Raw genomic sequence first — 116,281 nt, forward strand, 5'->3', positions numbered from 1 at the left:
GCAGCGAGGCCAGGGCGCGGCACGGTCACCCCAAATTAAACCTGGGAAGGGACCGCTGGGGGATGGAAGCGCCCGGGGGGTGGGGACACCCGGGGGGCTGGGGACACCCGGCGGGGATGGGATGCCCTGATGGTCGGGGACCCCCCACGGGGACAGGGCGCCCCGGCAACGAGCGGCCGCTGGAGGTCGCGGGCGAGCGGCGCAGGGAGCCGCCAGCCCCCCGGGCCCGGCGGAAGGCGGAACCGGCGCCGTGCCCGGGCGGGCGGCTCCGGCTCCGGCTCCGGCTCCGGCTCCGGCTCCGGCTGCGGCAGCGGCGGGTCGAGGAGGCGTCCAGGGCAGAAACCGCCCCGGCGCGTCCCCTCCCGGCGGCGGCGCGGCCCGCCGGAGGCGTTCACCTTGCGCGGGGCGAGCGGGGCCGCATGGAGCAGCCCGGGCGCGCCGCCCGCCTCGCCAGCGCCCCCCGCCCCGCGCCATGAAGCTCGCTTAGCCGCGGCGGAGCCGAGCGGAGCCCCGCACCGCCCGCCCGCCGCCCCCATGGCGAAGGAGAGGAGCAGGAAGGCGCTGGTGGAGCTGCTCCAGCGGCCGGGCAACGCGGCGTGCGCCGACTGCGCCGCCCCGGGTAAGGGCAGGGCGAGGCGGGGGGCGCGGGCGGCGGCCGCACCTGCCGGCACGGCACGGCACGGCACGGCAGGGCAGGGCACGGCACGGCACGGCACGGCGGGCTCTTGCCCTCTCCGGGAACGGCGGGGGTTGCGCCCCGCCGAGGGGGTGCCCGACACCCCCCCCCCGCCAGCCCCGGGGGGATGGAGCGGGGATGCTCCGGGGCAGGGTGGAGGGATGGGGATGCGCTGTCGCGGTACCCGCGGGCCAGCCCCGGCCGAGGTAGCCCCCTCCCAGCCCAGCTCCTCGCCCGGCCGTGGCAGCGCTGATGTCATCCCCGGCAGGTCCCCGCGGTCTGCAGTGCAGCCCGGGTGTCGTTAACCCGGCAGCGAGCGGGCGGCTGGGGGCTCTGCCCGGGGGGGTGCCCTGTGCTGCTGGAGGCGGCTCGTCCTCCGTGTCCCCTCGCGAACAGGCTGGCTTTTGTCGCTGCTCCTGCCCTATCGGTGAGCAAACAGATGGGGGGAACCAGAGGCATTGCCGTGGGCATCCTGCCCACCAACCTTTGACCAGCATGCCATCGATGGGTGCCTGCCTTGCGCGCTGCTTAACGCCGTGCAGAGGACGGGGCTGAAACGTCCGTAGTCCTCTTCGTGCGCAGAGGGAAGAAAATCTGAGCTGGGGGCATCTTCCTTGCCCTTTGGATGGCGAATTGTTGCGGTCGGGGTGTGAGCGTGGGAAAGCCTTTGCTCTTGCTGGGCAGGGTACGGTGTGGTGGGACCCACCTTTGAGAAGAATCTTAGAAAATTGCATAGCAAGTAACTTTCCTTTTTTTAAAAAAAAATCACCATATAGAAACACCTAAATTTGTATTAGCTTGGGCAGGGTGGCTTTGAAGAGGTGTAGAGAAAGGATGTCCTTTTCAGCCTCTGTCATTCTATAGGTTAAAGAAAACCCAACACTTCAACCGCACCTTATTTTTCCGGCTATTGATTTATTTAGGATTTTAAGATCTGTTGGATACCACCATCCAGCTCATACCATTACCAATGGTTTTATGTCCCTAGTCTACATCTCAGGACACTGCAGTTCACTTTCAGATGCGTTGTGTCCCCCGGCACCTGGCTGGAAAGGACAAAGAACTTTCTGCATAGTGTGAACTGCTTTGCAGCGCTGCGCTGCTCTGCCTGCTCCCACCCATCTGCTGGCTGGCGTTGCTGTGTAATTGTACCAACCCACCTCTTAGGTATCTTGCTGAGTACAGCTGGGGCTCACCGAATAGGTGTCTGTCTAAATTATCCCTTCCCGGAGAAGACTTTACAAGCCCAGGCCATTCAGATCAAGGGGGTAATTCTCCCTTGCCCTGTGTATAATATAAAGCCCCTCTGCAAAATGGGAAGTTTCTCAGCATGGGCAGGATGGGGATGAAGCTGTAGGTTGGTAAAATAGCTCACATCGGGGAAAGAGGGTTGTTGTTAAAGGCTCCAAATGGGCTTGTAAAACAACAAACCATATTTTGCTTTTGGTGACATTTGCATGCAGAGATGTCTTGGTGACTCTGAAACTCGGAGAGAAGAATTTGGGCCAGTGTCTTTTGTAACACAAGATGTGCTATATTAATACCATTCAGCCTCTCTTCTGAACTGTCACGGCATTGCTTCCCTGGGACTGGATCTCTGTTTATCAACCCAATTTCTTTAGTGATCACTTTGCTTCGGTTTCTTTGGCAAACGAGAGCTACTCGTGGCGCTGTAATGTGCTTGTCCGCCTGGGAGTGACAATAAACTCAAGATGCCCTGGGCTACTTAACATAAGTTAAGATATATAACTTGTGTCTGTAGATAATATATAAAATATTCAGGCTGAATTCTGTTATTCATCCTGGGCAGGTGTGGCAGGCCAGGTCTTTCTGGGTGTGAGATAATGTGGGATAAGTGTTCAGAGAGCCCCCAGAATGGGGTGCAAGTATGTTCTTTGCTGTAGGACAGCTGGACACAGGGAAAGAACCAAAGCAGGGAAAATAAAGTGCGAATGAAAGAAGAGGGAGGGTGGGGAATGAACAGAAGATGAAGAAAGCAGGGTGTACTTGTGCTTTCCCACCTGTGTGTATTGTCATACTGCTGCTCTGGTACAGCTGGGGGGAAGCAAAAGGTCAAGATCCCTGATTTATTATTACTGCTTCTCAGGTGGGTGTGTTCCTTTCCCTGAAATCCCCGGTTAATAGAGGATCCAGGTTAAGAGGTAGCCATTTAGCTCAGGGATACTGATAACAAAGAATAGGATGGGTCAGAAATATAACAGGAGAAAAATCTCTATTAGTCACTTTAATTTGTGTATTTGGAAGTTCACTGTGTTTTATTTTGCTCTTGGAAATATTTGTTTCAGAAATCAGTGAGTGAAAGTTTTTGGGTTTTTTTTTTTTTCTTCCCTGCTGTCAAAAAAGGTTGTTTTCTTTTGTTACTGTTTTGGCATTTGGGTGAGGCTCGGTAGCCGTAGCCCTGGAGTGACAGCTTGTCCCAGGTATTACATGCTTGTGTAACAAAAGCCTCGGTTCCTGATGCAAAAGAGCTCATAGCTTGGCATCGTTGTGGCTAAGCTGTGACCATGCAAAAAATCAAATCCCAGGGTGGACAGGGAGCATCAGGGGAGGCAGTGCTTTTCCTCCTAGGCTGTGTAAGTAACTTCATCCCCTGCAGGGTCATCGCATCTGCTTGGGGAGATCTGGGCAAAACCTGCTGATTGCCTGGGTCTGGGCCAGAATTTGCCACTTAATTGTGATTGAGGATGGTGAGTGGCCAAGTCCTACAAGCAAGGCTGCTACGTTCAAGATGTGTGTTCCCCTGGTTTGTGCGCTTGCAGCTGGGTGGAACGTGGCATTGAATGTGGTGCTCAGGAAGGTCAGATCCGTGTCTTCCCAGGACCAGTGTGTATTTCTGGCAGAAAAATCTCTCGTGCAAAAGCAGAGCTTCTAAAAAATCCTCCCAGATTTTGAGGGCATGTCTCAGGTAGGGAGAACAAGCTTATGGTGGCCCTGGCCACGACAGCTGGGAATGCAGAACGGATGCTAAACTAGAGACTGAAAATCAGAGTGGAAAAAACCTGAGAGGTTACAAATTTAACTTGTAGGTTTTTTATTTTATTTTAAAGCTTCTAGTTAGGTTTTTATTAATTGTATCTTTACAAAACCTTAATTTTCAATGAAAGGTTGTTTTGAATAAAAAATGTTTCAGTTGCAAAAGTGTCATCCGTCTGTAACGACTAATGAGATTGCATTTGCTACGTCTTTGAGACTGCATTGTGGGCTAGGAGCCGCTGTAATGAAGTCATTATCTGGGGCATCAGGTCCCCTGTCATTACACACTTTTGTGTGGGAGTCAGGGTCCTCGATGTTGGTTTGCAGTGTGTTTGTTTTGGTGGGTTTAAAGATGTGTTTTCACAGTGAAGACAGCATGGTAAATGCAGTCTTAAGTGCAAACTGAGCAATCTCGCTTAATCGCTAGTGTGTAATGGCTCTCAATGTATTTGAATAATATTTTTTTCTTCCAGACTGATGTGGCAGTTCAGCCTTTTTTTTTTTTACTTTTCTAAATGATTCTTTGTCTCAGGCAATCTTTCCTCACATCATGAGATGGATGGTTATCTCAGGGCATAACAAGACCTTGAGTATTTCTCTCTTTACTCTATTTTTCTATGACTTAGGCTTGTGTTTCCACAGAGCGAGAATCATTTTACATTGTAGGAGGACAGTGAGGCTCTGAAGTGGAAATCCCATCAAAGCGATCCTGCAGTTTAAACCCTCCAGCAGCAGTTTACGTGGCTTGTTTTTATCGTTTTCCTTTTTCTTATTTGGGATGGATTACTGGGACACGGACCCTGGGTAACATCGGCCTCTGTGCTCGAGGCTCAGAGGTGATGCGGGATGGAGGAAGAACAGAAGGTGTGCGATGGAGGGGAGTCTGGTATTGGAGCTTTGTGCTGCAAAGCCGAGCAGATTTGGTATTTTGGTGTCACAGTATATATAAAAGCCTGAGGGTGGGTGGTGTGCGGCTGAGGTGGTTGTAAACACCTTTCCTGCAGGCCCAGCATCTTCTTATTTCTAAAGCAGGTGAAGCTTTTCCATTCCCTTGATTTCGTGAAGTGAGGGTGGTGATTAGAGGGAAACACACGAGTGCCGGGGATTGCTTGATTTGCTCAGGATTAAGGAGGGGACTGAAAGGATTTGATCTCAACCCTCTCCTTCCCCTATCCAACTGTTGGTCCTAAAAACACAGATTGGGAAGATGACTGAGTCATCGGGTCCTGCCTCGTGCTGTCATCTGCAGCGACATCTCCCCATCCCCTCCGTGGAGCGATGGGGCTCTGCCTCGCAGCTAGTTCTCTCTCTTGCCCCCACTACCTCCTACTGGAAAGCTGTTCCAGAGCTTCGCCGCTCTAATGGCGTGAAACGGGCTTTTCATTTTCATGCTAAAAGTGGAAACTTGTTCTGGCACCTCCATTGTCCTCTCATTTAAATATTGTTTGGTTTTTTTTCCCTGGGAATTTGCTAGCCCTTCTCTCTGGGCATAAGCAGAGTGGAGGGGTAAGAAGGAAAAAAACATAATCCCATAGCACTTGTGTTTAGCTCGATGCCACTTTCTGCAGGGAGAAGAACTTTTTTTGAAACAAAGGAGGTTTAATGTGACGGTGTTTTCTGTCCGGTTCTGATGCCTGGGTTGCAGCGCAGTCGTGGGCTGCAGACAGCAAGCAGAGGGGGCTGCTGAGACCTGCCAGCTGAATAAAAAGGCTTTGGCAGGTTTAGTGCCTTCACTGAAAAATTTTCCTACTTAGGAGTGTTGGTGGGAGGCTGTTTGGCTTCAGTTTTAATGTCTTTTATTGTTATTTTTAAAACGCATGACTAGGGTCTGTTTATTAACCTCCTAATCTTTCCCCAAAGTAAATAGCAACCGAACTTCAGTGCTGCACGCGAGGTTCTCATGGCTGGGGCATTTAGGAAATCGTCAGCAGCTGAGGGGCAAGCAGAAAAGACTTTTTGCTTGTGGTGTTTGCACTAAAATCCCTGTGATTACATCCCATATCCTAGGGCATGCGTTACCTTCCTAGTGCAGGGTAAAAAAGGTTTTGCCTACCTCGGGAGGTCCTCCTCTCCCCTCTCATTAGTCTTTATCACCTCAAACAGGGGAGAGAGATCAGAAAAATCTGTTGAATCTCCATCCCAACAAAACACTGGCTCCCACCCAGCTGGTGTCGCGGGGATGCAGCCAGGCAGCTAATGAAGGGTCAGGCCATCGTTTGTGTGCTGGAGGATGCAGCAGTTAATGGGGTATTGCTGTGCATTGGCCACGTTCTCGCAGCTATTTGTCTTGGTCAGCAATATACCGTGCTGTATGTAGTGATAACTGTGGTTTAAGGCAAAAGGTGGAGCGGGGGCATCTGAGTTAAGTTTTGGGACTCTGAGTTCTTGCTCGTGTCTCGTGGCTACTTTGAGCCTGCTACCGCTCTACTTCATGTGATTTTTACTTGGGTTGATGGCATCTAGGGATTTTCAAACTGGAACCCTATGTTTGTATTCTGGATACAGGAAATATTGATTATTTATTTAAAAAAAAAAAATTCCACTGCCATCCCACTTCCACCCTTCTCTACTCTCCTTTTGGTTTGTATAAACTGTCTTATGTCTTATGTTGGTTCTTCTTCTTTATTGTTTTTCTGGATCCAGCCTTCATTTTTCCCTCTGTGGGCTGTTCTTACGCTCAGTAACGTTGGGTTCAAGCTGCAGAGTTCATTGTTCTCTGCGCTGGGTTTTCCTGGGGCTTTTGGTGGCAAAAGGGGCTGGGTGGTGAAGTTAATTTCTGAATTTAGCTGTGTTGCCCAAGTGTTTTAGTTTTACTTTGGATGCTTCTCTAATCTCTGGCTGTGCCTTCCCTTTCATATGAATGACATGGGAAAATACCACCCCAATGCCCTTCTCCTGAGTTTAGTTTAACTTTGTTTACTTAACTTTTAAAATTAAGTTGCACCAAGTTTTTATTTTTAAAGTCTTTATAATCTGTTTATAAGTGACCAGAAATCTCTACCACATTGGGCAGTGAAAGCCTTCTAGAGCTGGCATCGGTTGTTCTGGAGCAATGATGCTGCAGGATAAGAGACTTTCTGCACTTACAGCAGATTTAATATTCCCCTTGCTCCTTGTTAGTCTTTATTCCTTTTAACTTGAAATAACGGAATGAAGTCACTTGTGTCGAACTTAGGCATGCCAGAGGGTTTTCCTTAGGCTTCACTGCTGTTTGCTTGAAACTCTGGAGGCTTAGGAAAAAAATCATCCCTTTTGGGCAGTGCCCAAAAGGTCCAGATTATGATATATTGCCATTTCAGTGCACTTTTTTGGGTCCTGCCCAGATAAAATGGTTTAAATAAAATTACTGAACTCCCCAGTAATGTCCGGCATGGAGAACGTGTTCCAGCTGTTGAAGTGTATAGCAGCAAGGTGGACTTCACCTAGCTACGGAGACCTCAGCTTGCCAGTCGTACAGCTTGGGGGCACTGGTTCACTAAACTAATGGTGCTGCCCCAAAACTCACTTGTCTTGTATGAAGACGCTTACGTGAATTTATTCGCTTGCTTGATAAGATGTTGTCTTATCTCGAAACAATGGCGCAGGCATTTGAAGGGTTGGAGTCTGTGATAATGCTGAGGTTGGAGATTGCTGGCATTATCTGCCATGTTCCTGAGCTGAGAATTTTTCACGTCGTTTGTGCTGGAGAGCAGAAATGAAGAGAGAGGGACTGTGGTGCGCTTGGGGAGCGCCATAGCCACAGCGCCAAACCTTACAAAAGGGCTTTGGAAAAGCATCCCTGCAGAAGTGGGTGCTCGCCCCGGCCAGCAGACATCTGCCTGGGGATCTGTCACCAGTTTCTGCAGAAGATGCGTGGGTGTAGCCGTCTCGTAGCTAGGTTTCTTCGAAAATGGTGTCACAAGTGCAGGGAGTGGGTGAGAAGGGGAAGCGGCGTTGGCAGAGCCCTCCAGAAGATAGAGTCAGGGAATCCTCCACCCTCCTCCTTCCTGTCCACGGGCAGAGCGGTGGCATGGGGCATCACAGGGTTGCACCAGCCCCAGGGCTCATGTGGGTCCGTAACCCTCTGGCTTGTTCAGACGATGCTTAGAAATTCCTTCTGGCTTTCAACTGAAGTCCAGGAAAGGCCCGGGCTGGCTTGCTTTCTCAGTCCGATGTCTTCAGCCAGGAGAGCAAAAGCCATGAGACATCTCTAATAAATTGTTGTAATAGTGACATTTCAGAGAAACTTCCCCTGGTAGACCAGTTGGTTCTGGGGGATTTTGCTACTTAGCAATTTTTTGGATGGGGCTAACTCAGCACCTGAGGCCTTTGAACTCTCCTCCTGCCTGGTGTTCCCTTTGGCACTGAAAACAATTGCCCAATTTGTGTCGTTCTGGGCTGTGGCCATCACAGGAAAGCAGCACGCAACCAGCGGACCATCTACAACTCTTCCATCTGCCCTTGCCGTATGATTTTGGATTTAAGAGATAATGTATTTTTAAAACCAGAAGAGCAATGAAGAGGAAGTTGCTATTAATATACGGCAGCAATGCGAACTGCTGGTGTCGGGTCTGATGAGTCAAGTGAAATGTGCAGCTCTGTCATGGTGCTCCTCGAAGTTTGCTGTGCGGGGTGCTGTTGGTGTTGGATGGACACGGAACTTGGGTCTAGGCAAGAGAGGAAACACTGAAAGGAAGGTGACCAGGAGGAGACAGCTAGCAGGTGTGTGTAGTTTTACTGAACAAGCTGAGAGCATCCCTTCCAAGGGTTGGGTCACCACTGACACTGTTGTCTCTGTCTGCTCCTCTGAAGTACTCTCATCTTCTGGAAACCATGGACGGGTGACCCTGCATATATGATTCTATGATTCTGTGATATAGTCCAGCTTTTGCTTTCTTAATTAGACATGGCTTGACATGGTGTGGAGCAGGGGGGAAGCATGTTTAAGAGTCTGGTCTAAAGAAAATGCTGTTGGTGTGAGGAGAATGCTTTAAAGCCCCAGTTGTGATTGAAACCCATTGCTTGAGGTGCTGTTTACCCACATCAAGAAGAGACGGCTTGGCTATGAGTTGGCTCAGTGTCCACTGGAGCTGGAGTCTCCTCTGTCAGAGTCTGAGGATCTTCTTGCAGGGTGTTCCTCCACCCAAATGTGTCCTCATCCCTGGCTGGAGGAAGGTGTGATGTCTCCTGGTCCTGTCGCACACAGCAGTGCAGGCAGTGGAGGGGTTACTTCTTCGAGAGGACTTTGAAAACCTGAGTCTAGGAAGTTGTAGACAATATGAAGAAAACCACCTGCGTGCCTAAGATAAATCTGTTAACATAATACAAGTGTTGGGGCTCCCGATAAAACCTGTGGAGGCCAATGCATACTTTGATACCCATTTCCCTGAGTCGGGCACTGCTTTGATCAGATTTCATTACACCGGGAAGGCCTGAAGCACAGTTATTGTGGAGCAGCTGCGCTGAGCACAGGGAGCCGGTGGCTGTGTTAGCTCCCAACTCCAAACTTCACTGCCACAGCTTCCTCTTCCTCACCACTGCTGCTGCTCTGTGGCCACTCCGTCCTCTGGACCCTCTCGCCCTTCCTCATGCCTGATCCTCTGTGTGGAAGTCAGAGAGAGGTTTTTCAACGAGAGACCCTGATGCTTTCACTTTGCCTGACTCGCATCGTTTGGCCCCATGGTCCTGGGCTACCACAGGGCAGCAGTGCTGCACCTTGGACTATTTTTGTGGTAGGAAGTTTGGTAGGTCCTAGACCTTGATTACAGCCACGTGTTTGGAGATGGGAGAGGACAGCACGAGGAGTTAAAGCACAGAAACATGCGTGAGTGTGCAAAACTTGATTCTTGTTGCCAACCTATAACCCAACAACTGGCAGCAATCTTTGCAGTCAGAGTAAGTGGGGGTGCCTGACCTCGGGTGTGATGTGAAGCTGAGTCACCCGGTCATCGTGGGAGGACCCGGGTGAGAGTGCAGGGATCGGGGCCGGTGGGGCAGAGCACCCTGTGCCCTCACTGGCATTGCTGGGTGTGAGCAGCACTTGGTTGCTGCTGTGGTGTCCTTAAATCGACTTGCCGGGTTTTATATTTGCCAGGCCTGAGCTGTAGTCATCAGGGTCTCACATGAGGGTGGGAGATCATGTGAAATAGAAAAAATACACCTTTATTTTTGGCTGCTGGTCCCAGCTCTGTGCCAAGGGAGCTGCGGCTGATGGGACTTGCAACAGCTTGGGAATTTGCTCCCCTCTCCTGGGTGGGCACCCAGCCACGTCCGATGAGGCTGCTCATTTTGCTCATGGGTTTATATCTGAACACAACCACCTCTGGGGAACCGAATTAATCTCCTCTAGGGTGTGTTGGGGGAAGTTGGTGGCCATCCCCGTGGGCAGGGGCCGGTAGCAGACCTCGATGCCCCGCGCAGGGGAGCTGCGTTGCCCCACGCTAGCCTGCTCCCCCTGCACCGACACAGCCAGTCCATTAAATATGTATAAGGAGGAGAAAGCGCGTTCCCTTGCTTTTTATAAATAATTGCTGTGCTGTGAGGAGTGAGTGTTTAGCATAATTACTGTGGGGGAATAAACAAATTATGACAGTTTGTGAGAAGGGAAGACCTGCCCTTACCCCTTGACAGCCCGATGCGATGGGCGTCCGGCGTGCTCCCACCCGTGCAGGTTTGGGGGAGGATGGGGTGAGGGGACCTCCGTCGGGGGGAGGTGGAGGATTTAGTGGCTGACTTGGTGACTTGGAAGGAAGCTCTTTCTGCTGGGGCGCAGCTGGAATAGCAGGCGCTGACATTTGCTAGTCAGAGTTCAAACAAAGATCCCTGTATCGGCTTTATTAGCGAGGCAGCACCAGGGACACTGGTGGATGTGTCCTGTCCCCGGCCCCTGCCCTCCTCCGGTTCCTCTCTGTCTCCCCGTGCTTTGGGCAGTGCCTCTCCCGAGGAGGAATTTGGAGGCGAAGGACTTGTGTTGAAAGTGCTTTGTGTGAGACATCAGCTCAGGGCTGTAAACAGCGCGTGGTTTTGCTCAGAGAAAGTACAGAGCTGCCACTGGCAGCTTTTTTCCATTAAGGCAAGGGCTGGAAACCTCTTGGCACAGAGGGCTGTGCTGCTGGGCAGCCGTAGCTGTGGGAGGAAAGTCTCTCTGTGGAGCACTCCCACTGCGGGGGGGGGGGAAGGCAGGGGAGCAGCATCGCGGTTTCCCTGAACTGTTTGTTTTAATTGTGCGATTTCTGTTCCCTGCGGCTCTCGTTGGGTGGGATTTGCTGATGAAAGATGGACATTCACCTCTTCTCTTCGTGTGAGCGTGGAGTGAGTTTTGGAGGTCTCGGGCATATACAGTTGTCTGTATATTGGGTTTTTGTGAGTAACTGCTGCACCTGAGATTGCAAATCTGTTAATTGTCAGTGTAATTGGTATAACTATCAATATAAATTAACACGTATCTGTTTTTTGCTTGGTTATTTATTTGGTGCCTTTAAAATCAGGGAACTCCGACCTGGTGACTCCTGAACTCCCCTGCCATGCCCTGTCTTGCCCCATCTCTCCTTCCTCCTGCACTGAATCCGATAGACCAGTCAAGTGCAACTCTCTCTTTCCTTCTTGCTTTCAGACCCAGACTGGGCATCCCACAGCCTAGGGATCTTCATCTGCTTGAATTGTTCAGGAATCCATCGCAATATTCCCCAAGTCAGCAAAGTGAAGTCGGTCCGTCTGGATGACTGGGATGATGCTCAAGTGGAGGTACGTGCGTCTGAGACTTGAAGTACCAGTGAGTTTGGGTCGCTGCATTTTACCAGCAAAGCTGTAAAACAGCGTCCTTTCTCAAGATGCCACAACAAATGTGATTTCAGAAAGCATGTCTAGGTAATTCCTGAATGTGGGAATGAGGTCCGTGATGCTGATGGAAGATGGAATAGCCATTTCATGAAGAAGTTGTGAGGGTTTCCCCCACAGCTATAAAAATATCAGTTAAATAGAGTATGTAGAAATTACTAATTTTAAATGAATTGCCTGCTGTTTCTCACGTTACCTCTAGCCTAGACTAGACGGTAGGCTAGACCTCTAGTCTACCACCCCTGCCCAGCTTGGCTGTTTCTGGCTTTGTTCCACTTAGCGTTGAAGACTCTTAAGCTCACATCTTGAAGAACTGAACCCTCGCAGTATAAATTCTCTCTATTTATGTAACACCCCTGCCTAGGTTTGGGTAATGTTGCTAAAGGCAAGCCTACCCAGGAAACCTATATGCTTTGACTATTGGTGTCTTTAAAGGCATGAAGAATGCTACCAGTCATTGATCTTTATCTTGTATGTTGTAGATTTGAGGTTTTTCTGAAAGCCACAGCTCATGCAGTCATGTGTTTTATGAGGAAAATAAGCCTTTGTGTTGCATGGGTTTTCCCTTCCCTGATTTTTTTTTGAGAATAGATTGAATATGTAAACTCGAGAAGCTTAAAACATGAAAATAATGAAAAAAAAATCTTGGGGGGGGGGGGGAAGAAAAGCTTAGCTGCTTGTATGCTTGGCATTTGATACAAGACAAAACATATTTGGCATGGCTGCCTGGAAAAGGATGGGTTTTTTACACTTATAAAGTGATTTTCATTAAATAAAATTTATGAATAGGGAAATATGTGGTTTTGTTTGCAGTGTTCTCAACTAGCCATTTTTATAAGAGATCAGAAAGAAAAGAGGGCTGTCAGGGCAGATAGAATTTTTTCTTTTTTTTAAATTCATTTATTTTTAATACTTCAAGCTGCTTTCTGAGGTTGCTGGCATGGCTTTGCAAAAATAAAATTATCCTTTCGGAACAAGTGATGTGATCCAAAGCAAAGGGGGTATCATCGGAGACTATTACCTTGCTGGAGCTATAACACATGGAGACTTAAAGTTAGTGTCGGGTTTTGCCCTCTGCTTGCCTAATTTCTGTGCTGGATTCCCTGGGAGCCAGCTCGTTCCCATGCCTGTGAGTGGGCAATGCCATTGCGTGCTGCCTTCTGCTCCCGTGGGACCAGCGGGGATAATGCACGTGTGACTGGGACATGAACTTGTCCCCAGCCTCATATTAAGCTGGTGGGAGCCCTGGCAATAATAATCAATATTAATTTCGGAGCCCTGGTGTGCAGGCAAAGCCTTTACAGCATCCCTTCTGTGCACAGTCCTGGGGAAACCTCAGTGAGTGAACAGAGGGTCATCCCAATAATTTTATTACTCTCTAGAAACAAAAGAGGATAAGGGAAAATACTGTCAACACTTTTTGATTCTTTCTGTTTTTTCTCTTCTTTTTGCAGTTTATGGCCTCGAATGGAAACAATGTAGCAAAAGCAAAATATGAATCTAAAATGCCACCGTTTTATTACAAGCCAACGTTTCTTGACTGTCAGTAAGTAAATACCTTTGCTGGTAAACACCATTTATTTGTTTGTGCAGCTGCAGCCTCTGTAATATTTTAGTTTCAGCATGATACTTTTTTTTTTTTTTTTTTTTAGCCACAAAGGAGGTTTCATTTATAAAAGGCTCTGAAAATCTTTGTTCTTCTGCACGCATATGGTAGAGTTTTTACTACGTGTGGGATCTTATTTAATGAGTACAGTTGAGATGATGCAGGGAAGTCAATAGTTTGTCTGTTCCCCAGACTCTTCCAAGTTTCTAAAGCTACAAAAATGCCAATTTCTACTCATTGATTTCCTCTGCATAGATAGTCCGTCTGCATCAAAACAGAACTTGCTTATCTGCTCTGTGAGATGCTAGGTTACTTGTAATACAAAAATACTGGGTTTTAGTGCCGAAGTGGTGGATTTTCTTTTTCTGCCTAAGTGACAAATAATATCCTCTGTGAAGATGAGTGAAAGGATATTGTCTCCCATACAGCGTAGAGTAAACCTTCCTAGTAAGCTGGGCTAGACTTTGTAGACCAAGGGAGCTGAGTGGCCAGAACACGCTGTACCATCCAGGGAGCAAGAAGATGAACTGAAAGTGGTTTTTAGGGTCCAGTCCTGCAGAGTACCCAGGGTGTTTTGTATCTTTGTAAAACCAGTCTTCACAGCGGGTCTGGCGGCCATAATTTCCAGAGCCACTACTTTAGTATTAGCAAACTGGTGAGTACTGGTCCCTGAGATCCCTCCCGATATTGCTGCTTTAACTGGGTGTCACTGGGAGGTGTGGTTCGGCGGCGTGGTGGTGGTGTGAAAACAGCGTGCGAGGCTCTGAGCAGCCGGGTGATGTATTCAAGCATTGCAAGAGATGCCCAAAACAGAAGTACTGGAAGGGTTCACAGGGCTCCCTGCGTGAGATACTAGCCTTTGAGTAAGAAGGCTCTGCTGTGTTCCCCAAATCTGAAATAATACTGAAGGTGGGCCAAAGGGTTCATGAATACTTATGCTCGTCCTCGAGGTGACTTTATATTTTTAATCTTCTTGTAATAGCTGTTAGGAAGAGTTATTGTCTTCCTACATCATGCAAAAAGCCTTTTATAGTAAAGACAAAAGACCTGTGAAGTATCTTGGTGATGCATCCCTTACCCACTATTTGATGATGCTCAAATACTAAATCTGGGAAGGCCCAGGTGTGAGCAGCCCTGCCTGGCCTGACAATAAAAAAACTCATCCATTTATGCAGTGTTCCCAGATCCTGGTTTTGATCTAAAATGGCTTCTGGCAGTGGCTTCCACAGTTCCTACAAGTACAGAAATGACTTGAGGACTGGCAAAGGCACCGTGTATTGTGGAGGGGTACGCTCTGAGTGCGTTGTGATTATCTTGCTGGGATTATTTTTCTCAAGGAAAAAAAGCCCCAGCCTCTTACCTTTCCTATTGCTGGAACACTTGCCTTTGTGGGAGGGAGCCCGAGGAGAAGCCTTGGTAGGAGAAACACAATTCTAGGGGATTTTGTTTACTCTTAAGTCTCAGTTAAATTCGATTAGATGTTGCACGCCAGCCTTAGCTGCTGTTTTGTCCTTACAGGGCAGGGGCCTATTTGATATTCAGGTTGTTTAGGAGCAGGGTCCTGGTTCTTTTCCATGCCCCATCCCGGCCCGAGAGGGTGCAGAGCTCGTGCTGGGGGAGCCCGGCTGGAAGCGGGGCAGGTCCCTCTGCAGCTCGGGGCGTCCCGAGATCTGAGTGCAAATCGCACCCAACTCTCCTTGCACAGGTCAGCCTGAGAGAGAGCGAAAGCTCGCCCTGCGGCTCAGGCAGCTTAGAGACCACAAGCATTTTCACTCCTTCTGCTGTCGGGCTGGCAGAAATGCCTGTGGCTGGTTCTGCGCTTGGTTGGTTTGGCTTCCTTTGATAATGCAGCTCAGGCTTTGCTGCTACGATATTTTTCTTCCTCCATCCTGCGGTGCAGTTGCACTCTAGGGAGCTCTGCCGAGCGGTGGCTGAGCTCCAACCACAGCCCTGTCAAAGCTGTCTGCGAGCACAGAGGGACTGTGCTGGCGCTCGGCCAGTGGCGCTGGGGCGGCCGCTCTATCCGACACCCGATGGAGAGGCACATTGCTGGGCTTATAACCTGTGAGAAACAGGAGCAGGAGGGTTAAGGGGTTTTTTTGTTGTTGTTTCTTTTTGGTTATTTATTTATTGATTGATTGATTGGGAGGATGAGGCAAGGCTAGTCTTCCTGCAAGCAGCTGGAAGACTAATTTCTGACCCTTTTTTGCTCCCAACTTTTGCCTATTTTGCACTGGGATAATTTTCAGCCTGGATGCCCTGATTTCTGAAGTGAGCCTGGAGCTCTGCTCATGTAGGTGTTCTCCGGACTGGTGCTGCTGGGTCTCTGCAATAGCAGCAGGCTGCATTGGGGTAGATGCGACCTCTTGCAGTAACAGATCTCCTTCTGATGCTGCTGCAGTATAAGCAGCTGTGGGTACGTTGCATGTTGGGAATGTTTCGAGGATGGTGTGCTAGGTTGTATTTTTCTTTCTCTAGTTAGAGGGCCTCTGTGCCTTTCAACAGATACGTGCTAAACAAGACTAGTTGCTTGCTGCTTTTTAAAGGGGTATATATTTAGCTTTCTCCCCACCTCGCTGCAGTCCAGTCACTGCAATAGCATGAGTTGTTCTCAGCTTGCAGCCCTGGGTAGCATCGCGATGGATGACACCTCCATCCAGTGCTGGCACCATGCCATTGTGTGCCGACCCACATTCTGCAACATCAAGAGGTTCTGATGCTTCTAATTACGACAACCCGTGCTGGCCGGCTGCAGCATCTGGGCAGGCTTTGTGGGAGCTGCCCTCAGACTCGGCGCGGCAGGATGCTAATGTGCAAGCCATAATAAGGACAGGCTGTTTGTTCATTTGAAGCTTCTTAATTTTATAATGCTACTTCTAGAATCCCTCTACTTCGGTTGCTTGAAGATTTGCAAAGTTCAGAGCAAGAGGGAAGAAGTGCTGCAGCGCCAGCTTGTCCTTTTTTCTTCTTGCCTACGATGTTGTGTTTGACTCCTTGGGAAATACGTGGTGTTTGCCTGCTGCATCTGGCTTCTGCATCCTCCAGAAATCCCATCGTGGCTTCCTGGCTCTGTCAGACACTTGGCAAAGGTTAGAGAAGTTGGAGGGGTGCTCTGGAATTGCCCAGGGAAAATTTACCAGCTGTGCATAGGCAAAAAACCCACCCAACCAAAAAAAAAATCCCCTTCTGTCCTCTCCTCTCATCTTCTGTCTGCCAGCAACTTGGCCCATGCATCAGGAGCAGTGAGCAGAGCAGCCAACTTCTGTACCACTGAGGAGTCCCTGAGGCTGAAATGAATCTCAGACTCTGGGATGTTCCTACACCGCTGCAGCATTGGCCCAAAGAGCCTTGGGGTGAGGAACTTAAACCACAAAACCCCTCTTTGGATGATCACAAGTGGTCACAGCCCAGCTTTGTACACCATGGCAGCAGACTGAGAGCTGTAAAACAGCCTTTTCTGGGGCAGATACACTGCAAGCACATGGTTGAGTTTTGAGTCACCAGTGAGCAAGAGTTGTAGCATGGCTTTTGAGTAAAAGCAAAGGAAAAAGGCTTTGTTCAGCTGTATGCTTGCCTGAAAACTGATAGAAGAAGATAGAGACAAGGTCTTACTGGGCTTTTGCAGTACTGGAAGTACATCCATGTCCCTGCCCAATACTTAACGTCATTTTCTGTTGCCTTTTTGCTTGATTTGGGTACACAGAGCATCGTTCTGCGGAACTGTGTATGAGCTGCAGTGCATTGCTCTGCTCCTCTCTCCGTGCTTGGATAAGTGGGAGCTACATCTGCTCCTTATGCAGAACACTTAAATATACTGACTGCCAGTACATTTGAGTACCTTGGTAGGAAAAATGGGGCAGAATGAAATGGCGTGAGTTGTACTGGGTGGTTGTCTTATCTGGAATGAGATGAGACATCAATCAGAGAAAGGATGTATCCCAGTGAGGCTCACATCTTGAGGAGTCATCTATATAGTCATCTGAAGAAGAACAGTTATTAGCAGAAGTGGTTCATTGTATTACGGTACGATTAAAATGTGCGGAGAGAAAATTGCCTAGTAAATCCCTGGATTTTTTTTTCTTACTTTATCGCTTAAAGTTTGGTTCGTTTGGTAGAGGAGCTACTGAGCCCACCACCTCAGTCTGGTGTCTGAAGGTCAGTCTGGCCCCCTCCCCTCCCCTGCACAGGGCATAATGATGGTCAAGGATGCAAACTTCTCACCTGGTCTCCTCTTCCTCTGTCTCCTCCTTCTGCTGGTACTTTATAGATAAACTTCTTTAATGCTTAATGTCCAGAGGGGTGAAGTTGAGTGTTTTGCTCACTTTGCTCCTACTTAATAAGGGTCTTCAGATTTTACATCCATGGCTTTCAAAAGTGCCTGATGTCTTGGGTGTAAAGCTCGAGGTGCTGCAGCATGGCCTCTCAGAGTGGCTGCTCATCAGTTCCCAAGTGGTGGAGCCTCCTGTGGTGGCTCAAACTGGGCACTTGGCCTCGGGAAGTCTCTGCCTGAGCATCGCTCTGCCGTCAGCCGAGTGCCTGAGATCTGCCCTCCTTCAGTCCGAACCGGCCGCGGGGTCTTCTCTGCTTGTTCATTTCCTCTTTGTCGTTAGCTCGTGAGCCTGTTAATTCATATTGATTCCTTTAATTTCCAAAAGAAATTGCTACAAGGTTAAGATAGTACCGAGACAGGCTGTCTCCTACATGTTTTAAATCTGTGTTTAACCATTCTGAAAAATAGCGTTGTGGTGAACTGGACCATGCATGCAAAACAACCAAACAAAAAAGGAATTGGTTAGTGTTTTAATTGAGTGTGTTATGATTTTGCATACTCAAATTCAGCTTTAACTTCTTCAAATCCGTAATGCAAGATTTCTATGCCTTGATAGCCAAAACCCCTGCCTTTTTGCTCTCCTCCAGAAGCTTGCTGTTGGCCACTGGTCTTGGGGGGGTGGATGGCACATCGCTCCTGGGGCTCGGCAAGCCGGGGTGATGCACAGAGCACCTAGAAGAAGCCCCCCATCAGTCTCGTGCCTCCACAAAGCCATTTAAAAGCAGGTCCTCACAGCGAGGACTTACCAGATAGGAAAAGATGTAGAGGCAGGGTGTGAAGCTAGACAGGCTTTTAGTCTGCGCTGCAGTGGCTCTCCTTGCAGTCTGAGCAAAAATTTGGACTCGGACTTAAAATTTCATTAAAACAGTTGTTTGACAGAAACTTGGCATAGCTGCGTCCACAGAGCTGCCTGTGGAAAGCAGATTGTTTTTACTGGAAAAACCTCTGACAAATTCCAGAAGCTACAAATTTGGGTTTTGGAAATGGCATTCCTGGATGACATTAATTTCCTTTGTCTTTGTTGGAATTGATGGTGGCTCACAAGGATGCAATCAGAGGGTGGTAGCGGGTGGTGTTAGATGTCTTTTGGGCCACTTTCACCTCTGGCTGGGGCTTCTTGACTGTCATACGTCTCCAAAAAGCCATAGCAGCCGTGCAGCATCTCTGGTGTGTGCACTGTAGTGCGTCCTAGGAAAGCCAGCCCAGCTGAGGGTCTTGGGTAACAATAAATTGGAGACTGTAAATTTGGCTGGCCAGCACTCCTCTATAGAGCGCAACGAAGCCACGCAAGTGTGGTTTGATATTAAACTGCTTGAACAGCTTTTCCCGTGGTGTTTTTTGCTGCGAGTGAAAGCCTTTGAGTATGTGGGACCAAGATAAAACTGTTCCATTGGCTTCTGAAACCTTTCCCGCTGGTCCTTTGACAGAGAGCACTTGTTCGCTTGCCTGGCCACCCACATGAAAACAAGTACCTAAAATGAGATTTGGAGCTCTTGGTGTTGGCGGTGCTTTGTCAGCCTCTGGACCTGCCTCCTCCCCAGTGCAGCCCAGTCCTGTTCCATTCGGGGGATGAATTTTCCCTTATTCTGTTGAAAATATGGTTTTTCCTTAAGGTGGGTTGGTTTTTTTTTTTTTGGTGGTGTTTTTTTTTTCTTTGCTCCCAGGTTTTTATCTTGATAATTACAAAGACCTTTCTGTTCTAATTGCCAAAAAATGACACATTCCCTGTAACCAGCAGCCTGCCAGACTTTAGGTGGGCTGTTAAAGCTTTTGGAGTTGATCCCGAAAGCTGTGCATCTCCGCAGTTTAGGAATGATGCACTTATATTTTTTTCTAACAAACACAAATGGCGTATTTGCTACATTATCCCATCACCAGAAATGCAATAAAATATCACGAGGCTGTTGCTACAGTCCTTTCTGTTCACATAACTCCTGTTGAAATCAAAGGAGAGGGTTGGATGGAGGGTGCTGTATTCAGCATGTGATGTCTGCTCCGGGTTATTTACATACATATTCACCTCAGGAAAAATATATTTCAACTAAAACACAGCAACAGATGTTTAAAAGGCCCCTGAAGGCATACTTAAAATGAAATGGAGATCAGGCCTGAAGTCCACTGAAAACAGTGAAGACGACTGTATGGCTTGAGGTACCTCTGGATGGCCCCTGCCCTCCTATTGCTCTCAGATCCCATAGATACTAGGACAAATTCCTGCTCCTGTTTAAATTCATCCAAGCTGTGCCAGTGAAACTAGGGTTTAATGCCAGACTCAAAAGCAGCTTTTTATGGAAGGATTGCCTCCAGTCCATGAGAGTGAGTGTGGTCAAGTCCCTGCTCAACTTCTCTGTTGCACTGAAGGGAGATGCTGACTCCTCACTGTCCTCGTTGGGGTTTTGTTTCAGTTTCTTTTGCTGGAGTTGTTCTGCTTTCTATAAATAACAATTGCAGCGGAAGCTGCAGCTACTGGCCTTGTGCTGAGTTGTCCTAACCGTGGGCTGCTCTTGGTGTATCTTGGTTTTTTGGGAAATTATTGCTGAAAGAGCCTAAGTTTGTGATGATGAGGAAAGGGGAAGAATGTGTGAGCTGTTGGAAAGTGCTTGCTGTGAGCTGGGAAAGCGGCACGACTGGAGTCCTGTCTGCTTTTGGAGTTGCCATTGGAGCCACTCTTGGGTGTTGGGTCTGTCCCAAACACTGGGAGAGGTTATCGACAGCATTTTGCAGCTTCTCAGGATACCCCTTTGGGCAAGGTGCCTCACAGCTGCCCAATTTGCGCTCTCTTGCGCAAAAGCTGTGGAGATGTTGAACCACCACTGCTGACAGCATCACGGGAAATAAGTCACTGCAGAGCGGTGTTCCCTAAGGCATGAGACTAGCAGAGTGTATCTGTTGTACTATCTGCATTATACAGCAAGAGTGTTTTCCCACTGCTGCACATGAACCTTAATTTATACTGTATTTAAACATTCGTACTGGAAGGCTGACTTTCAGAGACTCAGAACAGCTGCAGCTCCTGCTGAATTCACCGAAGTCAGCTGGAGCCGAGGGTGGTGTGAATTTTCTTCCTTCTAGTTAAATCCCTAGTTGTCTTGTTGAAAAGGTCCAAGTTTGGCTATGGTGATGATAACAAGCTGTCTGCAGCAGCCGGGCTGGAAAAATTGCAAGAAGGGTAACAAATTTAAGTATTTGTGTTGATTTTATGATTAGATTTTAGTAGCTTTGTTGATGAGCAGCAGAAGTATAGAAACAGGCAATTAAGTGCTACCTTTTGGGTCATCGGTCTTCTACGTTTGCAGGCTACCGTGTTGTGGATATCAGATCCAGAAAGAGCATCCTGCTCAACCCAGAAGAGCCCCCTTGCACACTTCTACAAAACGCATCTGAACCTCCTGAGATGAACTGAAGATGGGTTGTACCCAAACCAAAGCGTAGCACAGGGTGACAGCAGAAGGGAGATGGATGTTCATCTTCAGAGTTCACAGTCAAACTTGCAGATGTGTGTGTAACAACTAAAGATCAGTCATGAAAACAGGAACAGAAGGGGGAAAGGCAGAGTTGGTGCATTATTTCTGTTACAGCAGCAGCTCACAGTTGAGTTTTGGGTGCAGGGAAGCTATGGCTCTCCCTGAGCCTTGTGGGAGAAGGCTGGTTCCCCAACTAAGGAGATGAAGCAATGGGTGGGACAAAACGTGTAATTATTTCCTCCTTTACTGCCTGGAAACCGATTACAGCCACAGTTCTCGTTGAATAGTGTCTTGCGGATTTGATGAATGTGTTTGCTGTACCTGCAGATGAATTTTCATAAGCAATGTTAGTACACTTATCTTCTTTGAGCATTTCTGGAATGTGTCTGCTGAAAAGATAGCATTAAATCTGCATAGTCAGCAAAAAAGAAAAGGTAATTAAGCATATCGACAGTTTTCATTGGTGGAGAAGTTGATGTGTTGAAGTGTGATGGGTTTTACAGAGCACGCCCAATGCTGGGGGATCTTTTACTGTCATCAGTGTGGGCCACTTCAAAATGTCTGCCGTGAAGCTGGGATGACACCTGCCTGTGATTTCTGCCTGCTTGGGTTATTTAAGGTTCCGGGGCAATTAAGAAGTACGTGCAGTTAAAAATGGTTTGAAGCAATTTCTAGCATATTCTAGATCTAAACTACTTCATTAGTTCCAGCACTCATGCTAAAATAAAATAGCAAAAAAGTATTTATAATCTTTATGGTACTTTTTCCTTTTTGGAAGTTAAGGTCTTGGTGTAAAAATCATTGGTATCATTTTCAACATGAGAAGTATAATAGGCATGTTTTCTGCCATGCATCATGGATTTCTTTCTTAGACTTAGCAGTACAGGCTATGAGTTTGGAAGAGCTCTGCCAGGTGGGTTCTCACCACCACCCTCCGGTATTTGGGTCCTGCGTTCCACAGGGCTCAGCCCTCGCATCCTTGCCTAGCTGTGTTCTGGTCTTTTTGAGGCTTTTTCACTTTTCACACCCCAGTTCCTTCCAAGAGGTTGGCTAGGGCCTGGGATATGACTGTCCTATGTACCTTTCGTTTTGAAGAGGTCACCTCTCATTTGAATTCCTGTTGTTCCTAGTTTGGGAGGTGCGTGACACCCTGCAGCAAGCTCCGTGTTCAGCAAGTCACAAGTGTCACCCATCCTTGGGCTGGGCTTCCCCTCGTCGTTACAAGTAGAATTTTAACCAGACACATCACAATTTTTTTGAATAGCTGTCCACATGTGACAAGGAGACAGTATCTCTGCAGCTTTGACTGCCGAAAGGCCATCATGCACATGGCATGCACAAGGCATACCCAATTTCTGCTTCCATATTGATAGCTTCAGGGCAAAGATTTTTCTTTTGTATGCAGTTTGTTGGTTTTTTCATTTACTGATCCCATTTACTGAAGGAGGTAGTCTGAGGAAATTGGGTTTAAAATTGTTCATATACTGAGGGAATTTTGTACAGAGGTTGATTGGATGGGTGGGAATGGGCTATTCTGCTAAATCTGTAAATTTTATTAAATAAGTTTCCAATAAAATTGGATGTACAAGGAAACGATTTATCGTCGTCCAACAGTAAACAGAAGAAACCCTTGACTCCAGACTGTACAATGCAATTTTTGGAAGGCTTTTAAATGACACTTGTGTTTTGATTGAAGAATTAATGATTCTGGATTCTTCCTTAGTGTATCTTGGACCATGTTTCCTTTTCTCTGTATTTTTTTTTTCAGACTGCTGCGGGAACAATGGATCAGAGCCAAATACGAACGAAAAGAGTTCATTCACAGCGAGAAGCAGGAGCCTTATTCTGCAGGTAGCAAAAGACACTTTTGGCAGATAAGTTTTTTGATGTCCAGCACCTTCTGTTTTTTTGTCTCTGTTCATATGTTCTTTATATTGATTATTGCTCGTATGTCACTAAATAGGAGGAGAAAGTGTGGTCTTTTGGGAAAGATCCCTCCTGGCATTCCATGTATTTGATTGGGAATATTGAGAATTTTAATACCTGATGGAAAGAAATCGGTTATCAAGAGTCTTTCTGTTGACTTCTATGGGCTGTTCACCACCAGCAGGTCAGATAAAGTACCAGTGAGTTCATTTCTGGTAGTGGGAGGCACGTGGCTGGATTGAAATGGAGATAAGGGTGTTTGTCTCATCAAGGTGACTTTTGCTTTGGAAAGATGAAGTAGGATTGTTATTATTAATGGCTTGGTTAATGGTAGGCAAGTGTGCCAGGTGCCCCACTCTTCTCAAATCTCTGTTACTGTCTTTCCACAATATTTCAAGTGTTGTCAGTGGGACCTGGCCTCCTCGTAATATAATAAATGCACAGTGTTTTGCAATTGCAAAGACCCAGCACATGTGACGGAGCTCGTTTCAGCACTCCCAGCACGATGGGCAGCGCGATAATGGCCTTGCAAAGGGGTGGCTTAGTAGAGCAGCGGATCGGATGATTTTCTTGCGGAAGGGCAGGATTTGAAGAGGAGACGCAGGGCCTGACCGTGTTTCTTGTGTGGCTGAGCCAGCGTAAGGACCGGCATGAAAGTGCATGAAACTAGCCGGGTATTTCTTTTCTATATGTAAGTGGCATTTAATTTATTCTGCATATTAAGTAGTTGACACCAGCTATGTGCTTGGATGACTCTGGGATAATTTTATTAGCACAGACCATGTTACAGATGAAAGGTTAAAATATTATTTTCATGCTGTATTTTTTCGAGACTAAGAACAAGCAGGTAGCTCCAGCAGTTTGCTGTTATTAAAACCACAATTAAAATCTTATCTCACATATTTTCAATTTATGTTTAGAGCATTTCTGCTCTGCTATTTTCTATACATGAGGCATACACATAGTGTGTGGGGTATCCATATTCATATATAGTACATTGTGCACATTTTTAGTTTAGATTTTCAAAGCGGTCTGCTGGAGTTGGACATATTCTATTAACAATAAATAGTTTGATTTCTTGGATAATTTTGGAATATATCTGCCAATGTGTGTATAACGTTCACCCAGGAATAATGTTTCCAATTTATACCATGCAACTTCTAGATATAAAAGCTCGGATTCAACCAGGTACTTCAGGCAAATGCATAATTTTAAGCACATGATTAGTCCTTTCGACTCCAAGAAGAGCGTGTACCTGGTTAAAGTGAAGTAGGTCCTTCAGTGCTGTGTGGGAAGAAGGGCAGCATCTTCTGAGCTCTCTGTAAAATATTATAGGAAGAGTTCAAATGGGAGTTTATTTTAGCAGCATATTTTTTAGGTGTTCTTCAGTAATGTGGCTGCATAATATTTAACTGCATGGTGAAGCGATAGGGTTTTCTCCCCTCTCTTTGAAGTTCAAAAGCCATTAAATGCAGAATAGAAGAGAATGGGGTAAGCCATTTTAGATGAACAGTGCTCTCGGGAGGAAGGAAAGGGAAGGCAGGCCGGTGGGCATCTTGTAGGTTGTGTATGAGTGCTTTTAGGTTGTGTATTGTCTTTGAGAATTGTACCATCGTTAAAATCCAGCGTAGGAGCCGTGCAAATGACCTGTGCAACCAGGATGTCATTTGTTGATTCTTCGGGACAGTAAATTCAAAGGGGAGCTTTGGCCAGGTGGTTCCTCCTTAGGATGACCAGGTTGGTGTTATAACAAAACAAAGCTGGGGCGACACACCAAACTTGCGGTGCCAACTTTTCCCTTCTGCTGAACCATACCAGCCCCCAGGTGTGGTTGCACGCCCCTACTTCACCCTGTGCCAAACGGTGCTCCTTCTTCTGGACTGCATGGTGTAACTTGGTTGATGATGCTGTTTTCAGCTCTTGAGCTGTTACGGTGGTTGTTTCCCAGAGTTATGGCTTGAGAAGCGAGCACAGGGAAAATCCTGTGTCCTGTAGGAAAGCAGCATGCTGGAGGTCATAGAATCATTTAGGTTGGAAAAGACCCTTAAGATCATCGAGTCCAACCGTTAACCTACCATTACCAAGTCCACCACTAAACCGTGTCTCTAACAGAGATGTTCCCATGTGTGTTGGGACAGTTCTTGTATCGCTTGGGTGAAATAGGGGTGTTTCGTCATTGTGTCATACACGGTGCTGGACCACCAGTTTGCCCAGCTGGTGTAAGCCAGTGCCATCAAAGCTGGTCTGAATCGTCCTGTCCATGAGCCCTCCAAGACAGGCTGGAGCTTGGTGCTTGCAGAAGAAGCTCAGCCACACCATGTGTCCCGGCTCTGCCCTTCTCGCTGCTTGCAGGGGTCGATACAGCTTAGTGGCCACACCAACAGCTTGGAGGATGCACCCTGTGTGAGGTGGACCTCCTGTGCCTGATTATGCTTGGCTCAGCACGGCTGGGAACCGCAGAGGATCTGGGCCGTTGCTTTCCACTAATGACCTCCTGAACTGCCTGTGAACACACCGAGGTGGGACTGACGCAAGGACGCCCTCCTGCCCACCCCACATCCAGTTTGTGTCTCACTTGAATGTATGTATATCTCTTTTTCTTTCTAATGCTGTCTTAGGCCATTTTTTCTCACTATTCAGGATTCCCTGGAGGGGTATTAGATTACCAGTTTCTAAGCGTGAAACATTTTGTTGCTAATAGAGATGTCGGTATCCATTTTCTCATGTTTGTTGGAAGATTCAATTCCATTTTCCAATCCCAGGGGCAATTTTGCATTCTGATATTTGTTCAATAATTGCATAAAAAATAAGAAAATGCTATCTTTGAATAGTTTTGAGCAACATCCTTTTCCAGGCAGCCTGACGAAACCCTGGTCAGAAATTCAATGTCTTTCAGAAAATCCTTTGGGGAGAGACTGTCTGGAGCCTGTAGATGCCAAGCAGAAGCTATCACAGCCGAACTGACAGACTTAGGAGAAATGAGTGTCGGGACAGGAGTGTCAGATCTGCAGGTCAGAGCTGAGATAGTCATTCAGGGAAGCCTGGCAGGAGGATGCGGCAAACGCTTTAGCTACTGGTGAAGAGCATAAATAAGAGGCAGTGTGGGATGCAAAGGCAACAGCTGCCCCAAAAAGTCTTGCATAGCCCCTGAACTAATAGGAAACGTCTGCCTCGTGAGATACAGAGCGATGCAAGGTAGCAGAACCAGAACTGGGAAACAAAGGCACTTTGCACGTGCAGAAATCCCCGGTGTGGGCAGCGCTGAGAGTTGAAGCCAGCTCTCAAGCCTCACCCCAAAGAGGAGCCGTGGCTGTAGATCCATGGGTCCTGGTTCAGTCCCTGCATCAGATGTCCCCTCTCGGGGATGTGCTGTTATATGCATAGTCACAGCCGCTTACCCTCGGTAGAAGATTGCAGTGGAAATTCCTGTAAGGGAATTCTTAGAGAGTTTCTTGCTCCCCCAGGAAGCGTTAGAGCACAAGCCCAATCGCTGTTCACGGCTTTCAGCTCCTCTGCCCCCAGTTAGTTTTTCAAACTCTGATGGTTTCATTCCTCCGAAAGAGCCGTCGTTAATGAGTATATTAGCGCCATTGATTTTAGTGTGAGAAGTCAGTTTGAGTTCAGATAGTGCAGGGAGATTAGTAAAACAGTGATTAAATGCTTCGGTGATCCACTATCGATTCTTAGATACACTCTTTTATACATTTGAGCTCTTAATTCAGCTGTAGTATGAGAGCTAAATAATTTGTTCGCCCTAGCCAGACTTTATGAAGCAAAACATTATTTACACCCCAGCAATCCTGACTAACACCGTGGTACGCGTCCCTTCCACTAGCGACACGTTTGTTGCACAACAGCACAGAATAATACCAGTTTTAAGACCCTCACATTAATGTGTTTCAGGTTGGCTTTATCCCTTCTGATAAATGAACTGGCTAAATTGCTGTCAGTCTCCTGCTAATTATCCCTTTTAACAGAGTTTAATGGGGCATGGGTGCTGAATTCTCCTAGAAACGGAGGATGATGGTAATTGCTGTCAAAGTCTGGATCTGGATCTCAAGGCAATTGAAAGGTTTGATAATTTTTAAAAAGATTTTGATCAATTTTAAAAAGCTTGGACATTTTTCCCTGCTGTTGATAGGCAGCAGTAATAGCAATGCTTCCCAAAAGTCCTCTGAAAGTTAATTCATTTGGGTGCTTTTGATTCCTCTTAATCAAATGGACTTATTTTAACCAAGGGAGACATGGAGGAAGCAAAAAGGAACAGTGTTTGCAGGGCTGGAGCACTACAATATTATAAACTGGTCAAGGTGCAGCTGCTCCAATGCATCTCAGGCCACACATGAGAGAATGGGACGTGCATGTGGCCCAGAGAGCGCAAAAGGGAGTCATTTGCTCCTGTGAACTTGGCTTTGGCTCCTGACGGACCCATCTCGTTACTGCGGGGATGCCAGGAGGAATCAGTGCCCTGGGACGAGCTGAAGCCCAGCCTGGGAGGAGTTGTGGGCAGGGATAACACATCTTCGAATCTTTGCTTTAACATTAGCAAATGAAGTGGGAGAGCTCTTAACACCAGGCGTTTAATCTCTTAATGCTTGTCAGGAAAAATGGTTTAACTTCACCGTTAGGACCGTGAAAGCACCTATCCATGGGATGGACGTGCCTGGTGCAGTTGGAGAGGGCTGATGGTATCTCCAGCAACAGACAGAGATGCCGGGCTGTGCAAAAGCAGTTGCCAGCTTTTCCTTGAAAGCATTGCCTGAGATAGTTCAGCGATGATTTATATGCTCTTAGACCAGGGTGTAGGTACTTTCCAGCACAATGTGCTTCCCAGCGAGGCATGGAGTAAGCTGGGCACAAACAACAGCATCATCAAGCGCAGCTTTCTGCAACTTTGCTGCGAATGCTGCCTTCTTGTGTTTCCTGTAAATAGGCCAGTAAATCCTATTGCTGTTAATTGATCAGATGGTGGAAGAGCAGTCAGGAACAGGAGAAGGTTCACGGTAGGGTACAGCTGATAAGAAGTGCTGCTACCAGCTCTGCACGCCGGTACGGTTCCCTTGCAGTAGGACTGGGAACAGCGGTTTTCCCTCGCTCACGGCAGATGCTGTTGCATATCTTTCATGTTGAGACTTTTGGTTCCCAAAGGCATTCAGGATGGGAATGCATCATTTGCAAGGGAGAAGGATAATAAATGCCAACAAGCATCACTGCTTTCATTCTTTAGTCATGGGAGGTTGGAGCTCCTCAGCTGATGTAAATTGTCATGGGTCCCATAAACGGTGGAGGAATTCAGATTTACAGCAGCTGAAGATTTAAACCCTATCCTTTGGGGTGGAAGTTGGAGGAGTCTATGGTTATTTGATTGGTAGTTATATAGCTGGGTGGGATGGCCTGTTGGACTGCAGAGTAAGATGATATGGTGTTACTGCAACCTTAGATGGCCTGGGAGCTTCCATTGAAGCAATTGAGAAAGCTAGAAGATATAGGCAAGATTTTTGGGCATATTAGCAAAGTCAAAGATGATCGGGGCTTTAAGCCTCTGTTGGCTTGTATTCCTGTATTTATAGCGCTATGGACTAGATCTTACTGTCATTATTCAGGTGAGCTCTAGGTTTACCCAGGTAGTTACAAAGGGTAGCATTTGTCTGAAGGTGCCTATTTGCTTGTACTATCTTCTGCCAACACCCTAAAGATTACTTGGCGTATATATTATTTTGTATTTGTCTGCAAATATGATGGCAAAATAAATTGAGACATGAAAGAAAACCCTAAAATAGTAAAATCTGTTAATATGCACTTTCCATTCCATGTGGCTCTTGCATAATTTGGGCAGCAGTCTGAATTAATTTTCCCCTACACTTGCACAGTTGGAAGGAGCTCTGACTGCAAAGCACTGGAGAAAACGCACGGGACATAAATACGTTCTTTCTCAGTGTGAGAAAGATACCCTTATTAGTTCAGTCTGACCTGCAGTGATGTAATGCAGTTTATTTTGGGCCTGATCAGACAAAGCAGTGAGCAGTGTTGCATTTAAAGCCCAATTATTTTAACTGACAGACCTCATCCTCTGCTGTCTCTTACCCCATTTCAGCTAGCTAGCGGGGGGCTACGAGTGTCAGAGCGACACCGGCTCCGCCGTGTGTTTTTTCACAACCTCAGAAGCAAAGCTCCTCTCTCCTGCTGCGCACACCACCCAATTACAGGGCTGAGCAGCATGCGGAGAACAAACCAGTGCTAATGGCAACCTAAAAGGGCACAGATTTTATTGCACTTCAGACAGCCCATAGCACCGGGGGGAGTCTGCCAGGCAACCAGAGCAAAGAAATAAAGCATCGGCTTGAGGGCTTCTGGTGTCATTTGCTAAGATGTTAATGCATATGGTCTTTAAGGAGGTGCTCGTGCAGAAGGGAGTGTGAAGCCATACGTGAACCGGCACCGTCCCCTTTGCTTTGCAAGCACATGCAGTAAAACCCAGCGGTGGACGTGGCGCGGGGGAGAGGAGATTCGGTTGCATGGTGTTGGTGGGATGACGGGTGGCCGGTGGCAGGCGGTGTCTTCTGAGCTGTGGTTGTTTGCAAAAAGAGAGGATGAGAGCACAGAGGGAAGGAAGGAGATGGGAGACCGCAGGGTCGCAGCTGCTCAGAACTGCAGCAAAGGGAAGGTGATCAGGAATTTCACTGCAAAATGCTTTTTGTCCTTTTTTGTCAGAATTTTTTGCAGGAAATGGCCAACTTCAGTGAAGTCACAACTTCAAAATGCAATTAGAGAATTAACAAACTTATTATTTGCCCACTTTTCATTTGTGGGCAAGGAAAAAAGTGCATAGAAAATTTCAGAAGGTCAGATTGCTGACAGAAGTGTCCAGTCTAATGGTTTTATTTTTGAATCGTGGTATGCTGAGAGTTTCTGAGAGGTTGACTTATTTCTGTTACATTCTTTAATCTCTCAGAAAAAAAACCCCTCTTCTCCGGCCAGTAGTGCTCCCTCGTCCCAGTTATTAGCAGAGCACGGCCTGGGGGTCTGGGAAGGGGAGCTGGGGAGAGGAGAGGGCTTTGCAGGGGACGAGGGCTGCGTCCTGGGGAGATGGGCACAGACATGGTTCAGTTTGCACTACAGCCTGCTCTGATGGGATGTGGTGCCGAGGACGGGTTGTGCCCATCAGCCAGGATCAGAGGAGGTGAGAGCCCATCCCAACCCTACAAGGATGTGGTGGTGCTGTGACGTTGGGAGGGTCGGTCTTGGGAAAGACTGGAAGCACATCTCCCATCGCTGTCCTTGGGGGTGGTGGCTCTCTGCCTTAGGAAAATTAGGACTTTCACCTGATATATTTGGTATTACAGCTGTTTGGAGCAGCCTAAAAGAGTCCGTGGAGCGATCGCCGGTTAAGCGCTGTGCTTTGGGGCTAGCGGAGCCTGCTGCCTGTCTGTTGTGGGATCGCATCCCCTGACCCTGTGAGAGGAGGGGAGTCCTTGCTGGGCCCGCAGGCTCAGGGGAACAGGGCATCTCCTGTGCAGTCAGCAAGATTTTTATGCTGCAAACTGCTGGGGATAAAGTAGTGAAAGAGAGCATGCTGCTCAAAGGAGAGGCGTTTTCTCCAGCATCCTTTCATGTACACATACTTGCCTGTGCCAATAAATCACTGCCCTGCAATACAGCCTTCTCAGGCTCGGCTGCAGCTCCCTTGCGGGGAAGGACGGTTGAAGCGAAACAGAAATTGATGCTGGTGAAAAGGCTTAAAGAAAGAGACATCTGCAAAGTCTCAGTTCAGGGCCCTGTAGTGGTATCAAGGTCGTGGCAGCAGGTTGTTCCTGGATTTGGGGTTCCTTGAGAGGTGCAAGAAATGCAAGGGGGGTGGTTTGGTTTTTTTTTTCCTGCCCTATTTCTGCCTTGGCTGATGTGAATCTGCATTGCTCCGTCGATGCTTGGGCTGGTTTATGCTGTTTGAAACCCTCGACGCGGGAGACTGCTCCCTCCCGTTGGACCTGCTCCGTGGTCAGAGCATCATGCCGTGGGTAGTGAGATGCCCTTCCTCGTGCAAGCCCTGGCGACGTCTGATGAAATGGTACTGTGGGAACAACTCAATACAGGTGACACAAAGCTGCTGTGTGAAACCATCTCCTTGCAAGTGGGAAGCAGTGCCATAGGTACTTCCTGTAGCATCCTTTAACTGCTGCCGAGACAAGCCCGTTAAGTAAAATAGTCGAATTGAAACTCTATTCTTGCAAAGGCGTTATCAGCTAAATCAAGAGCTGCTTTTAGCACTGGGGATGATTTGAGCCAGCTAATGTGTCAGGATGGTAGCCAGCTGCCATCTCAGCTTCTCTCATACAGACCGACGTGAAGATTATTTCATCGCCATCTTTTCCCCAATTGCAACCCACGTCCTTGGCTGATGTTCCTGTTTATATTTCCACCAACTCCAGGGAAGTTCTCCTGGCTTTTCCCAGGTGAAGATCTGCGGGTGGTCAAGGTGATGCTGTGCTAAGCACTGTACAAATGCAAAGCGGGATGGCAGTACAGTTGAGTGTAAGGTAAGAGCAGGCAGGTGTCAGCCCCTCGGAGAAAAAAGAGGCAGCACCCCGCTACAGGGGTGGTTCTGCAAAAAGCAGGGATGAGGCTGACTTTTAAGTGTCTAAATTATCCCATTGCTTTATAAGCAAGAAAGGGTGGAGTGTTTAGCAATTACGGGGAGCTACATCTGGCTGAAATTGTCCAAGATGCTGAAAAGCCAGAGGGGGAGATGGACGGACGATGCTCGCATAAGCTTTGGTTCCTTAGGAAACCGAGCTCAGGAGAGCCATAAGAGAAACTGCGTGATAAAAGCAACCATTTCTAAGCTTATCAGCAATAGCTCACTGGGCTTTGACCAAACGCCGGTGTGTGCCGTAGGAGAGCGTGGTGGTGCAGAACAAGGTCACCTGCCTGGGTCACCCCTCGGCAGCAGAGCCTCGCGAGGCACGGAGTGCACCGGTGTGTGCAGGAGCATCCTGCTGCCTTTCGGGGTGTGGGGGGCGTTCGGCTGGTTTGGGTTTGGTGTGTGTCTGAAATAATCTACCATCATTTCCATGCTGTGCCTGAACACCGGCGTGGCGGCCGGTGCGGGGCAATGTGCCACCGCTCTTATATGACCTGACAAGGTATATAAATACTTTAGCTTTTTTTTTTTCCTTCCCCTTCCACTTTCTCTCCCTTCCCCCATCCCCTAGGCGCTTACAACATCTCCTCGTGATAAAAATAGCCTTTGGTGTCAACACGGGGCTGAGCGGAGCCGCCGTCGCTCTGCCTGCCCTTTGTTCGAGGGGCTGCGGCACAAACCCGGGGGCAGCTCCTGCAAATGTTCAGTCCCGGAGCAGATCTGCTGACTAATGTGACTGGCTTTGCAATAGCAGCTCGGAGTGGTTTGTAACTGGGCCATAAGCACTTTGTTAAGAAAAATCAGTTTATAATCTCCGCTACCTGTTCCGTCTTTTGAGCAGCGGAGAAATCTTCGCAATGGTTTGTATTAATGTACCCAAGGCCTTCCCCAAAACCTAGTGGTGGCCACGGAGGCATTTCTGGTGACAGCAGTGAGATTTGAAATGTCACTCTATAAACATTAAGTTACATTAGACTCTGAATACCAGAATAAAAGTTTTAGAGCCACATAATGCTGCAAAATTGTAAGTCACATTTAAAGCCCAGCCTGCATTATGTGTCTGTAAAGTAAATAGTACCATACAAATAAAGAGTTTATTTTCCCCTCATTCTGGTTTTTTTCTGGCAAGTTTCCCATAATGCCAGTGTCTTGCCTCTTGATTTACACCATATATAGAAATTTAGAAAAAGCCTAATTATAACTGGCTCTTCTGACATTTTTTGAGTTGAACTTCTGAAAACACTGGCTACATCTGTAATCTCGATCCAAAGATCTGAGTTTTTCAGAAGTTGCTGTGAGTGTAAATCTCTATTTAACCTCAATGCACATGTGGCTGATGGGCAAACAGAGCTGTCAAAAGCTTTAGCAGGCCTTGATCTTAGTCCACAGAGAGGAATTTTCAATATAAAGAAATCAGTTAATTTGTTTCTACTTATTAGCCTCAAAGAGGAGTTGCTGCTTTGCTCCATCTGCTTTTTAATGTCACTGTTATATGATACTAGTTGTAAAATGGATTAAATCCTCTTCTGATGCTTGAAAGGCTCAAGCATTAGAGCTGGGCTTTGAGAGGAGCTCTGGTATTTTCTGCTGCTGTCCCTCTTTGATGGGAAGTGTTTGTTTTCGTGATGCAGGGCTGCAGCGTGTGTTGGGAAGATGTGGCTGTCGCGAGATCTGCGGAGCTTCCCTCACTGTGAGGTGCCTTTTGGTACCGCCGTCTTAGCCCCTCTCTCCCATCCCTGTAAGCAGATCCCTTATAGACCTAGAGATGGAAATAAAAAAATAATAGTAGTGCAGCTAAAAAGCAGCAAAAATCAGGGTAGCCTGGTATTTTGTTGTAAATTCATGTAGACTTCTGTGAAACAGAGATTTAGACGTGAACGAGGAGATGTTTTGTGGTAGGAAGTCACGACACCAGTTCTCTGCAGTGTGTGCTGGTGCTTGGTGTGCATGCTAGGATTGCATCACTGGTGCCTTCTGTTAAATCATGGTTTCCAGTAAATTCCCAGCAACCGATTCCGGTATTTGGCTGAACCAAAGCACCAGGTTCGACTCTTACTTGATTTCAGCAAAATTGTGTTACAAATCTCCATGCTCGATCCTGCCCTTGTCTGTAAGATCTTGGCTGCTCGGTCCCAAAGTCTGGCTGCATTTTCACTCTCCCCACCTGAAACCACGAGCAATTCCTCTGGTTGGCACTGATACCCCCTTGCAGTTTGCGCTTGCACCCTGGGGGAGCTGGAGATGCGAAGATGGAGGTGACCTCAGAAGGTGGCTGGATTTGTGTCTGAATGAGGAGCCCAGGGCGCAGGGATGCTGCACCTCCTTGGCACGGACCTCTGCCCCGTCTCAATGTCCCAGAGTATAAAATGATTTGGCACTGCAGCCTGCGGCACACAAGGACCATATCAGGGAATTCCTGGCTGAGTTTTGCAGCCGGCCGCAAGCTTGGTGCTGCACAGCTCTGCCAAAGCATCTCTCGTGTTCGTTGGAGCAGGGGGGAATGCGGGAGGGCAGGCTCAATGGCAGCTAAGTGGCAGCGGGGCTCTAGCCCTCTCCAAAAAAGGTGCAAACCTCATCGCTGCTTGCATTTCAAGGGAGCATAAGAGCGTTTTTGCATTTCAAGGGTGCGTAAGAGCATTATGTGCAGATTACATCCAGTGCTCTGGGTGCTGTACAGATGCACGGAAAAAGCAGCCCTGATCCGGGGAGTTTATAATTAAAGAGCATTTAGCAGAGAGGTGGGTATGTGAGTGTCCAGATGGAAATTGCAAACCCTGCAGTTTTCCCAACCCAGTATCAAGGTTACTGGATGCTGATGTGCTGTTGTCAGGAAGGGGTTAAAGCATGAGCATCCCTCCAGCGAGCAACCTTGCCAGGCACAGAAACCTCCTTCTCACGCTGCTGGAGCCACAGAGAGGGCTTCTGTTCTGCAGGCACTGACATCAGCCGTCGGCCGGGATGTGAGTCATGCCGGGAGCCAGGCTCGGCGGGCACTGTTCCCCGAGCGCTGCCTCCCCACACTCCCGGACGGGCTCTCTCGTGGCCGGAGAGAGCTGTTAGACATCTCACCTACCGTGGAGACGGTGCTTCTTCAGAGCACATGTGCTCCTGGGTTAAATGCTGCTCGGCATGCCTCGCTCAGTGGGTCTGAGCCCCCACGGCTCGGTCCTCGCCAGCACAGCCACCTGGCGTGCATTGGGTGCGGCGTTTGCAGCCCCGGGAGCAGGGCAGGGTGCAGTGCCCCAGCGGGTGGGTGTGAGGTCTGGCATCTGCACTGACGCACCGGCGCTTGTGCTGTGGATTTTGGGTACAGAAAAGGGGGACTAAGGGCTGGGGTTCTCTCCCCCCCCCCCCCCCCCTCCATTTTTGTCTAATGGGGAGGAATAGTTTAAACTGAAAGGCTCTGGAAAAAAATTGAAATGGATGAAGGAGGAAACTCTACAGAGAAGTATGTTCAGCTGAAGCAGATGGGACACCGTTTGCTGATGCTCAGCCTCCATTTCATGTCCTTCCAGTATAATCCTGCATTTAACATTACACAACTCCCTGTCAGGACTTGCTCCAAGAAACCTTTCCCCATCCTCTCCTTGGAGGTTTGAGGGAAATGTAGTCATTGCTTTAAAACAAATGGCTACTTCTTCTTCCTCCTTGGCGTGCCCTGACACCGCTTCCACGGGAAGCAGACGGGGGGTGATGCTGTGCAGGTCACCTCTCCTGCTCTCTGCAGCCTCATCCAGAGCAGAGTGAAAATGCACGCAACAGCCTGTCTCCAGGGTAGATAAATATTGAGCCAAATTGCCTTGGAAGGAAAGGGATCCATTTGAAAAAATCCACTAAAGAAACAAGCAGCAGATATAATCCCCAGCCGGACTAACGGCATCCGCTGCAGCATCAGCAGTGAGTCCAGGCAAGGCAGTGGAGAAAACGGGTCCTCCTGGAGAGCTGCCTGCGGTGGGACCCGCTCAGCCCTCGCTCTGTATAGCACCTTTGCAATGCAAATGATTTAAACATCCAACACAGACCTTACTGCAGTAAAGACAAGGCGCATCAAAGAGCTGTTTAACAAACTAAACTGGGGAGGAGGATGCAAGGGGAGATCACAGTGTTTGTCTTACTATTTTTTTCTCCTGCAAGGGGAGCAGGCCTGTGACAGGGACCTGCACGTGGCATCGTTCCTGTGCCAGGATGCACTGACGTTTCAGCGGGGCGGGCATCATATGACCAGGACCCGAAGCAGCCTTTCAGTGCCTTCCAGTAGCGTTTGGAAGTGCTGATTCAGACTGAGTGCAGCCCCTCCGAAAGAGTAACGCCGCCTCGTGAGGCTCTGTTAAAATCAAAGGAAGATGCTGCGCTGTTTCCCAGCCTCGCTAAGGAGACACCGCACAACGTCACCACCTGAAGACAAAGGAAAAGGCTCCAAATGCAAAAGCTTTTCTTTTAGAGATAACTTTGGTGCATTTTTATTTTTTTTTACCTGCCTGGGCCATGGCGAGAGGCCAGCAACTGCGGTTCCGCTCTCCAGGAAATTTGTGAACATTGCAGTGACCCAGTGATGGGGTGGAGAGAAATCAATCTTCCTCGTACAGATAGCTGCTGTAGGAAGAAAAAATCTAGCAAAGAGAAATACACTGATGTCTTCAGCTCCCCTAAAGCAGAAAAGCATTTAGGCAGCCAAAAATCACAGGCGAAGACCTGTGGGTCTGAGCTGGAGCAGTGGAGGAGGAGGAGCAGTCGGCCAAGCAAGGCGTTGGCAGCCGGCTCCGGGGAGGGGGTAGCACCACCACGAGCTAAAGCTGGATGTTCACAGCTAGTTCAGGATCCAGCTGTAATTGTCACAGCTGGTTCTGTCAAGCTGCCTTCAGCGTAGCTCTGATCCAAGCTTCTATAATTAGCCAAATAGCAGCAGGTCTTGTGCGAAAAGTAAAGCAGCAGCGATGCTCATTGCAGGGGAAGCAGAGTGGCATGGGAGCAAGCCTTACCAAAAGGGGTAAGGGCTGGCCCATGGAACTTTAAATAGTTGGGTTTGGTTGTTTTTTCCTCCATCTAAGCACTTCATGCAAAATGTCTGGTTAGGTTTTTTCCCCTCAAAAAAGCACACCTAAGAAATGTTGTTTCATTTTGCGTTATCCTTAACAGAAACGTTTACATTTGTCAACTCAAATAGAAAATGTTTCATTTGTGGTCAATTTGAGGTCAGTTGTATTTGCTGAACTTGTACAGTTTCTCATGGGCGAGACGGTCTGAGACCCTCCTGCCCCTGCACTCCCTTGGTAGCTGAATGCACTGCCTGTGTTTTGGGACGTGCTTTGAATGCTCCCTGGAGATGCCCTGAGCTGTCGTGCCCTGGGAGCATCAGTCCATCCGGTGAGTATAGGCTATAAGATCAATAAATGTATGAAACACCCCAATTATAATTAGCACGAGTCACTCCTGTCCTTGAGGTTTCCCTATTTGAGGTCAACCAACTTGAAATACTATATTTTGATACTGCTCAGGCTGCCTGTTCCTGTAACCTTGGGTTTTTACAGTCAATAAATGGATCTATACTAATTGGAGAGAGCTAAAGAGAAGTATCAGGCTGGGTCTCCATGTTTTTGATAACAAACATTTAGGGAAAGAATAGGGAAACCATCCATTTCTATTTCTGATGGTTTATGAAGGTAGTTCTCGGTGTCCTGGATCTCCCGGTGTTTCTCTGTGTTTTTATACTGTGCACGTTCACGTTCCCTGTGTAGTGACACAGGGCCAAAAGGCTGGTGCGTCTTTCTTCTGCTAATGAGAAGGGAGAGACTAGGAAGCAATATGATAACAAAGTACATGGAAAAGGCTGATTTCATGGCAACTTGTCCTAGCTTAATTAAATTTCTATTAAAGAAAGATCCATTTTACGTTGGAGACCTGCGCAGGGCCAGGCAGTTTCTGTCTCTCACCAGATGAAGAACATTTTTCCGGAGTGAGGTCATGTCTTTTTCTGGAGTTTGCCAAAGAGGTAGGGGAGCCTTAGATCAATCTCAACCGAGAAGCGCGAGTGTTTGCTGATGCTTCTTTCTGACCGACACCAGCCCATCTCCATCGGCATTTTCCCCCTATAGTGAGGTTGCCTGAGTTTTCACCTTGAAATCTTCGATGGAGTCTGCAGCAGCGGAGTTGTCCACATCCCATCTCTTGGATGCTTACAGTGAAATGGGGCTGGGAGGTGCCTCCTCAGCTGGCTGAATAGGACTGGCTTTAAAAACATTGCTGCAGTTGAGGTGCACACACAGCAGCTACCTCGATGAGCCAGGTCTGTTTTCACAGCCGGAGCAGCCCTTGAGGGAAGCGATTATGTGGCACGTCAGTAACAAACAGTATATCCCCAAAATACCTAAAAGACAAGAAGGCTGCTCAGCGGAGAGTGAACTTCAAACTTTCATGCGTTGCAGAGGCTGGAAGAAGAAATTTTAGCGTAGCAAAGTCAATGGGAGTTTTGGTCAATGATTTATTTGGGCTAGAATTTAGCCTTGATTTATATAATTACAGGAGTTTATAAAGTGGGATCACACTGCTCCAGGGGACGGGGGGTGACAGTTTTAGAAAAACCAAGGTGTGCAAATGTTCTCATCAACCTGGAGGTTGTGGCTGTGCTGCTGAATGCCCCTCCCTTGATGCCACAGCTGCCAGAGCATCCTGTAAGAGCTGATTGCTGGGACAGCTATAAAACCAGCAGCCAGGAAAGGAACGAGTCCTAAATTAAAAAATTCTCCGTTCCCCTCATAAAGCAATAGCTTTGACTGTAAATGTGTCGAACACTCAATAATAGACGATCAGGAGCCATTAGCACTGCAGCAGATGTGCTGGAAGCCATTTGGATTTCTCTTCAAAGCAAACAAAGGGGAATGTTATGTGCGTGCGAGGACGGGTTTCCGTGATTTACGGTTGTACGGCAATGCTGCCTATGTGGGGGGAATGCTTTATTCCAGGATGCCCTGGAGAGAGGGTCCTAAACCCGTCTGAAGTCGGTGGTGAACTTCTCTGCTGACTTCTGTAAAGCTCTATTGGGGGATTAAATTAATCTTATCCTTGGTGGGATTAATCTATGTAAGCAGCTGCCCAGGCTGAGTTTTTATTTACTGGTGTGGGTAAGAAACCCATCTAAAACTGTTCAGGGCTTGGAGGATATTTTAGCCTGATCCCATAGCTGTGGTTTGAGGATCTGCAGGATGCCTGGATGAAATCCAGACCTTCAGGTGGTTCCTGGCGCTTTGCAGTTGTTTTGAGCTGAAGCCTCAGCAGCATGTAGGTTGGTGTAGCCCATCTGTGGTGCATGTTGAGGGTGTAAAGACTCCTCATCCCCAAGTCTTTCGGTATGTCACCTCTTTGCTTTCTGTATAAAAGTCATTGTGGTTGCACGTGAGGCTGTAGGTGGGTTCTCCCTCGCCCTGCAGAGGTCCAGGCAGGACCAACTGTGTGTGTGGGCAGCATTGGGCAGGGTGTGATGGGTGTGGGATGGTGGCAGCAGTTCCTCCAGGTGCTGAGTGAGAAAGCTGCAGTACATCTTCCCGTGCAGCTTTTGTGCATGTAACTTGCAGTGGCTGCAGCGAGGACTTCTTGGGGTGTTTGTGTCTTGCCCAAGGAGGATCCTGGTCTCTGGTCTGGGAGTGGTTTTGCTCTCAAACTTCAGCTTCTGATAGCGCACTGCTGTACAGATATTATTATGACTTAGTACTGCGTGCCTGTCCTTAAACGTTTTCTCGCCCAGCTTTCCAGCTAAATCAGGCTTCGAGTGCATTCAGCGCTGGTAAATGGGATGAGCATCGCACTGGGAACCTCTCAGCTTTCATCTGCCTTTTTATAATAAAAGACTGGCTTCAAAAGATCAAAACCTGAAGGTTATTTACCTGTAACTAGATTTTTTTCTCTGAGCAGCCAGCAGCTCCCAGGTGGGCGTGTGGGGATGCCACTCAAAGAGGAAGGGTTTGATTTCCAAGTAAAATTAGATTCCACATTCAATTCTCAGTAACACAAGCGCAAGACTTCCAGTAAAGACATTTTCTGTAGCAGAGGGTTTTAACGTCTCCCAGCAGATACAATCGAATTGCAGTACAGCAGCCAACTGTTGTCTTATCTTTAATATGTAAACACTTACTCAATAATTAAGTTACCATGGACGTTGTACTGTATCAATCGTCAATTAGAAGATAAACTGATAAAAGGGAGGATGTGGCTGTGTTCTCTACGGTGAACACCAAACCTGATATGCCTGCAGCGGTCAGGTGAAGACTTGGGAATTGCATATTTTGGTATTTTTCTCCTGATACTTGGTCCCATGCAGTGTTTTCAGGGGAGATGAGTGCTCACTGGGAGATCAAGAATCACTCTACTAAAAGGAGTTTTTTCTCTGGCGAGTGTCCTTTGCACCACCTTACCTTGCAGTCGCTTGCCCAGAGGTTGTCACCTCCTGCTGCCTTGATTTCCCACCTTTCATCCTGCTGATGGCTTCCCCGCGCTCCGCGGAGGCACCTCGCATGTCTCGGTTCTGCTGCACTCAGTCGGCGCAAGGGGCAACGTGATCCCATCCGAGATACCTTCTGGGAGTATTAATGACTGTATTAATGTCTTTGTCACCTGAGAGCTACTCCGTAGGGAATCATAACATGTGATTAAAGAAACCATTTAAAAACAGCTTAGGAAGCTGGATTAGGTACATGATATCTTATTATGGCTCCTTTTAGCTGACAACCCGGTGAAAGAAGGGGGGTCTGGATTACACGGGGAAACATCAGACCTGACGGGAGTGTTTTCTGACTGTTAGGCTTAGTGGTGTCATGTACGATTTTAATCAGATTTAAATAGTAGCAAACATCACAGGCTTAATGGATTTCAGCTTTATTATTGGGGCTTTGCTTAGAAGCAATTTGGATTTTCAGCTGTGAGCCAGCAATGCAAGTGTCTTCATGATGACATTAGAAGGGACTGGAAACCCAGGGACCGACCTTGCATTTAAATACCACACGCCTATGTATGGGGACAGGCATCGTGTTCTTTCCGTCAGCCTCAGGACCTCGATGTGTTGTTAAGCTCGGCCCCGTGTTTTTTCCAGAGATGATGTATTTGGCTCTGTTTCACGCATTGATACCAGCAGTTAGGTAGCTGAAGAAATGACTTTTTCCATTTCAAAGGCTTTGTTGCTCAAGATGAAGCAAGATGGCAATGTATTTTTGCAGTAATCTGGAGAGTTTGTTTTCCATGCTTGGCTTCAACCTTGAAGTTGTCCTACGCATTGTCTAAAATGGTCTCTGTCCTCCGTTTTAGGGGGCATGGGTTGCTCTCCTTGACCTTCCCACGGTGAGGCTTTGTCTTGGCTGTGCCAGTTTTGGGTGATTTGGCTAGAGGGAAAACAGTCACTGTGAGGACACTGACACCCATATTTCTACAGAGCCATGGTACTGCCTCCAAATCTGATCTCTCGGTGGCTTTTTTTACATGGTGGGAGAAGATGCCTTGCAAGACATTAGTATTGAAGATGTTTTTGTAAAACATGTTTGATTTTGCTTGGAGGATAGGTAATGGGAGACAACCTTGTACATCCAGCACTCAGGTATTGACTATATAGAGCTGTCAGGGACAAAAATTACCATCTTGTGACAGTCGGTCATTGAGGTCTGTTGAACTGGTCGGTGCTCCCAGTCCTGCATGAGCTGGAGGAGGGGGAAAAGGGGAACATCGACGCTTTTCAAGTTACCCTTAGGAGTAGCATGTGGTGTTGTTCCCTTTATCAGTGAAGGGAAATGTATGTGTTCCTACACCTGTTGTGTTTTCTGTGCCACCTAAAACCACCGACCTAAGGTTTCAGGTACATCCAGCTCGGAGCTGAGCATTAATGATAATGTTTTCCCTTAGAAGGCCAAGGAGATGTCTGTAAGGTGTTATCTCAATCATCTACTAAATCCTGGCTTTATGTCTGATGTAGCCATTCAAGCACTAATTGCCTTTGATAAAGTCAATCATTTGCAGAGTGAGTGGGTTAATTGGGTATTGTGGAAGCAATCAATCTAATCAGCTGCTTGCATCCATAGCTGAGGTGCTACAATGCAGCAGGACAATAATTGTTTTATGAGCTCCTGGAAGGCAGCAGAGGCAGAGTGGATGGCAACAGGAAACCCTTCTCTGCAAAATGGCCTTTAGGAAAGGTGATTTGCATGCTAAGTGCTCATTAGGAGAGGACTGATCGATTAAGAGCTGGGAAATTCTCGCCTCTAAAACGTGTGTGCATGAGAAAATGGTTGGGGTTGGTGTCGGGGTGCGGGCACATGGGAGCTCCTGGGCTCCTTTGCCTGGCTGGGTGAGATGTGATGAGGATGTATTGTCTTAGAGGGGGATAAAGAGTTGTCTTAAGGGGGATGAAGGGAGATCACTCCCTTCTCACGCCTGCGAGAGGGTGTGACGTGAGACATGACAGGCACCCATCCTTACATAAGGTGCATTAAGAGCTTAACTCCCAGGTGCCCTTCTAGGGGCAAAGAGACTGGTTTGCAGGGTCACTAAACGCATTCACTTCCAAAGCACTGAACTATGCTTGAGCAGTCACAGCTCTTGGTGGCTCTGCACGTGGTCTGTGCAGGAGGACACCTGGGGGAAAGGATGCCCATCTCATCAGCAAGCCTCTGAGGTCCCCTCCACCTCCTGCACGTGTGTAGGTGCTGACATTTCCAATATGCCTGTATCTGTACTGCTGAACATGTAACCAGCAGGAAGTGTATTTATCCAGAGATGACTGCAGAATTATTTTCAGGGAAGTTATAAGCTCCTTAGAGCAGCTGCAGGCAGGGGGAAAAAAAAAGCAAGCTGCTGGTGGTGTGCAGTGGAGCAGGGGAGCGGTTGCAGCCTTGACTGCAAGCTCTAAATTGTCTGACCAACCTTGACACCGCTTGCAGGGGGACTACCTTATGTATGGGGAGGATGAGTTTGTCTCTGGACAAACAGTGGTGTTTTCACTCCATGAGAAAATTTAGTATTCCTTTTTTTTATAATTTTTTATTGGAATGCAAACGCTTGAAAAATTCAATTGAAGTCATTGAAATGTGTTTCTTTGGTGGCGGCTGAATGCTCCAGGAAGAAATATTACAACTGACAGCAATCAAACCAAACAATTTACACTGACACAGCCAAACAAGAGGTGTACAGTTCTTTTTGCAACACTATTCAAAGTCCAGTCCACAGGGAAACCTTAGAATATGTCACCTTCTCCATCCAGCCCTCTGACTATGGATGGCGTGGTTTATTTCAGAAGAAATATCCTTCAGACTCTTTGTTTTAAAAGGAGGTTGTGCCATTGGTGTCAGTGGTAACGCAGGATGTCAGGCATTCGCCACTCAGCTGCTCCAAATAATTATGCAATTCCTTAACCTCGCAGAAAAAATGGGCACATCATCTCCAGTAAGTACCTATTTACTGTTCTGGTTTAATTAATATCTTACAGTGTTAAAATAGCGGACTACTTGGCTTCTGACATACAGAGAAGTGGCGATATATACCCTGTAATTTTAGCAGCAAAGTGATGTAGTTGTATTTAAACCTTCTCCAAAGCTCTGAATTGGGGTCAAAGCACTTTGACTGCTTAGAGGAAAGAAAGTCTACTTCTGTAGGTGGAGATGTCCTGCCCAAACTCTAGGAAAATGTGATTGCTCTTGGATTACACACGCAAGTAAATTTTTTCTCCTATTTCAGCCTCCCATGCTTTGTCTTGCAGTGAGACAAGAAGGCAAGAAACAACACAGTGATGCATTTGGGCTCGGGTACGGTATCAGCTCTGTTGCTATGCTCGGGTTTGGATACAATAACATGTTTCTCCTAAAAGCCTTGGACCAGACCTCTTTTTACAACTGCCCTAGAAACGTCATGGAAACAAGCGGTTCTGATGCCTCCGTTTCCAGGTGAAATTGCAAAATAAAGCACCAAAGAAACTGAAGAGCAGATGTGCTTTAATTCCAAGTTTGTAACGCTTTACTTAGGGCAAGCAAAAGCAAAGTCCATGCCTGTTTGTTTTTTTTTTCACGCCAGTGGATCTGATTGTCTTCCTCGCAGGAGGGTTTTTTTCTTCTCTGAGAACAAAGGCTGAAACTGAAAGAGTAATTTTGGGTACTTCCTAAAATCCACATTCTCAGAGACCAAAAAACCCATCATAACTAAGCACCGTACGGCTTTCAGAGGTGGGGAAGTAGCAATATCCCTCTTCTTAACAAATGGGGAACTTGAACAAATTGCTGGCAGAAGTTGGATGGAAAGATGGTGTCTACGTCAGATTGTCTCAATAGAGAATCCTCTCCCTTGCTTCCTCCGCAGCCTCTTGGAAGGCAAGAAAGCTGGGCTAGACCAGAGCACCCAGTGGGTCCTGCCATTTTTAGATGCTTGGCTTGGAGGAGCTCCAGCCACCAGCTCAGCAGAGCTGACACAAGGCCATGCAATGTCTTCTTTTTGGTCAACCAATGTGGTGACTCTGTTTTCTTTCCCCTGCAGAGTTTTAGCTGTGGTGGTGAAGTGAGTGTGGAAGCGGCAGTTCCTCGTTTTACCTGGGAAACTACGTTAACGGGTCAAAAATACCCATTTGGGCTGTGTGATTTCAGGTTATATTATGTACTGTTTGCTGGCTAACTTTGTCACAACTGCTTGGTGGGTTTTTTTGCAAGTGTCACAGGTTTGTTCCAGAACTGTCTGCAAAAGAAAGTGATTGGTTTTTCTTCTTGGCAGGCAGCTGAAGTGATGCAGAAAACTTGACGACCGAACAGCAGCGGTGTTAGCAATGCAGGAGTGGTATTTCTAAAGGGTGTCTGTAGGTGCTTTCCAGAAGGTCTTCACCAGCTAGTCCTTTCTGCAGTCACGGTTGGGTGCTGGTGATCAAGTGGGATGACGACAGGCGGCCGCATCTCTCGTTCTGCGCCTTGGGAGAGGAAGCAAACATGTTGGCGACACAATGCTGTGTGGTCCAACACCAGCAATCAGCGAGTGTTGCAGGGCTAGCGGTCGTTTTGCTTCAACGTAAGCAGAACAGCTCTCATGAAGGTCTGAATTTGGCCAGATATCTCTAAATACAAAGCTGTTGCTAAGGTAGCGCAGCCCACAGAGACAAGGAAGAGATGGTTTAGTTCTCCGACTCCGATGCCCTCCAGTGTGAGATCTGTTTCCCTGTTCAGCCTCCTACAGTTTTGTTTCTCAGCACCTTCTCTAGCTGTTTTCACAAATCTTTTGATCAGGACATTGAGGACGCGTCATGCTGACATACTGTTTGCCTGGGGAACCTGGACAAGTTCATGTTGGGTTCAAGCCCAGTTCATGGTGTTTTGCACTGATCGGTATTGACAGGGGTGCAGGCAGCAGGTTTGGGCAGAGCAGAGGAACAGCTCCCGAGGACACAACCCTGGAGGAAGGAAAGAAGAAAGAAAGAAAAGAAGCAAGCAAAGGATTTATGAAAATCTGTATCAAAGTACAGTGAAATTAGCTGCTGGCTTTGTCAGAGCAGCCAGGCGCTCTTTTACAGAGGTGATCTGGGAAGAGCCGGCGTGTGAACTACGGAAAGGGGTAACACAGTGTTGGGTTGGGTTTTTTTAATTCTTCCTTGGAGTGGAATTTGGATACTGAATTTTGCCACAAAAAGTTGGAATGAGAAAATCGAAATGTTGAAATGTCCCTGTGTAAGAGGGCAGGGAGAGCTGGGTTTCCAGCCTGACTTTGACACTGGCTCACAGTGTTGTCCTGGGCAGCTCACCAAACCTCTCTGGGCTTCCCTCTCTTCGTATATAACTGTTACGATCCCCATCTGCCAGGGGTAAGCGTTAGGTGGATGTTACACATCTGCAATTATTTGAGATCCTGTTTGGGGAAATGCAGAGTAATTTTATTCTTCATCCCTTAAGTGTTAAGAAAAATCACAAAAAAATGTGTTGTGGAGGGGAACAAGTTTAATAAGGAATGCCTGCAGCATCCTTTGCCATTCAGATGTTCGTAATGAAACACTCAAGATGAATGAATGGATGAGGCCCACAGCCAAAACTCGTGGAGCTGAGCTGCTCCGAGGTGGAGCTGCCGAGAGCTGAGCTCTCTGTGCCCAGCGCTCTGCTGAACCGAGCAAACCCCAGGTGGGGATTTCTAAAGGAAAAGATCGCCTTTCCTTCTGCATCACCCTGCGTTTGCATTTGGAGATGTCCTCCTCGCGTTGTCTCTCGTCTCTCTTGTCTGGCACTGACATCCTTTCCTCCAAACCCAGCTCTCTCCAGCTCCCTACGAGACGTTAGTGTTCCCCAAATGTCAGCCACGGAGAGGCAGTGGAGAGGCTCTGAAGCCATCTCTGCCGTTTAGTGGAGTGAATAGAAATGGCTTTTGAAGTATTCCCCCGTTGTTCCGACTGGCTTGGCGTTAAAAACCGGCACCCTTTGGGAAACAGGCACTGCCTGTCCTTGGTTTCTAAACTGTACACTTTGAGAGCAAGCTGCTTAACGTTTTGCCATTCGAGAGCAGTCGGCAATCACCAGCCGTCAGAGCACTGGCAGCGTCTCTGCCTCACATCTTGCGTTTTATAAATGTATCAGCCAGGCATCACCTACTGCCTGTCTGTCTCCTGTCAGAGAGACATTATTCCTCTTCAGCTCCTCATGTACAGCCTGCTATAGGGTATGTAGCATTTTTGCTGATACGAGCCTGGCAGGTAGCAGCATCTGACTCTGAATCAGTCAGAGCTTCGGTTCCCCGGTAATTAATTCCTACCACGGCGGTGATATGGGTGCATCAGCCTGGGCCTCTCCCGTGCTGTTGTCGGATGCGGCTGCCCTTGGCTGGGTTTCGGTGGCTTTCTTGGCTGCTTCCCCTTGCTCAGACTTCAGATAATCCTGCTCCCTGTGGGTTCTTTTCTTTCTGACACTGTAAATGCCCTCCAATGGGTTAGCCATGTCTTTTCGCTAGAAAAAGTACATAGCAAGCCCACAGTTGGGATAGGATTGAATTGATGGACTGAATTAGCCAATTCTGCTCGTGGCTTTGGGGAAGTCTCTTCCAAGCAGTGGATGGATGGGTGGACCAGAGAAAGAGCTTCAGACCTGAAATTCCTTTGATACATCTGGTATTGGTCCTCCGGGTTACTGGGCTGGTGTACGTGGATACAGCTGCCGGTGCACATGGGTGATGGTGCTCCGCGTGGGGTGGAGCACTTGTCCTGCACTGGAGGGATGGGGAGGGCTCGGAGGTGGAACAGTGCTGTGGCATCACTGGTTGTTCGTGGCTGTGGGATAACTGAGGGTTTGGGCTGTCCCATTTGTGTCTCTGGGCAGTGACATGGACTCGGTTGCTGCTGGGTCTGCCTGGCCGCAGGGAGCGGTGGGTTCATGGAGCGCAGGCAGCGGGGACTGCTGGATCTCACGGGGGGAGAGGTGCATGCTCTGCTTGTGCTGGCTCTCTCGTGCGAGCGAGCTGTAAATAACGCATGAGGGGGTATCCTTGCAGGCTCTGAATGGAAAACACCTGTGCCGGTTCCTGGGTGGCAGCGCGCACCCATTCTGGGGGGCAGGGTGAGGCCCCGCATTTTAAAATACAGCCCTGCCGCAGCATATGCCCCATATAGAACAAAGAAACAAAGGAAAGCCTGCTGACAGCTTTAAATATTTCCACCGCTTCCATCTGCATCAAGTTATCAGCCTGTTTGCAGTCCCGCGTGCCAGCCGTCGGATGCGTCGGTCGGATTTATGGTGCTCTCTGCGGTTAGCATTCAGCATTAGCAGCAGCACGGGCTTTGCCGTTGCACTCATTTATGGCAGACGTCGACGGCTTTGCCTGGCGTTCAGTAAAGGTCTCTTTGAGGATCTAGAGAAAGTATTTGACTTAGAGTTTCGTAAGTCCAGACAGAAGAAACTGGTATTTTGACTATCAGCAAAGGTACGTTTAGCTAGATGAGCACTTTCCCTTTGGTTAGCATCTTTAGCTGTTGTCAACATCACTCTTTTCTTCCTGTCTTTTCTGATCATTAAATGTGTGTCTGTGTGTGTTTTCTGGTGCTTTAGGTTTTTATGGCATGGAAACATTTTATATTGCTTGTACCTATAGAGTCAGTGTTGAGGAGCTGGTTGAGGGGTTTTTCTGCATCTTTTCATCTGTGGTTTAAATCAATCCTATATCAGGATGGACAAGTGAAAAGCAGGTTGAATGAGGAATTTCTGCACACCACTGGTTCGTAGCAGGCAGGCAAAGGAGAGGCTGCCCGCTGATTCCAGAGCCACTTCGCATATTAAAAAACTTTAGTTACTTAGCTGAAAGTTGTTACAAAACATACAATTTTTAACTTTAAAATCCTAGCTCCTGAGAGCCAATAACAAAAATCTTAACAAGTGTGAAACTAAGAGAGAAATCTAACACTTTTTCAATGGAAATTTTGTATAACTATATCTTAAATAGATGGAAGACAACCATCACACTGCTCTGTTAATATTCACAAAACTTGTATTGGACAGTTCTTGGAGTTTCTTTGTTTTGAAGCATTTAAAATAAAGGCGTCAATTAAACTTGTGAAATATGTTGTGGCTGCTGCAGGCTGCAGGAGGTGCTGGCAGTGATCAGCTGTAACTGCTTTTGTGATTTGAGGAGTTAAGATTTTTAGATTCTTTTTTCTCTCTCTCTGGCTCTTTTGAGTTTTAAATAAAGCACGTGTATTTTGAATAGCGTTCTTCCCAAGCAGCGAATCTACCTGTGGGACTGATACCCAGGGAGAGAGAGAAGAGGCACGTCACGGCCAGCCGGGCTGCCTGGCCGCAGTGCCTGGGGGCTGGAGGGACCCGCTCTGCGGGGAGAGGATGCCCAGTCTGGCTCAGTGGCTTTCTGAACCAAAGTGCCCTGAAGTCAGTGGGAGGAACTGCAAGCGTTTTCCGCTTTTTCCGTGTGAAAGACGTTATTTGTGACTTGCTGTGATACAGCCATCCGCCCTGAATGACTTTCCCTGCATGCACACACCCCGTTTTTAATTTTTTAGCAGCATCAACACAGGAGAACGGATCTCGCCTGCCTTTCCCTTGCTGCAAAAGCGCTACTTAAGTAAGTTGAGCAGCATCCCTGGTGCTGGGAGCTGTGGCAGGGACACAGCCCTGCTCCTCAAGTCTTTGCCTGTGTTGTGGCGCGGGATGCACGGTGGAAATCCCCCTTTGCCTGCCACATTGCGGTGTCAGAGCAGGGACATCTGTGAAGCTCAAGCTGTTGGAAAAGAGCAAGAGTGGAGTGAGATGGGCAAATCTGAAGGAGAAGGCCTGTTTTGTTCATGTCTTGAGCAACCCAGCCACACATTCGGTCTGCTTGTTTTGAAGTCGAAGCTCTTCTCCTTTTCTTTACCCTATCTCTTTTTTTAAATACAGTGTTTTATCCCTGGTTCTCAGCAATTGCTTTCTGCTGCAGGGTACCGAGAAGGATTTCTGTGGAAGAGAGGACGCGACAACGGGCAATTCTTAAGCCGAAAATTCGTGTTATCAGAGAGGGAAGGTGCACTGAAGTACTTCAACAAAAATGACGTGAGTACCTGGGATTGCTGTATGTGGACGGGGGACCGCAACTGTAAGAGCATCTTCGAACAAGTAATTCCTAGGCCACCATTTTATTTATAGTTTTACAGCTTTCATAAGCATTGAGTCCCTGATTACTCCAGGACAAGGGTGCCAGGTACAGCTTACCAGTGTTTTTAGTAGGGTTTGCTCTCGGTCCACCACCACTGTCATGGTGAGACCACCTAACTGGCCATTTTACACGTTCCTGCTCTGTTGAGTCAATAAGGCTTTTCTTAAACCACCAATGAAGGGAGTTTTTCTCAGCTCTGGCTCTGCATCATCCAGCTGACGTGGGTTTCATATTTGTGAGTAGCTTGTGATGAAGGTATCACCACCTCATAGTGGTCACTGGGGTCTGAAACCTCCTTTGCATGGCATGGCAAGCAATCCAGAGGAAAAGCCCCCTGGTTTTCTGTTCCAGCGTCAAGCGGTGGAAGCATTTGTCTTTTTCCCCAGAGCACATTTCATTTATTGTAAGTGAGAAATGGAGCTATTACCATGAAAATTGCATTTGTGATGAATGGATAGACGCTTTACTATTCTGGTGTGTATTCTGCACCACGTAATGGAGGAAGCCAAGGTGTTTTCTCTGACCATTGAGTCTCCCCTGAACATCGCAGCTGAGAGCAGCGCAGACTGAGCCACCAGCCAGTTTTCTCAAGTAGTTGATGCAATTGTGGTGTCATGATGAGCCACGCCGTGCAGAGGAGGTGAACATCCAGCCACACTTCTCCACGCCCGGCGACCAGCTTCGATAGTGCTGTCTTCTCCTTCAGCTTGGTGTGGTGCAATTGCATCTCGTGGACAGGAGAGAGCCAGTCATTACCAAGGGAGAAGTGAAAGTCCCAGCAGCCCCCATTCAGTCACTATTGACTGCTCCGGTAGTTTAAAGCTGCTTTGCTTTGTTGTTGACCATAGCTGTGGTGGAAATGGTGCTGTCTAGACGTGTCCTCTTTGCTGGGATTTCCCCACTGTGGTCACCCGTGGCAGCTGTGTGTCCACGGCAAGTCCCCAAGTTCCCAAAGCAGTGCTAGCATCTCCACCAGCTCAGGGACCTCCGTGTGGTGCTGGGGACCACGGCACCACCGCACAACCTTCTGCTGGCCCCTGGCTGTGCCCTGAAACTGGTCTTATCAAGAGTCTAATCTTTATTTTTTGGGATGTTTTAGTCACGCTTGCTAGTTCACTTCTCAGTGCAGTCCTGAAAGGGTGGTAAACTTCTAGAGATGTTTTGTAGGAAGACAACCAAGCTATAAAGCTCAAGTGACCTGCCACAGAGGGTGCAGGTGGGATTGGTGCCTGGGAGGGCCTGATCCAGGCTCACTGTTGAGCTAATCCACCCAAGAGGTGGGCTGTAAGTTGTGTATTTGTCGCTCTGAAAAGAAAGTACCCAGTTTGGAGGGCAAACGGAGGAGCAGAGTCAGAAGCCAATGGCTCATGTGAGAGGATGGGACTGGTGGGGACATGGGCATGGTGCTCTGTGTCAGCCTAGCACCCAGGTCTGACATTGGCAAGGGGGATAATCCGCCATCTTCTCAAGCAAGGATGAACTGGCTGTGGGTGCTTGAGATACAGAAAGCATCCTGGCCTGTTAGTTAGCGGTCTGCATTTTTTATGTCTGGCTGAGTGGTTTTCTCTCTTCTTTGATAGTGCTCATCCCGCTGTAAATGCCGGTCACTTATCATTAGGTAAAGAGACCTAGGGGTCAGGAGACAGTTGAACAGAGGCAGAGACAGGAGGCATGGTGAAGATGCTTGTCTTTATAGCACAACATCCTATCATGAGACCTGGCCTGTCCATCTTCCTTCTGCGCTGAAACCTTTCTCCCCTTGAACTCTACTGAATTTCACAGAAGAGCAGAGCATTTTCCTAGGCTGGCAGAAAGCACTTATTGCCGCCCGAGCAAAGTCTCTGATATCTCATCACCAGGCAGTTTTGTGGGCTGGGGGTTGGGTTTTTTTAGCTAATGGCCTCAATCAGGAGTTTTTTCTGACCAAGTGAACTGCTTTCTGGTTTGAAAGCCAATTCTCAGGTGTTTGCTCACTCAGCTGTGTTTTCCAGGCAAAAGAACCCAAAGCAATTATGAAGATTGAACATCTAAATGCGACTTTCCAGCCTGCAAAAATTGGGAACCCACATGGACTGCAGATCACTTACTTGAAGGACAATAGCACAAGGAACATCTTTGTCTATCACGAAGATGGCAAGGTGAGAGCGCGGAGGTAACAAGAAGGGTTGGGCTGTGGTCCTGGGGGTTGATGCTGCTCAGAGCCAGTCTGTGGCACACCAGGCTCTAACTGAGCTGGGCATTGCTGGGGGATGTGGGAGGGATGGGGGTACGGGATGCACAACCAGCTTTGAGTGTGTTTGTCATGTCCTTCCAAGCCAGAAGGTTGCAAACCATGTCTTCTAAATAACGAGATGCAAATGGAAGGAACTGCTGTTCCTCTGCTTGCAACTAGACGTAGGGGCAGAGATATTTTTAAGACAGGCCCCTTGGTGCCCGGAGAAGGAGACGGGGTGAACGGAGCAACGAAAGGTGAGCAGACTGGATCTAAGGACTCGCAAAAGGGGAGCAAACTGGATTGTGGGAGAAATGAGGAACTGGTTGTTTCTCTGCCTGTCTTGTACTTTCTAAAAGGCAAATCTGCATGTTTGTATTGAAATAAATCCCCTTGCTTCGATGCCCTCGTGCCTCTGAAGGGAGGTGTGAAGAAGAGGGCTCATGGGTCTGGGGTAGTCGTTTGCCACAGGAGGACAGCAGGGCACGGAGGCCAGGGCAGTGAGGGGGGTCCCAGCCCTCCTGGAGAGTGTCAGAGGGGACCCAGCCTGTGGGGCCACCGTGAAGAACAGCGACAGTCACCACGCTGCCCCGTGGGTCTTGTCTCCATGGACTGGTGTCCATGCAGAGAGCAGACCGGGGTGAGTTTGCAGGGGTGCCATCTCACAGCCTTACTTTCATCTCTTTCCTCCTTTCTTCCCTCCCCCAAATATTTGGGGTTCCCCATAAAATATCAGCAGCCCTGGAGTGGCCACAAAATCAGAGCCTAAAGCTGTCATGTTCACGTCGCATCTGCTTTCCTCTGGCCATCGTGGTGCTTTCACCCTTTGACGTTACATCCTGTTCAGCGCCCTGTCTGTCAGAGAGGCTTTCTGGGGGCGATCCCTCGTGGACCGGCACGGCAGGGATTTGCGGGATTGTCTTGGTGCACAGCCCGTTCCCAGCTGTTCACCCAGGCACGGCGAGCCAGGCAGCCCTGCTAGGGATAAGCAGTCTGTGCTCATAGAAGAGTCGCTCCTCTCCAGACTGTATAAGCCAATAATGCCACCAAAACCCAAGATATTCTTCAGTTGCGGGTGAGCAAAGCTGATCTCGCCTCTGCTGCCGCTCAGGCTCCGGGTGCGGTGGAGCTGGATGATGCCTGTCGTGCTCGCAGGGCTGCGCTGCAGAGGCTGGATGCGGTTCCTGTGTAGTGCAGGCGCTCCTGGCAGGAGGAAATTAGCGTCAGGTTGGGTTAATTAGTGGCATCGCCTGGTTTTGTACATGCACAGAAATGTGCATGTAATATGCATTCACACACATGCATATATGCACATAATAGACATGCATAACAGATGGTCAGCCTGCCCTGGCCTCTCACACGCTGCAGCACCACGGGGTCTCGCTCCATGTGTTTGAGGGTCCTGGGGAGCTGCTTTGGCTGGGCTGCTCCCGAATTTACCCTCTCCTCCATCCGCTCCGCCTGGTGGGATATGCAAGTCTCATGGCGTGGAGTAGGCACCGCTCATGACCAGATGCTGCTTTAGCACAGCAAAGTATCGCGTGGGTCGCTCTCAGGTACCTCCCTGGCCACAATTTAAACCGAAATAAGAGGAAGAAGCTCTTTCCTGTGAAAGCTGCATCCCACTGTCGTGCCTGTGTCTGTGGCTTGCTGGGCTTTGGTGGTCCACTCAGCCCAGCTGCAAGGAGCGGAGTCAGGGTTTTACTGTTATTTGGTTTTTGGGTTTAAAATGTTGAGCTTTCTGCTGGGGGCTCATGGAAGGAGCAGTCTCGCAGGTCTCACGTGGTTGCTCCTGCCTTCGTGTCGGTGGTTTGGCAGGACGTGTTCTGATGCCATCTGATAACGCCCTGGTTGAATTTCTTTTGACTTCCCTGAAATTGGTCTGCCCCTTCGGCTGAGCGAGGGCTGCAAGAAGATCACACCCTCTGGGGTAAGCTACCACCCTTTGGGACCGGAGGCAGCCCCGGGACTCACCTGCGGTCCCCTGCTGCCCTTTGCTCCTTCCCGTACTCCCCCAGCAGGCCCAGAGTGTCCCCTTGTACCCCAGAGGTGCTGCCTCTCCCTGATCCAAAGCGCTCGAGCCTGACTTAGGCTCCTGTCTCATATTTCTGGGGTTTGACCCCTCTGCACCTAATCCTGTCACTGATCTGGCTGGCCTCCCACCAGGGCAGGGTTTGGGTTTGGTTTTTTTTCCGCTGAGGAGCTCGGCAGTAATCCAGAGCATCTCATGCTGTTCTCCACTTGGCTATTCTGCTGCAATACCCCAGAAGAAAGCGGGCTTATCTCTCAGATGGGATAATCCCACGTGTGCTTATTCAACCCCTAAAACTGCTGGGAGAGCCCTGCCGCCCCGGCGGCATTTGCTGGAGTAAGGGACCCAAAGGGACAAAAGACAGACGGACGAAGCAGGTAGCCATGCTGCCGCCCCAGAGCTTCACGGGGTGGGATAGCATCATGCGACTTGGCTGGAGATGTAGTTCCTGCGTGACCTCAGCCTGGTGGCTTCATCAGCTCCTCGGCGTGTCCTGACGGCAAATGAGAGACTGAAACCAGCCCCAGCACCCTGCTCAGAATGGGCATATCTGGGTGCTTTTGTGATGTGTGTGTCTAATAACAGCAGGCACCTGGAGGGGCAGGGCAAGATGTGTGTTGGGCTGTGACCATTTTAAAGGATGTTCTTGCGGTCCCTTGTTAGCACTTACCCGCCACCAGCCATACTGAGCCAGCCGGGGTGAAGCTGAGGCACCCGTCGGAGCTCGAGACTGATTCTCGGCGTGGGGTGACTCCTCCGTGTAGACTGTCCCGTGTCCTGGAGGCACCTGAACTGGTGCTTCTTGCGGAGGCTGTCCCTCCCGTGGGCACAAGGCTGGAACCAGCCTTTACCTGCCCCCAGACCTCCATCTGGGCGTGGGAGGCAGGAAAGCTGCAGAAGTGGATTTCCCACCGCTCTGAGCTCCTGTCTGGGGCTGAAGCTCCCTCTGCAGGACTTCTCCTGGAAGCCACAGCAGGAGCAGCTCGGAAAGCTGCAGCGTGCTGCTGCCATCCGTGGTGTTACCATCGCCCTTAGGATGCTCAGAGGTGGGCTGAATCTCCAGGAAAGGCCACTCTTTAGGGTGCAAATCAAGATCTTTGGATATTCTCTGGACAAATTAGCAAAAAGCTCTTCCCCAGTGCTCCTCCTTTCCTGAGCCACACCAGGAGCTTTCAGGATGGGAAGAGGTGGCGTGAGGGGATTGATCAGCAGCAGGAGTTGTAACAGAGGGGCTCATTCCTGGAGCCCCAGGGATTGATAAGCAGGAGGTACAGTGAGAAGAAGTTGCATTTTTATCTGGGGTTGTCAGTCTGAGACTGCCACGGCAATGTGGGTGGCTCTGGTGCAGGATGGAGAGACACCAAGGTGACATGCGGAGGGGGAGTCTGCGGTGGCACTGCAAGCAGACCAGGAGGAAGTTGAGAGCCTGGAAAAGCCATTTGCAAAGGTGCAGGCAGTAGTTCATTTTCTCTGCTTGCTCTGAGACATAAATCAGTGAAAGGAATCTCTGCTAAGGAGCTAATGAGATGACACCTTCCCATCTGAAAACACTGAGCAGTTTAATGTTGTTTTAATACATTTTTAATACATCAGATATACTCTCCTCGCTCTATCTGTGGCATTGTTCATAATTATACACACAGAAAAAATTTAGCAACTGAGCCTTCTGGCTTTCCATACGCAGGTACAGGTTTGTATAAAGAAAGGTGGTGGTGCCCCTTCCTCCAGCGATGGACGATCAATACTCCGAGAAGAAATCGACTGTTGGAAGTCAATGAGGATTTCAGCCTCTGCTTTTCTGCAGGGTGAAACCCTGTCTCGCATCACGATCGAGGAGGAGACCTGCATATATATATATATAGCCATCCACTTGGTGACTGTACGAAATATCAATATTTTAATGTTACAGCTTATTTTTCATTACCTCCAGCCTGGTTTGGTCATCACTAACTTCAGGAGCCAGTTCCACTCGCTGATCCTCTTTGTGCTGCTATCTGGGGTCTGCTTAGCTGCTTAGCATAGGAAAGCAAGTGATAAGTAAGTAAAACCTCAGACGAGCAGGTCAGAGTTTTCCAAAACACTGTTTGTGTATGTCCTATTACGGGTTTGGGGTTTTTTTTTTCCCTTCAACTTGAAGTAGATTAACAAGCCAAAGCAAAGCGTTTGAACTTTTAAAGGGTGGCTGTTTGCCACGTTAGACCATTTTTGAGACACCTCAAATTCGACTCCTTAAAACCGAGATCTCAAAAATTACACATAAGAGCCTTCCCCCCCCCCCCCCAATCATTTTTGAAGCATAAAAAACTTTAAATCTTATTGAAGGCCGACTTCTACTTTGATATGGTCTTTCCTACGCTACAGCAACCTCACCTGAAAGCTTGACAGTGTTTATTTTAGGATCAAGTCAGGCTCATTGAACCTGTCCCTGATGTGTGAAGCTTAATGTGCGTTAATGAGAGCCGGATAGTTCAGCATCCATCTCCCCGCAGCTCAGCATCCCGGTGTGGGCAGCTGTTACGTCTCCCTTCCAACATGCCTTTCCTTTGCCCATACCTTTTGGCCACAAGGCAGTTATTTGGGAGCTCCCTGTGCAGATCACTTACTTAAAATTAATGTGGCATTTCTCAGTGAAACCTTCAAAAAGGCACCCAGTGCAGCACAAGGTCTGAGGGTCTCACCAGAGACAAATGAACAGATGAGTTTAAAAACAAGTAAGTTATAAAGCAACTATTTCAGAGGGAAAAAAACCACCAAAAAAACAGAGAGAGATTTCTGGCAAGGAGAGGTAGAAGTGCCAGAGCATCTGGGAATTGAGCTGGGACTTCAATGTCACTGTGGTTGTCCCTAGAGGACTCATGGATGTGACTGATAGACTGGAGTACAAAGATAAACAGACAATTGGCCACTCTTTTAGCAAAACACTGAAATAAGTTGCTAAGGCCTCAAAATTTGGGTGGGATTCAGGCATTCCTCTCATGTCCTGCGCACAGTCAGCTTGTGGCTGCCGGAGGGACCGGGCAGGCAGGGGGCTGGCTGCAGGGGTGTTGGGCTGGCTTTGCACCCAGCCACCACGAGCCGAGCAATGTTTATAGGGTCAAACTCAATGTTGGGCTCGATATCTCAAATCCTGATTTGATGCTGGTTTTGCCAGTTCAGAGACATGCTTAAATCCTTCCCTCTGCAGAAAGCCCCTTGGTGCTCACTGGGGTCTGCAGAGCTCCGTGCATGTCTTGAAGCCTGGGACAGTGGCTGGATGTTCCCCATCCTTCACCCGTTTGCTGCCCTCTTTTATGTCTGTATTGTTTTTTTTTTTTAGGACTGCCGCTAAACTACACTCTGTCACTTGGGACAAAGTGATGGGAGAGACGAAACGCAGCAGGATCATGTTATTTTATGTGCAGGCTACGTTACTCACTATGCTTTTCTTTCTCGTTATTAGGAAATAGTGGATTGGTTCAACGCCATCCGGGCAGCACGTTTTCATTACTTACAAGTGGCATTCCCTGGAGCCAGCGACGTTGATGTGAGTTTTCCTGTGGTTGTTTTTTTTTTTTTCTTCTCTTGCTCATTTTTAGCATCTTGTTACCAAGCTGGAAGGCTTGGAGAGTGCTCCATCCTTCAGAGTGTTTTACAGTTACTGGGCTGAAATTATTGTGGTGGGCTGTAGAGCCCACGTGCAGCACCTGTTACCAACATCCAGCCTTGGAAACCGTGTGTGTGTGTGCATGCACATGTTCACACTCAAAATGTGAGTCGTGCGTATGAGTAACTCCAGCGCTGTCACGCGTACAGAAGCCCTAAGTGTCTGTCTTAAGGATTATTGCTGTAATATCAAAAGCTGAAACAAAGGCTGGAAGGTAGAAAAGTTGAAGGCAAAAGAGTGTCAGTGCCGTATCCAAGCCTCTGGGATGAGTTCTTGTGTGCAGGCCAATGCAGCCTGTCTTATGAATCTCTGCCTTGCATTTTCTGGGAGCTGGGACTGCTAATTGCATTATCTTTTGCTAATATAATACTAGAGGCTGTATTAGTGCAAGCTGACTGTAAGTGTCTTGTATTGCAATTGCTGTGTAATGTCACTGGTTCTGGACTTTTTGTTCTTGTTGGTTACTCTGTTACCTCCTTGACTTTGTAGATTTTGAAATCTAATTGCATTACCTGCCTTCTATTACTTACCTGGGAGGGGTCCAGTGGTGGTCTGGGGGCTGGCTCTGGGCTGCAGGGTGGCTCTGTCCTGCGGCTACCCATGCACCCCAAGGACCCACTGGAGCCAAACCCTTCCCGTTGGACCCATGCACCAACATCAGCTGCCCCAGATCATCCTAATCCCTGGGGAGAATGAGGGGAGGAGAAAGAAGAACGGTCCTACAGCTGGTGATCCTTGGCATGAGGGACTTCAGACCGTTTTCTGATAAGAAGTTAAACTGGGCAGATACGAAAAAACCGTAAGAGCCTTGTTAGCCGGCTATAGTACAGTTGCTGTGCAGCATATACTTTCCTTAATCATTTATCCCCCTCTCCATATCCTCTACTTCTGTTAAAGTTGGTTGGCACATCTGAATCAAATTGCCCCAAAAAACCCCACAGACCTTAACAGAGTTGCCATTTGTCCAGCAGTTGGTGAGAGGGTGTACATGCTCCCCCCCTGACAGTGTCGATGGGAGATAAACTATTTATACTTTTATTTATCATCTCCTTCTCATCAATTATTCTTTGGGGGAAAACAGAGGAGTGTAACGTTTAGCGAGGTTTAATTCATGAGCACAACCCCTTGGAGCATTCAGCTTGGGGACAACTCTGCAGAGATTGCGTTATGTACGCGAGGTAGCTCAGTCCTGGGTGTTGCCATCATTTGCATCTAATTTGTGGTTCCTTTTCCCTGCCAGAGAGATGAAAAGGTGTTAAACTTAAACAGGAGCCAGGTTAAATGCAGTAGAGAGGTATAAATTGCTCACACCACCCTAAGGATGCCCAGGCTGCCTCTGCAGCTCCCAGGGAGTGAGGCTCTCCAAAGAATGCTTCGGGGACATGTCTCCAGGGTGGAGGAACCTCTCCGAGCTGAGGGTGATGAGCTCCTTGCTTAGCAAAGTGTCCTCAGCCTTGTCCTGGGAACCAAATGCTGGGGCTACGAATGCTGCAGAGCCCTTTGCTGCCTGCGACGAAGTGTCCAAAATGAAGGTGCTCCCAGCTGCTGTGGAGCGGCTGTGTGATTCTTTGGGCTGCTGTATTTTGGGGTGTCGTTGCCCTACAAGCACACGCCTGCTTGACCAGAGCTGCTGTTGGGCAGAGGTAGGTGTTGCGGGAGTGCAGTTTGGCAAGTGGAGCCGTTAATAACCTGTTTAAATGAAAGGCAGGAGCAGGGGCAGGGAGGCAGAGCGGCGCTTGGCCAGGCTTGTCGGCCCCATTTTTGGTGAGACTCATCATCTCTCATGAGGCTTTTAGAGGCATCTGCAAAGATCTCGCAGCTACAGGCTTGTCTTCACTAAGCAGCGTTAAAAATATCCCTGGTGCTGGTAACTGTTGTCAGCAATATCTGCAGGAAGGGGGAGTGCGCAGGCAGCGTGTGTTAATGGGGTTTTAAAGGCAAATTATACTTTGGGGCTTACGTGAGGAGCTCCAACTGCGTCTGGTGGAGGAGATGCATCACCAGAGCTGACTGGTGAAGTGGGATTTGGCCCAGGGGCTTCTCCTGGAGGCTGGTTGCTTTGCTGGCAGTGTTCAAAGATGCTTCATGTTTCTGCACCCGCCTCTTCTGAGGACTTTGGAGAAGTGGGACCGAAATGTTCAGCCAGAGCTGTGTTGGGTGGGCTTGGGGCCAGGGGCGAGCTCGGCGTGGGCTTTCCTTCCAGTGACCCCCCAGCCCAGCCCCACGCGCCTGGTGACACCCCCAGCTCCCTCCATCTGACGCTGCTCTCTTTTCTCTCTGGTTGCTCCAGCTGGTGCCAAAGCTTTCTAGAAACTACCTGAAGGAAGGGTACATGGAGAAAACTGGGCCAAAGGTAGGATATAAAATGTTTCTGCAGTCCCTCTAAACACGAGTCTTGCTCTGTATGGTGCTGAGAAGGGTCTGCTGGTGGCACAAACCCACCCTCGCCGGAGAGGCAAAGCCTTAACACCGTGAATGCATTAATACACATTCCCCACCTGGAAGCAAACGTTAAAAAATCCAGAACCACTTCACAGACCAACCACTCCATCTCCCCTCTCACTGCCCATTCCTGCAAGCTTACCTGGTATAGCTGGCCCAGAGCCTGGCTGTGGTGGCTCGCGGTGGCCCAGAAGCTGCCTGTCCCCAACTCCCCCAGCCCATTGGGCTCCTCCGAGTGCCTTGATACTCCTGGGTCATGCCCGGTAAGCAAGGAGCTGTGCTGCTTTGGTGTGTGATCTGGCATTTTCTGACTCTTCAGCAAACAGAGGGATTCAAGAAGCGATGGTTCACCATGGATGACCGACGGCTCATGTATTTCAAAGATCCCCTGGTAAGCTGAAGGTGCCTGGGCTGTCTGTTGGGAATTATCTGCAATAATAATAATAATAATAATAATAATAATAATAATAATAATAATAATAATAATAATAATAATAATAATAGTATGCAGTGAAGCTCAGGCTGGTGGGAGAGCCAAGAGGGCACTGAGCTGTCACTGCTCGGTGGATCTGCCTGGTGTCCAGCGTGCAGTAGCCCCATGCACAGATATTCACCAAAAATGCTTTGGAAACCCTGTGCATCAGCTGCAGATTTTTCTGCAGCTGAATTTTGGATCCCTGGTGTTGGTCCCGTATCGTGGGTGCCCCTGGGAGGAGCTGGAGTGAGGCTTCGAGGGGTGGCTGGTGCTTTTGGTGTTTGGCTATTGCACTTTGCTGATGGGGCTTCTGGATGGTGCAGGGTGAGCCGTGTCCTGGCTGCCTGGGACGCAGAGCTCCCCTTCACAGTCGTGCCTGCCTGACTGCTCCACTGCCTCCTAGGATGCCTTTGCTAGAGGGGAAGTTTTTATTGGGAGCAAGGAAAACAGCTACAAGGTCCTGGAAGGGCTCCCGCCGTCCACGCAAGGAAACCACTGGCAGCACGGGATAACCATCGTCACCCCGGATCGGAAATTCCTCTTCGCCTGCGAGACGGAGGACGACCAGCTGGAGTGGATTACGACTTTTCAGAAAGTTATAAGCCGGCCGATGCTGCCTCAGGAATATGCAGGTGAGTGTGCTGGAGGTCAGCCTCGGCCCGTTTATTTCCCGTGCGTTAGAGGATGGGATGGTGGGAGAAGGATTGGGGATGCAGCGGCATCGCTCCCTCCCGTGCGGTGTGAGCGGGGCAGCCCTTCCCCGCCCGGGGGAGGATGCAAAGGCTGTCCAAGCAGAGAGGGACTCACATTGGGAGGAGGGTGGTATCCTTCCCTCTTCATCGCCTCTGGCCTGATGTCCACGGTGCTATAAGGATGGTCGGTCACCCAGTTATAAGGATAATCGGAGCCAAGGAGCATCGGCAAGAGAAGGACCGTCCGCAGGGTGGGCTTGCGCTGGGCTGTCGCCACCTGCCAGTGCGTGTCCTGGTTTTAACTTTATTTTCTCTATTTTTTTCTTTCAGTGGAAGCCCATTTCAAACATAAACCTTAGCTGGGACTGGCTGGGCAGACCTGAGGAGTGAGCTTCTGTTTACAACACAACATGGTTTTATTTGAAATGTTAAAAATAATGAATAATAATAATAATAACAGTAATAATAATAATAATACGTCCCTTTCCCCTCATCATTCACTTGATCATGTCAGAAACCAAGAAGGGTGGCAGCGAAACGTCGGAGAAGATGCTGATCCAACCCGAAACTCGGCTCTGTGGCTGCGCTGCTGGGACGGGTGGTCACCGCAACCCCGTCACCCCACACCCACTGAAAGGGGTGTCCCACCCGGCTTCGGCGGGATGGCGAAGACTGTTGGTGGCGTGTCTCGGGGGGAGATGGGGCTTTTCCCCACGAGCTGGTCCATGCAGGCTGGAGCTGGGCATCCCCGCAGCCCCGGCTCTCCACCAGCCCTTTCCCCAGGGGGCTGCGAGTCCCTGAGCGGTGACATCCTCGTGGGATGCGAAGCACCAACCTGGAAACACCCGAAATGGTGATGTGCGAAATGGCTGAGCCTCCCGACAGCATCGGGGCAAACGATAGGTAAATTACCTCGCCTGGGGAGCAGTGGTGATGCTGTACCCAGGCCAGGGTCAGACGGGAATAGAAATAGAGGAAATTGGCATCGTTGGCCTTGTCCTCGTTATCTTCTTAACAAAGGGCACAGAGAAGGGGTGCTCGATGCAGATGGAGCAGCGTTGCCCCCCCCAGTCCTGGGGCCCTGCAAGGGAAAGGGGGACACGGAGCCACGAGGCGATGCCAAGGGAGCAAAGATTTTAGGGTCACTGTCCAGCTGTGCCCGTGTTCCCCAGGTTCCTGTTTCATGGTTTGGGGAGGTTCACCCCATTTTGGGAGCCCAGTGCGGGTTGGACAGGGTTGAGCTTTAGGTGCAGTTTTACTGACAGGCACCATAAAAGCCCATCCTGCCCCCCCCCCCCCCCGGCAGGCGCATCCCCCTGGCCGACAGCACGTTGCTTCTCCAAACTGGTGGTTGCACTTTTTCCCCCCCCCCCAATAATTCTCTTAATTTTTTTTGTTGATTTTTTTTTCCCTGCCAAAAAAAAAAAAAAAAAGCTGCTTGAAGTGACGTTTCAGCGCTGTGTTGAGCACTGTAATTCCTGCAGTCGGGGCAGGCGGGCTGGGACCTGCACACCATGTGCTGGATTTTTACCCAAAAATGAAATTTCTAGTGTCCGCTGAAGTACCAGCCCCGGACACTGACCTGTCCGACGTGTTTCTTACGTTGGTGTGTGTAAATGAGAGCATCTCATCGGCTGTACGCATTCGTTCTGTCACTGGTAAGACAACTGTGGTACTAAATGTCATTTGAACCAATAAATTATTATGTCCGAGCCGTGGCTGTGTCGTGCTGGGGCAGGGGAGGCGAGATGGGGTTGAAAAAACAACAAATGGAAACAAGTAGGTGAGGGTGCCGGCAGAGCCCTGGGGGTGCGGGACACCCACAAAACCATCTGCCCCCCTCCCCAGGGCTGCCCAGTGCCGGGGGGGGGGGGGGGGGGGGGGGGCGGGGGGGCAGCTGCACACGTGTGTGTGTGTGTGTGTGTACATCAGGTAAATACATTTCATGCTAACTACACACACATATTTATGTATATTATATAACATAATCTATATTATCCTTATTTGTGTGTGTATTATATAGTGTACATTGTATGTATTTTATATATAGTAATATTTTATATCTGTATGCACACACATACACAAAAGATATAGCTATTTCTTAGGAATGTAGAAATAAATTCTATGAGTTGTTGACTATTCACAGACACAACTATGAACTGTGCATGGTAGATAGAGCATAATATAAACTACGTGTGTGTGTGTGTATATGAGCTGAACATAGTTCATATGAACACAGGCATGTATATATGTAGCTATCATTAGACATACATTTAATTTACAAATATATAAGCAAAATGTATTTCATACACGCACGTCTATATCAAGACATTCCTATAATTGCAAATTTATAAAATATTTATTATATACACCTGTGCATGCTTTGTATATAGGTATAAAGTATATAATTTATAAATATGTTATACATTTAAATGTATTGCATATAAACATCATACATATATCCACATGCATAAGCGTATGCATAACTATAGCTAGATAGATGTTTAATTTATATTAAAAGTATTTATAAATATGTATTTTACACACACAGTCACTCACACTTACTTAAAAACCCAGGCGTGTCAGAAGCAGGGAGGGAACAGGCTGGGCTAGTTGTTTGTGTTTATAGCTAGCTATAAAGACTGTTTCTGTGTGTGTATAATTAAGAATATTAATATTACAAATTATATGCTATACACTTATTTAATTATAAATTATTATATACACAAAAGGCTGTTCATATGTGTGTGCATACACACACGTGTGTACCTATAGATGTATTTTATACACACACATATATTCTGCATCTACCATTGTAATGATTGAATGTGTTTTGTACATAGGGCCACACCTGCCTTGTGGCAGCGGCACAGCTGCCTGTGGGCACACTGCAGGCTCAGCCCGCGCCCCGCGACCCGCAGCAGACCAGCAGCAGTAGCACAGGGTCCCTGGCCCTGGGGTGCTGCCCTCCCGGCAGGGCTGGGGGTCGGGCTGGGCGCATGCAAGGTTGCTGCAGCCCGGACCTGGCAGAGGCGAGGTGAACATGGAAACTCACTTTTAGCCATATATGCAGGACATGGAGGGGGGCGTTACTGCCAGACACCTGTGGACACCTTACGCTGCCCCAAGACAGGCACTTTCTCTGGCAGCCAAAGGCCATGAAGTGACGTGGCTCTTACCCGCTGCTGGCGTCCTGGATCATTTATTAAATGTCTACAGCATCATCCCAGGTAGGGGGTTCTTCCCTAAACTTGCTGCAAAGCAATCTACACCTGCCCCAGACATTACAATACCCGACTAAAACTATGCCCTTACTGCACAGAGGTAAAGCTGCAGCACTAAGGTCTGAGCGACCCATGGTCAAATGCAGAGGCAGGGGGGAAAAATAGCAAGGAAAGTAAGAAAGATCTCTGCTCATAAAACTCTTAGAAAGCAGCAATATCACACATCCTGGTATAAAGTGTTTATTTGAGACTTCACAATTAACACAGTCTTCCTTTCAATGCCTTTTCTTTTTCATACAGTCAATAAATTTCTAATAATCCCTCCCTCCCCCATGCATGATTGCTGTTTATTAATCTAAGCCTTTTTATTTTCATCGTGAAAAAATAAAGCGTTTCCCCACCATTTCATCTGTTCACTGTACCACTGACATCCGCTGCGCTGCATTAGAGGAGGAGATGTAGAATGGCTATGCCTACCGCTGGGGTTGAAGTTACTTCATTATTTATTGATTTTTTCTTTTTTACAGAAAGTGTTAAATGAATCAATCACCCAAGAAAAATAAATATATCATAAAGAACCAGAAGTTCTGCAGTATCCCTTTTCTTTACATACAGCTGCAGTTCAAACACATACGTTGCTCGCGGCAAATCATTTCATTCACTGTAACGCCCTTGCCTTTACGTATGGTTGTGAACTTGCACTGGAAAAGAATCTGTTCCAAAGGAGTAGAGCCACGAGCCAAATTTTTATACCTAGGCAAGAGAGATCCACATGGAAGCCAATTACCTGTGATCCACTGATCAGCTTTTACTCAAGAGCAATTCAATCTTGTGCTTTTCAGGAAGTATCAGCTAAACACACGCGTGGGCTCGGCCCGAGCCAGACCTTAAGGAGAGTGAAAGGCAGTATGAATGGCGTGCATGTTACTCACGGCAGTGGAAGCAAGTTCTTGGTATCAGTCTCTTGGATGTGCATCTCAAATTATGCTGCTTGGCTCATCTCGCAGTACTTTTGGCACCAGCCTCGCAAATAAATTATTCAATTGATCACCCTCCCTTTCGAGATCTTCCTTGGAGGTGGCAGAGGTCAAGGAGGCTTTCTCGTAACAAAGGTGGTATTGGGTAGGCCGTGAAGTACAAGACCCATATTTATGCTTTATTGAATTACTGTGCAAAAGGGAATACTGCATTAGAAACCATAGAAGACTATATTTTAATCAAAGTCACCAGCCGCTGTATCGGAAACCTGCTAACAATTGCTCCGATTCATTCGTTTGGCTACTTTTTGTTGGTTTCTTTCTTTTTTTACATAAATAATATAGACCGAACATTATAAACATTTCAGCAACCATTTCTAAAAGACCGGAGGAGCCCTTTTAGGCGCCAAGAAACAACTGCAGGATTCAAATTCCAAAACTGTCTTTGGAGTCATCGAATCATCAGATTTACACGGCACCCAATGACAACAACATTCAGTCGAGCTCGATAGGACTGCTATCTTCCTGACCATCTTCTGTGTCATCATCTTCTCCAGTTCCCATCAGACTGTTTAAAAGATTTCCTAGAATAAAATACAGGACAGTCAAAATTTCTAGTTTTACATTCTCATCTCAAAAACTTTAACTATTCTCCTACCATCCTGCTAGGGTGCAGATTTCAAGAATGAAAAAAATGTTTTTTTTTTCTGAAGGAAAAGAGTCTCAGCAGTACATCAGTATTCCCACACTGGTTTCCATTAAGAATTTATCAATTTGGGAAGCTGTATTTTGATACTGGTCCTTCTCTAAGAGTACACTGGAGAAACCCTGCTAAAGTCGCATACTTCATGTACTATAGTTGCAGCATGAGAGGAAAGAAAAAAACCCAACCAAATGAGGAAAGACACACCTCCAGCCACGAAACCGTCAAAAACCAGCAATGGTCTGCATCATGCTATAAAGAAACTGTTTGAGGCATTTATGCGTTCTCCCTGTTTCATTCAATTTAAAGACACTTGAATTGCTGAAAAGCTGTTATTTACATATGGGATCTATGACACTCATGTTTTTCATCAAACTTTGGGTATCCATGAAGTGACATTTGCAGGTAAAGCTTCAATTCAGTTTACAAACAGAGAAACTTAGTTCTCAAGGAAAAACATTCGATTTCACAAAAGTAATCCAGTTCAATTTGCTCACATTTTATTCAAGAGCCAGGAAATGAGGGCTGAATTTCTCTATTCCCTTTCATTTCTTGTAGAAGGGCAGTATTAATTTCAGAACTTCTACTTTGGGAACATTCATTTTATATCCAGACTGGTTAGATCTCTACCAAAGCCCTAGACTTGACTTAAAGAAAATCAGCCACTGCAGTCTGAGGAAATACAGGCTGGGGGATGAAGGGATGGAGAGCAGCCCTGCCGAGAAGGACATGGGGGTACTGGTGGAGGAAAAGCTGGACATGAGCCAGCAATGTGCGCTCGCAGCCCAGAAGGCCAATCGTATCCTGGGCTGCACCAAAAGAAGCGTGGCCAGCAGGTCGAGGGAGGGGATTCTGCCCCTCTGCTCTGCTCTGGTGAGACCCCACCTGCAGCACTGCGTCCAGCTCTGGAGCCCTCAGCGTAAGAAAGACACGGACCTGCTGGAGCGGGTCCAGAGGAGGGCCACAAAAATGATCAGGGGGATGGAACACCTCTCCTATGAAGAAAGGCTGAGAGAGTTGGGGTTGTTCAGCCCAGAGAAGAGAAGGCTTCGGGGAGACCTTATTGCAGCCGATCAGTACTTCAAGGGGGCTTATAAAAAAGATGGCAGCAGACTTTTTAGCAGGGCCTGTTGCGACAGGACAAGGGGGAATGGCTTTAAACTAAAGGGGGGTAGATTTAGACCAGATATAAGGAAGAAATGTTTTATGCGGAGGGTGGTGAAGCACTGGCACAGGTTGCCCAGAGAGGTGGTGGATGCCCCATCCCTGGAAACATTCAAGGTCAGGTTGGACGGGGCTCTGAGCAACCTGATCTAGTTGAAGCTGTCCCTGCCCACGGCAGGGGGGTTGGACTAGATGACCTTTAGAGGTCCCTTCCAACCCAAACTAGTCTATGATTCTATGAAATTAAGCTTTAACACAAACAAGATTTTTCTTTACATTTGGAAGTTATACCACAATGTCAAAAATTAACTGTAAGAGTCATTTACATGCTTCTCCCCTTCTCAAAGGTGAAAAGTCTCCTAGCATCACTAAATTAATTTCACATGCAACCAATTCATCTTGTATTCTACAGTAGTGACTGTTTCTACAGGCTACAAAAACCCCGATATATTCGTTAGAACAAATTATCTATTTCCAGCACAGCCGTTTTATATAAGCCACTGCTCTGAAAAGACTGGTGGTACCTATAAACAATTGTTGGCATAAACCTTACCTAGTAATCCTCCGTAGGACGATGTCTGCTTGGGCGGAACACCAAAGAAAAGCTGTCCTATTCTATCTAGGTACTGAAACAACACAAGATGAAGAACAATGTCAGCTACTTTGTTTACAGGTGGAAATATTATGGGCAGCAGTCACACCACACAAGCTAGATCACCGACTCTTATATACGAGTCACAAAACAGGAGACAATCAGCTATTATTTAACTAATTCTGTCGGTTAAATCCTGTTTACAACTATGAGTAACTCACCTCATTATACATGGGATCTCTTTTCAGTGAAGGTTGATACTGTTCACACAATACTGTAAATACTGTTAGTTTTCCTCTAGAAAGGAAACAAGCAAAAATGTAATCTCAGTAACAACTGAAAAGGAAACCAAGAACAACATGAGAAAAATCAGACTGTACCCATCAACTGCCAATAACAGAAACCAGATGAAGTTTAGCAGTGGTTGAACAAAGGGCGGACCCTTTTCTATTGAAGGATGTTTCTGCGTGTATGTCGTAAAAACAACTGATGCGCTGGTCTTATTTTTTAAGCAGAGAAATCTGCAAAAGGAAACAGAACACAGCAAGTTAAAAATAAAAGGCAGAGAAGTAGTTTTATATGCAGAAAGAAAAAGGGAAGCCAGAAGCTCAACAATCTCTACTTCATTTGTGCATAGAAGCCATCTCAGGCTTAAACTGATGGCAAAAACTAACTGGTAGAGATGTACATCTCTGGCAATGGTTTGGCTATCAACCGAGGAAGGGGAAAAATCACTACTAAAATACATTGTGGAATAAGCGGGTTGGGAGGGAGAACTGACATTAAGTATTAATAGAATGAGTTTAACCAAAGCAGATTGTATGCAGGACAGTTACTAAAAGAGGGCATCAATTAAATCAAAACGTGGAAAGACTGGCCACCGCGTAGAATCATAGAATAGAATCATTAAGGTTGGAAAAGACCTCTAAGATCATCGAGTCCAACCGTCGACCCAACACCACCATGCCCACTAAACCATGTCCCTAAGTGTCTCATCTACCCGTCTTTTAAATACTTTCAGGGACGGTGACTCAACCACTTCCCTGGGCAGCCTGTTCCAATGTTTAACCACTCTTTCAATAAAGAAATTTTTCCTCATGTCCAATCTAAACCTCCCCTGGTGCAACTTGAGGCCATTTCCTCTCGTCCTATCGCTTGTTACTTGGGAGAAGAGACCGACACCCACCTCGCTACAACCTCCTTTCAGGTAGTTGTAGAGAGCGATGAGGTCTATAGAATCATAGAATCAATTCAAATTAAACATGATATTGCATTTACTGGTCCAGAGTTTACTATGCTGAAGTAAAAACCGAATTAAAGACCTTTCTCCTGGCCCCATCCACTCCCAAACACATCTCCTTTCAGTATGTATCTGCCAGCGTCCAACGACTGTCATTCTATTAGCACTACCTCAAAATAACATGGCATCAGGACCACTAATGAGTTTGACACACACGTCAAAGTCTCATAATAAAGCTACACTTGGAGCTCCCAAGCCATTTGTCACCAGTTAACAGATCAATTTCTCAAACTGATCAAATCTTTGTTCAGGTCCAGTTAATTTAACTGGCAATCTCTGCAAGTCCCATAGGCCTAACAAGAGACTTTATCTGGGACAAATGCTGTCAGCAAGCACTGGGAAGGCTGCCATGAGCAGTCTCATTTTTGGTTGCAGGCTGGCCTCCAATTCTGTACCCTCACATGTGCAAGGGCATTGGGCTCTTTTGCCTTACTGCTGGGCAAGGAACTGCAATTATTTCCATTAGAGTATAAATTGCTATGTAAGAGGATTTAGGACAGTATTTGAGATATAGGCCAGTAAAGGTGCAGTAGTAGTGCATAAATACTGAAAAAATAATCTCTTACTCATAACTTCTCCCCAGAATTTCCCCCCCTCCAGAACAAAACCCCATAAAATTGTTTAAGAGTCCTGCATACACTGGATTTCCATAAAAGATTTTCTACTGCTCAAAATCACTGCAATCTATATCAACCAGCTATGGAAAGCAGGACAAATCTGACATGACAGCTCACTGCTGCCAAAAGAGAGACAGACTTGCTCTCACCTCCTCCCTCTCCCCCAACACCTACTCTCTCCCTGACTCCCTGCTGCACAGTCCTGTCTCCACCTCCTCCTCAGACTCCTCCATCCGCTGCTTTCCCTGACTGAAGAAAGCCATCAGCTGATTGAACACAGTAAAATTGGCTTTGTCAACCTTAATTGTACATGAGCTCTGCAAAGGCACATAATAGCTTGCATTCCTACCTGCTACAAAATTAATGCCTGAAGCAAATAAAAGCCACCAGCAACTCTTGTCAAACCAAGAACCATCGCACTGCTGCTCACAGACCAGGGTGACCCAAGGCAAATTGTCTCTTAGGATGACGAGACTGAGAGCAAGTACTACGCTAAAGGTAAATACAGAGCCCACTTAGGCCCAGTCTTGGCAAGAACATCAAGGTAAGCCCTAACTAGACATAAAGTGGTGTTAACAAAGCTAAGAATTGTGCTTTCAAAGTCAAACATTACAGTAATTCTTCAGGCAATTAACGTGATTTCAGGTTTCAACCTTAATACGTTTTGTTTTTTCTTTTTTCTCTCCCCAATCTGACCAATTTGACACACCAGTTTTGAGATGGTTTTCTCCTGTTGTGTTGTTACCACACAACAAGTGAGTTTCAGAAGCTCTGGCCAGTTTCACAGTTTCTTTTGAAAAGGATGCGTGGTTAACCTACAGTTATCATGACTAAATTAGATTGGCCTCAAACACAGTGTCATCTCAGCAAAATAGTTAAAAAAAAGTTCAACACCTACTGCAGTACTGCTTGTGCTACAAACATGTCCACCTCACTGCGATATCCCCTGGACGAGGAGTATTCTACTAGCATATTTGCACATCCTTCACCATCTGTGGAGTGCAAGAAGTGATACCGAGATTCACTATAGTTTTGCTCTATAAAAAGAAAAAGAAAACAGCTTTTAAGAAATCAGTTCATCATACCTGAACGTAAAAACAAATTTGTTAGGCTTGTACACTACAGCTGGTAAAAGGACAAGAGCTACACACATGGTATATAAACAAGACAACTAGCAAAAAGAGTGGGCTTCTTCCTTTGTAAGTTACAGACAATTTATAAAGGGAGATAATAAATATGTTATCCTAAATAGATTTGAACAACTGCTATTAAATACAGTTTATTCAATGCCACCACAACACACAGCTACCACTGGGACAAACAGCTTGAGCTGCGGTCATCTCACTTTTATCTCACTGCATGTTGACACTTCATGTGCTATCATCAGTGCTTAGGAGAAGAATCAAGAAGTTCCATATCAGACCACGTGCACTAAGAAGTCAAACAGCACCTTCAGCATCCTTCTTTCTAAGTGCACAGAAAGAAGGCATTTCCTATTTTTAGCTTAGCCCACTCTCGCTATCAAAATTAAAATTGCTTCCATATGCCAAATAGAACAGCAATTATACAGGAAAAAAGGTGTAAGAAATGGCAATGATTTGTTAGAACTTAACGTGAAGCAAAGCATCATGCAAAATCACTGCAATGACAAATCAAAACTGGATAGCTGCTAATTTTTGGAATTTAAAAGCTTTGTTTTAAAAATCTGAGCCTTTTCTGATGAAACTCTCCAAAACTACAGACGAAGAAAACGCACGCATTTTGCTCTTCAAAAGAACCATGAGCAGACAGCTACAAAATGGGGATTTTTACTTTCACAATGCAACTGTTTCTTATCCTAATCGTATCTCAGCTTCTAACTTAAATGCTCTGAGGAAAATCCTCCCTTTCTGGCTGGCAGCAGCCATCACGCTAACCTAAGTCCCATGAGAACAGCTATGGGATTGCCTATGGCACGCAGAAAGGCAATGAGCTGGAACGTTGACCATTGGGTCAGGATTGTTATATGAAACCACTATCATCACTTTGCAGCTACTGAAAAATTTAAAATAAACAAACAATCACCTTGCGCAGTTATTAATTCATGAGTAACCACAGAAGAGACGGCATTTATTCAACTGTTCTCACTCACCTTTGTTATGTTTTGAACGTAGGACTTTAAAAACTGGCTACCATCCACAATTAAAATAATTATTTAGTACATTTTTGGTTTATCTTACATCCCATCACAAGTGATAAAATCCCACATAAATCAAAGGCAACAGCATTCATTCTGGAATAAGCCTGCTGGTCAACGTCTCAAAAAGTACCTAGTTATAGATCCAAAGACTGTTTCGGATGCTAGGTGATGTATTTCAATCTTTGTCATGTTTATCCAGGATTTAAAAACAAAAAGAGCCACAATAGAACAGCTTTGCTCCCCAGTAATTTTCCTCCTAATGACTCAATCAAGCTACCTCAATGTCTAAAGGATCAACCTTCCTTTTACAGAGAGCTTTACAGCAGTTGTATTTTGGGTTTTGCACTAATACAGAGTTACAGCCCCAGGGTTTTTTTTGTTAGTAACATTAAGCTGAATTTATTGCAAAAATCAGGTAATAGCAGAACTCAATCAATCATTTCCATCTCAGCTTCCTTAGATTATTTCCAAAGTAGATCTCTTACAATATCATACTTTCAACATTTTCAAAACAAAACACAGAAAAGCCAGTTGATTTTTCTTACCTTTCCACAGGGTAATTGCTAGTAACTGGTGTAGTTTTGGATGTCCAAGTTTTCCTGATCCCCCGCTAGACCATTTTAGTGCTCTGGATACGAAAGCCACTCTTTCGGGAGAATTTGGATCCATTAAACTAAACAATTTAGCCAAGTTTTCTAGAAACAATAAGATTCACAAATATTTAGCATTAATAGAAATAGGATGAACTGCTGCTTCTAGTGCATCTTTAAGATACAACATTTAAGTTACAGTGCTATTGTGTCTTTAAGCTCCCTTAACAGCCTCCATAAGCCACCTTAAAAAAGAGTGACTTGAACTTGAGCCACTTCTCATACATCAAGTCAATCTTGCATCTATCAGCCAGCAATATTCACATGACTCCTCCACAGCCAAAAGCTGTGCCTTGCAGTCAGCTGGTGACAGCTTCCCTCTTTCATCGTTTGGGACAGGATAACCCAGAGGACCATGAGATTCCGAGGAGGAGGAAAGACTGCAGGTTATGGGACTGCTTGCCATTCATAGGGAAACTGAGAGGGACAGATGGCTGTAGGTCGGAAAAGCACCACCAGAAGATAGATGGGATACAAAATGTCAGAGCTGATTTAAGTAAACAAAGAATGGCCTCTGTCTGTCTGTCTCCATCCACAGGTTAACAGGAGCGGTTTGCCCATGCTGCAGCAGTAGTCTGGCCAGGCAGCTCTTAAGAGGGTCCACCCGGAACTGCCTGCTTACCAAATCCCACAGTCAAACAAGAAAAATTTCCTTGTGAACAGCTGAGTCGCAAATAATGTGCACGCTATCACACTGCTAGGGTGGGAAACCACCACCCACCAAAGCCCTGGGGACATCAGTGACTGTGCAGACAACACATTACTGCTGCACTGAGGAAAGGACAATGCCACAAGACAGCAATGTTTGTTCTAAGCATGCCCACAAAGTTATCGGGAATCCATTATTCATTTTCCCCCAGTCCATTTCTGTGATGAAGGCAACCCTTAGCCATGTGGGAGGGCATACAAAAAGGATTTCATGTTTCAAGACTGTTAACAACAGTTACTGTGAAGTGAAAGCACATCTAAACACCATCAAACCGAGCGCAAAGGTCACCTCACCTAAAAGGTCATCTGCTACTTTTGCATCCGATTTCTCCAAAGACTCCAAAACCAGCATGGACAGATCAGCAGCACTGTTTTGCTACAAAACAGACACATACTGGTAGTGATGAACATATCGGTACATAAAACATCGACCAGAATTTCGTCAGAGGCAGATTTAATACTTTTATCAACATCTACAGCTAAGGCACAGTATAGTCTCAACCTTCCCTTATAAAAAACAATTACAGTAATTTGATGGCATCAAAAGAGAAGCCTCCAGGAAAACAAAACAAATGTGGTTAGGATTATTGTTTGGATGCTCACAAACACTTCTGCTCTGTGTTCCAGTTTGGCATAATCCTTCTTTGTGGAGAAAGGCTCAACAAAGAGATACAACAAAAGATTACAAAGCAATTACCCCAAACGTTTACCATTGAGAATTCACCATTCACCCCTCAAAATCTTGGAATAACAACCCCCTCCCCCAAAACCACACACACAAAATTAGTGACTTACCTGGTTATGACTGAAGAACAGCAAAGCCCCTGAATACATTAGTTCTCTTGCTTCTGCGTGTTTTCCTTGTGACATATACCTGAAAACAATACCAAAGCCTTAAGAAAAATTACCACTAAATAAGTTGTGTACGCTTAAAGTTACTTAAAGGATTAAAGATCATTAAAATTTAAAATAAAGGCAATAAGGGATTTATTTTTAAATCAGGTTAGTTTCAATAATGATTAAACTTTAGCTGCAGGCTACAATTTGTTTTCTGCTCCAGACTTGATGGAATACAAGCAAAGAGTATAAGAATGAAAACTGAGAGCTTCAAACCTGATTTGGGCTGAAACAAAGAAAAGGAAATGATCCCAGGAGTGCACCTGAGCAAAAGATGCCAACGCACTGAACTACACCGCTCAGACCGTCACATTACAGCCTTTACCAAAACCAAAGCCATACATGGTGAAACAGTTTTCAGAATACACCCTGGACAGCTTGCACACCCAGTGCCACCCAAGTGACTCCAGCCCTCTCCTCACCGGTGTCTCCTTTCCACGGGCTTAAGTCTCTCTGACCACTGCTACTCTCTGCCAGGGGGCATCTGCCACATACTAGTCCTCTGCTGAACCAAAGTAGCTTGTCTCTGATGGGCTCTAGGCAAGACAAGAGCAGCCAGCAAGATTTACCACGCAACACTTCACAAAAGAGTCACCAATTCATAAAAGAAACAAGTCTGGTCTCTCAAACATAATGCTTCAAAACACACCTGCTGCAGCTTCTACCTTCCTCGCTTAAGAGGTAACCAAGAAACGAAGAATAAAAGAATTTGTTCCCAGCGGTTACCTCAAGAGCAGGAGCCTCTTACCATGGTGCTGTGATTGCAGCCTCCTGCACATCATCACTATCGGTAACTAAAGGTCTTGGATAGTCACATCGCCAGATTATAAAAGCAGCACATCCTATAAAAGCAGTTAAGGTGTGGCAGCAGATACAGTTTCCAATTTCCATTTCTCAACTGCTTCTCAAAAAGTCTGTTTTCTGAGTAGTTAGTAACAGCAGCCAATTTGCTCATATCAAAAAGGTAAGACATCAGTTCTACCACACTGCTTTAGCATCTGCAATATTCATTTTGTCCTCTACGACACCCAGTTGTGCCGTGCCCCTGTTAACCCCTTTCTGTTCTCGGCGGTCAGAGCAGCCTCTCTGCTCCTGCAGCGGCAAGGCCCGCCCCGTACAGCAGATCCGATGCACGAGCGTCCCCACGGGGTAACAGAAAGGGGTCGGTGGTTGTGGGAGCGAAGCAGTCAGAGGAGCGGTGGGACAGGCTGGGCATGGAAGGAGTCACACTAACCAGAGGGAAAATGAGCAAACGGTGGATCCCAAAAGCTCTTGTGCTGCATGTGAGATCCCCGTCCCAGGGACGGGTCCTACTGGTAAAATCAGATCAGACAACAAGCAGGGGAGGAGACAGAGTCCTCCCATCCTGCTCACTGTCTTCCAAAAACCCCAAGGTCTTTTACCAAAACAGTTAGCAGAACTGTAATAATGTAATAATAACAAAATGTAACAATGTTTTTTTGGAGTCAGTATCCTCAACAATTCAGATTTGCAATCGCCATAGCAAATGCTCTGCACATCAGTCAAACGGATCGGCAGCTCCAACATTTTTTATAGTTGGCCTCACATCCAGGTTTGCTTCTAGGCGTTTGACTCCGAATCTCAGTGTGGAACCACTTCCACAAATTCTACTTCCAGTAGACTCCCAATGCTATTTGGGAGCTCCTAATCTGGGAATTATTACAGCAGATACTAAAAGATGCTGAAAACAGCTTTACAACATAAAATACATTTAAAAGAGGAGTTGGTGTTTTTTTTTTTTTTTAAAAAAACCTTTTATTTAAAAAGAATTTTTAATAAAAATAAATACTCACTACATTGATCTAAGGGACATTTAGAACAAGAGAGAAACATTTTCGTAACTGAAATCCTGGAACAGATCATTCATACCAGAAAAAGTACCTATAAGCATCAGGAAAACAGATGCCAATGTAACAGATGTAACTACAACAGGGATGTTAAACTTGGAAGTTTGACTCCATCACCAAATCATAAACAGAGAAGAGTTCAACGCAGTCAGCCTGTACAGTAACAACACTGGCCCAGGTACTCCTGTTCGGAGGAACACAGGACTCGCTGCTCAGAGTCAGGCAGGAACAGCAGTTTTCCACCTATGTGGATCACAGGGAGGGACAAGAGGTCTGCAGGAGGCAGGCTTATGGTAATCTTTCCTCCTCCACCCTCAAATACATCTCAGTTTATGAGTTTTGAAACTCTGAGTCAGGATTTCAAGTTTAACACGTAACTCATGACAGAACAGACTAATGTTTTACAGGCTGGTGTTGTTTAAAACAAGTAAGCACTGGCCATCCCAAGTACAATTCCACAGCTGAGATCTCACTCCGTGTTAATGAGTCTCTGGAAAACTACTGACATTTAACATACATTTTACAGAGGACAGACAGGTCTATCCAGGACTCTTTTTTGGCCTCAGTGACTTTCCAAACAAATTTCACAGTCTCATCACATCTTTTTGCCTAGAAGGAAACCCTCTTCCTAGCTATGCAAATGTCACCTTTTCATTTACTTGAGCACCTCCTTTCTCTTGCATTTAAAATGGGAAAGGCAGGATCTTTGATTCCAAATTAATTCAGGGAGGCTTAAGCAAAGTATGTGAGTTAATACGTTCAGGAGACTGGATGAGAAGTGACCTGCTGAGCCAAGTCATCTTCCGCCACTGCAGGCATAGCATTACATAATCCTTACTATAAAATAGGCCATGCTTTGTCTTAATTTATTCTAAAATACAATTTAAGTCTTAAGGCCTAGACGGTGCCCTCGCTGATCCCATCAGGCTACAGCAGAAGACAACTGCTTTAACAGTGCTTGGCATACAGGGCAGGGCAGGCTATCTAACGCACACTGGCAGCAGAAGTAGGACTACGCACCAAGGACCCTCTTTCCCACATACCTGGCTGCTATTTTTCTGTGAATACCCCCAGGCCCGTTCCCATTCCAACTCAGAGGAGCTCCGAGGACAGGTGACACACAAGCGAGCTACCGAGACTCAGAAGGCAGTTTTCTCACCTGTCCTCCCCCGGCAGAACCACAAGTAAACAAAGCTGGGACCAACTGAGGAAGTCCCTAGAAGAGATACCTTATTCTGTGCCCCTGAAAGCAAGGGTCTACATTTTAAATTTTGGTAAGAGAAAGGGTGTGCACCGCAAGTTACGGTGGACGTGAAAAATAAATTAAAAAAATCTTAAAAAAGGTTTGCAATAAAAGTAAGTTTCTTATGACATAACAGGTAGCAGTACCATTTCTGAAGAAAATGTCGAGGCCTGCTCTACTTAGTCACCATCATGGACACAAATGTTACACCAGCTAGAATCTATTCTAATAAAATTCCTCTGTGCAGGTGATTCTTACCATCCTGAGAGCTGCCCCTTCCTACAAGCGGTACCAGAGGGCGACCACCATGCAACAAAGTAGCCCTGTTTCTTGGCTGAGCGATCATCAAGCCAAAAGCTTAAAACAATCCACTTCGCAGCCAGGCCGACGATTAAACTAAGGCGGCAAACCAGAGGCTGTTAAGAAGGCGCTTGCTTGAGGAGCTCACGGACGGCCCTGCAGCCAGGGACACGGGAAGGGCCCAGGCCGAGCCCCCAGGGGATGCTCTGGGGAGGCAGACCGAGGCCATCCCGCCTGGCAGGGGGGGGTGTGTTACTCGGCCTCCTCGGGACGCGGGGCCGCCAAGGGGGGTTTGGGGACGGGGGGCAACGTTCAGCTCTGCCCGCGACCGCTGCCAAGTATGACGCAACACGCCCCCTGCGCGTCAAGGGGACGGGACGGTGCTCTCCCGGGAGGCGGCGGCAGGCGGCCCCCGCCGTGCCCAGCTACTGCTGCTGCTGCCGCCGCCGGCGCCCCCTCCCTCAGCCGGGCCCGCGGGGTCGGGTCGGGCCGGGCCACTGGGCCCGGCCGCGCCGCGGTCGGAGTTCACCTTCAAACCCCGGCGAGCAGCGGCTCCCCGCGCCGCCCCCAAGCCCTCCCACACAGCCGCCGTGCCCCTCCAGCGGCGGCTAGCTCTGAGGGAGGGGGCAGGCGGCCGGACCGGACCGGACCGGACCGGACCGGGCCGGGCCGGGCCGGGCCGGAGCGACCCGCGGGCCGCCCGCTGCCCTCAGGCCGGGCCCGGGCCCAGCTAGGGCCGGCGCCGCTCGCCCTACCCTCCGCGGCACGTACCCGCCCCGCCCCGCCCCCCCGCGGCCCAACGAGAGAGCAGGAGGCGGAAATGGGCAGAAGCGGCGGCCAATGGGAAGCGGGCGTGGGCGCGGCGGGCGGCAGCAGGGTGGAGCGCGTGGGAAGGCTCTGGAAGGCCGGGCGGGGGAGGGGCAGGGCGGCGGGCCGGGCCGGGCCGGGCCCTACCTGAAGAAGAGCGTCCGGTACATCTGGTGCGCCTCGTAGTAGTCGCCCTTCTCGACGCTGGCGCGCAGCTTGCCCTCCACGCGCTGCACGCCGCCGCGGTTCCTGCCGCCGCCTTTCGCGGCTTCCTGCTCCGCCGCCATAATCGCCGCCGCCATCAACGCGGAGGAGGGGGAGGGGCGGGCGGGGGGCGGGCGCAGACGCACACAGCCCCGGAGCGGCGTCGCGGGCGGGCGCGCCTCGCTGCCCGGCTTCCGCCCGCTCTGACGGCGGCCGGCGAGGCTCAGGAGGCGCGGCTGCGCGCTGCGTCACGCGGCGCCCGGGGGCGGGGCGCGGCCCGGGCAGGGAGGGGCCCGGCAGTAGCGCCAGCGGCGGGGGGGGGGGGGCCTGGCAGCGGCTGCGCTCGGGGCTGCGCCTGGCGGCAGCCGTCCGGAGGGGCCCCCCGGGCGGGGGCAGGAGGAGAACAAGCTCCACCGCACGGGCCTGTCAACCGGCTAAGAACAGAATTAAAGAAACCCCAGACGTCTCTGGCCTGGGTCCCGGACCGAGTCCCGGACCGCGGAACCGGCCAGTAGCCGCAGGGGACGAGGAGAGCACCAGAACAATCTAGGAAGGGCTCACGGACTGCAGGCAGCAAAACCGAGCCGAGTGCTGCTGCGCCTCAGGGACACAGGCGACGTGGCCGAGGAAACGGTTTAAAAAACCGAAACGAACCCCCACCCCCAGCCTTTCAAGCATGAACTTTTGAAAGTGCGTTGCAAATCGCCGACACCATCAAGCAACCACCAACGTGCGGCTCCTTCCCTTCAAAACTTGCAACGTGGGCTAACGGGCACGGGACCCCGCGCTTCACCGACACACGGAAGGGAAAGCGAGCCCGGGCTATTGCACTGCTGACGCCAAAGAGAAGCAGTGCCACAAACCTGTCCCTTCTCACCACCGGCACGCTCAAACGTAACGATCTCTTTCAAACGGGAAGAAAGAGGTAGATCGGATTTGGAAACGAGCCACGGGGAAAACCTCTTCTGCCTACCACTACAGCAATGGGCATCCAGCCAGTTCTAATAGCGTACTCTGATTTAAGCAGGTGATCAAAAATACAGAAAAGAAGCTTTATTTCTTGTTTCAAATATTACATGCACTTTCAAAAATTAAAACTCTTTATTTAAACATCTCAATAGCATCTTGTCAGTTTGGAGGCAGCAAAGAATAACAGACATTTTGAAAAGCATTTACAAAAATACATTGCACAAAGTCCTATCTTGCTTTTTTAAAAATAAGTTAGTGTTATTCAAAATATTCCCACCCCGGCTACCTAATTTCAATTTATACAGGATAACTCTAATTTTAAATACGTAACCTATAATATGAAAACACCTGTACACATGTAATCTAGCTCCTCTGCGTAGGCCATAGGTTCTGTCTCTAGCTCAAGTGAAAAAGTTCTTCACATGGAGACTTTTTGTTTTTTTAAACATTCGAGGACTGTTGTGCAACATACGTAACTCTAGTCAGAAAACCAGTCAGCAGTTCCATGTGGTAACAGTTCATGTGTAACTACAAAATGCATTATAACAGCAAGATAAAAACTCTGCATACAAGTACATTTTCCGAAAAGGATCTTCAAAGTAGCAATCCTAAGGGGGGCAATAAGCAGTTTCATCTCATTCCACATGGAAATGTTGCTTTTGAGAGCAAGACCTCACCCTACTCTTCTTATACCTGACTAAGGTTTTGGGGATGATCTACAGAACGCCCATGTATGTCAGTACCGAGCAGAAGTCCTTCCTGCAAACGTGAAGTAGCGAGGTTTACTTCAGTCTTGTGTCCCACATCCCGCATTCTCACAGTACAACATTTACCGAGTGTAACAATGAACCAGCCTAAGGAATTACTGTCCCAAAGAGATCACTTCTGACCAACTGTTTAATTGCTGTATACTAATGTTTACTAAGCAATTTAGCAGGCTTATCAGTTCTGATCCAGTTAGTCAGTACATCAAGGTCGATTTGGAATTAACACTAAAGAAGGAACAAACTGGCCAAGTTGCTATGGTAAAAACCCTTAAAATAACTTCAGTTACTTAAAGTTATCCCTGACTTCGAGCAATTCATGGCCACAAATTACAGTAAAGCATTCTCAGTCGCTGGTGTTTAAACTAGTTTTGGTTGTGTCACCTTTCCCTGACAGAAGTATTTATTATATTCAACATGTATCGAAGAAGCCCTTTTGGATCCACCAAAAAGGTCAAAACCAAGGGTCAACTGAAGGACACCTGTAGCCACAGTCAGTGTTTAAAATGTACCACAGTTTTTTGGCTTATGGTGCCAAGCTAACGGAAGTATGCAGTTAAGTCCTGGATTTAAAAAAAACAGGTTCCTAGTTGCAGAAAGTGTGGTTTATTCTTTTAAAAAACCCCTATACATTCATTTGTAATAAAATAGGTGTCACCTGTTTGCCAACTGGGCTTTATGAACCAGAGTAGTTTGCATGCATTATTTCTCTCAGCATGGACACAAAAATATAAAGCTAACTGGCAATTACAAGCTGAGCATTAGAGCAAGTAAGAATTATTTTTTATACAGTTCTGCTGACAGTCTTCTGCCTTTATCAGAGGATCAATAGTTCTGCAGTATACATCTTGCATCCTCGTCCTTTAAAGATTCCAGTGTTCTAGGCTTCCCGGTATATACAAATTGAGAACAAAATGTACAACAACAAAAACAACCCAAGCTGTAGTGTAGGAGATTATTCGGCAGGTTTCCCATGCACTCTGAACCGATAAAGGCATGTATATTCTGCATGTCCCCAGTTAGAAAAAATTCTCAGTTCCACTATTTGGAATGCGTTTTCACTTTTCTCCTGGAGAAGGAAAAAGCAAACACACAAACCAGAGTTAGGTTCTAGTACGAACAGGTGCAACTGAAGCTGCTTTCTTGATTCCTGCAACTACCAACTTTTATTCATAACTAAGTTACGCCTTGGGAACTTTCTGCCACTTTGAACAGAACCTTCCTCGCCTTACAACTAGTTTTTTGTGAAGGGAGTCAGAAGAAGCCTGAAGCAGACTCTTCATATGTTTAGCATCTTCATGCTATTTGAGCCCCGATGGCACAAACCTTTCCTCCCCTCTAATCTATTTAGACCATGGGTTTTGAGACAGACAGGTAGATACTTTCTGCCTCAGTTTCTACAGTGCCCAACAGAGAATGAGGCCTTTTTCCCTTCACTGCTCACTATGCACTACCATAGAAAGTAGAAGTATCTCTCTCCTGACACTTTAAATCTTATTGTCCAGACTTACCATCACTGGAAACATCTGCAGTGGTTCTCCTCCTTGATCATAGACATACTGTCCTAGAAGCTTGCCTTCTTCTTGATATTCGTCATCTAGACCCTATAACAGGATGATTTTTTTCTTCCGTCAGATTTGAAATCAAACCAAAACCAGAAGTATGTCTACATAACTGAGTATCAGACAGCATTCAGAAGTCTATCAAACCAGGATCAGAATGTTTCTCCACGTAACTTAATGCTTGTTCTGGCACGGCTCTGTATTTGAGTTTCCTGCACTGCAAATAGCTGTGTTATGCTTATATGTTCTCATGGTCAAACCCCTTAATTTTTATGGCAAAACCACTGTCACAGCGTACAATGTAAACTGCTCAGGACAAACAATGAGAAAACATCAAGGTTATAAACAAGACTGAAGTCTAGATTCAGATGCTTGCAGAAGACTGCTTAAGCATTTAGAAGAACTAGACAAAAAGTTCTCAGATATCACAACTATACTCTGATGTAGCCTGTGGTCTTCTGTTCTGCCATCATGCCTACGCAACTACGGTGCTAGTTAAAATCAATTTTAAAAAAAGATTTAAGGCATATCATAGACAAGGTGAAGAGCCAAACTGGGGGGGGGGGGAGGAGGAGGAAGGATGGAACAATTAAAGTGTATGAAAGAACTATACCAAATTAAAAACCATCATCTCCCTCCAAAAACATTTGCTACTGTATAAAGCAAGAGAAAAGAAATAACTCCTCCAAAATTAGTTGTAACACTTCTTATTCCTAATCTCAAAGCTCATAAAAAAAAATAAGCAATTTTAAGGGCAATGACAGAAACAGTTTCTCTTCTTAGCTGTCCTCTCTTAAGTCATTATTCTCCAAGATATGTAACACAAATATTCTTTATGCAGACAAACATCAACTTAAGTTCAGAGACAGACTTACATATACTGAAAAGTTCCGAGGAGCACTGGTGATATTTCCTGTTGGTGAAAGTGTTTTTGGTATGTGTTCCACCGTAAAGGCAGTTGGATAGATCTTCATTGAAAGTCTAACTACAAGATACCCCTGTGATCCTTTGAAAGCCCAGCAGTTTCCTGGATACATGTCCGGCTAGTCAGGAAGAAGGGGGAGAGAACAGGATGGGACACAACAACAAAAAAATAACCACAAGCATTTTGTAATGATTTTTTTGTAATAAAGAGTTGTAATCAATTCTGAATTATTAGGGACATTCTTAGACAGTAAGTGTAAAGTAAGAATAAAATGTATTCAGTAGAACTCTTCAGGAAGACAGCATATCCACCTGAACTACTGGCAGTGTTTTGAAGACCCAGCTTGAGATTACTTCTCAGCAGGAACCCTCCCAGTGCTCACACTTTGCAGAAGTCCAATGCACCACCCAAGCTTCCTGTAAGGGTCTTAATTTCGCTAGAGTAAGACTTAAGCAGTGCCCAGGAACTACCGGAAGAATCCCACTCCTGGGAACATAGTTCAAAGTACCTGTGCCCCCCAATATATTACAGACAGAAAACACCCAGCATCCAAAAACTAATCCAAACCACTCAGCACAAAATAACATTGCTGAATTTGTTTACTCAGCCTTTAATTACCTGAATCACCACTCTAGGAGACTGAGAGAAGTACCACAGAGGAATTCCAAAGAGGCTAATTAATGCTGTTTTGGTTTCATACGTTTCAGAACAGCGAGTACTCAGAATGCTGCCACCTCAAAAAAGATACATCAGGTTAGCAGAAGTAATTACTCCTCATTTCTTCCTGAAGACTTTTAAAGCAGAGATTTGTACAAAGCTTAATGAATATACCAGTTATTGTCCTCAGAAAAAAACTATTAAAGATATTGTTGAAGTCTAATAATTTTCTGGGGATACAATGCTTCTATCAAGTACAACGTTATTTTAAGAACATGTTAAAGGTTTTTCATTTAAGAGGGCTAAAAATACACATTTTTCCCTAGTGAGTTCAGTGGTGTGTACACCCCACACAAACAGATCTGTGGTTCTCTATTATCCAGTTGTACACACGCTTAGAAGAACTATAGGCCGATATATAACCCTGTAAACAACACACACAGACTGCGGTAGTCTGATGATCAGGCAACACACAAGGATGCTCTACTAACCTTTAGTCCTCATTTTAAGATTTTTGGTAAATACTATAAATAACATGAATAGTAAAAATGGTGTTTCCTCTACTATTTACCTCCAGATTCCAAGGCGAAATCCACCATACCAGTCTTGTCTTGAGAGTAGAGTTTCAGTGCATTGTTTACAATAATCTGTGCTTGCTACAGATGTACACATAGAAGAGGAGAATGGAAAGAGAAAGATTTTAATAGTATCAAGTGATAAAGTAACTGATATATACACTTTTGTGAAGTTGCAAGCATCTTTTTGAGATGCTGCACTCCATCACAAGTCTTTGAAAGCCTCTGTCAAGATAGAGGCCATTTTTAATGCATGGTTGTCAGTCTTAAAATACAAATTCATACTGCATCTTGACTGGTGTTTTCCTCAAAAGTTGCATTCTTTCCCCCACCTTCCCAAGACCCTGAGCTGCATTTCTTTGGTATACTTGTTTCTTGGCAATTCTTCAACTTTCAAGATAGCATACTTTGAAAAAACACAAACAGGCAACAAACAATGCTGTAAGAATACACTTGATAATGATTTTAAGAGATGTCGGGAACGTTAATTGAAACGGGAAGAACTACAGAAAATGCTTTAACATTTATATTGACAGTCATGCTCCACAAAATGCCTATAAAAGGACTCTTTACAGTTTTAGTTGAACTTTTGAGAACTTAAACTCACTTACCGCTTCTGTGATTCCAGAAATCCCTGCATTAGTCACAACATTTGTTACTACTTCAGATGTTAGTTTTTGGTTTGTGACAGACATATGGAGAGTAATATTCTTGAGGATCTGCAACTCTAGATCCCGCAACAAAGTCTGCAGATCACTTTTGCTCACAAAATTGGACGTAAGCCATTGAAGAAGCGATTCAGGAAAGTCTTCTTGTTGATCACCAAAAAGCATTAGCTTGACAGATTCTTTGACCTGGGCATCTACCTAGTAGAAGCCATTAACAATTAAAATAGAAGTTATTAGTCTTTATAAACCATTAAGTAATACTATATATATGTCTGTAATGCTATACTATACATACAGGCACATGTGAAATCAATACACACATTCAGTACGACACAGAAGTCCAGCTTTCACATGTGTTTTAACTACATTGACTTACACTAGAACAACAGACCAGTCAGGCGTACAGAAGAACATATGGGAAATCTGGATGCTTCATCAGTTTGGTGAACAAGACACCTAACAAAGCCCCAGCAAACTATGCAGTTTAGATTAGTGGTCTGACTAACGCTTCAGAATAAAAAAAAAATAGTTGACTGCAACAGTTCAAAGAAGGCACCGTGGTAACTCTAAGGGGAGCAGTGTACTTGTTAGGCCTAGTTAAGCAAGTTGCTTAATCACTCACTTATGGTATGCTTTGATTCCATACACAACAGCTAGATCATATTTGAGCGTTATCACAAAATGGTATTTTAGTCGAAGTTGATAATCCCGTATCAACATTTACTGTTGTATTTTGTTGGCTACATTCTAGTCAGACCTTATAAAAGGCTTCAAAAGAACTTAAGCATGATTTAAAACAACTCTCAGATAACAAACCTAACTTGCTTTTACGTAAGTTTCTTTTCCACATTTCTACGGGTTAGCAAAATACATCGGTAAGAACAGCAAAGTATTGTATACAGAACTGCTATTGCATCATATCTTAAATACAAAAACCCTGCCATTGTAGAAAACAAGCCATAAACTCTTGCCTAGTAAAATGTTACACGCTAATGGAAAAATTCACAGTACCACTACATAACATGCTACCATTCCTTAAGATGAACACTACCCCCACGTTACTTATTGCAGTGCATTTCAAGAAAGTTGGTACTACTTGATTTTGTTCACTACGTTTTTCAAGTAGTACCAAGTTTTACTGGGACAGTTACAGAAGTTACAGAACCTACTTTTTCATGAATGACATCTATTTTCTCGCAACTCGTCTTCACACTTTCCCCAGTTAACAGCTCCGATTTCATCTGGGACAACTCTAGTTCTAGCTTTTTAACTTTGGACAAAAGTTGACTATGTTCACCATCATCTCTGACAAAAACAAGGAGTCAATAATTAGGAAAAAGTAGTTTGAATCATTCCATCAAATTCCAAAGGTGTGAGAGTGTACTTGTCTAATACAAAGTGCTTTTCTAGTTCAGTTATTCACCATGATAGACATTGTGAGCTTGCAGTTCCTTGAAGATGTTATTTAAGGCATACTTAGGATTAATATATTCAAAGCAAAGTATTTTGAAGTTGTGAACAAATCCAGCAGTGATGACTTTAGAACATCACCAGGCTGACAAGTTAATAACTCAAACATACGTAGATTTTGGGGAATTTAAGGCTTCTGGCAAATCAGTCAAACTTTATTTGCCATGAGTTTGCCACTGGTTAGAGCGAGTTTCAGGCTACCTTACTGGCAGGTGTCAAGTTGAGCTTAAGTAGCAGGTCACATATGACCAATATAGATCAGTGTTCAGTGCATGCTACGGAAAAAAGTATCAGCCATCATTCTAAAGCCATTTTACATTTAGATCTAATTTAAATGACAATTCAGCAAGTGTTTCTTTTCCTCTTCCCAATGGGGAAACTACTTAATGAAGTGCTGCAGTTTTTATCCCAGTATTACACAGTACATGAGTGGAAAGTAGTACAGCTGACAAACCAGAAACAGAGACGAAGGTTAGAATTGATACAATTCAAGAATTTAAATATAAAGCCTATCAAAGACAGTTACTGTATACTTCACTAAGCAATATGAGGAAAAATTCTAATGCATTTCTAAGAGGATGAGAAGTCACTCATTCTCCTCTACTATACAAACAGCTTTCTCCAGTAAAAAAAAGTAGTTGTAGGATTGCTCACACACTGGAAGCGGGCCTTGTGCTGATGTTCAGCATCACAGTTAAAAGTCTACTATAAGACAGAAGTACTCTTACTGACAATACAAACTCTTAAGGTCAGTTAACTGACACAAAGAAAAGTATTGTCGTATTTCAAAGAACATCATGTATATCACCATCAGTTAGCATCAGGATTGAAAAAGCAAAATGTTTGAAAAGTGCTTATACCTCACTGTTTTTGCTTTGGCTATGTCAAGCTCCTTCTGGATGTCCTAAAAAATACAAAAGTTAGTTTTAACATATAGAAAGAAACACAAGTGACAGAAAAAGGATAAAGAATATTAAATGAAAGTGACAGATTTTAGCACCACCTATACAGGACTGTGTCCTCATACTTATGTTTGTGCCTCTGTATAGTAAGATTTTATTCCAAAGAGAACCCGCCTCACTGGTCAAGTGAATAATTTTTAATCTTTGGACTGAAACCCCCTCCAAGGAGGGGGAGCAAGAGCACAAACCAGTTTCGAGACTTAAAGAACTGTAACGGAGTAAAACAAACTGGGGTTTGGGATAGCCAACAAAAAACTTAGTCCATTTTATCAATGGGTTACAATTAGAGTGAGTTAGCAAAGCTAACTTTCAATACCTTGGATTCAGCAGAGAGTTTTCTAAGAAGGTCTTCCAGCATCAGGATGCGCAACTCATGTTCTTCATGTAAAGCCAGGAAGTCAGTCTTAAAAAACAGGGAAGAAAGAGGTGGTGTATTTTCTTTTGGAGTATAAATAGCATAATTGATATTTTATACAAAGCGTAATTTCTATTTCATTCTGAGAGTGCTTAAGTGATTTATCCTGCAGGTAGTGTGAGAAATTATAGAAAGAAATTATAGAATCTGTAATAAATATAAAGGCCTGATTCAGCAGTAGTAGAGGCTATACACAGGGAAGTTTACCACAAAACCCCTTCTTTGTCACTAGTCCTTCCTATAGTCTTCTTTCTCTGTATGAAAACAGGATAAATCCAGCTGCTTTTCAGCAATGTAAGATTCTACTTTAGACCACCTATCTGGAATTAGTTCTTTGTCAGCAATAACAAAGGAGGAACAAATGCCAATGACTACTCCCTGGCATTTACTACCTATCAATTAAGGATTCTTCTTCTGTTACAGAATTAAGTCAAATTGCTAATAATCTGCATTATTAAAACAGAATACTTTGATCAGTTACAGAAAGCATCAATAACTAACTACCTTACCTTCTCCTCCAGTTTCATATCTTTAAGATGTTGACCCATCACATTTTTTATTAGCTTCAATGTTTCACTTTTGTCGCTCATCTGGGCAACCTGGTCTTGAAGATTATGGAGTAGAAGCATCACTTTGCTATATTCTTCATCATGGTGATGGCATCTGTCAGACACGAAGGCCATTTGCTTTTCCAGCTCACTTATACGACCAGAATCAAAGATATGTACGGTATCCTAAGGTATAAAGATTTTTGTTTAAAATATATAAAAATCAAGACATTTATTTACATTACCCTCGTGTACCAAGTAGTTATTGCAAAATATTGAAGACATGGGAGTTAAGTCTTAAAAGATATGAAAGTTCTTCCCTAGACTGTTCTGCCTTACCTTTGGAGGTTGCACAGAGTGAAAAGAATCACCCTGTGGTTCAGGAACATGAATAGAGTCATCTGTTCTCTGTATTCTATCAATTCTTGTCCAGTTCAATGAAGGCAATAATGAAATGAAGCCATCAAACCCCCAGAACCATATACCTAGATCAGAAACAAAAAACGCAAAAAGGGTGTTCAGGAGAATTCTCCCTTAAGACTGCTTATATCTACAAATCGTCTTCTTACTTAAGGACACAAGCTACCTTAAGCTTGCAAGGTAGATGTCACACAGTAGACACTACTCCAGTCTAAATAAAAATCAGCACAAGCCAGCTTTAAAACTGTTAAGTCAAGCACTCAAAAGTATTAGGGAACATCCATCAGTACCACTCACACAGCTGTAAGGCAGGCAACTTGTGCCTATATACCATGATATATCCTTAATCTCATACTGCTGCTTCCCTGGGACCTAGATCTCATTTACTGATTAAGACAGGCCATGCTCGCTGAAGGCAGATGTAAATACTGCTTTTTATCTCAATGGAAAATATCTTGCCTTATACCCTACTTGCTACATACCACATTGCATAATATCTAGTAAAAGTTGGAGGAAACTTAGGCTTCCATGGAAATAATCTAGCATTTCACAAAGGTTACACTTATTTTTGCAATGTCTTGGTGAGAAGCAGAACCATTTTCTACACAGGGTAACTTCTTCCTTTCTTATTCTCCCTAGTACAGAGGATTTGGAATCCCCACTGTAAGTTTCTGAGAAGCTTCATCTTCTCCCCAAAGTAGCTACAAGTTTTTTAGGACATGCAAAGACATGAAACTGCTTTTCAGAAATGGCCCAGCACTTCTGGTAAACATTTTAAACTGACTTTGTTTATTTCAAATTAGACAGCTGGCCTGGAATATTGTCAACTAATCAGTCCAAATGGCCGTATTTTAAGCAACTAAAGCATGGCCTAGAGCAAAGGAAAGATTTAAGATGAGTTGGTGAAAGAGCTTAACCATAATTTTATGGAGACTGACAACAATCAAATCAATCAGTAAACAGCCTACTCTTTATGAGCTCATTGCTATTCCTATGAAGGGATGAAAAAAAAAAAAAGGACTTCAGTGCATTTACTTCCTCACCCACTCTCTCTGTCTAAAGAGCTCTATGAAATTAAGTCAACGGTATTCCCTTCATGGTAAGGGGAAAGCTCACTGACTTGTTAGTACTTTGAAAGCTTGAATTGCTGCCCTGTTCACAAACAAACTTGCTCCTTTTGGCTTCTGCATCTTCTTCATAAACTGAAAGTTCAACTAAAAATGCTAATTTGGAACAGCTGTACTAAGCATACACCAATTTGTATTATAAATAAATGATTCACATACCTAGTAGAAACAGGAGTGGGATAAGAAACAGTAATAGCTTGTAGATCTTTGGAAGGCATCTAGAGAAAAAGAGAGGAAAGTTTACAAGAAGTGATACATTTATCACATTTTATTGTTTTATATTACAACTGTGTAAATAATTTACTCACAAAACAGTTTTTTCAAAGGATACACACCTTCTAAGAAGAAACACCTTGAGAAAAGACATCAGAGTAACAAGTTGATACCACCCAGTTCTAAGCAACCTGAACATGCCAGAAGCTGCCCTCCCTAGAAGACAAAAAGTGGTACTGTGAAATGTAATTACTGCAGCACACATTCAAAGAAACCAAGCAGAGGGACATGCAACTGTAGCCAAGAATACTTTGCACAGCAGAGAAATGCATGAGTACAGGCAATGCATGCAGCCTATTAACATCTAGATATCACAACCATGACAACATTATAACATCAGCTACTAAACAAAACCAATAGTCATGCAAAAAGATTAAATGCTCATTTGTTACAACAATGCTATCTTGCCAGAAATTGTTTTAATGCTTGAATCCAGGTTACCATGCACTGAAGACCTCAGTGTGTTTCAAGAAATGCACAGGTTCGCAGCATCAGTTTTTGCTAAGAGGAATATCATGATAAGAAGCGACTACCAAACCAAAACACACCCCATTATTATTGACACCCCACATTCTGTGCTATTCACACACACATTCCCTCATGAAACAGTCTGGTTAGTCTCCCATTATGCCTGTGAACAGAAATATACCCTCTCATTAAGCATATTTTGGTCAATAAAGTAAAGTAGCACATGCATTTCAAGATACAAAAGCTACAGCATAAGCATAGTTGAATTAGTGTAAGCCACCTACTGCAGCGTCTTAGTTTGTCAAAAGGAACAGGCAACGCACACACACATGGATTAGGATAGTAACCTGGAGAAAGAACGGCCAGCCAAAGTAGAGACACCACCTTCTGAGACACAAGCCATCCTGTTGCTCCCACTGTTCGCAACAAGTGAAGCATAAAGTAACCTAGATTATAACAAATTAACTCTATGTGGTAACATACATAAATTAGCTTAAGGTTCTTTTGCAATACATGCAGTAAAACAGACTCAATCCCCTGCCCGTTATATGTTCTGCATAGTTTTAAACCATACCTTTCAGTAATCTACAAATTTGGTTCTTCACTATTTAAAAGCAAAGCAAGCCACTAATAAATATGAAACCAAGCAAAACCAGGACAATTTATAAACAGAGTTCTCACGTATAAACAGAATGATCAACAGCATCTGTGCAGTTAGAATATTACTTTTCCAAAATCAACAAAAAGTTTACATTTTGTAGTATGTTAATCTAACAATGCCATGCTAAGTATAACGGAGAATAGCAAAAAAAGTACTACCATAAAAACACATTTTAAGCACATCATTCTTTAAAAGCATCTTACTTGTTCCAAATTATACATCGAGTTTGTTATCTAGGTTCATGTGTAGAAGAGGGAACAATTAAAAATTTTAAATCCTAGTGAAAGAATTAAATAATGATGTCTAAGAAATACTGATAAATTATAGAAAGTATTCCCTACTAGAAGTTATAAGCAGTAAATTTTCATTAAATTGAATGTTCCCGAGGATCTTCAGTATGTCAGTTTTGAGTCTCTTAAAAAAACCAAAACCACCACGGAAAAAACCCAATGCACTATAACAAAATGCTGTAACTTAAAGCTCACTGAAGCCAACAATTACTATATCCAAGACTAGGACTGTTTGTTCTACAGAACAAACTATGTAGTATACATTTAGAAAGTAATCCTACATTTTTAGATTAGCAGGTATGTCTGAGTTAATCTGAGGGATTATAGATATACCAACCCAATATTTTGCAAAGCATTTAGGTGACTGAAGTGTCTCAAATAATTTTCCTTTGCTGAATAAAGAGCACTCAACCGATTCTTGATGCCTCTGTCATTCAAGCTAGGGAATGCTCATCTCACAGGGAAGATTCTATCCCTATATAAGATTCCTGTAAAAATTGACTATCACTAGAACAAAAACAAAATGTTAAAAACCCTTTATTCAAATAATCAGCATACCAATACCTCATACCTTGCTTTCATTCAAAGGCAGCTTTTCAACCTATCGAGTGTACAGACTTCCCCAAGTGCAATACATTAACAATCAGACTTGTTCTTTCTAACATACAAGGTGTATGCTGTCCCTACACCTTGTTTTTACTAACAGGTAAGCAGTCTGTCAAGCTTGTACAAAAACCAGTATCAGAGCAAGAAGTCAAACAGGAAAGGTGTTAAAGTAAGTTAATTTTCTAGACACTTCACACTTTTAATCTACTTTGATAGATGGAAGGTAAAAAAAACACTACAAAACAATATGTATTATTAACATTGTGAGATTGCGATGCAAAATAAAAGCAAAAGAAAAAAGGTCCAAGTCAACCTGCATAAGAAAAGGTGTGCCAAATGGTCCTTGCTACCCTTTTAGCCCATGAGGATTGCATGTGGTCTGTGGTGTATATTTCAAGATGTTTCTTCCCCTTACAGTCATCACCTGTTGGTTGTGGTAACAGTTGATTAATGGGACAAAGCCAGGATCAAATCAAGATTGTTACAAGCTAATTTGAACAAGTCTATTTCATAATATCAGTTATCAAACAAAAAACCACTAAGCAAACTTCAGTGGAATAAAACTTGCTTGGGGAAATATTACAGTACGCCAGGCAATCACCGTTCTCCCCCCTACACCTAAGTTGCAAAACAAATGTTTACTTTGCAGCTTCCATAGAGTCATGGGGCATCTGATACTACTATTATAGCAACAACCTGGTGTACAGCCCAAGGCTAAAAGACAACATCAATCATTATACTTACATATTGATTCCTCATTTACACCAAGACGGCTATCTTCTCTGTAAAACTCCTTTACATTCATGCTTCCACAGTAGTCTGAGTGAGCTGCAACACATTCAAAAAGCATACATGGAATGCAACTCTCAAGTTCAAAGCCTTTCATATATGCACATTTTAGCTATCATATATGCAGATTTTAGCTAAACTGGCTTGGTTCACTATTAAAGCCAGGTTACCCACAGGAAACCTGAAAAATGATCAAGGAAGAAGCCTACTCTGTGCAATCTTATTTTTTCTTCTTTAAGCAAGAGAAGGCCTTTTGGTTCAAAAAAGTCTTTCTTCTTTTCAGATAGCAAAGTTAGTAAAAAAATCCTCAGTAACATCAAATCTCGAGTCCCTATTCCCATCGTTCTGTCAAATGGGCCAACCGTTACATCTTTGTGTTGATTTTGTCAGAGATCTTAAAAGACTGGGAAGAGAGCATTAGCAAGTTACAAGGCACATAGAACAGTAGAGAACAAAGTTTTATTCACACACAAAAATCCGCTACCTTCTGCCTATGGCAAATTAACTTCACTCAGAGCATGTATTATAGAAGAGAAAGCACTGAAGAAGAATCGAACACTTTCAAGGAAAACAAGATGTGCTTTAGAGTAGTGCAGAGTGATGATGGCAGCTTTAGTTTTCAAGACAGACCTAATCAAGTTTAAGTGCACAGTGGGCTTAAGGGTAGTAACAAGATAGAACAAACCTAAAGACATTGAAGAGTTAGGATTTGACACTATCACACCAAACAGTTTTTAAAAATCAACTTAAGTTTCTCAATTTAAACATTGCCTTCTACCGCTAGGAAGTGGTAGTAAAAAATCAACACGTGAATCTTAACTGTAACACAGATCTTGCATAAGTGAATCCTGATACTTCCAAAACAGAGGAAAAGTATGAAGAGGGTAGCACAACTGAGATAATTAAGTAAGTAGTAATAATAGTAATAAAAGAGGGAGAAAGACAGGAGCCAGCCAAAAGACTATAGAAAAAGAACACCATAGTGCCAAAGAGGAAGCCGGTAAGAAAAAAAAGAAACCCAACACACACACTCTGGCTTTGTGTGGAGACCAAGGAAGACAACTGAAAAGGTACCTTTAAATTCATAACCCAGCTTCAGCAAAACCATTTGAAATAGTTGCACTAATAGTGATGCAAAAGATGCTGCAGCGTGTCTGACCAATCGCAGAATCTTACTCATGTAGAAATAGGTTCCTCCTATTGAAAAGAACAGTGTGAATACAAATTATTCACCTGCATAAAGATGTACTTCTATTCTCTGGTGACCATTAGCTTGTGGAAGAGTGAGGACGAAGCATGGAAAGCCTTTGTTTAGCCAGAAGTACGAACTTAAGCAAGCATGGTTTGGAAAGTCTGGATGCATTAGATATTACAGCAAAGCTTTCCTAAATACTACACATCCTAGGGAAAATGCTGTCAAGACAGAACGTATTACTTCAGCAAGAATACCTTTTCTTAGTGAGAATTAAGAACTCTAAATAGCAATGAATTCCTTGCTTACAGAACTTGGGATTTCTCAATGATGTGAGCTGTCGATACTGATTTTGTGGGTCACAGCTCCAAAGAGACAAACTACATTCTTATTTTGGATTTGAAAGGGTGAGGACTTTTCACCTTCTTCTCCACCTTTACATTGGAGGAAGTTACTACAGTGGTCTGCCTCAAGTGCCAGAGACACACATCTCTCCTTCAGAGCCAGGGGAACAAAGCCGCAGTCCACCATACTGCTGCTTTCCTAGAATCAGCCACATTCCAAAAACCTGCCATAATTGTGTGCCCCTTTTCCTGCCCCCCACTTCTCCCCCAAGTTTAACCCAAACCGCTGGATTAAAGTTCAAAGAACGTACAAAGATCAGTTCCTTGTAAAATTCTCCCATGTGAATACAAACTCAGGAGCACAGAAAACAGTTTTCATACAGAGTCACTTTAAGTAGTTCATTATGTCAAGCCGAAAGAATTTCTACCTGTGCTACACGTTAACCAAAAAGAAATACTTGCCTCAAAGCACTTAAAGTCACACCTTATAGTCCAAACAAACTGATTTCTTGCTACTGTAAACATTCTTCATTCAAGAATAACACATCTACAAAACCACAAAATCGGTTCCTTTCTAATTCAAGGCCACTCAAGAAACAACTTCTTCATGATCACTGAGGACTACCAACAATCAAGAAATTCAAGATGCTATCCAAGAGGCAGGTAGACACAGTCAAGACACTGAGGACAGCCATCCATAGGATGGAGATTGCCTTGGAAAGGCAGAACCTTATTTACAGCAGATCCATTTGTTTTCAAGCTTTAGACTTCCTAGTGACTACATTCCTATCTGGAATAATTTTTTTCCCTTTGGAGTTAAAATTAAACAAGGAAATAGTTAAACAAGGAGAAAAAAAAGCAGAAAGTAGAAAGGTATCTCTCAGATTTCCTTGATAGCAGAAGCACTGCAAAGTAACAATTCTGCTCAATCTGGAAAGTTCAAATCATGTAAGGGAAAAAAAAACCTGCATAGAAGAAGTTTCTATCTGAAAGCCCTGACCAAAAACTTCGTAGACAGACACATATAGATCTGATACCAGATTAGGAGACTCTTACAATCAGTGCTGGTTGGAACTGCCCATTGTGTTCCAAATCAGTTTGGAAATATAACTTGTTAAGATACCACAGCATTTTCATTTTGAAATTGTTTAATTCCTACAGCAGCATTGAAAAAAGTTGATAGTTATATGTCAGAAGCTGACAAGTACATAAAGTTTCAGCTGATATTCAAAAAAGTATTTCATATAAGCTGTTCTCTAGAATTTAGTTATTGGTAAATTTAGCAGGGTAGGAAAAGTGCTTAAATAACACTACATGGAAAATGCATGAACTAAACTGTATACCATTCTGCTATCCAGATAAAACACAGAAGAAAGTAACTTACTAGATGCATGTTTCTGACTCCTATCCCTAGAGTAAATTCTGGAAGATGGCACATGAGAAGCTGAGTATGCTGTAAGAACCTCCTTCCGTTCAGAAAGCATGCTGCAGTCACTGCAAGTGTAGCCATTGATCATTGTGGTCTGCGTTTCTGCTGCTATGTCACCATTTCCCTGCATCAGTGTAGTATCACTACCTAGCAAACCAAGAGTAAAACATTCAGTGCATTGACATCAGTATTACCATCGCTAGTTACCATTAAACAGAATGCATGTGGAAGGAAAAGGAAAGTGTAGTTACCTTTAGGGTCGCTTTCATCATCAAGACCTTCAAAGGAAAAAAAAACACAAAAAATATATTTGGGACCAAATATAAGGAAGGGCCGTAATCAACTACCATATCTGACACGAACTCAAATTAGAAGTCCCACTAATTTTAAGACTGCAAAGAAAAGCCACTTTATGATTAGTATTTAACATATTTTGCAGTCCACCACATTAATACATCCATATATTCAGACATTAATATAGTATGGTAACAGTTAGTGAAAAGCATTCTACCACAGAAGCGGCAGACAAAATAATATGACAGCTACACCTTTTCTTAGCTCCCATGTGACTTCAAAGCAGCTAATTACAAGCTTACGCTGTTCCTGTTGCTTGGTAACTACTTTGGTACTACTGTATTTTAAGATCCTGTTTTAAGAGCCAGGTAATCTAAAGTTTAGAATGCGTTCTATTAAGATTGAAACAATTCTTTACATTAGGACTCTAAGGTCACAAGCATACTGACTAGAAACAAATAGTCTGAATTGGGAGATATAGTAAGTTGTTCATCTTCTCCTACACAACAATTTATGTAGACAATACTTTACGTAGACAACTCCCATATTTTCCTCTTCAGTGAAGAAAGTAGGTTCCAGAAAAGTATACTTGTATATACTTGCAAAACCAAACCAGCCAGCCACACACAAAAACCCCCTTGGGAAATCCTTAAGTGCCACTAATTGGAGACTTTCAGATTAAGGTATATTAAGTTGAAACACACTTCTGCCTATAAACAAACAAGAAAATGCTTTTCCTTTGGCTTTTCAAAGACAAGTTACATGTTTACCATTCTTTAAATACAGTACTCTAATGCACATTTTGAAGAAAGTAATGATAAGAGATAATTACATCTATACAATCTATGATGTCGCATCACAAAATTGTGTATGTTTGCCTGGCATATTAACTTGACCGTGCAACATGTCCTGATGTTGACTACACCAGTAAATCAAGTTCACACACTGGACTCTGAATTTCCAGTAGGCGTCTTAGCAAGCAGACATCTACAGCAAAAGTGCAAGTACATGCACACGTTTGGGGGCAGGATGGAAAAATGGGTGGGGAAAAGAGGGAAGATGTGAACATACATTTATAAACACCAAAACATAAGCGGTTTTCACAGTTTGATACAAGCAACAGCAATCATTGCCTACCCCAGAAATGATCAACTTCTGTCTGCTCTCGAATCAAAGATTCATCCAATACAGTGGATACCATTGACGCGTCACTGGCATGGCTATTGAAACTGCTTTGGCTAAAAATGGAAGAGCTGGATAGGTTTTTCCTTGGCGTGTGTCTTACACTGCCAGATTGTTTATTCATACTTTTGCGTTGCTTCACCATCCTAGGAAACAAAGCAAAAGACAAATAAGACATAGCACTAAAGATACAGATTTCTGTTAGTCTCTCATTTTATTAAATGAATGAACAGTCAAGGTATTTCAACACTGATGTGACTAGACAGATCAAATCAGGTTTAAAAGAAAATCCTCGCTTTCAAGCATCTACACTTTTTACAAAGACTTCACTGCAAACCACATACTGAACATAATTTTCAAAGTATGGCAGTAGACACTGAGAACAAAGAATAAAACAGTAGGTAACCTATGTTTGTACTACTGTGTTCAAACAGGAAGTCTCAAGACTCCAAACAATAAATTAACTTGTAATGATAAAAAATGCTTACTTAGAAGGCTGTTCTCTGAAGGACATGTTTCCGGCATAAGAGCTATCATGAAGGATATCATTTCGTGCATCATCGGATTTATTAAATCCTGCAGCAGCTAACCGTAAACTACGCCGTGACATTCTTGGTGAATCAAATACTGGATCTATTTTGTTTTCAGTCTCAAAATCCAAAGCAGATGAAGAATAACTTGAACTGCAGCAAAATAAGAACAGCAGAGTTACCAGGTTTAAGAGAAAATTCCCCTAGTAACAAACATGCCCTTCAAGCTAGTCTAAGTTTCCATTAAAAACAGTTTATTCGGGGTTATGGAGCAATTCCCACAAGATATGCCACGTAACCGAAATAACTTAGAAGTATGTAGATATTCAAGGTTCTCTTAAGCAATTCATATTACAAGTTTAACAACTGAAAGCAAATCACAGTTAGAAACAAACAACCACCATGGAAACCACGTCTGAAGTTTAGCCAGAGCGAGCATTTGTTACACAGCCTAGTTCTTTTGGGACCAATTTGAGAGAGGAAGCCATTCATGACACAGTTTTCTTCATCACTTTGCCTAGCAGCAAATTAAAAATCATGATGCACTCTAAGTTGCAAGGTAAAGATTCATTTTTAGTCAAATTATTTTTATTTTTTGTTTGCTAATTCCTTGTTTTGAGAACCAAAGATGCATATGCCACACTACTCTGAATTTCTATCTCCCAACAAATAGGAGCTTCCCCCCTTTAAGATACTTAAAGGCTTCCCTACTTTAGCTAGGTTAGTTTAACTACCATTACTTCTAAAAAAAGTTTAAGATTTCTTCATTTAATGCAAATCATTAGAAATATTTAACTCTGAACAAATAAAAAAAAGTTTAGTCTTTCATCCACTTTTCTAAAGGAAAGTTTACATGTAGACAAGCTTCACATCATTACCCCAGGAACTCTACTCCACACTTTTCTACTTGATTCTCTCAGAACTCCCATGAAAACTTACAATGAAGACAAAGCAGCAACACAAGGCAAACACAAACAGATTAAACAGAGGAGTCAGTAAGAAATACATTTACTAAAACAGCAGTTTAGCCTAAAGCAGAATACTCACACTTACAATCGAAGGAAACACTCAGTTATGTAACTGCGCAGAGCTTGTTGCTACAGGGTGCGGCACAGCAGGAGGCCAGGTTCTGGAACCACTCCGCACTGTGACCCAAAGTATCGGAACGCTAAGGGCTCTAGGCCAGCTTTCCTACAGAGTCTGTTCCCTCTTGGGCCACAGGGATATACACAGCTGTAACAGCAGTTACTTCAGTATTCCTGAGGGTTTTGTTTGGTTTTTTTTTTTTAAAAGAAGAGCTGAGGAGGTATTAACTAAAGCAGCTCCTTCTCCCCAAAAATCCCTAACAAAAACAAGCAAGCAAATTAGATCTGAATGAGTAGATTCTACTGTGCAATCTGTATTTGAAATGGAAGCTTTCCCTTTAAAAAAATACATATAAACAGCTACTATAAGATGTACTTGTGCAAAAACAGTTTAATGGAAATAATTTTCTTACACAATCATTAAAGACCCCAGAACATTACAAAGTAATAATATGATATGTATTGTAGAATCATAGAATAGTTTAGGTTGGAAAAGATCTTTAAGATCATTAAGTCCAACTGTAAACGTAACACTGCCAAGTCCACCAGTAAACCATCTCCCTAAGCACCACGTCTACACATCTTTTAAATACCTCCAGGGATGGGGACTAAACCACTTCCCTGGGCAGCCTGTTCCAATGCTTGACAACCCTTTCGGTGAAGAAGTGTTTCCTGATATCCAATCTAAACCTCCCCTGGCGCAACTTGAGGCCATTTCCTCTCGTCCTATCGCTTGTTACTTGGGAGAAGAGACCGACCCCCACCTCGCTACAACCTTCTTTCAGGTACTTGTAGAGAGTGACAAGGTCTCCCCTCAGCCTCCTTGTATTACTCTGGCCTACAAATAAGTTAACATCAGAACGCCTAGTAGCTACACTTACAGTAATAGTTTAATTCTGACAAGGTGGATGCTTTAGAAGTGAGCTTCTTGATTGCTCCACAATGCAAAGTAAAGCACATAAGATGGGACTGTGTCAGAGCACATGAACTGCATTTCTTTCAGCTAAAAAAAACTAACCAAGACAATGCACTGCAGGAAAGCATCTAGTTGTTCCAGCAGCAAATGGGCAATCAGCCCAGAGGACAAGACTAGAGCTTGTCCAGAAATAATTTCTTCAATTGCCCAGAGGTGCACAGATTTGATGGCAGGTCTTCAGCACCACCTGCTTGATCTTATCCGTCTGCCCTGCTACTGCTGCCACATGCAGTGCAACCCTGTGCAAGGCAGAAGTCTAAGCAGAGCTTAAGATAAACCCAGCATACATTACTAAATACAATATGCTTATTAATCCTTGCTTACATTTGGGTGGAAGGGGAAGAGGAAATAAGACAGGAGCCTCCTCACGTGAAAACAGATTTAGTCTACATTTGATTAGGTACAAAAGCATGTAATTTTTACAGTTTTCAAAAATATTGTTTAGACAGCTTGCATTCTGACAGATGTGAAGTGAGAACACAGGCTAAATACGGCTCTTCCTGTTGTTCATTCTGAAAGGGTCAGAGCCACAATAGTTTACTATTGAGTCCCTCCCTAAACAGTTGTTTCAGAACTCAGTTTTGCTATTTAGACTTGCCACTACGCATTTGCTTTTCCTCATCTTCACCCAACGTTTCTTACACTCAGTTCACAAGAACACAGGACAAGCTGACAGCTGTGACCAGCCTCAATTTGTTTCTGTTTATAAACACTTGCTGTTATTAAGTATCTCAATGAGCATTTATATCAATTTGGGTTGAATACATAGCTTGGAATTGGGCTCTACTATCTTAAAAAAAAATATCATGGGATCTTTTTCTCTTTAAAAAAAGAAAGAGAGCTTCTCTCTTGCTTATGCAGAATAAATCTTCTCTTCACTTTCAATGTGAAGAGAGTTATCTGTCCTCTGTCGGCAGGACAGTATCTAGAAGTCTTAGCTTGCCATATCACTTTCCACACTTTGGAAAGCAGCCTTTTTTCTTCTGCAGAAAAGACTACAGTAAACAAAACACCCCTGCCTTTTCTTTCACAGGACAGAAATGAACCTGCACATTGATGGTATTCCTATCCAATGCATATGGCTAGCAAAATAACATATTGAAGGTGGGATGCAATTAGCCTACACGCCTAGATAACCTACACAAACAGTGCAGACCCTGGTTCCTTCCCCCAACAAACAACTCCCATGGCTGCTGGCAGATCTGCTGACTGTTTCTAGTCTTACATTTCCAGCTTCTTAACTATTACCTTGATACCTCCTTCACCTGAGCTTCTACAGAATAAGAATGTCCTAGACTTCAGTGGGTTAATTTTCAAGTTTATTTGTAAGTGGAACGAGAACAAGGTCTTTCAGTTTTAGCACACCTATAGCTTTAGCTGGGGGACCTTAAGTGTCATTTATTTTAAGACTGTTCCTTGGAATGAAATGGGCAGTAATGTTCTTGATTATTCAAGATAATAATAGATAAATGCAATACATCTAGAGAACTATAGCTAAACAGACGTCTTCTAACATGGACACAGGCATATAATCAGTATACGAATGTTCATATGCTTTCTGACCAGGGCATTGCTTATATTGACTGGCCAGGGACACTACCTTGAGTTGTTTAGCTATTGCTTTGATCAGTCCCAGAACACACATAAAAAACAAAGGATTTTATTCAACTATTTTGCAGAAAATTACATCCTGATTTAATGCTCTGACACAGGAAAAAAAACCCCAACAAATTCTTATCAATTTAATTCATATTTGTGAAGAAAAGCATTGTTAAAGGTACCCGAATTGACAAAAACAACACAACTCAAGAGATGATGGTAACTAAAGGAAAGATCAGCCTGAAGAGGGAGGTGTAAGTTACATGTTGACAAGTTTGACTTGCATTTTGAGGAAGATAAAGGTTATTTAGCTCTATCAGTTTTATGCTTTTCTGATTTGGGCTGGAGGACTAAAAGCACAAAGTAGAAGCACTACAAACAGTTATGAACACACAGTAATCCCAGTGAGTATTAATATAAATTCTATTAATAGGTCACAACCTATTAATAACTTTGCGGTATCCAACTTCACTGTACTTCTTTCTGCAGTGCTACATGCACAAGTCAACTACTTTAAAGAAACTCACAGACAGATTTTGTAAAGATTGAATTGTCAAAGGCAGAACAAGTCAGATCAGAATATAAGCAAAACAAATACAGGTGGGGGGGAGAGGAGAAGGAATGAACTTCAGCATGAAAATATTTCTGATTAGCAACTCTGCGTAACTCACCCTTTCCTCAGATTCTTCAAATACTGCTTGACCCAAGGTAGGAAGAGCTACGTCAACAATACATGGCATTCTGCACAGATTCAGCAAGCAGACACACAGCGAGAGTCTGCTCAAAAGACTGTAGTTCACTCTCTTGACACCCTGAAAGCCAGCAGTGTACCAAGTAGTTTTCCCCCATTATTTTAATATTTGGGGCTTCACAGAATTTTTCAAGAGCAAGTTTCAAAGAAAGTGCTTGCTAATCCTTCCTTTCTACACAAGGAAGAATCACAATGAATTAATTTCAACTGAGTTTAACTATACTTGCCTTCATTAAGTCAGTTATTAAACTTCAGCTTATCCAGCTCTACCTATTTCTGAACATCCGCATCTAACGTAGTTTAACACAGCAAAATGGGAGGCCAAAAAGTTTCAAGACACGTAACCCTCCCTTTCTACAAAGGCCTCTTCACAAGTTCTCAGTTTTGCAAAACGACAATCTTCATTTCTGTAGGAAGTCAAACACTCCAATTGTCTTCTACACAAAACCCACCAAAGTCATAACGAACTATACTCCAGATTTCAAATAGTATTTATCATTCTGCATATTCCTTTCCTGGCAAGTTAATCTTTGCTCCTGTGGTATTCTTGTTTGCTTCAGTGAGAAACAAAACTCCTATCCAACAAAATAGTGGGCAAGAAGAAAAACCCAGCTCAGAAAGGTTTTAACCCCAGATTAGTTTAAGCAAGCCATTGAACTTTACTTTGCTAATACTCTTGGAAATACACATAAAAAAAGAAAAACAATTTTAATTTCTTAAGCTAATACTAAGACCTACTTATTCCCTCGTCTGCGAGAAAGATTAGTTGCTGTGGAGAAGATTGTACAGTAGAACATACTAGTATTATTTCAGACAAATATAACAACTAAGGAAAATAAATCAAATTAGATGACAATTTCACAGCTTGTTTTAAGAAAGGTATGCTCACAGAGATATAAAAATCACTGTCTAAACAACCTGAAGAATCCAAGTCTACTTTTATTGCTCACAATAAGCGAGAACTCTCTGTAAAGAGTTAAAATATTTCAGTCAATCTCTAAGGTACATTTGCAATGTAGAGCTATCTAAAAACACTTAGTAATATAATAGTGAATTTGCTTGCTGATATAAGGCACATAAATCATCTTTCATTGTCCAGCATGCCTTTTCTTGAAATTAGTAAACCCACTTGTATTTAACCAACATTCTACCAATGTTTTTCTAAAAATTCAGGAAGAGTTGCAATTTAATTGATGCAACATAAAACACATTCCATTTTGCAACATTATTGACATCAGGCTATAGCTAAAAAAAAACCCAGCAAAAAAACCTGATGATGCTACAGTTTTAGAGTACACAAAAGCAAGAATATTAAGTTAGTGAGCTGTTAATTCTACAGTTTTGCCAACTTCTGTTTTATTGGCAAGTAGCCAAGTATTCCCCAAACTAAATACTATATTTTAATACACATTAAAGACATAATAATGATTTACAGACACAGAACAGAAAAGCAATCTCATACTGCATCCTAACGATTTTTTTTTTTTTTAAACTTAGCTAAACCAATAACTCAGGCTCATGTATACTTGCTTCAAGATACATCTACTAACTCAACAACAGGAAAAGCTAGATAGATTAAATCAGCAGCCACAATCTGCTCTATTAATATTAAAAAACCTCAAACAGGCATCACCACATTTATTTTGAATACATAATACAAAAACTAGCAAATACACTACAGAGTTATTTTTAGAAAAAACTGAAGTGATTTAAGAAAAAGTCTAATAATGGTCAGTTTAATAAAAAGATACAAAAAAAGTTCATTAGAATACAGATTTTACATTCATACAACAAGCAGTTTTGCTAAAAATAGTAATCAATATGTGACTTCCAGCCAAGTTCCACACTAGCAGCAATGAGGGAGTATCAATCAGTGTTTTAAAGTGAAAATGCTGCCCAAGTCACAAAAGAAGAGACATACAAGTTACAAGACATACTAGAAAACATCTAAGAATTTTGATGACGTATTTATAGAAATAGAACAGCAATTGTAACTAGGTGGAGACTAGTTTATTCATAGCAACTAATAAACACTGAGTCATTATCTTAGTCATTGTCCTGTTAGTTCAACATGTATTCTTTCCTCTATTTAGGACATAGCAGTTATTTTCAAAACAGACTAGATAAAGCATGCTTCTTCAAAAAAGTCAGCTACTTACCATGAAAGCTAAACTCTCCAGAATTAACGACATTCAGAGAACACAGTTTCTCTACAAGAAGAAAAGAGTTCTCACCTGAGTGCATATGTATAGCCAGTGTTCTCTGGCAGACATTGGGGAGGAGTGTACGTGTGTAGACGTGAAAAGTCCATGTTGACTGTTTCAAATCATACTGTAAAAGGTGAAAATAAAGTAATGCAATGACTTAAAGTTACGCAAAGTCAATGTAAGAGCCCTTGCACTGTTCAGCCTGTGTTATGAAGTATTGAAATAAAAAAAGCTGCTGTTACCAGAAATACGGAGTTCTCAGTATTTCAGCAGTATTGCTGCTAGTGCTAGATATCCCTTATCATTACCGCATGAAGCTCAGTGTATTTCTGACCACAACTTACTTTATGATATTCTATTTTCAGCAATTTCCAAGTTCTCTGGAACATTACTGTAATACGAGCCAAGCTCTTATCACAACTACACTACAACACTTCCATAGGAACCAAGTTATGCTAGCATCCCCAAAAGCTAAGCATAAAGATTTAAAAAACTACAAAGCCATACTTTCAGAGATCTCTTCACAATGAGTTTTGCTTTGAAAGCCCATTGAGCAAAGCGCAGGCTGTTCTGTGTACCAACAAAGCGTAACACAGACGAAACTTGAGAAAGTTTTTACATATAGTCAAATAATTTTGCTCTACAACCTTTAAATACCATCCACTAAGCAGCAAGGGAGTTTCCTTCATTTCACATCAAGTTGTAGTACTTGGTATCGGTTAATTTTTTCTTGTCATAAAAACACTGAATACACACCCTAGCAGAAGAACCAACTGCAAAATGATTCACGTGGCTAGAATTAGGTACATTTTACGGAGTGCCATCCACTTCTAAAAAGAAAAAAAACCCAACACAAAACAAACAAAAAATAAAACCAAAAACCAAACCCAACCCACACTTGTAAGACTTTCCTTGGGGTCTTTGAAAGGTATTATAGATTTAGGAAGAAAATAAAACCTGATGTTGTCGCATCAAGAAACTTGCGGAGCTGCACGGGTGACTGTATTACATACAATTTGACTTTTAAGTTCAAAATATTTGCAAAAAAACCTTGAGCCCTTCTCAGTTTTGTTAGCCACAAGAAAAGTCTTACTTTTCTAGAAAAAATTCTTAGATAGTAGGTTATTCATGGTTAACAAATAGGGATTTGGCTAACCTGGATTTGCATGGTTAGCAAAACAGAATCCTGGCTATTTTCAGATTATCTACGGCTCCTGTTTCAGCAGCAGTAAAACATATTCCACACAACTGTGTTGACATGTCTAAACTAAGGTAAAAATATCCTCAGCTACACTTCAATTCTTATACTCAAAACATCAACAAGTATTATCTCAATTTGGAGATGCACTTTGCTATGCTGAAATAAAGAGTTTTCATTTGTATAGCTACATATACATAAAAAATAGACAAAAAGCACAGAGTCACAGGTACAGGTTATAGCAGTTCGAAAAGAAATCTCTACACATAACACTAAAATGCTCGTAGTCAGTCCACCTGTGGCCTCCAAATCCTGATGTCAATAAGGCAAGAGGATCTTTCCATTACTACTGAAGACAGTTTCCTTCCTGTTTTTAAAAATCAAAACTTACAGGCCTAAACATTGTAGCTTTCTGAAAGCAAGCACCTCCCATGCATTTATGGGGTGAATGAAAAATAAGGTCTCTCACTTCTGGTATTTATAATATTAAAAACCTGATGTGCAGAGAAAGCATTTCCATTAAGTGATCTTTCTCTACGCTTACTTCACTTGTCCCAGAGCCATAATGCTTTCACTGGCTTGTATATAAAATTTGTTGTTTGTTTAGAGGAAGCTTAAATCAGTAGCGCGGAAGTATTAGCAAAGCAGTCTAATTCTCCTGCTAGAATAAGCAGCAAATACTGCTGGAATACACAACAACTGCTGCCATACTTTAACAACAAATGAGAGCTCATTTTAGGACATAGGAAACGGGGGACCAGAGAGTAATGATTCCTCAGTTATGAAAGTGGAAATACAGTGAATTTCAAGATGAGGGATGTTGATAACCCCAGAAAGCACTTGTTCTAAACAATAACAAAACAGATTTCTCAGACATATGACTATTGAAACTCAAAACCATGATTAAGGTTGATCTGTTTAAATTGATCCATCCCAATAGAAAGATTTTTGAAACCACAAGCCAGGGACACCTCTGTTTAGTTTCCAATGGAGCTGATCTTGACTATAGCATGCATCATTTCATTAATAAGCCTACTTTTTAACTGGCAACTCAATAGCTGATATAATGCTTTTGACACCCAGCAATATTTTCCCACATGGAAAGCTAGGCTATGTGAGTGAACTTTCAGTAGCTACCCAACTCCTCCCTCTGCCTCTGCTACCTGTACGGGGAGGGCAAAGACAGACTTTGAAAAATAACATATTGGCTCAGCTTCTTTCCTGTTCTTTTCCCCTTTCCCATCAGTTCTCTATTTACTTGATTGCTAAAGAAATAAAATGCTAGAATTTACATCATATTCCTTATTTGCTAAGGTTTGAAATAGATCATTAAGTCACTATTTGATGAAATATGTACTTGACAATGGCATTGCTAACTGAAAAGCCTTGAAGGTATTTATGCATAGGTCTATTAATAGTTGGCTTTCATAGCACCAAGATCTCCGGTAAAGATAACAGATTTGCCATTTAAACACCACAGTTAGAAGTCACTCTTAAAAGATTTAGGGGCTTGGTTTGATTCACTGTCTGATGCTCTAAAATTAATTCAGGCTCAACAGGAAAAACCTTTCCTCAATTTTTCAGAGCAACAAAACAGACTTAACTGACTTAAGCAGAACTTGAAAATAATCTTCAGAGATAACCACCGCAATTTTCAAAAACAAGCATCTAAAATTTACTATGCAACTGGATCTTTTTAAAAACCTGGCTGCTAGTTCAATAGCTTGAGTTTAGTTACCCATTTCTTCAAAACAAAACCCACAAAACAAATGATCAACCCAATTTATTTAGAAATATTCTACATACTTATTACAGCAGAACTTTAAACTACAGAACAGACCAGGGGTAGGTGGAGGACAATAACTCCCTCTAATTTTTTCACTTATGTTTAACAGCACTCCACCTTTCATATATTATTTCTTCTCATTTATGAAACTTTCATATACAATGGAACAGAAAAAGAGACATGCTAAAAAAATATTTTGGAAATTTAAAGCCACAAAACTTGGCAGAGAACCTGAGAGGTAGACATAGTACTTGGTTCCAGTTTAAACACTTCTGGGTGCCCAGCAGATTTTTTGATTTAGGTACCATAGATCTGTCTGGACTCAGATTCATGTAGGCTTTTGGCATCAGCTTTGCTGCAAGCATTACTGGGCCCAAACTTTAAGTAGCCTTTTCTCCTTCCTCAGAAGCCCAAACTTCTGTTTCTAAGTACTATGGGATGTATAGTGAAAGAACTCAGCATGTAGTTGCATAAAAAACCCCAAGTAGTAAGAGTACATTTATAAGACAACCTAAAGGCAATTAAAGAGAAGCACACATTTCAGCTAGAATGCAAGTGGATACTAGAATGCACCTCAAGTTACAAACTAACTTCCACATTCCTGCAGAGGATTATTTGCTTTTTTGGGGCAGAAGACAACAACAATCATCTCAAGTATCATCTCTCCTTCGCAATTCAACTGAATCAGTGTTACAATAAATCAGCAGAGTAGAAGGGCAGGAGAAGACACAGATTCTGACTTGGCCAGGACACAAAGAAGCTACAGGGACTGCTGAATCAGTGCAGCAGAATTTACCTCCGCACAAAGCCCCCTGGCTGTCTCCAGAGGATGTAGACTATGAAGCATCTGAGTGACATGAGACTGCACCACTACCTCATAAGCCCGTTTATCTGAAAAATCACTTTCAGAATCAGCCAGCCTCAACAAAACCCTACTACCACTGCAGCAAACTTCCTGGCTTTCATGAAGGTGATGAGATGCTCTGATAGTGGCTTTTAAGCACAGAAGCATCACAAGAGGGGAAGCAGCACCAAATACACGTTGTATATACGCTACAAGCACATGGCAAGGACAAGGACAAACCCCCACTTACGTCTTTTTGGGTACATAAATAGACTTCCACCAACATACTATCTAGGCATTTCCTCAAACACCCTTTGTGACAAAAGGAGTGGTAAATCGCCATTTCACAAATGGGACCCTGTCAGAGTAGAAATACTCACCAGGAAGTCTGTTATAGAATGAGAAAATTTACAAGAAAGCACGTCTCATTTTTTACATTACAAAGGGTAAAAAAAACTCCAAACATTTAAAGTCTTAGAGAGATGTTGGTAGTACTACTTCAAGCAGAACCTACTCTATCCTTACCTTTTAAAGCAAACAAACCAAGTTTAAGTCATTATGATTTAACATACTAATGCCACAAAAGCTAAACAGACTTTTGAGCAAATTACTAATAACAATGAAACTGGAGTATGCAACCCTATCAGTTCCTGAGAGAAAGCCATTTTTTACTCATAATTTCAATTGTTATTTTCTACTATTATTCAGAATAACCAATAAAATTACTCTTTTTGATAAGAAAAAAAAAAGGCAAATTCCTAAGTAAATATACTCCACAAAGAATGTTTCCACATACCCAATTAACTACTAGTTTAAACAGGCTGAAGAGCAAAGGGCTCCAAGCTAAACCAACATTTTATTAAAACACATTCTTAAAACATTAGTATTCCTTCAAAACAAAAACACAAAGCAAACAAACAAAAAAAATCCCAAGTAATAAAATTCACATTTTAAACTAGATGTTACCATCGACTATTATGGCAAAGATCCCCAAACACAGGTGTCAAGCTGTAAGGCTACTAACAAAAAAAAAAAAAAAAAAAGAGGTTCTTCCCAAAGCAGTAATATTGCATATTCGCATTAAGCACCCCTTCAAACGTTTCTTGTGTTTTTTTTTGTTTTTTTAAAAGCAAGGTTGCTAGAAAGCAGCTATCCATTCAGCTATGGTGAAACAATAAACATGTCTGCTCATTGTTTACACACACAGAGCACCTGAAACACTGCACGGCAACACACTGCGTCATTTTATAAACGAGGAACCTCCAGATCATCTCACAATTAAATACATACGAAGACTTCAGCGCACAAGCCTCACCAGGCCTCTGCATTTAAGGAGATTCAGCGCCTTGCTCAAGGCCTCCCCCATCAGACTCTACAAGCTGCCGCGGAACCGGGGAGGTTCAGAGCGCGCCGGCAGCTTGCCCAGGTAAGCCTCGGGCCGGCGGAGCCGCACGGGAAGGGTGGAAGCGCGGCCGGTGCCCAGCGCCGCGGGCTGCACCGGCTCGGGGGGGGCCGCCGCGCCGCGCCCGCGATGGCGGGCCGGGCTCAGGGCGCGCTCCCCGGCGGACAGGACATGCTGTTCCATGCCACACCGCAGGATCCCAAAATGGCTTCCCGGCCCCAACAAAGCCCGCAGGCCCCGACTGATCCGACCCAGCCTCCCAGAGCTCCCCGTGTCACTCAGAGGCAGAGTTTGAATTCACTGGACGCGGCCGCCTCAGCCAGCCCACAGCTTTTAACCCGCTGGTTTCCCTGCGGAGAGGGTCCCGCTTCTGGAGAGCTTCCTCTGCAAACGCCTACGTACGCGTCATTCCTGTTTATTTTAACTATAAGCTCACTGGCAGATAACAAAGGCGTATTTCACTTAATTTCTCGCGTTCCTAAAACGCTTCACTTGCCCGATAAGACAACCTCAATATTAATTGTCTAACAAAATAAAATCCAACCCAACATCCTACTCTTTATAACTAACTCCTACACCTGAATGTCTAAAGTGTCCCCAACTCTTACACGAGTTGGTCACAAGACAGTCAAGTAGCATAAATTTAAGGATATATATTATTAAATGTGGCATATATCAATGTAAAAAGACTGCTAAGCTTGTCAATAAAGCCCTCCGTACAGATCACTTACAATGAAAAAGCCTGCAACTCACTTCCATAATATTATTATGAAAATCAGCAAATAGTAATGCATCCCCATAGGTGAGAGAGGGAATTAGACATTAAGATTAACTTGGAAATTCAACAGAAGCATTAGCCTGTAATAGTCAGTTGCAAAGCACTAAGAAAATTTAGAAAACGAGTGAAGATTTCACTTCCTTTTTGTGCACCGTTAAACTGAAAACCAGACAGTGGGATATAGGGGGATTGCAAGTACTGCAGAGACACGGAACCTGGAATTTGCTAGCTAAGATTTTCCTTTCCTATAACATATTATAAACAATACCTTTTTTTAATAAATAAACAAACATAAAATAAGGCAAACCAAATACTTTTTCTTTCCAGCAGACATAAAACTTCTTGAGACTGTCAGAAGACAGGTGCTGCCTCTAACGAGTTTTGCGTTTCAGGCACTTCTACCCCTGTGGTTGCTGAAGAGCAACCAAACGTGATCACCACAACAGGAACACAGCTCTATCATCTCAAAATGAGCACAATACTGAAATACATTTTGCAGTAAAACTACGAGCAATCACTCAGTGAGTGATGCCAAACTCTTTTACAGTAAACACCTGTCTAACTACACTTTCCCCACAGAAGCAGTTCACTGACACCAGCTGCCCTGAGGTGACAACCGGGGGGACAGTGAAGACAGGCATAGCACTACCCAGCACCAGACCACAACATCGATTACAGTACATTACCTTTGCACTAAAGCTCAGCAACTGCAGTGAGCACAGGCACTACAGCACGCTTATCAATTCTTTCTAAATCAGAGTGGAAAGCTGCAGGTTATAGTTACTTCTGCCAAGAAAACGCTCTCAGTGCCAGGCCAAAAGGCACCCAAGCAAGCAGACAGCTACGGCAGAGATTTGTTTCGCTCCTTCCAGCTTCACAGCGCTGATCCAAGTAACTTCGGGCCCTAAAGAGAGGTCAGCACTTGACCCAACAACTCCAGCCCACTCTCCAACGCGACGTCCTCACGCCCTGCGCCTTCCTTGGACTACTGTCCGAGCTGAGGAAGAAGCCGATCTCCCCCCTGCCCAGCGGAGGATGCAGACCGAGACACAACGCCCCACGGGCTCCCACGCGGGCAGCTGTCTAACACGGCCCTGGCCGCCGGAGCCCGCCTTGCCCGGGACCGGCCCTCACGGCGGGAAGCGGCGGCGGGCGGGCCGAGGCGGGAGCGGGCGGCAGCTGCCGCCAGTCAGCGGGTGACGGGTAAACGGGGGCGGGTGGGCAGTTGGCAGCGCGGCAACGGCCGGAACGGGCTGGCGCCGAGCTGTTTGCCAGCTCCCCCCCGCTCTGAGGAAGGGCGGGGGAAACGCGGCCTGACCCCTGAGGGAAAGGGGAGACCTCCACCCGCCCCAGCGCGGCCGCGGGGAGGGAGAGGTTCCCCCTCACAGGAGGCGGCGGAGAGGGGGGAACCGCACGCACGCGAGGCCGGGGCTGCCGGTGCCCGGGGTGGCGGTTACCTGGCGCCGGTGGAGCGAGGGAAAGGCAGAGCCGCCGGCGGTAGCAGCGGCGGCGGCTGAGATTGGCCTCGCCCCGCCCGCTTTGCCGAGGCCGCCGGGAGCCCCCGCCCCGCCCCGCCCCGCCGCGCGGCGCGTGCCGCCAGCGCCCCCCTCTGCGGCCCGCCCCGCCCACCGGTAACCGCCCCTCGCACAGCCCCTCACAGAGCCCCTCACGCACCGCCCCTCACAGAGCCGCCTCATACAGCCCCTCACACCGCCCCTCGCACAGCTCCCTCATACAGCCCCTCACACCACCCCCCCCAGAGCCGCCTCATATAGCCCCCTCATACAGCCCCTCACACCGCCCCTCGCACAGCCCCCTCATACAGCCCCTCACACCGCCCCTCGCACAGCCCCCTCACACCGCCCCTCATACAGCCCCTCACACCGCCCCTCGCACATCTCCCTCATACAGCCCCTCACACCGCCCCTCACAGAGCCGCCTCATACAGCCCCCTCATACAGCCCCTCGCACCGCCCCTCACAGAGCCGCCTCATACAGCCCCCTCACACCGCCCCTCATACAGCCCCTCGCACCGCCCCTCGCACAGCTCCCTTATACAGCCCCTCATACAGCCCCTCGCACCGCCCCTCGCACAGCTCCCTTATACAGCCCCTCACACAGACCTTCGCACAGCCCCTCACGCCGCCCCTCACACCGCCTCTCACATAGCCCCTACAGCGGGGCGCATCGCGGGGCTTTCCTCGTCTGCAGCGGGCACCCTTCCATGGCGGCACCCCCCCGGCTCCCCCGGGCTGCCCTTCCCTGCCTCGGGCTCTTCCCTCCGGCAGCACCGGCCTGTTGGCGGCCGCAGCCAAGCTGCCCCCTGCCTCGGCTTCCCCCTCCACAAAATGGAGCCGTGGATGTCTTTGGAGTGAGAAATGCTAAAGAGATGGGGAGAGTTACCTCTGATTTTCACTTCCGCCTCTGCTGGTTGGATCCTCATTGACTTTCTTTCCCAGTATTTCTGAGTCTCCCCTTGCTGTTTCCTTCCCACTCAGTCTTGGAGTTTCTTTCCCTTTCACTTGCGGTTCTGGCGCTTGCACACCATACCCAGCCACTCAGCAGGATTTAAGCACTTTGCATCCTGCGCGATGCTCAAGCGAGCTTCATGCGTGCCAACACCAGGCCACGGTAACCGCTGGACAACTGCACGAGGAAGAAATGGCACAGGCCTGCTTTCAGCAAAGAAGTTGTGGTGTTAAACAAGCCCCGTTGTTCAAATATTTGGGGAACATATGCAAATACATCCAATTTGAAATCTGTGTCTGAGTCATGTTTTTTCAAACCTTTAGTCTCTTCAAGCCTACAGTTTTCTTGGGGGCATAGCAATGCTGTGTGCTGCGGGCAAGGACGGTTCAAATGGCAGTAAACAGAAGAGGGAATGTGTCACCTAAGAAAGGGTAATCAGGACAAAAATTGTTATTTACTTGTGCGTGCGAGAGAAATTACTCAGCTTGCTGGGAAAGTCTGGGTAATAAATATATAATTATCAAATAAATAAATAGACTCTGTGTACTTGTTTGAATACAAAATGGGTAAAAGCAGCCAATCCTTAAGAAACAGGATGCAAAATAAAGACATTCACTTAAGACGTTAGCTCATGTCGATGTAGCACTGATTTTAGGCAATTACTGTTTATTTTAAAAGAGCTTTGCTCTAGTTATGTGGAAGTTCTGAGATGCTGCAGCCAAAGTTGAGCTGATCCCAGTAACACTTGGAAGCCAGCACATAATTTGGTCAGACGCGCAGCCCCTCACCAGTCGCCTCCTCCCGGCATATGGCTGAATACTTTGCAGAAATCACCTCACTTTTCTGACCACCCCTCTCTTTCTGTACTTACTCCACACGTGTTTTCTTGCCTTTAGAGTAGGTAATGTTTAAGGGCTTAAGACAGTTAGGGCAAAATCACTTATTAGTTTAAATCTCCCTGAAATTCTTTGGTGGTATAAGGCCAGACCCTCTTGGGGATATGTCTCCCCCCGTTCCCCCGCAGCCCAGGCAGGGCAGGCTGTGCTCTGCGCTGGCAAGATGAGGCATGTAGCACTCCCTGGGCGTTGCTCCAGCTCCCCGGGCTGCTCTGACTTGTCCCAAGCAGTTGTTTTTCCATCAGGACCAGGCCAAGAGGCTGGAGGAGGATGGCTTTGACTCAGCTTTCCCTCTGCTCCTTTGGCTTCTAGGATTTAAGGGAAACTTGGTGGGACGTTCCAGTTTTGTTAAAAGAAGCTGGTACATATAGGGAGTTAATTTTTCCACGTTTCAGAAGAAACTGCTCTGAGGCAAACAAAAATTCTTTCAAAGTTTTTCAGCATCCAACAATGAGCTCTGAACGTGAAGTGGGCTCACTTAGTTTTATTGGTTAAGCAGAATTCTGTAGAAAAACGGTCAATAAGAATAAAAATTGATTCGATTAAAAATGTTTCCGTTTTAACACTCTAGAGGGCAGTTAAGAATTTAGGGAAAAAAGCGTTGTTAACTGACACCAGGCACAGGGAAACTGCAATACAGGGCCAAACCAATCCAAGGTCCGCATTTCTCTAGTGCTACCTCTTCTTCCCTTCCCTTCCCACTGTGATTCCCACTCCCATTCCCTGTGCACTCATGCACTCACACCTAGCAAACCTGTTCTGCTCCGCATTCTGGCCCTTGCCATCAACCACAAAGGTACAGGTCCCCACAGCGATTGAAGGTACGGACTGAATGCGACAGGAACCAGTGCAGCAAGGTGTTTCTGACTGGTGATACCGGGTACTGGACACGGCATGCTGCCGCGCAGGTCGGGAAGGGTGACACGTTGCACTTCCCAGAGTTACGGAGGGCTGGCGCTCCACGGGTATGTACATCACCAATACAGGGGATGCCTGGAAGCACTGTGCACGGGGGGGATCGCTGAGCACAGGACAGTGCTGTGTGATGGGGCAGCGAGGGGACCAGGGCAACGCTTCAAAGGCTGAAGGTGGTGGGGTTGGGGAGGCGCTGAAGCGGGTCACAGGGAGCTCAGCAGCAGCCTGGGGAGGGATGCTGGGGTCGGGGGGCTGCGGCAACATGTGGCAGGGACGTGCTGGGCAAAGGGGATTCTGTGGATTTGTTCCTTAGCGTGAGGAAGTGTGGTGACCTTTACGTCCAAGGCTGAGAAGATGATCATTTATGTGCATTAGTATGAAAATTGCCTAAAGTATCTATGATTCTACAAAGGCTGATTTCTTGCTCATTAAAGAAAAAGTGTCTTACCATTTGCATCACACTTTATGTTTAAACTCATGAGGGCCCTTTCTCTACACCATCATTGCTGTCAGCCAAAGGCAATGGGCGCTCCATACAGTGCAATTAGGTTATCAGTTAAAAGGGGGCTGCAAAGCACTTCAGTTTTGCCACTAGATCCTGCTGTTGTCCTGACTTACAGGGGATTTCAGACATTAACAAGAAAAGCCGATTACATGCAAGGCAGGCCGACAGAGCTGCCGTTCTCCTCACAGCTCTCAGCTGCTGCTTCATCACAGTTACTGCTGTTCGTGAGCTTCCCTGGGAGATTGATCTCAGTAAACGGACACAAGCCTGTTAACCGTAATTTTTGTGGATCCTTCAGCTGCCTAATAATGAAGATTTTTTTGCTTTATTTATCTTTCTCTCTTTTTAAAACATGGTTAGAGCTTCACTTGAAGGGCTGAGGCACAGAGCAGTCCATTATGTATCCAATAGGACCAGCTCTGCTCCACTCTTCTAGCCAACAGTGGCTCACCTTCCCAGGCAGTGATCCTAACACGGGTTCTGCAAATGAAACAGAAACTTGGCTCCTTTCAAATCAGCGGTTGATTTCCACAGGCCAAGACATTACTTTATACCTGGGGCAATGCTGTAATGTTTGTGTTGTGCAGACAAGGGACTTCCCTCAAGTGAGATGAAGCCGATGCAATAACCCATCAGAACTCTGATCTATATAGAGAGAACTATAGCTATTCTAATATAACAACTTGAATACAGTAAATAAAATAATAAATATATAAGAGAAAATAAATTATAGTATAACAACATAAATAACTATTATGGTTATACTATACTATAATAGTATAGTTTTGCTATGGTATAGTATAATAGCATAGTTTTATAGTAAAACTATACTATATACTATAATAGTTATTTCCAGTTATAACCGGAAAGTTATTACACTGTAATAGCTGTAGTTCTTTATATATAGGTTACATTAAAGTTCTGATGGGTTACTATAGTTTCTAATAACTTTCTGGTTATAACTGGAGGTTAGCCTCTGGGGAGCACGCTGCGTACGCAAGCAGACAAGGTGCACTAGTGCATCTTTACCGTGTGCTCAGATGACATAGTGCACTGCCAGACACCCGTGGACAGACTGCCTACAGTCTGCCTAAAGCATTTCTGAGGAAATCTGCAGATTGGCCGTAAGAACCCACATGGAGGAGAAGTGGATGGATCTGGGAACATACCTAACCTCCAGCCCCTCCTAAAAATGCTCTCTGATGTAGGCTTTCTCTCAAAGTCTAAGTGCCTCATTTGACAGTGCCCTCTCAATGTCCAATTAATTGATTCTATCTAAGGGAGTCAACAAGTATTTAGAAGATTCTATATTCAGTTAGACAAATGCACGCACTTACCAAAAACTTTGTTTTGCTGAGAATCCGAGTCCCAGGATCCTCCACAACAGGTCTTCTAGCTTACAAGGACGAAGACGGAAGCAGATCTGTTCGTCACAGGAAGGGCAGGGCTAAAGCCTGCTTATCTAAAGAGTCTGAAAGTTCGAGATAACTATTTTGCCCCCAAAAAAATGTCCTTGCTTGAAAGTTACGTAATTAATATGATCCTAATAACATTACACAATGAACGCAAATAAAATCTAGTACATGTAACAGCTGATCTAGCAAAATAGAAAAAAAAAATCATACATTTCAATTGTGTTCCCACTGATGCAGTGAAAGGTTGAAGCTGAGAAAGTTGATTCTCAAAGAAAATAACTTTAAAACTCAGGCTCATACATCATCCACAGAAGACTTGATAATAGTACTTCTTTGTAAAG

At 45.2% G+C, this 116,281-nt stretch overlaps 3 protein-coding genes across 15 annotated transcripts; 1 reads left to right on the top strand and 2 right to left on the bottom strand.

The window, feature by feature from the left end:
• The first annotated feature begins 460 nt into the window (after positions 1 to 460).
• On the top strand, positions 461 to 62,273 carry ADAP1 (ArfGAP with dual PH domains 1). Its single transcript, XM_076350714.1, has 11 exons — positions 461 to 619; positions 11,262 to 11,392; positions 12,940 to 13,031; positions 22,654 to 22,736; positions 48,850 to 48,962; positions 51,057 to 51,203; positions 56,749 to 56,832; positions 59,243 to 59,305; positions 59,714 to 59,785; positions 60,273 to 60,501; positions 60,892 to 62,273. Exons 1-11 carry the CDS (start codon positions 535 to 537, stop codon positions 60,918 to 60,920), a joined length of 1,128 nt encoding a protein of 375 aa, XP_076206829.1. The 5' UTR covers positions 461 to 534; the 3' UTR covers positions 60,921 to 62,273.
• Positions 62,274 to 64,009: 1,736 nt separating this feature from the next.
• Positions 64,010 to 78,092, bottom strand: GET4 (guided entry of tail-anchored proteins factor 4). 3 transcript variants are annotated; one of them, XM_076350639.1, is made up of 9 exons: positions 77,938 to 78,092; positions 73,471 to 73,549; positions 72,970 to 73,051; positions 71,863 to 72,012; positions 70,037 to 70,175; positions 67,602 to 67,742; positions 67,443 to 67,518; positions 67,183 to 67,255; positions 64,010 to 65,346 (listed from the first exon to the last, which is right to left on the bottom strand). In XM_076350639.1, exons 1-9 carry the CDS (start codon positions 78,090 to 78,092, stop codon positions 65,258 to 65,260), a joined length of 984 nt encoding a protein of 327 aa, XP_076206754.1. In that variant the 3' UTR covers positions 64,010 to 65,257. The 3 variants fall into 3 exon arrangements, with proteins under 3 accessions (XP_076206754.1, XP_076206755.1, XP_076206756.1); XM_076350640.1 differs by lacking the exon at positions 77,938 to 78,092 and adding an exon at positions 76,942 to 77,363; XM_076350641.1 differs by lacking the exon at positions 77,938 to 78,092 and adding an exon at positions 73,995 to 74,108.
• Positions 78,093 to 79,032: 940 nt separating this feature from the next.
• On the bottom strand, positions 79,033 to 115,944 carry SUN1 (Sad1 and UNC84 domain containing 1). 11 transcript variants are annotated; one of them, XM_076351381.1, is made up of 24 exons: positions 115,863 to 115,944; positions 112,144 to 112,386; positions 103,760 to 103,856; positions 97,073 to 97,267; positions 96,540 to 96,730; positions 95,360 to 95,386; positions 95,064 to 95,255; positions 93,218 to 93,340; positions 92,099 to 92,182; positions 91,668 to 91,778; positions 90,145 to 90,243; positions 89,392 to 89,485; positions 89,216 to 89,274; positions 87,849 to 87,994; positions 87,471 to 87,695; positions 86,863 to 86,949; positions 86,445 to 86,488; positions 85,280 to 85,419; positions 84,058 to 84,308; positions 83,443 to 83,527; positions 82,833 to 82,948; positions 82,165 to 82,332; positions 81,239 to 81,331; positions 79,033 to 80,796 (listed from the first exon to the last, which is right to left on the bottom strand). In XM_076351381.1, exons 3-24 carry the CDS (start codon positions 103,834 to 103,836, stop codon positions 80,683 to 80,685), a joined length of 2,721 nt encoding a protein of 906 aa, XP_076207496.1. In that variant the 5' UTR covers positions 103,837 to 103,856; positions 112,144 to 112,386; positions 115,863 to 115,944; the 3' UTR covers positions 79,033 to 80,682. The 11 variants fall into 11 exon arrangements, with proteins under 11 accessions (XP_076207496.1, XP_076207499.1, XP_076207493.1 ...); XM_076351384.1 differs by lacking the exons at positions 112,144 to 112,386; positions 115,863 to 115,944 and adding an exon at positions 111,198 to 111,258 and having other exon boundaries at positions 90,145 to 90,213; XM_076351378.1 differs by lacking the exons at positions 112,144 to 112,386; positions 115,863 to 115,944 and adding an exon at positions 111,198 to 111,258.
• Positions 115,945 to 116,281: the final 337 nt, after the last annotated feature.

Source organism: Aptenodytes patagonicus, chromosome 13 (genome assembly GCF_965638725.1).
Source record: "Aptenodytes patagonicus chromosome 13, bAptPat1.pri.cur, whole genome shotgun sequence".
NCBI classification, from domain to species: domain Eukaryota; kingdom Metazoa; phylum Chordata; class Aves; order Sphenisciformes; family Spheniscidae; genus Aptenodytes; species Aptenodytes patagonicus.

Excerpts from the sequence above, each read along its gene's own strand:
- ADAP1 (XM_076350714.1), top strand. The coding sequence starts at position 535 with ATGGCGAAGGAGAGGAGCAGGAAGGCGCTGGTGGAGCTGCTCCAGCGG. Across the intron at positions 48,963-51,056 it reads AGTACTTCAACAAAAATGAC|GCAAAAGAACCCAAAGCAAT; the intron begins GTGAGTACCTGG and ends TGTGTTTTCCAG. Across the intron at positions 59,306-59,713 it reads TGGAGAAAACTGGGCCAAAG|CAAACAGAGGGATTCAAGAA; the intron begins GTAGGATATAAA and ends CTGACTCTTCAG.
- GET4 (XM_076350639.1), bottom strand. The coding sequence starts at position 78,092 with ATGGCGGCGGCGATTATGGCGGCGGAGCAGGAAGCCGCGAAAGGCGGC. Across the intron at positions 73,550-77,937 it reads TACCGGACGCTCTTCTTCAG|GTATATGTCACAAGGAAAAC; the intron begins GTAGGGCCCGGC and ends TATTGTTTTCAG. Across the intron at positions 67,256-67,442 it reads GAGATCCCATGTATAATGAG|TACCTAGATAGAATAGGACA; the intron begins GTGAGTTACTCA and ends GTGTTGTTTCAG.
- SUN1 (XM_076351381.1), bottom strand. The coding sequence starts at position 103,836 with ATGGACTTTTCACGTCTACACACGTACACTCCTCCCCAATGTCTGCCA. Across the intron at positions 87,696-87,848 it reads ACTCTGTGCAACCTCCAAAG|GATACCGTACATATCTTTGA; the intron begins GTAAGGCAGAAC and ends TTTATACCTTAG. Across the intron at positions 86,950-87,470 it reads ATATGAAACTGGAGGAGAAG|ACTGACTTCCTGGCTTTACA; the intron begins GTAAGGTAGTTA and ends CTGTTTTTTAAG.